This window comes from Hypanus sabinus, chromosome 1 (assembly GCF_030144855.1).
Source record: "Hypanus sabinus isolate sHypSab1 chromosome 1, sHypSab1.hap1, whole genome shotgun sequence".
Lineage (NCBI taxonomy): Eukaryota > Metazoa > Chordata > Chondrichthyes > Myliobatiformes > Dasyatidae > Hypanus > Hypanus sabinus.
The window spans coordinates 6,266,791-6,410,969 of record NC_082706.1 but is presented as its reverse complement, the minus strand read 5'-3'; the positions used below and the strand labels follow the sequence as shown (position 1 = coordinate 6,410,969).

Below are 144,179 nucleotides of genomic sequence, written 5' to 3'. Positions count from 1 at the left end.
CAGTAGCACATCATTGCAATACATATTAATTTGATTCACTATAAATTATAATAAGAATTATATATATATAGTACATATATATGTAGTGTAAAAAGAGAGTAAAGAAAAAGAGGTAGTGTTCATGGGTTCATTGTCCATTCATAAACCTGATGGTAGAGGGGAAGAGGTACTCCTGAGACAGTGAGTGTGTGTATCTCCTCGGTGGTAGCAATGAGAAGAGGGCATGTCCTGGGTGATGGGGGTCCTTAGTGATGGAATGCATGCAAGTCCTAGACACATTCAGGCTTGGTACAGTAAGTGGCATATAAGTACCACATTATGACCAGCTTTAACAAGTGAGAATTAGTGGATCAGGAGTGTTGATAAGGGGGTATTCCTCTGTTTCACGTCCCTGCAAGCAGCCAAAAATGCTACCCCTGCCCATTCACCTACTCCGTCACTTCCAAAACAGCCCGTCGAGGTGAGACAACACTTCACCCACGAATCTGCTGAGGGTCGTCCAGTGTGGCTGGTGCTCCTGATGTAGCCTCCTCTACACTGGTGGGGCCTGTCATAAATTGTCGAGCACCTCCACTTCATCCACCAAAAGTGGAACTTCCCGGTGGCCCAACGTTTTAGTTCTAGTTCCCATTCCCGTTCCAACATGTCGGTCCATGGCTTCCTCTTATGCCAAGATGAGGCCACGCTCAGGGTGGAGGAGCAACACATATTCCATCTAGGTAGTCTCCAACCTTGAGGCATGAATATTGATTTTTCCTTCTGGTTAAAAAATTACCTCCCCCTCCCTCTTCTTCTATTCCCCTCTCTAGCCTCTTATGTCTTCTCAACTGCCTATCACCTCCCCCTGGGTCTCCTCCTCCTTCCTTTCTCCCTTGCTCCACTCTTTTCTTCTATCAGATCCCCTCCTTTCCAACCCTTTGCCTTTCCCGCTTACCGGGCTTCACCTATCACCTTCGAGCTGTCCTCCTTCCCCTCCTCCTTCCTTTCTAGTCTTAAAGAAAGGTCTCAGCCCAAAAAGTCGACTGCTTATTCATTTCCATAGGTGTTGCCGGACTTACTGAGTTCCTCCAGCATTTTGTGAGTGTTTCACATTTTCACTAATGTCCTTGAGATAAGAAGAAAAGACAACAAAACATAAGCAACCTCTGATGGAGATATGAAGTCACTCATACAAAGAAATAAATAATATTTCTTTTATTTATGAATCTAAAGCAACCAAGTTCTTATGTCACCCATTGAAATTTCTTTATGTATATTTTATATTCATATCTTTAACTTCTTCCTCTCTCTCTCTCTCTCTCTATATATATATATATAGATCAATGGATTTAATGGATTTAAGCTTTTGCCTTTCTGTAGATGTTGCCCAATCTGGTGATAGCCTCCAGGATTCTCTGCTTTTATTTGGATACTATGAGATCTAAACTAAAAGCCAGGGAATCTGCCTGTCTAAGTGTCTCCAAACCCTCTGCAATTAAGTGGGTTTTTTAATTACCTCTGAATTCTATTAGAAAACCACTCAGATTCATCAAACTGCCACAAAACCCGATAATAAGCAGAGCAAATGGCAAGTGGTACATCTGAACACCTCCAATTTCTCTCCAAACTGTACACCATTCCGACTTTGAATTGTATCATCAGTATTTCATCAATGGTAAGACCTTTATCCCTTCCCAAGGCCTCTCCTTACCATCAACACAATGATTGCAGCAATAACGAGAGGTGTATTACTACCAGGTTAATTAAGATCATAAGGCCATAAGACATAGGAGCATTTCTCCACTGAGTCAGCTTTACTATTTCATCATGTCTGATCCATTTACCTCTCAACCCCAGTCTCTTGTTTTCTCCCTGTATCCATTCATGCCCTGACAAATCAATCTATCAACCTCTGCCTTAAATATATCCAAGGACTTGTCCTCCACAGCTGCCTGTGGCACCAAATTCCGTAGATTCACATTCTCTGGGTAAACACAAGTTTCCTCATCTCAGTTCTAAGTGGATGTCTCTCTATTTTTAGAGTCTGTGTCCTCTGGTCTTGGACTCTTCCAGCATAGGAAACATCCACTCCACATCCAGTCATTCAGTAGGTTTCAATGAGATTCTTCGTCATTCTTCTGAATTCCAGTGAATACAGGCCCAGAGCCATCATATGCTCCTCATATGATAAGCCTTTCAATCCCAGAATTATTTTTATGAACCTCCTTTGAACCCTCTCCAATGTCAGCATATCGTTAGATAATGAGCCCAGAACTGCTCACAATATTCCAAGTGAGGCCTCACTAGTGCCTTAAAAAGCCTCAACATTACATCCTCACTTTTATATTCTGGTCCTCATTATGGATAGATAATTTAAAAAAAACAACATATATATAATCATTAGAAAATAAATTAAAACAATTAAATAACACATTAGGTGCATGCAAAAATATTTTGAATAATATATACAATAATAGAAATATATAGAAATACATCACTGTATATGCCAGAAATCTAAATTAGAATGCCAGTAATTTTTATATCCCTAAATGTTCAACAACCTCCAGATTACTTAATAACTTTTATTTTCATCTATTTATGAATCTAAAGCAACCAAGTTCTTACGTCGCCCATTGAAATTTATTTATGTATATTTTATATTAATTTCTTTAACTTCTTCTCTCTCTCTCTCTCTCTCTCTCTATATATATATATAGATCAAAGGATTTAATTCCGACTGAGTTACATGGAATTATAATTTATATATTTCGCTGAAAGTTTCCCGAAAGTTTTGCATCCACTTGTGGCTGGCGGGCGTCGGGTCGCGCGCCGCGCTGCCAAAAGAGGCCGCGCAGGCGCACTGGGCCTGGCCAGGTCGCCATTTTCTCTGCTTGTGTTTGTGGAGTTATTTTCTTTCTGGCTTTGTTCGGCTGCTGCTCTGCTGCTCCCCTGAAATAAAACCCAGGCGGGGCCGTGTAGTTTAAACACTAGAAGAGTGAGGAAAATAATCATTGTGTGTTAACACATTGAACCCTCAGCGCTTTACACGACGCTCCCGCCATGATGATGGAGGACGACGGGCAGCCGAGAACCCTGTAAGTACACGGTTGAGGGAGGGACGGAGACGTTGGGGCTCGGGCCTTTGCCAATTCTCTCCCAAGCAAACAATCAAGTAGTCACCCCGCTCTCCCGGCACCTCAGGTCGGAGAAATGCTTTAAAACTGGGTCCGAGGCCCGGCTCCTTTGCCGCTTCGGGCCTTGTTTTTCGCCGGAAGGCCTCGGTCCTCGAGTTAGCCGGTTTTTTTGGTGACGTGACGGTGCTCGGGGAGAGAGCGGCGCGCTGGTCAGTCAAAAGCCGCACTCTCTCCATCGCAGTTGTGTAATAAATAAAATATATAAAAGAATAGTGTTATTCTCCCTCTCCTGAAGTGAAAGGAGTATTTGCTTTCCACAAAGTTGCCTCAGCCTTGAGTTGCCCAATGTCACTCCCAACATCGGATTTCATTTTTTTCAGTGAGTGAACGATTTCTTCACTTCACTTAAACGTCTATGTTGAGATTGATATAACGGATTTACTTGGTTTTTTCCCCCTCTCACCACCCTAGATTATGTACGTGTGAACGAAAACGTTCATTTCGTTTTGTTCGCTGACAAAACTTACTGGCAATTTAACTTCAGGCACGTAGGTGCCTATTGTCTCCCACAATTTTGGAGTTAGGCCATTGAAACAAACTCCTTTTAAGATAAAACTCCCCCTTTTCATCTCACCTGTTTCCCGGATTAACGCTACAAATTCAAATGCAACACCTCTGTTTCAAGTGTTTCCGTTTGTGTCGAGATTGACTTCGCAAAATGACGATTAATGCCATGTTACGGTTGTAGTATCAATATTTCCTGCTTTATCATCATCTGACTTTTTAAAATTAAGACTCGAGTGATTTTGCAATTATGAGTATATCATAGTGGAATTAGATTGTGTATAAGTAAAGGCAGAACAATATTATAGTTAACATCGAGATACTTTCAAGTTCACATCCCATTCTAACCATGAGGCATATTGTTAAATTTTTACCTTGGATAACATCTTATAAAAATGGAAGATACAGTTTTGAGTAGATATGAAGAATAAATCTATTCAATATTGTTCAAAAATGAACAGTGAAATGTCTGTGTTTGTTGTTTTTGTTCTAGTCAGTTGGACACATACATAGCAATATATTGATACAGTGTTAATAATACAGGAAAAAGTCCAAGAAGCATCAGAAGAATGTTATTGAGAAAACTTGACATTGAAATGCCCAAGGGAGTATTTAGTAAAAGGTAAATTTAAAGAAGAAGCTTACTTAAGCCCCATCACCCCTACTTGGGGCATAGGCCACCCACAGAAGCTCACCATAGATCCTTGTCCTGGGCTAGTCTTTCAAGTTGTCTCCAGGTGTAGCCCATCTTTTTGGTGGATTGTTCCTTTCCCAGAGAAGAGGTCTCTGGAGCTTCTGTAGCATTGGGTTTTTATGGGAATGGGTTTCCACCCCATGCCCAACCCTCTTCCTTTCATAGGCAGAATTCAGGCCATCCATGGCAGAATTTTTGTAAAAAAGAAAGTTAGGGGTAAATTCTAGAACTTCCAGTCTAGAATGCAGAGAGCGCAATGGCAATTTAAATGTATGGATAATCCAGTACTAGAGATGGAGGAACACATTTTGGAAGTTTGTAAAGGTAGAAGAATTATAGATGGAGATGGAAACAAGGATGAGCTTTCTTTTAAATTTAAGATAATTAATTGGGAAAGTATGTAAATTAGCAAGTTTATGTTTACAAGTCTTCGTGTCAAAAGAGAAAAAGGCATTTTGCCAGGTGTGGATTAGACTAGACTAAAGAAAATATAATCACAGAGTGATGGCTTAATTATAGGTATTCATATTGGTCATTAGTGTGTTCACTAGGTATTTGCGTTGGTCATTAGTGTGTTCGCTGTGGGTATTTGCATTGGGCAATTGTGCGTTCGCTGTGGGTATTCACGTTGGTCATTAGTGTGTTCACTGTGGGTATTCATGTTGGACAATTGTGCGTTCGCTGTGGGTATTTGCGTTGGGCAATTGTGCGCTCGCTGTGGGTATTCGCGTTGGGCAATTGTGCGCTCGCTGTGGGTATTTGAGTTGGGCAATTGTGCGCTCGCTGTGGGTATTCGCGTTGGGCAATTGTGCGCTCGCTGTGGGTATTCGCGTTGGGCAATTGTGCGCTCGCTGTGGGTATTCGAGTTGGGCAATCGTGCGCTCGCTGTGGGTATTCGCGTAGGGCAATTGTGCGTTAGCTGTAGGTATTCGCATTGGGCAGTTGGTGTCATTGGTGTGTTTATTGTTGCATGATAATATGATTCAATCCCTGTATCTGAAATTATGGCAGAAAATATAATAATTTATACTAAAAAATAATCCGGTATATAGATACAGCAGTGCTATATGTGGGTAAAATTAGTTTTTGCGACGTACACATATTTACTGATCTCCCTAGAAAAGAAAAAATGAAAACGGCACTGTGTATTTGTCTAGTGGTGTGGTGTTCTATGCAAAGTAACTTGGAATAGTATCTGGTATCATAGAGATTACCTGATATAATGTGAGAGAGCCTTTTCATCTTGTGGTCTTGAAGTTTGTAAGCAATAATTTCAGTTCACGAGAGTGGGACTATTTGTCTTTTGACAAGCTTGTGTCTCCTTTGTGGAGAGTGTTATTTTTTAAAATCTTTGGAATATTCACCCTGAAAGTTTTCATGTTTCATTGTTTTACATCATTGAATCACAGTGGATTTAATTTTGCTTCTGTTGACACTGATCAACAGAAAAAGACTCAAAATAAAAACAGATCTCTACAAAGTGATCTCAGTTAACTACAAATATAAAAACAAAATAATTGACATTAGAACACACACAAAATTCTGGAGGAACTCAGCAGGCCGGGCAGCATCTGAAACCCTTCGGCTGGACTGGTTAAAAAAAAAGCTGAGGAGTAGATTTGAAAGGTGGGTGGAGGGGAGAGATAAACGCCATGCGATAAGTGAAACTTGGAGGGGAGGGATGAAGCAAAATGCTATGAAATTACTTGGTGAAAGAGACAGAAGACCATGGAAGAAAGAGGGGATGGGGAGGAGCACCAGAGAGAGGTGATGGTGGGCTAGGAGATAACATGAGAGAGGGACAAGGGGATGGGAAATGGTGAAGGGAGGCATTACTGGAAGGTTGAGAAATTGATATCGATACCATCAGGTTGGAGGCTACCCAAATGGAATAAAAGGTGTTGTTCCTCCAACCTAAGTGTGGCCTTGTCCCAACAGTGGAAGAGGCCATGGTTGGACATATCGGAATGGGAAGTGTAATTAAAATGGGTGGCCACTGGGAGATCCAATATGTTCTGGTGGACAAAGCGTAGATGCTCGATGAAGCAGTCTCCCAGTGTACGTTCTGTCTCACCGATATACAGGAGGCCATACCCGGAGCACCGAACACAGTATATGACCCCAACAGACTCACAGGTGAAGTGTCGCCTCACCTGGTCGGACTGTTTGGGGCTCTGAATGGTAGTGAGGGAAGAGTTGTAGGGGCAGGTGAAGCTCTTGTTCCGCTTACAGGGATAAGTGCCGAGAGGGACGAATGGACAAGGGAGTCACTAGGGAGTGATCATTGCAGAAAGCAGAAAGTGAGTGTAATTGATTACAGAAGTATTCACCCCCTTCAGGTCAGTATTTAATATATACACTCTTGGCAGCAATCACAGCCCTGTGTTTGTGCGAATAGGTCTTTATCAGCTTTGCACATCTGGATACTTTTTCCCCACTTTTCTTTACAAAACTGCTCAAGCTCTGTCAGATTGCTTGGGGATTGTGAGTGAACAGTTCTTTTCAAGTCCAGCCATAAATCCTCAAAATGGATTGAGGTCTGGACTCTGACTTGGCCACTCCAGGACATTATCTTTGTTTTTAAGCCTTTCCTATGTGGCTTTGACTTTATCCTTGGGGTCATTGACTTGCTGGAAAACAGATCTCCCAAACTTGCAGTTCTCTTGCAGACTGCATCAGGTTTTCCTCCAGATTTCCTGTATTCTTCTGCATTAATTTTATTCTCTAGCTTCACCTTTCTTCCAGGGACTGCTGCAGTGAAGCATCCCCATAAGCACAGTGCAGCCACCACCATGCTTCACGGTAGGGATGGTGTATTTTTGATGATGTGCAGTGTTCAGCTTACTGCAAACAGTGTTTAATCTGATGGCCAAAAAAACACACAATTTTGATTTCATCACAATCATTGAACCTTCTTCCAGCTGTTTTCAGAATCTCCCACATGCCTTTTGGCAAACCCTAGTTGAGATTTCATGCGTTTTCAACAGTGGCTTTCTCTTTGCCACTCTCCCATAAAGCTATGACTGGTGAAGCACCCTGGCTATCGTATGCACAGTCTCTTCCATCTCAGCTACTGAAGCTTGAAACTCCTGCAGAGTTGTCGTAGGTTTCTTGGTGGCCTCCATCACTAGTCCACTTCTTTGCACAGACACTCAGTTTTTGAGGATAGCCTGCTCCAGGCAGATTTACAGCTGTGCCATATTCTTTCCATTTCTTGATGATTGACTTAACTGTACTCCAAGGGATAGTCAGTGACATGGGAATTTTCTTGTATCCATCTCCTGACTTGTGCTTTACAACAACCTTTTTGCAGAGTTGCTTGGAGTGTTCTTTTGTCTTCATGGTGTAGTTTTCGCCCAGATACTGACTCACCAGCAGTTCGACTTTCCAGATATAAGTGTATTTTTAATACAATGAATTGAAACACCTTGACTGCATACAGGTGATCTCCATTTAACTAATTATGTGACTTCTGAAACCAATTGGCTTTACCAGTGGTAATTTGATGTGTCATATTAAAGGGGGTGAATACAGTTCAATCAATTATCTTGTGTATTATATTTGCAATTAATTTAGATCACTTTGTAGAGACCTGTTTTCGCTTTGACACGGAGGAGTCTTTTTCTGTTGATCAGTCCACTATAATTCAATGTTATAAAGGGAGGTGAATACATTTTATAGGCACTATGATGTGTATACATATGTTTGTGTGTAAGTGTGTGTATATATTGGGCTGATTAGAGACAAGTAAGATTCATTCCACAGAATCGCCAATCACCAATGTAACACTGAGTGTCATAGGAAGTCATTCCTGCCTGTGGCCATCAAACTTTACAACTCCTCCCTCGGAGTGTCAGACACCCTGAGCCAATTGGCTGATCCTGGACTTATTTCCACTTGACATGATTAACGTTATTTAATTATTTGTGGGTTTATATTGCTATATTTCTACACTATTCTTGGTTGGTGCGGCTATAACGAAATCCAATTTCCCTTGGGATCAATAAAGTCTGTCTGTCTGTATCTTTAACCATTGATGAGAAAAGAGGAATTGATTGCCAAGTCTCAACATTGGCATTCAGTGGCATTGTCATTGTGATTGCTAAATCTTCCACCATCAACGTACTGGGGGAGGGATGGTTATTGTTCACCAGAAACTCAACTGGATCAGCCATGAAAATACGGTAACTACAAGAGCAGGTCAGAAGGCCTGGATGTCTTAAAGCTTTTCTGTCATCTGCAAGCACAGGTCAAGAACATGATTGGATGCTTACTACTTGACTGGATGAGTGCAGTTCTAACAATTCAAGATCAAGGACAGTGCAGCCCCTTTAATTAACCCCAATGGTAAAATAAATAAATAAATAATGGCTGTGGCGTTTGCCTTCTACAAAATGCATTGGAAATCATACTAATGACATGAGGGAAGAGGCTATGCAGCCTTCTCCCCAGGACTATCCGACTAAAAAAAGTTACTTTCCCAAGCAGTAAGCCTGATCAATACCTTCACTCACTAACTCCACCACTGCTTTATTATTTCCCGTCATTCACCTTGTATATAACATTGCATCACTTTATAGATATAGTCAATTTATGTATACAAGATATCTTGTGTGTTTATAATTATTTTCTTTTTAAATTATTATATTCTTTATTTTTTTTTAGGAGTTTTTCGTGCTGTATCAGATGCAGAGTAACAATTATTTTGCTCACCTTGCGCTTATGTACGGGAAATGACATTAAACAATCTTGACATCGAACTTTTAAAAACTTTTAATGGAATATGTGTATAGTTCAGGATATCTTAAAATATTTTGCAGTGAGTGACAGTTACTCAGTTGTCATAAATAATATATTTTGCAGATGCTGGAATTCTTGAGCAACACACACAATTCTGCAGCAACTCAGCAAGACAGGCAGGTCTTATGGGGGGACTTGGCCCAAGCTGTCATTTGTTTATTCCCCTCCATAGATCATGTCTGTCTTGCTGAGTGCCTCTCGTATTTTGGACATACTTCAGTTATAGATCTTTCATGAAATGTAAATGTAAGCTCTTAGATTATTAGATTTTGTTATTTCTGATTGCAGACTTGTTTTTCAACAGTGGGGATTAAGGAGAAAGGTGGGTGACTTCAACCTGTTTGTCAGTGTTAGTGTTTTCCATTTTAATTTTCATCTTTAACCTTTGCAGATTATTTAAATTATCTAGATTTAGCTAAGTTATCTAGACTTGGAGAAGTTTCTTAGCTCCTATTTAATGAAGTTGCATTGTGATTCTTCAAGTAAATAATAGTGTGAAGGTAATTTCCCCTCCAGTTAACCCACAAAATGTACTTTCATAATGGGGTATAATGGCAAACAAATTAAAGTGATTAATGAGATATATTGCTTATTTATACACAATATGTATTTGTGTATGATTTTGTTTACTCTGTGAACGTTCTTAATTGAGCATTCAAAACTTCAGTACTGTGGAGGATTTATTGATGACTAAAATTAAACCTCCAAGATTTACCTATGGCCAGTTGAACAATTGTTGATGCACATTTTAAAAATGCAAGCGGTTTCATGGTGGAAGCATGATACTCCCATTTTGTCTAATGTCAAGGAGCTATCTTGTAAAGGGGCAGCTGTTTAACTAAATAGAGTACATTTTTAAAAGGATGTTTTCAATTAACGTTCTTTTTTCTGTTTCTCCATTAAATTATTGCTATTCAGACTTTTATAGAACTGGGTTAGAATTGGTGCCATCATTTTAAGTGAACTGCAAAAATAGTGTCTGTAGATCCTAGTTTTCACTTCAGTCTCAAACCATTTGTACGAAGGCACAAGTTGTTTGTAATCTTAAATGAAAAGTGGTTGACCAAACAAGATGTTGTTTTTATTGTAGCAGCTAGGAGGAACATAATGTTGCTTTATCACTGGTAGTTATTAAACCCTTTAATTCTAAAGCCCTTTTTTTTAAGATGGTGTCCCAATTGGGTATGGTTTACTGGTGCAAAAGTACAGCTTAATGAAGGTTAAATATTCAATATATATCAATGGAAACAATTATTCAGAATGTTCATCTTGGTATATTGGGGGAGAAAAAATATATGCAACCAATTTTGTAATTGTAAATGATTCTTTAATATGCTTCATGCATGCACTTGATAGAAGTTAAAATTCCTGCCATTGCCTGTAAGGTGTTTGTGTGTTTGTCCCATGACTGTGTGGGTTGCCTCCGGGTGCTCTGGTTTTTCCCCACAGTCCAGAAGGTGTAGGGGTTAGCAGGTTAATTGGTTATTGTAAATTGTCCTGTGATTAGGGTTAAATCAGGAGATCACTAGGCAGCATGGCTTGAAGGATTGAAAGGGCACATTTGTGCTAAATGTCAATAAAAATAAATAAATAAATGCTTTGGCACCATTTGAAGAGGAGTCGAGGAGCTTCCCTTGTTTTTTACTCACTACTGCTGAAGATTACTTTGTCATTATTACTGCTTTTAGATTCTTGATCTGTGCAAATTTCCTGCGTGTTCCTGTATTGTAGTCATGAGCGCCCTTCCAAAGTACAATTCTGGAGTTTCCAGGATGTCCTAAGCTTATGAAGGTGCTATAAAAAGCAAGTGTTTTGTAAACAATCTGTCAATGTATCAGTATTATACTTACATTGTTAAATATGCAAGTTCTGGAGGTTTATATGGGAAATTAAATGAATTTGGGCAAAGAACACCTTGAGCTAGCAAGAAATGTGAGGCAACATAATATTAGCACTTGGTGATCTTTGAAAAAAGTTATAATGGCATAATTTATACTATTGGTTATGTTTCAACTGTTTATGTTGCTAATTATACAGCAGCTTGAGTACTGTGCTCAGTTCTGGTTGCCACATGATGTGAAAGGTATGATTGCACAGGAAATTTGCGTGATGTTTCAGCTATGAGGAAAGACTGGATAGTTGGGATTGTTTTGGAATAGAAGCAACTGAAGGGAAACTTTAAAAGTGTGAGGTATTGCACACTTTTGGATGATTAAAGTGCAAGAGAAAAGTACACAGTATGTATTATGACTCGAGCATTGATGTACATAGGGATCTTAGGGCGGTAAAAAGCATAAAGTAAATAAGGTGGTAAAGAAGACATCTACAGACCTATTTTTCTTTGGGGTCTTGTGTAAAAGTTGTAAAGTTTTATGGTAGTTGTATGCAACTTTGGTTAGGCAGCATTTGGACTACTGAGTGCAGTTCTGGTTACTGTAATACAATGTAGATGTGAAGCCATTGGAGAGGGTGCAGAAGAGGCTCTTCAATAGATTAGAAAGGATTAGCTGTAAGGAGAAGTTGGGCACACTTGGATTGTTTTCTCTGGAGCATTGGAGGCTGACGGTGACCTGAAGAAGAACATAAAATCATGAGGTGAATACATGGGTTCTTTTTCTCAGGGTGGAAATGTCAAATACTGGAGGGCATAGGTAAGGTCAGAGGGAGTGACTTCTGCCAAGATGATCTCGGTGACCAGCGGCAACATTGTGCAGACAGTTTACAAAACTATAGGATACTCTTCTAAATATGCTATTACTACTACTGAATTACGAATGATTGCAGCCTTCAATTTCTCTTTTAAGAACGTGTTTTTGGGCTAAACTGAGTGATCTGGCACTTCTGTGGTCCCTTGAGGGATTTGGTGTGCCAGTTCCTAATGGAACCTATGGTCTTCTCCATTGCTCCGAGCTGAGTATTGAACAAGATTAGAGTAGTCAAGAATGAGAGCAGAAAACAAGCAGGTCTGCCAGCTCCATCAGTCTGATTTTTCACTCTCTCAACGCTGCTGGTGGGCAGAGGGTGCTGGAGTCTTGGGTCTCATGCCAACAGGTTGTCTGCGACCATTTGTCTTCTGAATTCGCTTACTTCAGCGCTGAATGTGCTCCACAGTTGTGAACTCTGCAGTTCATGTTCCTTGTGATTTTTTTTTTCTTACCTTTTTTTAAAACTATTTGTGCAATTTTATCAGGGTGCTTCACTGCTGAACCAACTCTAGCTGTGGCCGGAGGCCATTGACATGACACTGAAGGCTCACTTTTGGTGACTCTGCGGTCAATGTTATTTGTTCACTTTTCATTGTTCACACGATTTTTTTCCACATATTGGGTGTTAGTTGGTCATGTGTCAGATTTTCTTTGAACGGGTTCTATTGTGTTTCTTTGTTTTGTTGCTGTCTGCAGAAAGATAAATCTTAAGATTGTATACTGTATACATTGCACATTGCATATAAATGTACTTTGAGCTTTTGGGAAGGTTTAAGAGATTTGCAAGGCAGTTTTAAAGCAGAAGTCCAAAGCATGCTGCTGAAGCAATATGTGTTTTAAAAAGAATGTCAGCCATCAGAATCAGACAGGCATTCATTGACCATTGGGGTAATTATCTTAATATGCTTATAACATCATTGATAAGTACAAAACGACAATCTGTGGCGACCCACTTCCCAGCACACTCGAACCGGCTCACAAAGCAGCGTGCGCCGGCATTGAGACCGGTCCCAAAGAGGGCACCAAGCCTGCTTTACCAGCAAGGGGAAAAGCCCACATGCGGGAAGGGACTGTGAATACGCGCCCCCTACAGCATTCCTGCCTGGGGAGGGCGGGAACAGGAAGGCTTTAAAGCAAAGCCGCTAAGTTTGAATAAACCTCGTTTGTAACTGCAGTTCACCGACTCCGTGTCGTTATTGCAGCGCTGCGTGTAGCACACCACTGCAATTGGTGACCCCGACGGCCCAAACGATATTTGGACCAGAGATGAACGACGCCGCAACTGTTCATGCAGTTTCGTTAAAACTGCCAAGCTTCTGGACGCTGCGACCTCAACTATGGTTCCAGCAAGCAGAAGCCCAATTCCACATTCGGCAGATAACCTCGGATGCCACACGTTACTACTATGCGGTGAGCTCCCTCAACCAGGAGACAGCTGCCCAGGTTGAGGAGTTCATACAATCGCTCCCAGCGGACGGCAAATACACAGAATTCAAAGCCTTGCTCATAAGAACTTTCGGACACTCACGGCGCGAGTGAGCTGCCCGCTTACTGCACCTGGATGGTTTGGGGGACAGGCCACCGTCGGCTTTGATGAACGAGATGCTGTCCCTGGCCAGAGGTCACAAGCCCTGCCTCATGTTTGAGCAGGCATTCCTGGAGCAGCTGCCCGAGGACATATGCCTGCTGCTGTCCGACGAGGATTTCAGTGACCCCCGGAAGGTGGCGGCCCGGGCGGATGTGCTGTGGAAACCCAAGAAGGAGAGTGGGGCATCCGTCACACAGATCACTGGCCACGCTCCCAGCAGCAAACCAGACCAGGCCCGGCCGCAGAGCCCGTTAACCCCAGAGGCAGGGGTGAGGAGACCAATGAACAATGGTGCTTCTACCACCAGCAGTGGGGCGCAGAAGCCCGCCCTGCAAGTTCCAGGGAAACGCCAGGGCCAGCCGCCGCTAATGGCTACGGCGGCTGGCCATTGGGATAGCCTCCTGTATGTCTGGGACAAGCAGTCGGGACGCCGCTTTTTGTTCAACACCAGAGCCGAGATCAGTGTCTTACCTCCGAGTTACGACATCCGCAACAGAGAACTGGGTCCCACCCTGAGGGCCGCGAACAGCAGCACAATAAGGACGTACGGCACTGGTATGGTGCGGCTACAGTTCGGCTCCAGCCGGTTCACGTGGGACTTCACACTAGCTGCCGTAGCCCAACCACTCCTGGGAGCAGATTTTTTGCGAGCTCACAGCCTGCTGGTCAACCTGCCCAGCAAGAGACTGGTCCACGCCGAGACCTTTCAAACGTTCTCCCTGGGTGAAGCCCAGTTGCCAGCCCCACACCTAGACTCCATCACGCTGTCTGACAACGACTTCACCAGAGTCCTGGCGGATTTCCCATCGGTTCTGGCACTGCAGTTCACGACAGCCATGCCCAGACACGGCATACAGCACCACATCCCGACACGAGGACCACCCCTCCACGTCCGTGCTCGAAGGCTTCCCCCGGACAAGCTCCGGCAGGCGAAGGAGGAGTTCAAGAGGATGGAGGAATTGGGGATTATACAGCGGTCCAACAGCCCATGGGCCTCCCGCTGCACATGGTGACCAAAGCAACAGGGGGCTGGAGACCATGCGGCGACTAACGCAGGCTGAACGAGGCTACAACACCGGACCGCTACCCTGTGCCGCACATTCAAGACTTTGCAGCAAATCTGCACGGAGCACAGATCTTCTCCAAGGTAGACCTCGTCCTGGGATACCTTCAAATCCTGATGCATCCGGAAGACGTCCCCAAAAAGGCACTCATCACCCCTTTCGGCCTTTTTGAGTTCCTCCACATGCCGTTCGGCCTAAAGAATGCCACACAGACGTTTCAGCGGTTAGTGGACGCAGTGGGACGTGACCTGGACTTTGCTTTAATCTATTTGGACGACATTCTCATAGCCAGCAGCAGTCGTCAGGAGCATCTGTCCCACCTCCGTCAACTCTACGCCCGACTGCGTGAATACGGTCTGATAATCAACCAGGCCAAACGCCAGTTCGGGCTCGACATCATCAACTTCCTGGGCCACGGGATTACTAAAGACGGGGCAACCCCTCTGCCCGCCAAGGTAGACGCAGTCAGCCATTTCCCCTGACCCAACACAATAAAAGGCCTTCAGGAATTTGTGGGTATGGTGAATTTCTACCACTGCTTCCTCCCTTCAGCTGCCCGAATCATATGCCCCCTGTTCGCCCTGATGTCAGATAAGGGCAAGGACATTACCTGGGACGAGGAGTCCGCCACTGCTTTCATTAAAACCAAAGAAGCCTTGGCAAACGCTACGATGCTAGTGCACCCCAGAACAGACGTCCCTACTGCCCTCACAGTGGACGCATCCAACACGGCAGTCGGTGGAGTGCTGGAACAACTCATTGAGGGTCGCTGGCAACCCCTGGCGTTTTTCAGCAAACACCTACAACCACTCAAGCTCAAATACAGTGCTTTCAACCGGGAACTGTTGGAGCTACACCTGGCAACACGGCATTTCAGGTACTTCTTAGAAGATAGGCCCTTCACCGTGTTCATGGACCACAAACCGCTTACCTTTGCGTTCACGAAAGCATCCGACCCCTGGTCATCCCGCCAGCAACGACATCTGTCCTACATCTCCGAATACACAACGGATGTCCGGCATGTCTTGGGAAAGGACAATGTTGTGGCGGATGCCCTCTCCCGCCCTAACATCCAAGCCCTGTCTCAGGGGTAGACTATGAAGCACTGGCGGAGGCGCAGCAGGCAGACGAGGAGATCCCGAGTTACAGGACAGCAGTCTCCGGTTTGCAGCTCCAGGACCTCCCCGTAGGCCCAGGTGAGGGAACCCTACTCTGTGATGTCACCACTGGCCAACCCCGCCCCGTCGTCCCGGCAGCCTGGCGGTGGCACATTTTCAACTCCATTCACAACTTAGTGCACCCCTCCAACAGGAAAACCGTCCGGATGATAGCCAACAGGTTTGTTTGGCACGGACTCCGCAAGCAGGTCAGTGAATGGGCCAGAACGTGCATGTACTGCCAAACAGCCAAGGTGCAGTGGCACACCAAAGCTTTGCCAAAGCAGTTCCACCCCAACCACCGGCGTTTCGACCACATTCATGTGGATATCGTGGGCCCCCTGCCAGGGTCACGAGGAGCGCTGCACCTCCTGACTATCGTGGACCGGTTCACAAGATGGCCAGAGGCAGTCCCACTCAACGACACCACCTCCGAATCTTGCGCCCGGGCACTTATTGCCACCTGGGTATCTCACTTTGGTGTACCGGCCCACATTACCTCTGACAGAGGCGCCCAGTTCACCTCCAGTCTAGTCAGCTATGGCCAGCCTTTTGGGGACACAGCTGCACCACACAACTGCCTACCACCCACAGTCGAACGGACTAGTGGAGCGTTTCCACTGTCACCTGAAGTCAGCTCTCATGGCCCGCCTCAAACGGCCTAACCGGGTGGACGAGCTCCCCGGTTCCTGCTCGGAATCCACATGGCGCCCAAAGAGGATCTTCACACCTCGTCGGCTGAGTTGGTGTACGGCACACCCCTGGTCGTTCCAGGAGAGTTCATACTAGCCCCAAAGGGGCAAGAGGAAGAACCCGCAGCAGTCCTAGGCAGACTACGTGAGAGGCTCGGTAACCTGGCCCCCATACCCACTTCGCAACATGGGCAGAACCCGACCTGTGTACCCAAAGACCTGCAAAACTGTTAAGTTCGTTTTTGTATGGCGGGGCGGACATCAGGCACCACTACAGCGGCCCTACGAGGGGCAGTTTACGGTGATCAGAAACAGCGGGTCCACATTCGTGCTGGACATTGGGGGGAAAGAGGAGGTTTTCACGGTGCACCGACTCAAACCGGCCCATGTGGACGGCGCAGCCGGTCGAGATTCAGGCACCGTGGCGCAGAGGCAGGCCTCCCAAACAGAGTCTGACCCAGACTGTGGACATTGGTGGGTGTATTGCCAGTTCTGGGGGGGGGGGGTGTTATGTGGCGACCCACTTTCCAGTGCACTCAAACCGGCTCACAAAGCGGCGCGCGCTGGCATTCAGGCAGGTCCCAAAGAGGGCACCAAGCCTGCTTCACCAGCAAGGTGAATACGTACCTCCTACAGCATTCCCGCCCTGGGAGGGCGGGATCAGGAAGGCTTTAAAGCGAGGCCGTGAAGTTTGAATAAACCTCTTTTGTAACTGCAGCTCACCAACTCCGTGTCATTATTGCAGCGCTGTGTGTAGCACACAACTACAAATCTTCGAAAACAGAGTTCCAGTTAGATTATTGGAAATCACTTGAAGTTGGTTACTTGTTTTGAGAGCTGAATGTCAGTTGGATTGCTGCTTTTGCAGTTGATCATTATCTGCTCTTGTATGCAGTGATAATTAGAAATGCTTTCTCACAAGTTGAATTCCCAATCACTATAAAACAGTTAGTTATATTTGAAAAAGGCAAGTTAAATTGTTAGAATGAAATTGAGACTTTCTAAAATATACTGTAAATTAATTTTGTCTTTAGTAAAACAAAAACAGACTGCCTGCACCCAGATCAGAAATGGTCTACTTATGAATGGCATGCTCATTCCTGTACTCACTGGAATTAATAAGAATCTTGGGGATGGGGGGGGGGAGATCTTATTGAAACCTACCGAATGTTGAAAGGTCTAGATAGGGTGGGTGTGGAGAAGATGTTTCTTCTGGTGGGGTATCCAGAACTAGAGGGCGCACTCTCAAAATTTGACCTTTTAGAACAGGTAAGAAAGAATTATTTTAGCCAGAGAGTAGTGAATCTGTGGAATGGCCACAGACAGTGGTGGAGACCAAGTCCTTGTGTATGTTTAAGGTGGAAGTTGATAGTTTCCTGATCAGTCAGGGCATCAAATCTTGCGGTCTTAAAGATGAGTGCCCATGATATTCTTGTTCAAAAATCCAACATACTTCATTTCTGAAAACTGCACAACTAATTTACTTTCAGTAATTGAGCTTGCTTAAAAGTTGTGCATTTTTCCCATTAATTATGATACTATGGAGAAGTGGTTACCATGTTAAGTGATTTTAATGTGTTTTCTGACTGAAACAAAATTTTTTTTGACATCTGTAAAATGGAACTGTTTATATTTTATGTAGGAAAAAAAAACACTGTTGCAGACCCTTCCAACGCAATGAGCCCGCACAACCTAATTAACCTACTAACCTGTGCATCTTTGGAATGTGGGTGGAAACCAGAGCACCCAGAGGAAACCCAAGTGATCACGAGGGGAATGTACCCTGCACTTTGAATAATAATTCATTGTTGTAAAGATGATTATTGGATAAGATCTGTCTTTGAAAATTATGCAAGGAACTTCCATGCTACTTGAAAATCGTAACTACTTTCACCAAAACTCATTGAGTAAATGTAACAGTTATTCAGTTTGCTTGACAAATCTTCAGTCTATGCAGTTAGATGATGTCGCATAATTGCAGCATTCAGAGCACAAAGATTGTCTTGTGGATGTAGGGGTGGAGTAACATTCAGAGATTTTTGCTCCAAATTGCTGTCCTGGGATTTGGATGGAAAGTAAAGGAATGTATGCCAGGTGAGAACATAATCAGATCCCTGGAGACAAATAATGTGCCAGAACAAATTATTCAAGCTCACATGAAAAGTACTGGAAGATTGCCACCAGTCATAGAACCATATTTTAGCATGACTGCTTCATGAGGGCAGAAAAGAAATCATTCTATAATTTGATGTTTCTCAGTTTTTTTTTTTGCTAATGACTGTTTTCCTTATTTGAAAAATATATTTTATTCATAACATGGAGATGAAATATAATCAGTGCATTTATTTTCACTGTATTCTAACATCAAATCAATATATTCTCTCTTGCTAAGTTCATGCCGCTGGTGTTTCCTCCCAGAAATATTTGTGAAGCTGTTGCACTGCACTCAGTCTCTTGGTGGCCAGTGGCAACAGGTACTTGGACTGTGGTCATTCTGCACAAAGCCTCTATAGTGGGTGAATGGAGTTTCATTGTGCCCTTCAGCACATACTCCTGCACCATGGAATGTACTGGTTAGCAGCTTTCACTAATGGATGTCTCTTTAGATTGGAAGACCAACAAGTTTCGGTCAGAGCAAAATGCATCCTCTGAGTTGTCTTCCAACAGAAGTTGATAATTGTTTCAGAATATATAATAGCTAGTGTTTCAGAGTCATGTGTTACGCGGTGCCTGGGATGAACCTAAAGATGAACCATTGATTGTATTATTTTCCAGACCATGGCAAATGCACATACCAAGAAGATGTGAATGATTTTCTCATCTACTTTGCAACCATTCTTGTGGACATTGTCCGGTGAGAGTGAGACTTCGGCTGTGCATGAAGGACCTAGTTGGGTGGGGGGGTGTGCACACATTCTCAGCCAGGCAAGCAAAGTCTGAGAGACAAGAGAGTGCAGATGCTGGAATCTGGAACAAATGGTGGAACTCATTCAGTTAGGCAGCATCTATGGAGGCAAAGGATTGTTGATGTTTTGGGTCAAGACACTGAATCAGTTTGAGAGTGAAGGTGGTCTCTCTAAGGGGGTGAGGAATGGTGAGGCAAGAGCTAGCAAATGAGATTTTGCAAGATGAGAACTACTGTAGGCTGGTCTTACAGAATCATGGCTCCAGGACAACATCCATGCACCATCAATCATTCATTTCTTTTGTAACTGTATGTTTTTCTGCTATCATAATTATATGCGCTGTGTATGACTGTTCTGTGATTTGCACCTTGGCCTCAAATACAGCCTTTCGTTTGGCTGTATTTGTGTGTAACAATCTGTAGAAGTTTTTGAGTTGGGTGAAAAACCAGATCTCAAACTCCTGATGAAATATGACCGCTGTCTAGTTGCCCTTATAGCTGCATCAATATTTGAGATTTCTGGAGACCTCATTGGTGCATAGAGAAGCACTTGTTGTTGCAGCACTGTCATGTTATTGAGAAGCAGTGCTATAGTTACTAAACCACATTGGTACAAAACAATGAAAGAGCACAATAGTTTTCAGTCTTGAGTCTGTCCAGAATTTAGGTCCTCTTTAGTATCTTCAATTGTTACTTGATGGAAGCATTATAAGCCAGATATTTTGGATTCCCTTGCCCCCTTCACCCTAGAGATATTAATCCACAGTGGCTCATGAATATTAAAGTGAAATCTGCCTTTTTTTTACCTTGGATGTGTGAGCGGAACCCCACCTTCCATCTGTTGTATTAGAGACATGCCTTAATCCAGAAACTGGTTTATTATCACTGATATATACCATGAAATTTGTTGTTTGGCAGCAGTACAGTGCAAGACATAAAATTATGTTACAAAAATAAAGAAATAGTGCAAAAGAGGAATAGCAAGATAGCGTTAATGAACCATGATGATGAAGGGACATCCTAATACAGTTCTAGTACATAAGAACTTAAGGTCTTGACTGTCTTAAAGAGTAATTTGCAGTAGTTAACAGTACCCTAGCAGAGCTTAGCCAGTCTTTTATTATACTTTATGTATCAGTCTTTTCAATTTGTTTATCTACCTTCAAAAATGTGCGTGCATGCATCTCTTGATCTCCTTCGTCACTGTACTTTTCACTTTAACATTAAAAGTGGAGACGGATGATATTCATGTTGCCTTTTTGCTTGTTTTCTACCAAAATCTATAATTTCACAAAGAGTAGTATAATATTGGTGATCACAAGTCAGTTAGTAGTCTAGATTAAATGACGTAAGGACATTGGTTGAGATGGTTTCCTAAGTGATTTAGCAGAATGCCTCATCCAGATCTTTCATACAAGTGCCATGATTGGTGAGGAAGAACTCTCCCTTCAGATTAGCCTACTGGATGCACAGAATGCACCTTTTACAACAGCTACGTTGAATTGAGACAGAGCCCATCTCCCTAGGGAATGCATCTTGGTGAAGAAGGCCAAGGGAATGATGCAGAGACAGTTGCGTAATTCTGACAGTTGTGTAACACAGGAACCTCATCAGTAGTTCATATCAGGTTAGCTGAGTTCAGTTTTTAAGAAATCTGAAGTACAAAGCTCATATCATTAAGGGTGAGTGTAAAATGGCTGGATTATCTTTCTGATTAATTTATTGTACAGAAAGTTGGTTGTGTGGAGAAAAAGCCTATTGCTAGTGGTGGCATAAGGGCTTGTGTTATTACTGTAATCTGACAATGAAGGAAAGATCTGAGTTTTTTTCTCTGTACCTAGTTTGTATTTATTCAAAACATTGGATATAATATCCTTAAAATTCCTTTGCAAAATAACAGATTAGCACTTAACAATGTTTATAAAAAGCAATAAAAAGAAAATATCATATGGATGTTTTATTGGCCTTTTTGAAAGAACACGAACTTTGGATATTTAATTGCTTTCTGAGGCTGTATTTTCATATGGACTCTTGAAATTTTAATATACCCTTAGTTACCTAGAGAGCCTTAAGTATGATTTATGCATTGTTTACAGTGGGTTTTTTAAAATTAGTTAAAACGAATTTATGTTATAACCATTTTCCAGATTTCCATGTTTAAATAATATGTTTATTGGGTGTCAGGGTGGAGATGCATCACTACCAAAGGGAGGTGTAAGGCATTCCTTCCCTCTGCTTAGCCCCCCCCCCCCCAAAACCCCCTGGATCAGGGTCATGTGAAGCCAAGGGAGCAGGTCATATGAGAGCTGGGACATATCACGTCTTGGTTATGAGACCACTGATGCCATGCACACACCTCTGAAGAGTGTTTATGACTGTCGTCACCCGTCTTGTAAAGACACTGCCCAGAAGAAGGCAATGGCAAACCACTTATGTAGAAAATGTTGCCAAAAACAATCGTAGTGATGGATAGACCATGATAGCCCACATCATTCAGCACAGCACATAATGATGAATATGTTTATGCTGAAAATATTAATACTGTAAGGTCAGTTGCTCCTAATGTTCAGTGATTTCAGGTACCATAGTGATATATTTGATGTTAGTGCACCAAGATCCAGTTTAGATCATGTTAATTTTGAATAAATTATACTAAAAAACAAAACTGTCTGAAAGAAGGATAAGAATAAATCTTTTTGTCAAGCCCATATCTATCTGGCCATAATGCTTCCATCATTTTTTAAATATGGGAATTTGTTGGACTTCATATTCTTCATTTTAGTTATTTTTAGGATATAAAAGATGCTATGATTTATAAAACTTCAACCATTGAGAAGTCCACATAAACTAAAGCTAGGAAGCACGCTTGTCTAGTTTTTACAAGAGTTCAGCCCAAAGCATTAACTTTTCTAACATTAACTAATCTAACTATTCAAGTTAGATCGATAATTTTCCATTTCCCTACTTTCTGTTTGTTGTATATAGACATCTATAGCACATTACAGATGTATAGCAATTTGTTCCCTGATGGATTTTCTACTAATTGATTTTGTGTTCCTGTTTTTATGTATTCTAACAGCATTTAAAATGTGTGTTTTTTCTTTGTTTTTCTCCCTCCAGTGTTTAGTTTTTGAAGAGATTGTTGTTATCCTTTACATTTAAACATTTCCACATGATGTTTCAAAAGATTTTACTAATATTTATAACAAGAGAAACTCTGTAGATACTGGAAATTCAAGCAACACACATAAAATGCTGGAGGAACTCAGCAAGCCAGGCAGCATCTATGGAAAAGAGAAAATAGTTGACATTTTGGGCTCTGAGACACTCTTGATGAAAGGTCAGCTGTTCACTCTTTTCCATAAATGTTCCAGCATTTTGTGTGTGTTTCCTAATATTTATGTTCTGTGTATTGCACTGTAGTTTTCAGCTGTTTTTCTGATGTTACATACCCCGTAACTGGGGGTCTAACCAGCAGAGAAAGAAGAATTCATTGGAGTCTGGTGGTACTATACTAAAGGTGTTTATTAATTAAAAAGTAAGCAAAACCATATCAATAATGCAAATATGCATATAAAACAAGTTAGCAGTAATAAACCTAAAAGTGTAGGAATAATAATAATCAATAATAAACAAGCTCTATCGATGTCTAGGGGTAAATAAATTGTCATAGAAAAGTATAAAGTTCAGTTCAGTTCATGAGTGCTGATATAGTTATGGTTGTTGTAATCGTTGGAGAGAGAGATGTAACCGCTACTGTAAGGCAAACCTTCCTTTGCTTTCTTAATCCGTCGTATTGGTATGGTCATTCAGTTATGACCTCTCTGTCCTTCTGCTAGACCGTTCTTCTGTGGTGGTCTCGTCACTCTGGCATGAGTGGACACACAAACACAAGCCCCCATCGGCCCTGCTTTTACACTGATAGCCTTACTGACTGACCTCCTGGTTCGGTCTTTGAAGTCCCCCACCTTTCTTGTAGGTTCCAACACTCAATCAGTGTCCACAGGCGTGTCTGGAGGGTGTCTCTCCAGACCTGTCTTTTTATCCCTACTAACGGGGACTCAGCTATCCATCACTCCTGAATGACTTTGTCCATCAAATAAGGCCATTCCTTCAGTCCACTGAGGAATGTTTATGAGCAAACTATTGTCCTTGTAACGAAACAGTAAATAATTCAAAAAGGAGTCACAATACGGTTAATCAGCAATTTCCCCCTCTTTCTTATCTGTCGCCGATGTTCTTGCCTGTTTTTCCGTCTCTCTTTCTCATGGTCAGCATAGCAACTGTAATAGTTTGTGGTTCTCAGGAGGGGAATGGTTAACTCTGTACCCCATTGTCCATCAGGTCTATTCATCACTCAACACTGAATTCTTTAAATTGTTTTGTTTTAAAATTCTTTTGGATAATCTATTCAGGGTGTAGTAAACTTGAACTACATAATCAAATGAATTTCACATAATCTTCACCAAAACCTGACTTTTAATGAAACTATGAAAGTCAGTTTCTGGGAATGCTGGCAAAGCTATCAGCCGGAACTGACGTTTTAGTATTTTTTTACATAAACACTTCCTCTGTGTAGGACTATTGATTATTTAATAATCACACTTAAACATCTCTCTCCAAATGTTATTTCTAATGCTTTTCATGTCCAAATTCAACTCAAGTTTATTGTCATTTATTGTTGGAGGTATTGTGGATAGTGTGGAGGGCTGTCAGAGGTTATAGCGGGACGTTGATAGGATGCAAAACCAGGCTGAGAAGTGGCAGATGGAGTTCAATCCAGATAAGTGTGAGGTGGTTCATTTTGGTAGGTCAAATATGATGGCAGAATATAGTATTAATGGTAAGACTCTTGGCAGTGTGGAGGATCAGAGGGATCTTGGGGTCTGAGTCCATATGATGCTCAAAGCAGCTGTGCAGGTTGACTCTGTGGTTAAGAAGGCATACAGTGTATTGGCCTTCATCAATCGTGGGATTGAGTTTAGGAGCCGAGAGGTAATGTTGCAGCTTTATAGGACCCTGGTCAGACCCCACTTTAGAGTACTGTGCTCAGTTCTGGTCGCCTCACTACAGGAAGGATGTGGAAGCCATAGAAAGGATGCAGAGGAGATTTACAAGGATGTTGCCTGGATTGGGGAGCATGCCTTATGAAAATAGGTGGAGTGAACTTGACCTTTTCTCCTTAGAGCGATGGAGGATGAGAGGTGACCTTATAGAGTTGTATAACATGATGAGACTATCCACATTAATCGTGTGGAAAGTCAGAGGCGTTTTCCCAGGGCTTAAATGGTTGCCACAAGAGGACACAGGTTTAAGGTGCTGGGGAGTAGGTATAGAGGAGATGTAAGGGGTAATAAGTTCTTTACTTAGAGAGTGCTGAGTGTGTGGAATGGGCTACCGGTGACAGTGGTGGAGGGGGATACGATAGACTTTTTAAGAGACTTTTAGATAGGTACATGGAGCTTCGTAAAATAGAGGGCTGTGGGTAAGCCTAGTAAATTAAATTCTAAGGTAGGGACATGTTTGGCACAACTTTGTGGGCTGAAGGGCCTGTATTGTGCTGTAGGTTTTCTATGTCTGTGTTTCTATATACATGTATACAGTCAAATGAGACGATGTTTCTCCAGACCACGGTTTAAAACGCACATATAACACAATAACTTATGAAGGTAAGAATTAAATCTGCAAACGAATCACACATAAAGTAAAATGCATAAATCAAATATTGTAGGATACAGTAAAATGTTCTGAATGCAATCTGAATCTATTACTACCTTAAGCCAATAATTTTTATTTTAAAGGAAAAGTTGGTTTTAAAGTAGTAACTTTCATTTTCAAATGATATTTGTTCTTTGTTTTAAAATAAATTCTTTGCCATTATTATCAGGATCAGTATTGGAGTAGACACACTTTAAGGACAGTAGGGTTTGTAAACAGTTGTAATATGAATTAGTTGCAGGTTTCTTTGGTAATTTTCAGATTTCTTACCCGCCTATATGGTTATGTTTTATTTTTGTTTTGATAGATATGTGGGAAATCTCTCCAGGGATGTGACGGAAGCCCTAATTCTTCAACTTTTCAGTCAGATTGGACCATGCAAAAGCTGCAAAATGATTGTTGAGGTATGTTGGCCATGCTGCTTAAAAAATCTTTGATTAATAATTGTTAGACAAATCCAAATTTGAGACTACACGAAAAGTGTTGTTTAAAAAAAAATCATTATATGCTTCCATAATGTGGAGTTGCTGTGACTCCTGCCCAGGAGAGGTTCCAACTCGGGCTGCAGGACATCCAGCCTGCTGCAGGAACCCTGAGGTCTGGGAGTTGGAGGAGGTTCTCAGTGTGGGAAGGCGAGTGGGGGTACTGGGATTATGGGGGTTTGTCTCAGGTAGGGAGGATGATGAAGAAGGCTCATGGCACACTTTGTTGGTCAGGGCACTGAGTACAGGTGTTATGACCACACGTTATTGGTGTAAGTTTTGATAAGATTGCACTTGGACTTTTGTGTGCAGTAATGGTTTTCATGTCACAGAAAGTATGTGATTAAGCTGGGGGGGGGGGGGGGGCGGTACTGAAAGATTCATAAGACATTTGCAATCAAATTCATAGGAATTTGAAATGCTGTAGCTGTCTTCCCTTGATAAAGGAGGCAGAGGGACAATATTTTTCCCAATGTAGGTGAGTTTAATACTGGAAGGCAAAAGTTTAAGGTGACGGGAGAGATTTAAAGGACACATAATGGCATGTTCAGTACTCAGTAGGCGGTGAGTATATGGAACTAGCTTCCTGTGGTGAACACAGGTACAGTAATAGTATTCTGGACAGGAATGGTTAAAAGGGACATGGGTCTAAGACAAGGATTAGCTTGGGTAGGTATCTGGGTCAGCATCAATGAGTTGGGCTGCAGAGTTTGTTTTTGTGTTGAAGACTATGAATCTATGAATTTCTCAGGAATTTCTTTCCTAGTTTTCAGCACTGCGGGTGTTGCAAGAGAATGGTACAACAGAATCGCTTGACAGTAGAGTTTAATATTTTTGTAATTTCCAAACTTACACAATTTGCTTCAGAAAAGTTTAGTGTCTTGAGGGAAGAATTATAACTCAAAGTTTGCTGTGGAATTACTTAGAGCAGTGTAAAAATTGAAATTTTGCACAAAACCCTTTTCCTTTATCTGTAGCTGATAAAGAGGAGTGAATCATTAATGGTTTCTATGTCTATTACATTGGCATCATTTATTTATCTTTCAATTTTGTGATTGCTGAGGGTCCATGTGCAGTTGGCTTACAATTGATCCTTGGCCTGTCCTGGAGACTAATCTTCATTAGGTCAACCATTGGTTTCCGAAAAATAAATCTGCTTCTCTGAGTTAGTAGAAAGAAGTTGGGCACAGATCCTTTCCAATAACTTCTACTGAATGTGTCTAGTTTTGGCACAAAACACAGGACTGTGTTGATCCTTGCAGTCAGACAAGATGACACTTAAATTTCCACACTTATAGCAGAAATACAGATATTTGAAAGTGCATTTAGGTCCTGCAAAACATTTTTGAATTTGAGAGGAAGAAAGATGAATTTAGTTAACTGCTAGAGAATCCAAGATCAATTTACATGATACTAGTTTTGTTGTACCACTTTAAATGAAAGCACTTTAACAGGTTGTTCAGGTTTTTCTACCCGTTTACTTCAAAAGTCTTACAGAGAATCAGAATCATTCGGGTTTAATATCACTGGCATATGTTGTGAATTATTTTTGCAGGACCGGTATATTGCAATCATAATAATAAAAGCTATAATTTTCAATAAGTATGTATAAAATTAAATATGTATAAAAAGATAGGGAGAAATACCGAGGTTGTATTCGTGGGTTTATTGTCCATTCAGAACTCTGATTTTGGAAGGAAAGAAGTTGTTCCTGAAACACTTGAGTGTGTGTCTTCTGCACCTCTTCCTTGATAGTAGCTATGAGAAGACATGTCTGGGTGATAGGGTCTTTAACAGATGCTGCCTTTTTGAGACATCACCTTTTCAAGGTGTCCTGGATGCTGGGGGAGGTAGTGCCCATGATGGAGCTAGCTGAGCTTACAACTTTCAGCACCTTTTTCCAATCCTGTGCAGTGGCCTCTTAATAGTAGATTATGATGCAGCCAGTTAGAATGCTCTTCGTGGTACATCTGTAGAAATTTGCAAGTGTCTTTGACATACCAATTTTCCTCAAACCCCTAATGAAATATAGCTGTTATCCTGCCTTTGTAATTGCATCGATATGTTGGGCCCAGGATTTGCATATTGTCACATTAGGATTACAGCAGATCCAATCTCATTGGCTCAGATATGTTGATACCAGGAACTTGAAACTGCTTGACCCTTCCTCTTCTGAGCCCTTGATGAGTACTAGTGTTGACTTCCCTCTCCTGAAATTCATTGGTCTTACTGGTGTTGAAATCAAGGTTGTTGCTACGACACCACTCAACCATCTGATCTGTTTTGCTGCTATATGCCTCCTCATCACCATATGAAATTCTGCCAACAATAGTTGTGTCACCAGCAAATTTATAGATGTATAGATTTATAAGCTGTATCTAGCCACGCGATTGTGGGTATAGAAGGAGTAGAGCAGTGACTTAAGCACGCATCCTTGAGGTGCACCCTTGTTAATTGTCAGCAAGGAGGAGATGTTATCTCCAATCTGCACTAAGGATCCAGTTACAGAGGGAGGTACAGAGGCTCAGGTTTTGGAGCTTATTGATAAAAACAGAGCATGTGATTGTGTTGAACACTGAGCTATAGTCAGTAAACACCAGCATGATGTAGGCATTTCTGTTGTCTAGGTCAGGGGTCAGCAACCTTTACCACTGAAAGAGCCACTTGGACCCGTTTCCCACAGAAAAGAAAACACTGGGAGCCGCAAAACCCGTTTGACATTTAAAATGAAATAACACTGCATACAACGTTTTTTTTGCCTTTATGCTATGTATAAACAAACTATAATGTGTTGCATTTATGAAATTGATGAACTCCTGCAGAGAAAACGAAATTACATTTCTGCATGCAACAAAAACATTTTGAACTCCGAAAAAAAGACGTTGGGTTGAAGGTTACTTTTAAGTAAAATACTCAACGTCTATTTGAGTCCTTCTTGTATTTATGAAAAACGCCAAACTTAAATTTGCCGCCAGCAGCAAACCAAAAATAACATCAGCCAGCTGTCAGCCTGAAAAATAAAAGGACTATTTCACTGAACAATGAAAAAATATGAATATACATAAAATAATAGGCAATTAAAATATTTATCATACTTGGTTAATGGGATTTCTGCTCCTGGACCTCAGCGCACAGCGTCTGCACATCAGGGCTGTATGACGTCACCTTCATCTTTACACAGGATCGCAAGCTGTCATCTGTGAGGCGTGCGCGATGTTTGTTTTTAATAAAGTTCATGTTGGAGAACACCTGCTCACATACATATGTGGATCCAAAGATCGACAGGACTCCAAGCGCATACTTTTTCATGTTTACATAAATGTCGGGCATAGCATTCCATGTTTCGAACACAAGTTTGTCCGGTTTTGGAAGGTTTTCAATATCACTCCATTTGTGATTCTGAGCAAGAACGGCCTTCTGACGGGCAACATCTTCAAGGTCTGCTGTCAAGCGTCTAAACTTGGACACCCATATGTCTTTGTCGGCTATGTCGGCCAGTTCCATCTCAAGATCAGGTTGACTCACACCTGCCAATGCAGTCGTATTCAGTAGGGAAAGATCGATGCTTAAGGGAGTGACCGGGAAGGATAATGTGTTTTTTTCCTCTCTGAACTCACAGAAGCGTTTCCCAAACGATGTTTGCATTGCGATGATTGCAGAATGTAAATACTCCGAAATTATCATGTCGTGACCTTGTTTGAACTCTCTCAAATTGGGGAAGTGAGACAAAGTGCCTTTCTGTAAATCTCTGGCAAGCACTGTCAACTTGCGCTCAAATGCCAAAACATCCTCCAACATGTGCAGGGCTGTGCGTCCTTTCCCCTGAAGAGCTGTGTTCAGCGTGTTCAGGTGCGCTGTCATGTCTACCATGAAGTGTAGCTTTTCCAGCCACTCTGGCTGTTCCAGCTCAGGAAAGGTGAGCCCTTTGCTGCCCAGGAAAGTTTTCACTTCTTCCAGACACGCGACAAAGCGTTTCAGCACCTCCCCTTTGGACAGCCATCGGACTTTGTTGTGCAGCAGGAGATCAGAATATGCACTTTCCATCTCGTCCAGTAACAAACGGAATTGACGGTGATTTAAACTTTTTGCCATTATTTTATTGACAATCTGAATGACAACATCCATTACTTCTGTGCATTCCGGAGGAAATGTTTGAGCGCACAGTGCCTCTTGGTGCAAGATGCAGTGAAAAGTCAGCAGCTTTCTGTCCAGCGACTTCTGCAGTAAAGCCACAAATCCCTTGTGCGTTCCCGTCATATTCGGAGCCCCATCAGTAGCTACTGACACCAGATGGGTGGTCTTTATTCCTTTGGCTCTTAAACAATTCAAGACAGCCTCACAGATGTCCTCCCCCCGTGTTTGGTCTTTTAGAGGTATCAACTCAATCAGTTCTTCCTGTGGCCCGGCAGAGTTTACATACCGGCAGAACAACGCTATTTGTTCAATATCACCTTTGTCTTTAGACTCGTCACAGGCAATCGAGTAGGCCACAGCTGAATTGATGTCTTTAATTTGCTGTCTTGTGATGTCTTCTGCCATTTTTATGGTTCTGTCTTTGACAGTCTTTGCAGAGAGGGGCATATCCCTGATTTTCTGCACAATTTCACTCTTGTTTTTAAAGTCCGTGAATAGATGTTCTGAAATCTTAATGAAAGATTCTTTTATATATTCACCATCTGTAAACTGCTTCCCCTGCCTGACTATTTCCTGAGCGGCAATATAACTGGCGTATGTCGTTGATTTTCCAGACTTCATCCATTTCTGGAAATGATTTTTGCTCAGATCAACCTTCCGCATCAGTTCCGAAACGGCTTTTTTTCTCTCATCTCCATCCGGATATTTTTGAGCAAAGGCTGCGTGTTTACTCTGGAAATGCCTTGCGACATTTGACTTTTTGTTGTTTGCTAGTTTCTCATTGCATATTAAGCATACCGGTAAACCAGTCTCGTCAACAGTGAAAGCAAATGAGTCTGTCCACGTATCATTAAACGTTCTGTTTTCTTCAGTCACTTTTCTTTTTTTAGAATTCTCCATAGTTGGCTTACCTTGGATCGAAAAATTAAAGAAATCGCGCACTGGCGGGTGTCAGGTATTGGCAGTGGTGACGTATATTAATAGCGATAAAAACACGTTGTAGCGGTGTGCTCACGCAGTCAGTAAACTGCAGTCAAATAACTTTATTCGAACTAAACAGCCTTGCTTTTAAGCCTCCCTCAACCCAGCCCCCATGGACGCAGATGCTGCAAAAGACGCGTACTCACAAACCCCCGTAGGCTATCTCCCTTAGCCGGAATGCTGGCTAATTGTGAGCCGTTTCGGATGTGCCAGGAAATGTGTCGCCACACTTAGATTGTACAAGATCACCATAATCTTCAAATTTAGAATTACATTTCAAAAGCTAACAAACTAACATAAAATACATTTTAATTAAATACTGACCAATTATTTCCCAAAGCCACAGGGAGCCGCAGCACAGAGGTGAAAGAGCCACAAATGGCTCGGGAGCCGCAGGTTGCCGACCCCCGGTCTAGGTGATCCAAAGTCAAATGGAGAGCCTGTAGCAGTGTGCTACATGCAGCGCTAAAATTACGACACGGAGTCGGTAACTGCAGTCGAAGGAAAAACTTTATTCGAAATCTTCAGCCTCACTTTTAAGCCTCCCTCAACCTGCCCTCGTGGCGCAGAGGCTCCAAAGCTCTGTGCTCACAAACCCCCGTAGGCTATCTAATCCTGAGCCGGTTCGGAAGTGCCAGGAAATGGGTCACCACATAACCCTCCCCCCCCCCCCAGAACCAGCGATACACCCCCAATGTCCACAGTCTGGGCCGGAACCTGCTTGGGAGGTCGGCCTCTGCGCCGAGGTGCCGGAAACTCGGCTGGTTGCGCCAGGTCCACATGGGCCGCTTTGAGGCGGTCCACCGTGAAAACCTCCTTTTTCCCCCCAACGTCCAGCACGAACGTGGACCCGTTGTTCTGGAGCACCATAAACGGCACCTCGTATGGCCGCTGCAGCGGTGGCCGATGCCCGCCCCTTCGTACAAACACAAACTTACAGTTCTGCAGGTCGGGTTCCGCCCGTGCTGTGAAGTGGGTGTGGGGGCCAGGTTACCGAGCTTCTCGCGTAGTCTGCCCAGGACTGCTGCGGGATCTTCCTCTTGCCCCCGTGGGGCTGGTAGGAACTCCCCAGGGACGACCAGGGGCGCGCTGTATACCAACTCAGCCGACGAGGTGTGCAGGTCGTCCTTGGGCGCTGTGCGGATGCCGAGTAGGACCCAGGGAAGCTCGTCCGCCCAGTTGGCTCCTCGCAGGCGGGCCATGAGAGCCGACTTCAGGTGACGGTGGAAACGCTCCACTAGCCCGTTCGACTGTGGGTGGTAGGCGGTTGTGTGGTGCAGCTGAGTCCCCAAAAGGCTGGCCATAGCTGACCACAGGCTGGAGGTGAACTGGGCGCCTCTGTCGGAGGTAATGTGGGCTGGTACACCAAAGTGAGATATCCAGGTGGTGATCAGGGCTCGGGCGCAAGATTCGGAGGTGGTGTCGGTGAGAGGAGGTGCCGCGCTCTGCGCGACACTAGCAGGAGGCCCGTGATATCCACATGAATGTGGTCGAAATGCCGGTGGGGGGGATGGAACTGCTGCGGTGGGGCTTTGGTGTGCCGCTGCACCTTGGCCGTCTGGCAGTGCATGCACGTTTTGGCCCATTCACTGACCTGTTTGCGGAGTCCGTGCCAAACGAACCTGCTGGAAACCATCCAGACAGTCGTCCGGATGGAGGGATGCGCCAAGTTATGAATGGAGTCGAAAACACGGCACCGCCAGGCTGTTGGGACGGCGGGACGGGGCTGGCTGGTGGCGACGGCACAGAGTAGGGTCCTCTCACCCGGGCCCAGGGGGAGGTCCTGGAGCTGCAAACCGGAGACTGCGGTTCTGTAACTCGGAATCTCCTCATCTGCCTGCTGTGCCTCTGCCAGTGCCTCAAAGTCTACCCCTTGGGAAAGGGCATGAACGGTAGGGCGAGAGAGCGCATCAGCCACGACATTGTCCTTACCCGAGACGTGCCGGACATCCGTTGTGTATTCAGAGATGTAGGACAGGTGGCGTTGCTGGCGGGACGACCAGGGGTCGGATGCTTTTGTAAACGCAAAGGTAAGCGGTTTGTGGTCCGTGAACGCGGTGAAGTGCCGACCTTCTAGGAAGTACCTGAAATGCCAGATTGCCAGGTAGAGCGCCAACAGTTCCCGGTCAAAAGCACTGTATTTGAGCTTGGGTGGCCGCAGTTGTTTGCTGAAAAACGCCAGGGGTTGCCAGCGACCTGCAATGAGTTGCTCCAGCACCCCACCAACTGCCGTGTTAGATGCGTCCACTGTGAGGGCGGTAGGGGCGTCCATTCTGGGATGTACTAGCATTGCGGCGTTCGCCAAAGCTTCCTTCGTTTGAACGAAAGCGGCGGCGGACTCCTCGTCCCAGGTAATGTCCTTGCTCGGACCTGACATCAGGGCGAACAGGGGGCGCATGATCCGGGCAGCTGAAGGGAGGAAGCGGTGGTAGAAATTGACCATACCTACGAATTCCTGAAGGCCTTTGATCGTGGTGGGTCGGGGGAAGTGGCGGACCGCATCTACCTTAGCGGGCAGAGGGGTTGCTCCATCTTTAGTAATCCTGTGGCCCAGGAAGTCAATGGCATCGAGTCCGAACTGGCATTTGGCGGGGTTGATTGTAAGACCATAATCACTCAGTCGGGCGCAGAGTTGACGGAGGTGGGACAGATGCTCCTGACGACTGCTGCTGGCTATGAGGATGTCATCCAAATAGATGAATGCGAAGTCCAGGTCCCATCCCACCGCGTCCATTAGCCGCTGGAACGTCTGTGCGGCATTCTTCAGGCCGAACGGCATGCAGAGGAACTCGAAAAGGCCAAACGGGGTGATGAGAGCCGTTTTGGGGACGTCATCAGGATGCATCGGGATTTGATGGTACCCTCGGACGAGGTCTACCTTGGAGAAGATCCGTGCGCCGTGCAGGTTTGCTGCAAAGTCCTGAATGTGCGGCACAGGGTAGCGGTCCGGTGTGGTAGCCTCGTTCAGCCTGCGGTAGTCGCCGCACGGTCTCCAGCCTCCCGTCACTTTGGGCACCATGTGCAGGGGGGAGGCCCATGGGCTGTCAGACCGCCGGATGATCCCCAATTCCTCCATCCTCTGGAACTCCTCTTTCGCCAGTCGGAGCTTGTCCGGGGGAAGCCGCCGAGCGCGGGTGTGGAGGGGTGGTCCCTGGGTCGGGATGTGGTGCTGTACGTCTTGTCGGGGCATGACCACTGTGAACTGCAGTGCCAGAACCGATGGGAAATCCGCCAGGACCCTGGTGAAGTCGTTGTCGGACAGCGTGATGGAGCCGAGGTGAGGGGCTGGCAACTGGGCTGCACCCAGGGAGAATGTCTGAAAGGTCTCGGCGTATACCAGTCTCTTCCTGGGCAGGTCGACCAGTAGGCTGTGAGCCCGCAAAAAATCCGCACCCAGAAGCGGTTGGGCTACAGCGGCCAGTTTAAAGTCCCACGTGAACTGGCTGGAGCCGAACTGTAGCTGCACCTGACGGGTGCCATAGGTCCTTACTGTGCTGCCATTCACGGCCCTCAAGGGGGGACCTGGTGCCCTGCTGCGGGTGTCGTAACTCGTCGGAGGTAAAACGCTGATCTGGGCACCAGTATCGACCAAAAACCGGCGTCCTGACCTTCTATCCCACGCATACAGGAGGCTATCCCGATGGCCAGCCACCGTAGCCATCAGCGGCGGCTGGCCCTGTCGTTTCCCGGGAACTTGCAGGGCGGGCGACAACGGCGGGCTTCTGCGCCCCACCGCTGGTGGTAGAAGCACCAGTGTTCATTGGGCCGGGGGTTGGCGGGCTCTGCGGCCGGGCCTGGACTGGTTTGCTGCTGGGAGATCCGTGCGATGGATGCCCTGCTCACCTTTTTGGCGTTCCACAGCAAGTCCGCCTGGGCTGCCACCTTCCGGGTGTCACTGAAATCCGTGTCGGACAGCAGCAGGCGTATGTCCTCGGGCAGCTGCTCCAGGAATGCCTGCTCAAACATGAGGGAGGGCTTGTGTCCTCCGGCCGGAGACAACATCTCATTCATTAAAGCCGATGGAGGTCTGTCTCCCAAGCCATCCAGGTGCAGTAAACGGGCAGCCCGCTCACGCCGTGAGAGTCCGAAAGTCCTGAGGAGCAGGGCTTTGAATTTCGTGTACTTGCCGTCTACCAGGGGCGACTGTACAAACTCAGCGACCTGGGCCATTGTGTCCTGGTCGAGGGAGCTCACCACGTAGTAGTAGCGGGTGTCTTCTGAGGTGATCTGGCGAACGTGGAATTGGGCTTCGGCTTGCTGGAACCATAGGTTCGGTCGCTGTGTCCAGAAACCCGGCGGTTTCAACGAAACCGCATGAACAGAGGCGGCGTCGGTCATTTCTGGTCCAAAAATCGTTTGGACCGTCGGGGTCACCAATTGCAGCGGTGTGCTACATGCAGCGCTAAAATTACGACACGGAGTCGGTAACTGCAGTCGAAGGAAAAACTTTATTCGAAATCTTCAGCCTCACTTTTAAGCCTCCATCAACCTGCCCCCCGTGGCGCAGAGGCTCCAAAGCTCTGTGCTCGCAAACCCCCGTAGGCTATCTAATTGTGAGCCGGTTCGGATGTGCCAGGAAATGGGTTGCCACAAGCCAATGAGATTGCATCTACTGTAGACCTAATGTGGCGATAGGCAAATTGCAGCAAGTCCAGCTTAGGCTTGAGTTGATTCTAGCCATGACCAACCTCTCAAAGCACTTCATTGTAGTAGATGTGAGTGTTGTTCTGTAGCCATTGAGACAGCTCACCTGCTCTTCGACACTAGTATGAGAGTTACCCTTTTTAAGCAGGTGGGAATCTTTTGACTACAGCAGTGAGAGATTGAAGACGTCTTTGAACCCCCCTGCCAGTTGGTTGACACATGTTTTCAGAGCCCTACCAGGGCCTTACACCTTGGTTCAACCTCCTGAAAGAGGTTCTGATATCTGCCTCCAAGACACAGATCACAGGGTCACCAGATACTACAGCGATTTACAGAGATATAGTTTTATTCTCCCTTTCAAATCATCTGAAACTGATGTATCACAATTATTCATGATGTTTGGTTTTGCTTTGGAGGAAGTACTGGCTTGTAAACCCTGCCAGAGCTGACGTGCATCCAATTCCATCCCTAACATTAATCGGAATTACTTTTTAATATGTTTGAACTATATTTTAATACAGTTTTTAAGGAGTCTTCCATAGGTATATGAGTCTGTTTTTTTTCCCCTTATTCCAACAGACTGGCAATGATCCATATTGCTTTGTGGAGTTCTATGAGCATCGGCATGCAGCAGCAGCATTAGCCGCTATGAATGGACGTAAAATTATGGGTAAGGTAAGCTATCATCTAGTCTAACTGGTGAGTGGTAAATGGAAAGGAATATGTACATGTGGCTTGTTTTATGACCATTTGTCATTAGCAAAAAAAAATTGGTAATATTTCAGTCACTAGTGATTTAGTTGTAAGATGTCATACTTTCAGCTTTAACTTCAGCTTTCTTCATTAAGTAACTACTTTCATACTACAGCTTTCTCTGATGATCTCAATGATTTATAAAACAAATATATTCATTGCAAAGAAGCTGTATACCCTTTCTTGGTCAAAAGATTAAATTTGCTGACATTCTGCAGGTGCTGGAAATCCAGATGAACTCAGATGTATTCAGTATTTCATGAAAAGAAAACCTTACTAGTTTGTTCAAGTTGTTGAAAATGTCACCTTTTTTTTTGCCAAGCTGAAAACGATAAATGATAAGTTGTAAGGAAAGCAAAAGTGCATAACAGTTTTTGTATCTGAAGGAAAAGGGTATATAGAACCATAGAACACTATGGCACAGTACAGGCCCTTCAGCCCTCCATGTTGTGCTGACCCATATAATCCTTATTTTTTAAATAAAGTACTAAACCCACACTACCCCATAACCCTTCATTTTTCTTTCATCCACATGCCTGACCAAGACACACCCCTAATGTTTTAGCCTCCACCACCATCCCTGGTAAGTCATTCCAAGCACTCACAACCCTCTGTGTATATATAAAAAAAAACTTACCCCTGATGTCTCCCCTAAACTCCCCTCCCTTAATTTTGTACCTATGCCCTCTGGTGTTTGCTGTTGGTGCCCTGGGAAACAAGTACTGACTATCCACCCTATCTATGCCTCTCATAATCTTGTAGACCTCTGTCAAGTCCCCTCTCATTCTTCTACGCTCCGAAGAGAAAAGTCCCAGCTCTGCTAACCTTGCTTCATGTGACTTGCTCTCCAATCCAGACAATATCCTGGTAAATCTCCTCTGCACCCTCTCCATAGCTTCCACATCCTTCCTATAATGAGGTGACCAGGATTGAACACAATACTCTAAGTGTGGTCTCACCAGAGATTTGTACAGCTCAAAATGCAGATCTTTTTTTGGTTGCTTTGCAGAGTTTGGTTTCCATTTTCTACATACTAGTGACTAAATCCAGTGCCATAGACTCTGGTGACGTGTTTTCTATACTTTCCATGTGTAATCAATGTTCAGCAAAAAGAAAAATTGCTTCCTCGCATAACACCAGCAATTTAGCTGGCTGCAGCTAATTTATTCTAAACACTCCCAAGGCCATTCCATCACACACAAATCAGCATTGTGATGAAAAATTTTACCATTTGCCTAAATAAGAATAGTGTTATGATTCATTCTACCAAGGAGACCCAAGTGCACAACCACAATAAGAAGATTCACATTGAAGCTGTACAGCATTATTATTTGGAAATGTATTCTTGAGTTCCTTGCCAAGAGCATTATGGGTAGTACCTTTACCAGGACTATAGTAGTTCAGGAATGTGGATCAATATTACCTATTTCCAAAGATATTGAAGGGTGTGCAATATATGCTGGCTTTGCTAGCAGCACACAGATCATTTTTTTAAAAAAAAGATAATGTAGCGATGTGCTACACACAGCGCTGAGATAACAATACGCAGTTTATTAATGAGACTAGTTTATTCAAACTTCATGGCGCTGGCATTTAATCCCTAGCGCCCGCCCTCTCTGGGTGGAAATGACATCAGAGGTGCATTACCAAAGTCTCCCCCTGCGCGCTGGCTATTTGTGAGCCAGTTCGCCTGCACGGAAAGTGGGTTGCCGCAATATACTGTAACTTACATGGACTTTTAAAGGGCAGCATGGTAGTGTAATGGTTAGTGTAACGCTTTACAGCACCAGTGATCATGATTTAATTCCTGCTGCTACCTGTAATGAGTTTGTACATTCTCACCATGACCACATGGGCATGCTCTGTGTGCTGTGATTTCCTTCCACATTCCCATGGCATATGGGTTAGGGTTTGTGAGTTGTGGGCATGCTGTGTTGTCACTGGAAACTAGCGACTCTTGTGGGCTGCCTCCAGTGCATATTCAGACTGTTAATTGTTGACGCAAAACTATGCATTTCACTGTAGGTTTTGATGTACACGTGACAAATAAAGCTAATGTTTAACAATGAGGTGCACAAATTAAAAGAGTATATATTGTTCCTTTTTATGCTAGAAAAGCAAATGTATATTTGCTGGCTAATCACAAGTATAAAGTTAGTAGATTTGAGGCCATAACATAATCTGCCTTTACTGTCGTAACTACTTTGTTTTCAGAAGGCAGAACATTAGCAACTACAGTAACTCACTTTGAACAATGGCAACACGAGTGTATCTGCAGCTGCTGGAAATAAATAAAAACACAAAATGCTGGCAGAACTCAGCAGGCCAGATAGCATCTATGGGAGGAGGTAGTGATGACGTTTCGGCCCGTCGTCACTACCTCCTCCCATAGATGCTGTCTGGCCTGCTGAGTTCTGCCAGCATTTTGTTTTTATCACTTTGAATAATATGTCTTTTGTATGCGATTGAACAGATTCATTTTAGAATGCTGAAAATACCTTAATGCCTGATCAATATCTTTAAAATGATGTTAACTCTAGTGACCTTTGTCCCATAACCTTCTGTAATTTCTAAACCAGTGCAAAAATGCTTTGTGTAATTCCTAATTGGAATTTCAGTTAGGAGTACCTGCCACCCCCAGTTGTTCATACTATTCAAGTACAATTAGCTCTAGCAGTTGCCAGCACAAGTCTCGGTTGACAGATGTTATAATCTGACTCCTGATGACAAAAGAAAATATCATCACATTACTTGTTTGTTTCCCTTGTTTGTAACTTACTGTTTTAACCATTCTATTACTTTAGCAGCAGTTTGTCTTGAAGTATACTACAGTATCTCCAAAAGAGCTATTAGAGGTCAAATCCTGTAGTTACAGATGGTTGGACTTCATTTAAATCAGTAATTTGGAGAGGAATATAAAAGGCTGGGAGCTCAATATTAGAATTAGTCTGTAAATATTTAATTATGTAGACATGTAGAGGGAGTCGTAGAAAGTTGTGAAGGCTAAGTCTTTGGGTATATTTAAAGCGGAGTTCGATAGATAAGGGTGTTAAAGGTTATGGGAAGAATGGTGTTGCAAGGGATAATAAATTGATCATGATGGTATGGTGGAGCAGACTCAATGTACAGAATGGCCTGATTCTGCTCCTATGTCTTATCAAGTGCAGATTTGTATTTTGTTGGTGTATGTAAGATGCGGAATTAAATGAAAGTGGTTAACCTAATTTCTTATCACTGATATAACTTTCAGGAAGTTAAAGTGAACTGGGCAACAACTCCAAGTAGCCAGAAGAAAGACACAAGTAGTAAGTATTGGATTGATCTCCTTCTCCTTTCTGCAACTCTACTTTAAATTGTCACTGGCTAAAATTCTAAAAAGCCTAGGGAGGTTTGCAGCTTTTCAATTTGTTTTATTTCGGATCACACTCTGCTGTTTCTGGGAAAAAAAGCTTTTTGGGCTTTGGTAATTCATTGTACATTTAAATAGTCTGGTGTCATTCTGGCAATGGTTTAGGCATCTGTAAATTAAAATACCAGATATATTTTTACAATTTTAATGTGATTGACATGAAATTGTTACAAACTAAGTTTATGTATACAACATTTTAGATCAATGTAATAGTTCCTCCTGAATTAGACTTGCATAGTTTCAAAATCAGCATTTACCACTATGTTTTCCAGTGTTACTGTGCTATTTTCCAATGTCACTGTGCTGTGTCAAAAAGTTTCACAGTACATGATTCTTTTTGCATTTGACATACAAATCTGAAATTGATTGAGCTTTTATTCTTAATGTGATATATTGCTGCTGTCTTCCAGTTTTCTAGGTATCATGATTTTGATTCCACCCCATTGCCAAAGTCACCAAGGATGAATAGTTGAAATTAAATGTTTAGAACCGAAGACTTGGAAAATGCCCTTAAGTTTAGTTGATTAGGATTTTTAGGACCTATTAGATTACTGTATGTACATAATCTCATCCTTTTGCATATTTTTTTGAATCTAACCCATACAACTTACAGATACTGAACTTTCATCAGCATTGAAGTGTGATCCATTTTTAGAGGAAGCCGTACATTTTTGAAAAGTATTTTTGGGGAGTGTTAATAGTCTACAAAGTATTTGTCAAGTGTGTAAACCATCTGTTGTTGTTTAATGGGATGTTAAAAATCTTTTGGACAAGATGTTCCTTCTGTTTTCAGAAAATTATAACTGAACCTTCAACTGTTGAAGGTTTGTATTTAATCTGAACCAGGGTTTAGACAATTGAGCATGAGATAATTTAGGATTTTAATATTTATTTATTTATTTAATTAATTCGTTTTTTTATACATTTTACAAATTAAAAAACCCCAAATCAAAATGAGGAACATTAATACAGTGCAAAATTAAGCATACAATGACAATATGATACAAAGAAAGAGAATTTTTTTAAAAAGCACCTAAATTGAAGACAAGTAAACTTAGTATCCTCCCCAAACCCCACAACACAAAAAAAAACTCCAGACCAACCACAACACAATATAGAGAATATTAATCAGGACAATCAAACTCCCAGACTGTGAATACACTTAGCAACAGAGGATAATAATGCCTTCTACCAGAAAGAAAAAGGGAGCTGAAAGCAAGGGACCGAAAAAAAAACAAAAAAAAATCCTAGTCAAGAGGAACGTTATGAAAGTACTCGATAAAAGGTCCCCAGACCTTATGGAACTTTAAATCCGAATTAAGAACTGAATAATGAATTTTTTCGAGGTCCAAGCAGGCCATAATGTCGTTAAGGCATTGAGCATGAGTGGGCGGGGCAACATCTCTCCATCTAAGGAGGATCAAGCGTCTAGCCAGGAGAGAGGCAAAGGATAATATTTGGCATTTGGTCGGACTCAGACGTAAATCTGTCTCGCCCCAGAAACCGAACAAAACAATTAAGGGGTTTGGTTCTAGGTGCTGATTCAGAATATACGATAACATAGTGAAGACATCTTTCCAAAATTTCTCCAAGCTAGGACAGAACCAGTACATATGAATGAGAGAGGCCTCGCCCCTCTTGCATTTATCACAAAGCGGACTAATGTTAGGGTAGAATCAAGATAGTTTAGATTTAGACATATGGGCTCTATGAACAATCTTAAACTGTAAAAGGCAATGGCGAGCACAAAGAGAGGTTGAGTTAACCAATTTGAGAATCGAGTCCCAACTCTCATCAGATAAGGAGGTATTTAAATCCTGCTCCCATGCCATTTTAATTTTATCCACAGGGGCCCGTCGTATGGCTGCTAATTTATCTCGAATAATTGATATTAAACCTTTACCTAGTGGATTAATGGAAAGAAATAAGTCCATAGCATTTTTCGCAGGCATTTCAGGGAAGTTAGGAATTAAAGGAGCAATAAAGTGTCTAATTTGGAGATATCTAAAAAAATGAGCATTGGGCAGATTGAACTTAACAGAGAGCTGCTGAAAAGAAGCGAAGTGATTATCAATGAAAAGATCTTCAAAGTGTCTAATGCCCTTCCTATACCAAACATGGAATGCTGAATCGTACATAGTAGGTAAAAAAAAAGGTGATTATGTACGACAGGGCTGGAAACGGAAAAACCATGGAAACCGTAGCATTTCCTAAACTGAGCCCATATATGCAAAGTGTGTCTAACAAGAGGATTAGCTATTAATCTGGACAGACTACTAGGGAGTGCAGAGCCAAGAAGTGCAGTGATAGATAATTCTTTAGTGGAGCTCAACTCCATTGCCACCCAATTAGGGCACTCAGGTTGGCCATGGAAGAAAGACCAAAAGGTAGCACAACGTATATTAGCTGCCCAATAATATAAACGAAAGTTAGGTAAAGCCATGCCACCCTCTTTTTTTAGGTTTTTGGAGATGGATTTTATTAATTCTAGAGCGCTTATTCTTCCACAGATATGACAAAATAATAGAGTCTAAGGAATCAAAAAAAGATTTAGGAATAAAAATTGGGATAGGATTTTAATTTTTAGATCTTCTTCTGAATGCATAGTTTTGCAAGAATAATCTCCAAATTGAAGGGACCACGTCTGCTGTTTCTGATTAACAGAGTAAATTTTTTTCAGCTCAAACCTTCTGGGTTTTTTAGGTTTGAGTACTTTGCAAAGCAAACAAATGGCATGTATAAACACACTGTCAGCATACATTTCTCATAATATTGAAATACTCTTGGATCTGTTGTGGAACAAGTTTACCTTTTTTCACTGAATTGCAAATAAACTTTCTTCTACTCAACAGATCATTTCCATGTATTTGTTGGTGACTTGAGTCCAGAAATTACCACGGAAGATATAAAAGCAGCTTTTGCACCATTTGGAAGAATATCGTAAGTATACCTTGGTGTGAATTTTTACACTGTGGCTTTAAACAGCTAAATCACATTCAGTGAATTCATTTTGTATGATTCAACTTTTCTGTCTGGGTTCTTGTATTGTGGCATCTCTACCAGTCAACTCAGGAACCTCTTAAAACCAATCTAGATGTTGTTGCATCATTGCTTCTTGTGGGTTGATGCTTTTAAAGTTCAGAATAAGGGCTTAATCAGAAAAACCTGTATTCTCAAACTTCATTTTGAGGTCAGCATCATGAAACAGTTTGCATTACTACAGATTCAAAATTTGTCTAACTCAGTAGTAAAATCTGCTACTTTTGTGTGAATGGTTGGTTTATGCATTTTAAAATACATCTTTTATATACTGTTTCAAATTGAGCTATGTGCAGACAACATTGATAAGCTATTCAGAAGTAAAAATTATTTTAAAATATCTTGGGCATGAAACTCTGATTTTGTTGTTTTTTAAAGTATTGTGGAAAGCAATGTTGTCCATTTCCTTTAACTTTAGCAATTCTGTTAGTGTACATGTTAAAGTGAAAATATAATATGGAGTAGGCTGTCTTCTGTTTTTGAATTAAAGGTAGAATTTAAACATCCATTTCTAAGTGTAATCTGTTGGACGTTGATAAGCGTATTGGACTTTTTGCCACCTATATGAGGAGGTGATCTTTCTTTGAATAGTTCTGTGAAACAGTCTTTGTAATCCTCTTCTTGGTGAAGTGCATCATGGTTAATTTTCTCTCATTTCCAGTTTAGTGGGGTGATCTGTTAAATTCCTCTGACAGTTAATGACTTGCTTCCAAAATTTCCAGTAACTGAGGCCGGTTAGGTACTTCCAACCCTTCAGTTTCTTTTTGGATAAATCAGTTGGTCGGGATAGTAGGGTATTGTTCTCTCCATCATGTACATTCATTATTGAATCTAGTTTGCATAGTTTGTTCCAAATAAACATCGATAACTTTTAGCCTTTCAAAGTCTTGTGATAACTGTCACTGTAATATTAATTCAATGCATACTGGAAAGGTTTAAAATCTTTAACTTTTGATGCTTTCTGATGAGTTGTGCTGACACTTGCCTATTGAAAAGAAGCTGGATTCTTAAAATACTCTGTCATCTGGAATAATTAGTTTCACTTTTCTTGAATCTTAACGATCCTTTTTATTGGAAAGTTACATGTTGCTTAATAATATTTCAGTATTGTTTACCTTGAGTGAATTGCAAAGGCAGGATTACTAGGAAAAAGCATGCCTATATCATTTATTTTGGTTAATAAGTGATTCTTTGAGGGAACAAGAGGTTGCAGGCCAGATTTTTGAGGAAGCGCAAGGGATCTCTAGGTAACATGCAAAGCACTTTACAAAATGATTGTATGCTGTTTTACCTGGCTACATCTGTACAAGGAAAGGAGAGGGATTTAAAAAAAACAATACATTGAATGGGTGGGGAAGAGGAAAGTAAAATTTTGGAAACAACTTTTTTTTTAACTAGGAATTAAAATATTTTGTTTCAGTATGAAAGGGAAGTGCAGCCTTTTTGTCTCAAAGACATGTAAAAAATCATTTTCAGTGCATCTAGATTATTTGATCAGTGCATATTGTACATAAATTTGGGACTCAGCAATGCAATTCATTGGATCTTACACTAAGTAAATGTTCACTTTGAAACAAGTGTCCATAGCTTCTGATGCATGGATTTATTTATTTCAAAATGATTTAAAAAAAAATATCCAGGTGTTCCAATCCTGGGTTGATGTAGCTCCCAGTGCCCGGATTTGCATTATAAAATGCCTGTGGGTTGGGCACATGAAAAAAAATTCAATATGGCATTATCACTCACATTTTAAAATGGCAACACCAGAAACTGCAGATGCTGGAATCTAGAGCAATACCTGAAGTACTGGAGGAGCTCAGAGGGTCAGGCAGGATCTGGACAATTGTCATTTCAGGTTGAGACTGTGATCAGATGAAACGTCTTGAATGAAATGTCAACATTTTAATTAGAGATGTGTTCTGATCCATTAAAACAAGTTAAGTTACCTGGATCTTTAATATGGTTAGAAAAGATTCCATGTTTTTTTTCTTAAAGGAGCTTGGAGATTCTGTTGATTGCTGGATAATGTTCATCATTGAGACAACATCACTAAATTATCTAGTTGTTAGTTTATATGCTGTTTTGAACAACACTGTAAAATACAAATGTATTCTTGTGTTTTATTGAATCTTAGTAAAAATCAAAAGTATTATAGGCAGTAAGATGCTTGGAACACGTTGGAATTTTTGAGTTCTTTCTTAAATCTTTTTTGTGGCACATATATGTATGACCAGTTGTTACTAAATTTTCATTTTAAAACTTAATTATGTGTGAGTATTCTGCAAAATCTTGGGTAGAGCTTTCTGCAAAAGCTTTAAAATAAATACTGGTTTAATAAAAGTTCTGTACCATCAGGGAACACACTAATATATTTTGCTTGTGTGGAAAGTTTTAGATTTTGAACAGAAATGTTGGTGTTTAATTCTTTCACGGGTTTGTTCTATTTGTTTCCCTTTAAGTAACATTTTTCTGGTTTAATGTAATCCTGTACCTGTTGCTTTGCTGTACTTTTCTGAGCCTTTTGTTTTCAAGTTTTCTGTTTGGGTAAGTACTGATAGTTCATTTCCATTTATAATCAAAACTGCATCACAGTTCAATTTCAGTTTTTTGGCTCTTTTTTTTTGGTTTCTTATGCCTTGGTAATAATTGTGACAGGCTGGAATTTCACCTTTTGTGGGAAAGACTTGTACTCCTGAAAATTTAGTATGCTTCTTGGCCTTTTCATGAATACTTTAGTTACACAAATATAATAAATAGATACAGTTTTTGTGTACAGTAATGAGAACAGTGTAACTCAAAGCTGTGTTACTGAAATGGGAAAGGCTTTGCTATTGTAGCTGTTGTTTTCCATCTCTGAATTGAGGTTTGACAATCTAATGTTACCACACAGAAGTTCAGTTATGATGGAGGTAAGATTGGCATCTAGTACATCACTCCTGCTCAGAAAATTGTTGTCCAAGTGTGATGGGGAATCTGCAGGCAGTAAAGGTTTTGGCAAAAACTGGAGGAAGAAGCTAGGATTGGCACAAAAATGTGTCAGGTAATGTTTGAAGGTGGGTGGGAAAATGTCATTGGGTTGTACAGCATGGATAGATAGGCATGACAGCCAACATAGATGCCTGTACCATATACCAACCATCATGCAACCCATCCTAATCCCACCTGTGTTAGTTCCATGTTCCTCTATGCCTTGCTCATCCATGTACCTGTCCAAGTGCCTCTTAAATGTTGCTACAGTTCCTGTCTTCACCTTTTATGCTGGAGGTAATTTCTTATATCCACTATGTGTAGGAAAAATTTGCTCCTCAGATACCCTTTAAATCTTTCCCCCTTTCACTTTAAGCCTAAACCCTTTAGTTTTAAACTCCCTGCACTGGGAAACAAGTCCTGGCTATCTACCCTATCTGTGCCTCACTTAAGTTTATATACCTATGTCATGTCACCTCTCTGCTTCCTTTATCTTTAGGAAAAGCAAACTCAGCCTTTCCAATCTTACCTTATAACTTAAACCCTCCAGTCCAGGCATCCCTAACTCTTTTTTGCCCACTCTCTAGCTCAGTCATATCTTTCCTTTATATTACAATCAAAACTAAACATAATTGAAGTGCAGCTTAGCTAACGGTTTGTATAACTGCAATACAACATACCAACTCTTGTACTCAGTGCCTCGGAGAATGAAAGCAAGCACGCTATACTCTTTCATCATCTTGCCTTTGTGTGTTGTCACTTTCAGAGAACTATGCTCTAGTACCACAAAGACTTGGTTGAATAACACTCCCAGGGCTCTGCCATATGCTCCTGCTTGGTTTAACTTACCAAAATGTTTCCTTATGCTGACTGAGTTAATTCCAGATGCCATTCCCTTATCCACTTTCCCAGTTGATTTATCTTGTTACCTTGGGCAGCCTTCGTCACCATCTACTGTAGGACCTATTTTGTTGTCATCTGCAAATTTAGTAATCATGCAGCTCAGGAGCTTCGGAGTTTGGAGTTCAATCAGGGGTCCTTTGTAAGGAGTCTATAGGTCCTCCCTGTGGAATGTGTGGGGTTTCTCCGGATCTCCTGTGTCCTCCCATGGTTCAAAGATGTATGGAGTAAACTAATTATTTATTGTAAATTGTCCCATGATTTGTTTAGGTTTAAATTAGGGTTGTTTAAGGCGCTGCAGTTCTCCCCTTAGCTATTGAACTATGAGAAGGAATGATAAAGGGAGCATCACTAGTTTCTAGCTGAATGTTGAGGCTTGGATGGTGGGTGTTTTCTCTCTTTTGCTTGTTGTCTTACCTGACAGACTGCACCAGCCTGGGCAGTAGCTTGCTGATAGTTATACTGTGATCCACCAATATGACTAAAGCATAGTAGTGGTATGAATGGGTTCTTTGGAACATTCATCATTACTACATGTTGTACTTTTGAAGAACAAAGCAGACTTGTTCACAGAGATATTCCCAATGTTGCTCAGGCTCTCTGCCTAGAGGAATAACAGGATAGGGAAATGAGTATATTCTCCATATGGGTATGAAAATGAAGATTCGTTTTCCTTGAGAGATGTAAGTATAGATGTTCAACAACTCAACCTGTGGTCTCAAGATTTCCTTCAGGAAACAGAAAGCATAGGTGGGCATCCTTGAAGAGGCTTTCCTTTCTGCGCGTTGAATCTTATGTGTCTGAGTGAAGGTAGCTACTTCCTAGTGTCCTTATGGTAGATACCGTGTGTGTGTGTGTGTGTGTGTGTGTGAACAAAGGATTGGACATAGATTTATGCCCTTCACTATATTAAATTCCATGCAACTGACTTTCTTTGGATATAGGAAGTGGTGATTGACAAATGTGCTGTTGATGTGTAACTTTTGAAAGCTGGAACTTTCTTGCATCAGCTGTACAGTTGTTGGCATTTTATATCTGAGTGTTGTGGTTTAGACCAGCCACGTGCTTGTTTATCTGCATTTAGCGTAAAAACAGTATAGTATTTACATTTTTGTACTTTTGTTTGCTTCCATATTGGTTAAGAACTCATTGTACAGGGAATTCATGCTTAACAAGAAAGATCTGTATATAAGTGGTTTAAAACATGGGTTCAAAAATAGAAACATAAAAAACCTACAACACAATACAGGCCCTTTAGCCCACAAAGCTGTGCCAAGCATGTCCTTACCTTAGAACTAGAACTACCTAGGCTTTACCCATAGCCCTCTATTCTACTAAGCTCCATGTATCTATCCAGGAGTCTCATTAAAAAACCCTGCCATTTCCGCCTCCACTGCCGCCGCCAGTAGCTCATTCCACACACTCACCACTCTGAATCTTTTTTTTTAAAAAAACAACAACTTACCCCGACATCTTCTCTGTACCTACTTCCAAGCACCTTATAACTATGCCCTCTTGTGGCTATCCATTTCAACCCTGGGAAAAAAACCTCTGACTATCCACATGATCAATGCCTCTCATCATCTTGTACACCTCTATCAGCTCACCTCTGATCCTCCGTTGGTCCAAGGAGAAAAGGCCGAGTTCACTCACCCTATTCTCATAAGATATGCTCCCTAATCCAGGCAACATCCTTGTAAATCTCCTCTGCACCCTTTCTATGGTTTCCACGTCCTTCCTGTAGTAAGGCGACCAGAATTGAGCTCAGAACTCAAGTGGGGTCTGACCAGGGTCCTATATATCTGCAACATTACCTCTCTTAAGCTCAATCCCACGGTTGATGAAGGCCCACGCATCATATGCCTTAACCACAGAGTCAACCTGCAGAGCAGCTTTGAGTGTCCTGTGGACTTGGACCCCAAAATCCCTCTGATCCTCCACATTGCCAAGAGTAAGACTCTTACATTAATGCTATATTCTGCCATCATATTTGACCTACCAAAATGAACTACCTCACCCTCATCTGCCACTTCTCAGCCCAGTTTTGCAACCTATCAATGTCCCGCTGTAACCTCTGACAGACCTCCGCACTATCCACAACACCCCCCAACCTTTGTGTCATCAGCAAAATTACTAACCCATCCCTCCACTTCCTCATCCAGGTCATTTATAAAACTCACGAAGAGTAGGAGTTCCAGAACAGATTCCTGAGGCACACCACTGGTCACCGACCTCCATGGAGAGTATGACCCATCCATAACCACTCTTTGCCTTCTGTGGGCAAGCCAGCCCTGGATCCACAAAGCAATGTCCCCTTGGATCCCTCGCCTCTTTACTTTCTCAATTATCCTTTCATGGGGTACCTTGTCAAGTGCTTTGCTGAAATCCATATAAACTACATCTACAGCTCTACCTTCAACAACGTGTTTCGTCATCCTCAAAAAAATTCAGTTAGGCTCGTAAGGCACAACCTGCCTTTGACAAAGCCATGCTGACTATTCCTAATCAGATTATGCCTCTCCAAATGTTCACAAATCCTGCCTCTCAGGATCTTCTCCATCAACTTACCAACCACTGAAGTAAGGCTATCCGGTCTGTAACTTCCTGGGCTATCTCTGCTCCCTTTCTTGAATATGGGAACATCATCCACAACCCTCCAATCCTCCGGAAACTCTCCCATCCTCATTGATGATGCAATGATTATCGCCAAAGGCTCAGCAATCTCCGCTCTTGCTTCCCACAGTAGCCTGGAGTACATCCCGTCCAGTCCCAGTAATTTATCCAACTTGATACTTTCCAAAAGCTCCAGCACATCCTCTTCCTTAATATCTACATGCTCAGGCTTTTCAGTCCACTGCAAGTCATCCCTACAATTGCCAAGATCCTTTTCAATAGTGAATACTGAAGCAAAGTATTCCTTAAGTACCTCTGCTATCTCCTCTGGTTCTATACGCACTTTTCCACTGTCACACTTGATTGGTCCTATTCACCTAAGTCTTATACTCTTGCTCTTCACATACTTGTAGAATGCCGTAGGGTTTTCTTTAATCCTGTCCACCAAGGCCTTCTCATGGCCCCTTCTGGCTCTCATAATTTCATTTTGTAGCTCCTTCTTGCTAGCCTTATAATCTTCTAGATCTCTGTCATTACCTAGTTTTTTTTTTAAACCTTTCGTAAGCTCCTCTTCTTGACTAGATTTACAACAGCCTTTATACACCACGGTGCCTGTACACTACCATCTTTTTCCTGTCTCATTGGAACGTACCTATGCAGAACCCCATGTAATCCCTGAGCACTTGCCACATTTCTTCTGTACGTTTCCCTGAGAGCATTTGTTTCCAATTTATGCTTCCAAGTTCCTGTCTGATAGCCTCATATTTCCCCTTAGTCCAATTAAATGTTTCCCTAACTTGTCTGTTCCCATCCCTCTCCTCCAGTGCTATGGTAAAGGAGATAGAATTGTGATCACTATCTTCCAAAATGCTCTCCCACTGAGAGACCTGATACCTGACCAGGTTCATTTCCCAATACTAGATCAAGTACAACCTCTCCTCTTGTAGGTTTATTTACATATTGTGTCAAGAAACCTTCCTGAACACACCTAAAAAAAAAACTCCACCTCATCTGAACCACTCACTCTTGGGAGATGCCAAACAATATTTGGGAAATTATAACTCCTACCACAAAAACCCTGTTATTATTACACCTTTGCAGAATCTGTCTCCCTATCTGCTCGATGTCCCTGTTGTTATTGGGTGGTCTATATATTTTTTAAAAAACACCCAGTAGACCCCTTCCACCCAAAGAGACTCTGTAGACAACCCCTCCATGACTTCCTCCTTTTCTGCATCCATGACACTACTGATCAGCAGTGCCACACCCCTATCTCTTCTGCTCCCCTCTAGGTCCTTTCTAAAAAATCTAAAGCCTGGTACTTAAAGTAGCCATTCCTGTCCCTGCACCATCCAAGTCTCTGTAATGGCCACAGCATCATAGCTCCAAGTGCTGATCCATGCTCTAAGCTCATCCACTTTGTTCATAATGCTCCTTGCATTAAAATAAACATGTTTCAGACCATCGGTCTGGATGCTTCTCTTCTCTGTCACCTGCCTTTCCTCCGTCACTTCAGTTCAGTTCCTACCCCTCCAGCAATTCTAGTTTAAACTCCCCAATAGCCTTAGCATACCTCCCGCCAGGATATTGGTCCCCTGGGATTCAAGTACAACCTGTTCTTTTTGTACAGGTCACACCTGCCCCAAAAGAGGTCCCAGTGATCCAGAAATCTGAATCCTTGCTCCCTGGTCCAATCCCTCAGCCACGCATTTATCCTCCACCTCATTCTATTCCTATACTCCTATAAATCATGAAACTTAGCCATTAATTCAGATCAGTCAAAATGCATTTATCTCAGGGAAACATTTGGGTCCATTGAAACCAGAAACTAGGATTTTAGTCAGTTTGGTTTGGGTTTTGTTATTGTAAGGTATCAGTTGTAGCTGGGCCATTAGCATTGTGTTGAGTTGCAGTGAACTAGACATTGATATGATCTTTTGGTATTTAAATCTTGATGGGCTATGTCACCCTTTGATTATGTACAATTGTCAGTGCATGATGCAGAGACTAACATCCTAACAGAACTTTGCAATCTTCTCTGTTCAGTGTATGCAAACAGTAGAAGATCTTCAATATCTGAAGTGGAGAAGCAAAAATTATTGCATAAGGTCTTTTTAAAAAAAAATACTCTGGGGAGGGGTATCGCCTAGCTTTCTCACAAAGCTTACCTTAACCTCAAATATTAAACTAACTCTTCTTTCCTTTGGAAAACTGCAGAAGCATTTCTGCATTGAAACAAAAAAGTAATCTATGTATGTTTGTGTTGAATGTTTTGAAGGTGTTCTCGCAAAGGGTGTGTAATTTGATGATTGAAATAATCTTCCAATACTCAAAAGGGCCCTAGGAATTTTAATGCATTCCTCTCGGTTGTCCTTCACTTCAGTGTGTTTGCAGAATGCTGCCCGTCTGTTCCATGTAGAAGGTACAGGTTATTGATTCTTTTTAATACTATATTAACATCTAGAGCAGCATTACAGTCTTGGATTCAGTCTGACTTTTATAATGTTAAACATTCATCCATTTGAGCTTGAGATGTTACATTTGTTGGCCTACATGGATGTGGTCCAGCAGCAGCAAACAGTACTTTTGCAGCAATAAAACCTGTTGGCAAAGTTGCTGTTGGTTAGTTTTAGCCTCTCATAGGCTTTCCAACATCAGCTTTTGATGCTGATAATTAAAACTATCAAGCAAGCTTCCTGGTTAAGTTTTGTTATTGACCAAAAAAAACTTATCTATCACCAGCAATTACAAACCAAGAGGTTATGGTGTGAAATGATGGTGTTCAGATGATTTATAAAACCAGTTCACAGCTTTGAGTGCTTTTCTTCAGTTACTAATTCAAATTAGTTTTTGAGGTTACAGGAGTGTATTTGACACCCTGTGTAGCTTAATATATGGGTTTCTGCCATCAATAGCCAATGAGGTGGTAAGTTTCCAACCCTAGCAAGATGGTTGAATATCAAGCAGAAGTGGGAAATACTCTGGTTTGAATGGAAATCTCCCTCGTCACCAGTAAATACCTTCTGTAAGATGGGTTGAGAGATTTGGGAGGAGACCAAGCGTGCTTCTCTTTTGTTTGGGGATTATGATGGCATTGGAAATGTAACTGTGAAATGATTTGAGTATATTGAATATACAATTCTTAGTTTTCTCAGATTACATTTAATGCAACTTGGTCATTACTTCACAACTTCCTTTAACTTAAAGTATTGGTGCTGATGATGCGGGTTTCTTTTAGATGAAGGGCAAAATCCAGTCTATGTGGGCCAACAAAGACAAGTCAGGTGTTAGGTTTAAAGTGATGGCGCAGTGAAGACAAAATTCTGGTACGAGATTAAACAACACATCCTCACAGACAGTTTGTGTCCTCTACTCTTGATCCACACAGAGTTGGTATTTTCACGTGCGGTTGCATGGTAATCTCACGTTAAACATGGACTCCAAATGCATTTTATACAGAAGCATGTCATAGATGTTACCAAAGCTTTCCAACCTGAAGGTAAAAAAGCAATTTATTCATACTAGCAATAGACCTTATTTTTTTTTTTAAAAAGCATTTTGCAAAATTATTCTCGAGTTAACAAATTGCCTGAGAAGCATTTTATCTGGACGTCCACATAATTACCAATAATTGGGAAAGAGAAAAGAAGATACACCATAGATGGATTCTGAATCAATTTCAAATAATAGGGCTCTGGTTATTTTACAGAATGTCTCTGAAGAATGGACAGGATTTCCATGGCTAACAGCAAGGGACTGTCACAGTGGATAATCGTTCACTCAGTTGTAGTTTTCTTATTTCCTTTTCTCTTTGTAAACAGATAATTGACTTTGGGTTTTTTTCTCAATTTTGGTTTAAATAGTTCATGATCAATTCTTTAGTGATCTGATCCTGTCTGTATATAATGCACTTTTCATATATTTATGCTAGTCTGCATAGTTCTGTTAACACTTTTGGAAGTACAGTGTCTTATTAGTTTTCTCTGAATATTGCAACCGTTTCTGAAAATCTCAATTTCTCAAAATTTACAGCTGCCCACAGTCCAAAAAGGGGGTAACGAATTCACCCTACCGAGAAACTAAAAGAATTGTTAACAGGCGATGTATGCCTTTTAATTCCTATTTTTTATTTTTCTAGTCTTTTCTATTTCATATACTGTATTTTTAAGAATAGGTAGAAAACTTGTTGGCAACAAGTACTGTGTAATGTGCATGGTTAAGGAAAGCCATTCAATTAATTTTGCAATCTCAAATGTTTTTTTTCTTTTTTGATTTGGCCTGGTTATTTATACAACTAGGAATAGCTGCTTTGACCATGCCTATCAGACATTTTAACTTTTTTTTTATATGAATGAACTTAAAAACTATTTGAATAGATTTTTTAAATAAAAACTAAAATAAACTTCTGTAAGTACATTAGCCAGCTGAGCCACAGTTTGCATGTTTACCACGTTAAAGTTAACTGCTGTAATAACTGAATTAGAAAATCAAGATGTAGTAAAACTAGCAGTTGGAGATGTAGTACATTTTATAGTGGAAAGGAGGAAAGGTGCTTTGTAGAATATGGCGCTCTTGCATTAAGTGGTCCCTTTATCAAGGTGAGGTGTGATGTCTTTGACAATAAGCATTTTGTGTGTGTGGTTCCTGTCTTTTATTCTCTACGGTAAAGTTATTCCAACAAGAAATGTATTTATTCATTATGCCTTGTCTATTTATATTTTCAGTGATGCTAGAGTGGTTAAAGATTTGGCAACTGGAAAATCCAAAGGGTATGGCTTTGTGTCCTTCTACAATAAGTGGGTACGTATGGAAGCATCATATTTGGCATGTTTTTAATTAAACTGATTAACTTGTCATCTGAATAATGCTTTCACAATTCCAATACTTCACGTATGTAAGAAAATAACAAAAACTTGTATGACTGATTGTGACTAAAGAAATACTTAAGAACAGTGGTAAAGACTCGTACAAACTGTGATTGTTATTCCTTGCAGATTCTGATTGTTTATAGTGGGCTGTTGTTATTCGCCCCTCTCCAATTGTGCATTTTTATAACATCACATATTTGGCTCCTTTGGCAGGATCTTTAACGCTGATAATCACCCCCTTTCTTCTTAATATTATCACCCTTACTGGGGAATAGGCCACTGACAGCAGCTCACCAGAGTCCGCTATCCTGGGCCAGTCTTTCAAGTTGTTCCCTGGTGTAGACCCTTCCTCTCCCAGGGATGAGGTCTTTGGAGCTTCTGTTGGTATTTCTGTAGCCCTAGGCTTTTGTGGGATTTGGTTGCTAGATCCCTACCCAACCCTCCTCCTTTCATAGCCCGGGTTTGGGACCATCCATGGCAGAGTTATTTTCACTCTTATAAAGTCCCCTTAACTCTTTGATCTTACTTCCATTAGTTCCCTTTCAACATGTCTAATCAAGTAGTGAAAGGAAATGTTCCCAAAGTAGAAAAGTCTGATAATATTTGGTTTGGGTTAACGGTTATTGCTACTCGTCACAGCAGTGTTGCTCAGTCGGGGTTCTGCAGAGCCCTAGGGTTTCATGAGAGGTTACTTGGAGTTCCGCAAGAGATTATGATTAAAGAAAAATAAACATAGTTTTTTAAACTTCATGCAACTCTCAGTGCTGGTGCTAGCAGTGGTGGGCAGTGACTGGGCAGCCCCATTAGCGATCTCATTAGAAGTCTCAGCCTAAGTCATTCTCAGTTTTTGATGTGAGATAGGGGAAGCTGTTGATAATGGGTGAGTGCTGCATTCCAGAGGGAAAAATGCTAGGCCGATGGTGAGCACTGCATTGCATGGAGGAGAGGATGGTAGGCTGATTAGAAGCGTGAAGTGTGTCTTCTGAGTATTGAATGGACTCGCCCAACTTGGGCTGTGACGTCGGGCTTCTCCCTCCTGAATTACCTCCTTCAACTTCCCCTTGTGTGCTGCTGACTGGCTTGTGGGAGTGAAAAAACTAGCAGTGTAGTAGAAAATTGGAAAGAAATTTTTATTTTAAAGACAGTCCAGTGTGGCAAATTTTGAAGAGGAGATGTGAGATGGAAGAGGATGGTTCTTGGCATAGGCCTATGGACAATTCTGATAAGGTTAACGATGAAGAATTACAATCTTCGGAGATATTTCACTGCATTAGTGCAACAATGGACATAAAAAAGCCTGTCTTTACGATGAAAGCTACTTATCAATGGGTTTTACATGGACTGGTGAGCCAAGCTGTCCTATTCCATTGTGCCTGGTTTGTGGCAAACAATTTACAAATGTAGCAATGGCTCCAGCAAAATTGAAAGGACAATTAACTAGAAATCACAGCTATATGACACATAAGAGTGCTTATTATTTTAGATGACCATTGGGGTCTCAAAACAAACAGGTTAAAGTTTTTGAAAATAAAGTCACAGTCATTAAGAAGACGAAGGAAGCAAGTTAGTTAGTAGCTTTAAGAGCAGTTCACTCGAGAATGTTTAAATAAAAACAACTGTGAAGACCTGGACAATGAGGACACCAATCTCCTGCTGCATACAGAAGTCCGGTGGCTTAGCAGAGGAAGAGTTCTCAACTGGGTGTTTGAGCTGCAAGGTGAATTGCAGTACTTTCAAGAAAATAGATGGCCGGATTTTGCTGAGTGCTTTGAAGATGAAGAATGGCTGCAGAAACTAGCCTATTTAAAACATTTTTATCATATGAACCAATTGAACAAGTTTCTGCAAAGCCCTGGAGAAAATGTTTTGACTTAAAGTGACAAGATTTTTGGATTTAAAAGGAAACCGAAAAATTATATTGCAAAAGGAAATCTTGAAATGTTTCTACTGCTGCTTGGGCTTGAGAATGAGGAAAGATATCAAAGTCTGGAGTCTTAATGAAAACCACCTGGAAAAACTGCAGAACAAAATTGGACAATATTTTTCCTCCCTTTCATCACAAGTATATGACTGGGTGAGGGGCACTTTCTCTGAATCTTCTGCTCAGCCTGAGAACTTGACTTTAAGAGAAGAGGAAGAACTTTGGGAGCTGTATTCTGATCATGTCCTAGACAAGTTCTGGATTTCTGTGAAAGAAGAGTATCCTGTCATTCATAGGAAAGCAATGAACATTTTGCTGCAGTTTTCAATTTCTTACATGTGTGAGCAAGCTTTTTCTTGTTTAATAAGCATCAAGCACAAGAATAGAAATCGTCTCATTTCAGTTGAAGATGAAATCTGTGTGTGCTTCAACCCAGTTCAACCCAGAATTGACAAATTTATCTCTACAAGGAAGTAAAGGAACTTGAGTTGCAGTCACTTGTCAGATTTACTGGAAGTGTTTACTGAAAGCCCATTATCTTTTCTATTTTTGTCGGTATGTATTTTAGTGGTTTTGTTTATTTATTGAGGGCTTACTTCCATTTTTTATCTTCACTTGTCAGGATGCTGAGAATGCCATTCAGCAGATGGGTGGGCAGTGGCTTGGAGGAAGGCAGATCCGAACAAACTGGGCAACCCGGAAGCCACCTGCACCAAAGAGTACATCAGAACGTAAGTACAAAAAATAACCTAATGAAGAAATGGTATTTGCTATGTTTAAACAGTACAAATGTATACCTTGTAATGAAAGATCCTCATAAACATGATGTAGTATGACTGGCAGTTTTGCTCAGTTGGTTTGTTTCCTTAAAGGCTGTGAATCAGAATCAGTTTTAATATCACTGGCATATGTTATGAAATTTGTTAACTTTGCGGTAGCAATCCAATGCAATACATAATGAATAGAGGAAATAACTGAATTAAATACTGTAATTCACAGTGTGTGTGTGTGTGTGTGTGTATATATATATATATATATACATATATATATATATATACACACACACACAGACATAAGTAGTGCAAAAATGTTCTTAAAGTACTAAGGCGTTATGGGTTCAATATACATTCAGAAATCAGATGCCAGAGAGGAAGAAGCTGTTCCTGAATCACTGAGTGTGTGCCTTCAGGCTTCTGTACCTCCTCCCTGATGGTAACAATGAGAAGAGGCATGTCCTGGGTGATTGGGGGTCCTTAATGATGGATTGTTTTGTTGATTTGTTTAAGAGCATTTCTTGGATTGTCATTTTGTGGAAATTTGAATTGTCATTTGGAGAGCTTATTTTGTGATTACAAGAAACAAATTTTTATAAAAAGTAGTTCAGGTAGTATGAATATGATGTTTAATGTTTAGTTTTCCCTTTTACAGCAAATACCAAACAGTTGTCCTATGAAGAAGTTGTCAATCAATCTAGTCCTAGCAACTGTACCGTTTATTGTGGTGGTATAGCTGTTGGACTTACAGGTAAGACTTAATACATAGAATTAGAATCAGATTATCTCTTGAAATTTGTTGTTGTGATGAAGCAATACACTGGGTGTTAGGGTGGAGATATCTCTACCAAAGGAGGTGTAAGGCACTCCTTCCCTTCACTAGCCTGCAGGTCACTCTTGGGCAAGGTGCAGCACCTGCTTATCCACCCAATTAGGGTCACATGAAACATGGGAGCAGATGGCGGATGGTCGTATGAGCAGTTGATGTATATCACCAGTCCTGGTCACCAGGCAGACAATCTCTGAAGAATAATTATAATATCTGGGGTCACCCATTTTGTAAAGACACTGCCCAGAAGAAGGCAATGGCAAACGGACTTCTGTAGAAAAATTTGCCTAGAAAAACCATGATTGCTTATGTCATACAGCATGGCACATACGAACAAAAGAGCACAGTGTAATACATGAGATGTGCTGTACGTTACAATAAGAACAAGAAAAAAGAGCAAAAATAGTGAGATAGTGTATGGTTCATGGACCGTTTAGAAATCTGAATGGTGAGCAGAGAAGCTATTCTTAAAATGTTGAGTTTGTGCCTATGGGCTTCTGATAGTAGTAATGAGAGGAGCGCACATCCTGGGTGGTGGAGTTCCTTAATGATGGATGGCACCTTTTTGAGGCATTATTTAAGACAATGCTAAAACTATTTATGTACATTTACATAACATTTACATTTACATATACATAAATGATCTGGATGATGGGGTGGTAAATTGGATTAGTAAGTATGCCGATGATACTAAGGTAGGAGGTGTTGTGGATAATGAGGTGGGTTTTCAAAGCTTGCAGGGAGATTTATGCCGGTTAGAAGAATGGGCTGAACGTTGGCAGATGGAGTTTAATGCTGAGAAGTGTAAGGTTCTACATTTTGGCAGGAATCATCCAAATAGAACATACAGGGTAAATGGTAGGACATTGAGGAATGCAGTGGAACAGAGAGATCTAGGAATAACAGAGCATGGTTCCCTGAAGGTGGAGTCTCACGTAGATAGGGTGGTGAAGAAGGCTTTTGGAACGCTGGCTTTTATAAATCAGAGCATTGAGTACAGAAGTTGGGATGTAATGTTAAAATTGTACAAGGCATTGGTAAGGCCAAATTTGGAATATTGTATACTGTTCTGGTCACCGAATTATAGGAAAGATATCAATAAATTAGAGAGAGTGCAGAGACGATTTACTAGGATGTTACCTGGGTTTCAGCACATAAGTTACAGAGAAAGGTTGAACAAGTTAGGTCTCTATTCATTGGAGCGTAGAAGGTTGAGGGGGGATTTGATTGAGGTATTTAAAATTTTGAGAGGGATAGATAGAGTTGATGTGAACAGGCTGTTTCCATTGAGAGTAGGGGAGATTCAAACGAGAGGACATGATTTGAGAGTTAGGGGGCAGAAGTTTAAGGGAAACACGAGGGGGTATTTCTTTACTCAGAGAGTGATAGCTGTGTGGAATGAGCTTCCTGTAGAAGTAGTAGAGGCCAGTTCAGTTGTGTCATTTAAGGTAAAATTGGATAGGTATATGGACAGGAAAGGAGTGGAGAGTTATAGGCTGAGTGCGGATAGGTGGGACAAGGTGAGATTAAGAGTTTGGCACGGACTAGGAGGGCCGAGATGGCCTGTGTCCATGCTGTGATTGTTATATGGTTATCAGAATGATAAAGGGGAAAGCCTGAAGGCATTGTGTCTTAATGTGCCAAGTAGTCACAGTAAGGAATGTAATTTAACTACAGATCTAGATGTAAATGGATGTGAAATAGTTGTGATTACAGGGATGCGCTGCAGGGTGACTGTGGATGGGAACTGAACAGATGGAAACTTGATATTCAAGCAAGATTGGGTGAGAAAAGGAAGGGAGCTAGAATGGCATGCTAGGTAAAAGAACAGACCGATACAGTAATGAGGAAAAATATTTTCTCTGCAAGTCCTATTGCGGAATCTGTTCTGGTAGAACTAAGGAATTGCAGTTAGGTGATGGTATTTATTAGGAAATTAGAGATGGATGCAATTCTAATTACGGGTAATTTCGTTCAGCATATTAGGAAAACCAAATTAGCAATAATACTGCGGAGGAGGAATTTCTAGAATGCATTCAGTGCAGCTTTTGAATGAACATATTGAGGAAACGGCTAAGAGTGTGGATCATTGTTGACAGACAGGCATACTTTATTGATCCCGAGGGAAATTGGGTTTCGTTACAGCCGCACCAACCAAGAATAGTGAAGAAATATAGCAATATAAAACCATAAATAATTAAATAATAATAAGTTAACCATGCCAAGTGGAAATAAGTCCAGCACCAGCCTATTGGCTCAGGGTATCTGACACTCCAAGGGAGGAGTTGTGAAGTTTGATGGCCACAGGCACAAATGACTTCCTATGACGCTCTGTGTTACATCTCGGTGGAATGAGTCTCTGGCTGAATATACTCCTGTGCCTAACCGGTACATTATGGAATGGATGGGAGTCATTGTCCAAGATGGCATGCAACTTGGACAGCATCCTCTTTTCAGACACCACCGTCAGAGAGTCCAGTTCCACCCCCACATCACTGGCCTTATGAATGGGTTTGTTGATTCTGTTGGTGTCTGCTACCCTCAGCCTGCTGCCCCAGCACACAAAAACAAACATGATAGCACTGGCCACCACAGTCTCGTAGAACATCCTCTGCATCATCCGGCAGATGTTAAAGGACCTCAGTCTCCTCAGGGAATAGAGACAGCTCTGACCCTTCTTGTAGACAGCCTCAGTGTTCTTTGACCAGTCCAGTTTATGGTCCATTCGTATCTCCAGGTATTTGTAAACCTCCACCATGTCCACACTGATCCCTTGGGTGGAAACAGGGGTCACCGGTGCCTTAGCCCTCCTCAGGTCCACCACCAGCTCCTTAGTCATTTTCACATTAAGCTGCAGATGATTCTGCTCGCACCATGTGACAAAGTTTCCCACCATAGCCCTGTACTTAGCCTCATCTCCCTTGCTGATGCATCCAACTATGGCAGAGTCATCAGAAAACTTCTGAAGATGGCAGTACTCTTTGTTGTAGTTGAAGTCTGAGGTGTAGATGGTGAAGAGAAAGGGAGACAGGACAGTCCCCTGTGGAGCACCAGTGCTGCTGACCACTCTGTCTGACACACAGTGTTGCAAGCGCACGTACTGTGGTCTGCCAGTCAGGTAATCAATAATCCATGACACCAGGGAAGCATCCACCTGCATCACTGTCACCTTCTCACCCAGCAGAGCAGGGTGGATGGCGTTGAATGCACTGGAGAAGTCAAAAAACATGACCCTCACAGTGCTCAGGTGGGCAGAGACACGGTTCAGCTGGTAGACGATGGCATCTTCAACTCCTAGTCGGGGCTGATAGGCGAACTGGAGGGGGTCTAAGTGTGACCTAACCTTAGGCCACAGCTGCTCTAGAACAAGTCTTTCCAGGGTCTTCATGATGTGGGAGTGTTACACACCATTTACACTGGTGTATAATGAAAAATATTAATAAATAATCTTGTTTTGTGGGATCCCTTGAGGGAAGAGCCACTGTTAACGTGAAATCCTTTATGAAGTTAGAGAGTGAGAGCTGATTTTCAGACTAGGGTCCTGAATTTAAATGAAGTAAGCTATAGAGGGGTATGAGCTGGCTGTGGTAGATTGGGGAATGTTACTTGACAGGTTGTCAGTGGATAAGCAGTGGCAATCATTTAAATGGTACCTAGATTATGTAATGGTTATTCATTCCTGTGTGGTGCAGCAGTAAAGGTGGTTCAACCATGGATTTCAAAAGCAATTGGAGATGGTGTTAGATCAAGGCCAGAAAAACCTGAGGCTGGAAACAGTTTAGAGCTCTGCACAGAAGGACAAAGGGATTAACTGGAAGGAGAAAATAATGAGAACATAAAAGCTTTAATATTATGTGAAGAATTAAAGATTAGTGAAGGCAAATCCAGATAGGCCTCTTGCCCACACTGCTCCAGAACATGTGGATCCCAGGTTGGCCTCTGCAGCCACCTGATGACCCACTAATACACTATGTCTTAGAACTTCATACTCAACTTGAGTGATTACTCTAGGCGTCTTTAGTCAGAAGTTGGAATTAATCATTGGGAACAAAGAAATGGGAGACCAATTAAAGCAAAATAAAATCTGTATTACAGAAGGTATTAAAGATAGCCTGTAGCTCAATGTTTCAGGTGGTGAGCCAGGAAATAGATATGTTGGTCATTTGCCAATATGCTTTGGATTCTGGAACAGTTGCAATAGGTTGGAGAGTAGTTAATGTAACCTAATATATAAAAAGGAAGTAGAAGGAAAACTTAAGTTGTAGACTAATGAGTCTGACATCTGTGATCCACAAACACATTGCTCCTTTGGTTTTGACAAAGATAAACTCTTTCACTAACCACTCTCTTGCTTTTTAATATACTTACAGAGTGACATAGCATTCTCTTATTTGTCGAGAAATTATTTTTATTGATGTGTATCTGTGGAAATTTATTGTATGTGTTTTTCCTAACATTTATTATCATTAAAAATCCTCCATTTATCCCCCCCACTTCATTCCAGGTATGTATTAATTACACTATCGGTTGTAAAATTTGAAGCAGGTGGTACATAGTTTCTATTTAACAGTTGAAGCTATCAAGCTGTTGTTGTCAATCACTATTTATCAGTGATTATCTTAAGTATCTATGTCAGTTTGTATCCTGATGACTGATCGGTACTTTTTGGAGATGAGTAGGTAAGGCTGGAAAATAAAATGGCCAGTGTGATAATCACACATTTTGATATTTGATGTGTTTTCTACACTAGATTAAAACAGTCTCACTTCAGCAGCATACTATTGAATAAAATTAAGAGCAACCACCTAGTGAAATTCTGCTTCTCTTCACACAAGACCATAAGAGAAAGGGGCTGAATTAGGCAATTTGGTTCATTGAGTTTGCTCTACCACTTTATCATGGCTAGTCCATTTCTCTCTCAACCCCATTCTCCTGACTCCTCCCCATAACCTTTTACATGCTGATTAATCAAGAACCTCTCAACTTCCGCCTTAAATACAGTCAATGACGTGGTCTCCACAGTTGCCTGTGGCAACAAATTACAGACTCACCACCCTCTGGCTAAATAAGTTGCTCCACATCTCTGTTCTAAATGGACAGCCCTTTCAGCATTCAGTAGGTTTCAACGAGATCCCACCCCCACGCCTTCATTCCTCTAAATCCTGGTGAGTACAGGCCCAGAGCCATAAAACATTCCTCATATGATAACCCTTCATTCCTGGAATCATTCTAGTGAACTTTCTCTGATCTCTCTCCATTGTCAGTACATCCATTCTTGGATAAGGGGCCCAAAACAGCTCTCAATTCTCTTAGTGAGGCCTCACCATTGCTACATTTACCACGAGTTGTTATAGGGTACCATCAGTACACTACTGAAATGGGCTTTCTGGCTTACCAAGTCCATGCTGGCTTTTCCCCTGTCTATATTAATTCTATTTGCCTGCATTACTATATCCTTTTCTGATTTGCTTATATAGCATCTGTCTAAATGCCTCTGAACGTAGTGATTGTACACCCTATCCTCGTTATATGCGGGGATACGTTCCTCACAGTCAGCGTATAGTATGAAAACACACAATGTGAATAATTATTTAAATAGGGATGCATTCCAGAGGGCTTCCTAAATATGCTTTATCTGTAATTCACGTTTTCATACCAATATGACACAAAAGCAGTACCACAAGGCGACATTCGTATTATATTTCTTCAATTTAAGGTAATATTCAACGTAATAAATCATAGAAAGTTAACATACTAGGGTGTACAGTACTCACCAACAGTGGCAGGTGTGTTCGCTCCAGGAGATGAGTGGTTGTTGTGGTGTCGAGAAGCTTTACATAGATGAGGTGGATGGTTGTGGGTCATCGGGATCATCAAGCACAGCAAGGGGTGAAGGAAGACTCTCAGAACTCCCAGCAGCAGGAGATGACACCAGTTTGAAGAAAGTGGTGAGGGTTGTTTGCTTGGCAGCATTTTGTTTATCAGCATAAATTTGTGTAGGGAAGAAGGGTTGACTTCAGGGAACAACTGAAATGCTGACTCCATTTTAAACTTGGGTCCATGTCCACCACCATTTGCACCAAGTGTACTGAATTCCACCATTCCCATTGTTGGTAAACTCCTGGGATCTTCAAAATCGTGCTTTGCTTGCAGCATCTGAGAGAGAGTTTGCTGTAAAAAAAAATACGCCTTGAATGTAGATCTCATCTTGGTTGAGTGGTTGAATCAGCGATGTTGTGTTAGGCAGCAAGAAATGCACTGTTTTAAGATGAATGCTGCCCAAATGTTTGGCATGGGCTGGCGCATTGTCAAGCAACAAAAGAACATTAAAGGCAAGATTCTGTTCCCGGCAGTAGCGTCCCAGAACTGTGTTACCTTCACCTAATGCTGCCCTGTTTATAATTTCCAACTCTTTTTCATGTGTTAAAGCGGTTCTCTGTCACTTGGCTGGTGGCCCAGGAATTGACATCGGACGCTTAAGATGCATAGTTAAATATTTCAAGCAGAAAATTACTGCACCATAGATAAAAACTCGAGAAAGTTTAAGAGCGCAAGATCGCACATCCACACCTTGCCAAAACCAAAGCAAGACTGGTGCGAGTGAGACTGTGAGGCGCGCGCACCTAACTTGTATTGGCGGAAAAGTGGTGCTTCTCATCCCAACAGTGAGACGGTGAGGCATGCACACGTGACTTGTGACGTAACTGAGTTTTGGACGCATATAAGGAGACGTTGGTAGAAATAGGTTCCTCGCATAACTGTGAATCTGCATTTTCTGAAGATGCATATAACAAGGATAGGGTGTATCTGATTCCACCACCATCTTCTATCAAGCACTCTTTGCATATATAAACCCTCTCATCTCAATTTAGTACCCTTTTGTTTTTAGTAATCTGCCATTTGAAAAGTATTTTGTCTTTCTAACTTATCTGTGCCTCTCATAATCAATTATTTGAGATAGTTATTAGTTCATAATCCATCTTTAGGGAGTTTATTAATTCCAAAAAAAATAATGGCACCACTTTAATACTGATCTGTCCCAGATTATTAGCATGTCCCTCCATGAGCTTCTCCTTGGTGAATACAGATAAGTATTCATTTAGGACATTGCCCACAATCCATGGCTCTACACACACACGTTGCTTATTTAATACCTCTTACCGTGACTACTCTCTTGCTTCTCATAGAATGGCTTGGGGTTCTCTTTAATCTTACCTGCAAAAGATATTTCATAGTCTCCTTTGCCCTTCTAATTTCCTAAGCCCTCTTCCTCAAGGCGCACACATCTGGTTTTGTTTACTGATTAAACTTTAAATAGCCTTTATTTATAGATATAGATAAATAGAGATACATCTATTTCCAGTGTATAATATCCAATAAGTCCTTAAGCTGTTGAAGAAATCTGTTAACCTTACTTTCAAAATATCTTTTTCTTATTTAGAGCAACTCATGCGCCAGACATTTTCACCCTTTGGACAAATCATGGAAATTAGGGTGTTTCCTGAGAAAGGATATTCATTTGTACGGTATGTTCAGTCCTTGAATAATCAGCATTAAAAAACAAAGTACTGAAAATATTCATTACATCAGATAGCATCTTTGAGAGAACAAATTTTGAATATCTGTAAAGTGAGAAATTTAGAATGTTTAATTTACAATCTTCAGTCTAGTTCATCAATATGGCAAAGAGAACTGATGCTGCAGCATTGGCTGTTCAAGGCGTACATCTGTATGCAATGTCATATTTTGCTTAGAATCAGTTTTGAATTAAAAAAAAATTATTTTCTGTCCAGATCTTTTTCTTGAAAATATTGATGCAACTACAGTATTGATCCTAAACTGTTAAACATTGTAAATCCCATATATATATATAAGCTATTTCTAAGTCTCATTACAAATTGAAGCAGTTTAGACTTAGTTGATGATAAATGTAACAGCCTCCTGGTAATTCACTGTGCTAGTTTGAAATCAATATTTTGATGCTGCCAATGGCTTTCAAGGTTTTAGCAAATTAATGCCCACATTTTGTAGAAAGCAGGCTGTACAGCCCATGATGTTGTGCCAACCTTTTAATCTACACTAAGATCGATCTAACCATTCCCTCTTACGTTGCTCTCCATTTTTCTTTCATCCATGTGCCTATTTAAGAATCCCTTAAATGTCTCATGCATCTGCCTTTACCACCACCCCTGGCAACATGTTTGATGTACCTTACACTCTATGTGAAGCCATTTCCTTCCTGGGAAAATGTCTCTGGCTGTTCACTGGCTAAGCAACTTATCTATCAAGTCACATTTCATCCTCCTTTGCTCCAAAGAGAAAAGTCCTAGCTCACTCAACCGATCCTCATAAGATGTGCTCTCAAATCCAGGCAGAATCCTGGTAGATCTCTAAAGCTTCCACATTCTTCCTGAAACAAACTGACCAGAACTGAACACAGTATTCCAAATGTGATCTAACCGGCATTTTATAGAGCTACAACATTACCTTGTGACTTTTGAACTCAGTCCCCTGACTAATGAAGGTCAATGTACCATATGTCTTAATCACCCTGTTGATTTATGCGGGAACCAACCTATGGATCTGTTCCTCCATCCTGCTGAGAATCCTGCCATTAACCTTGTATCCTGCAAGTTTGACCGTCCAAAGTGAAACTCCATCTCCCACTTCTCAGCCCAGCTTTACATCCTATCAATGTCGTGTTGTAACCTATGAAAACCATTCACAACATTGCCAATCTTTGCAAACTTAATAATCCACCCTTCCACTTCCTCATTAAAGTAATTTTATGGTGTTAGCAGGCTCCAAAGTAAATTTAGATGCATTTAATAATTTGAAAATGTTGACTGTGTGAATTTACGAAATGGGGGTGGAGGGGTGATGTTTTTACTGCTGCTGTGAAGGGGTGTGTTTTGGGGCTTCATTGTTCTATTATTCATTCTATGGGGTATCTTGTTTCGCAGATGCCTGTGAAGAATACGAATTTCATAATGTATACTGAATACATTCTGATATTAAAGGAACCTATATCTAAAAAGAAGTCTACTGCCCTTTTAGGATTAAATTGTTACACAGATGAAATGAGTGGGAGTTTTATAATCTGTTCCAAAGACCGATTCTTTTCGGTATCGAACAGAGTAAACCATGCATTATAATATCTGCAGCATGGACAATTTAAAGTCAGTGTATTGACTTTGTATTGTTTTGTTTAAGTTTTTCATCACATGAAAGTGCTGCGCATGCTATTGTCTCAGTCAATGGAACTACCATAGAAGGACACATTGTCAAATGTTACTGGGGAAAGGAAACACCTGATGGAATGGGACAATTCCAACAAGTGAGTTAAAATTTTGTCTTGATTATTCTTTAAAGCAGATTTAATATCTGACAAATTGATAGTTTCAAAAAAGTAACTTCTGATTTCTGTTTAAATATATTTCTAATTTGGGTGACAATAATTGACCAAGTTCAATACTCTGTTTTCATTAAATGTGATATCTCCATTAAATTGTCATTGTTTTAACCAGCAGGACTGGTTTATGTTTTTAAGTTAAAAAGAGATTCTGACTGAGGCAACAGTTCACTGCTCAATTGCTTGAGCTTTGAGCTATTAACAACTGGCCTGGTTTTCAGCTAGGCAGGTTAAAAATATCCAGAAAGTGTTGAAAACAGAACAAAAGCAGAAGTAAGGGAAGGAAGGCAATGGGATTGCTCTGTCTTTATAGAGTATGATAGTAAAACTGTACATTATCACTGTAATAAGTGTATTCTTTTCATAGTCATGAAGTACAGCATCTTGTGAGATTCTAAAGTTTGGGTTTGTTGTGACAAGTTGTGATGGGATTCGGTCAGAACTGACTTGAACAGGAGTATTGTTCAGTAAACTGTTTAATATCGGGTGGGGGAATTAAAAATTGTTCATGTGTACTATTAAGCAAAAGCTGCCAATATTGTGAAACCAAATGTATATTCCAAGAATTTTATTATAAAAATTCTGTAAAGTTTTTGAAAAGTATTCTTGCTCTATTTCTCAACCCCTCCTTTTGTTTGTTTTTTAAGCAAAACCAAATGGGCTACCCTCAACCTTGGAGCCAGTTTGGCCAGTGGTATGGAAATACTCAACAATTTGGGCAGTATATGCCTAATGGCTGGCAAATGCCACCATATGGAGTTTATGGACAAGCTTGGAATCAACAAGGATTCAGAATGGAGTAAGAGAATTTTTTTCCTTCTGTATTGATAGTAATTATGTGCTAGACAACAATATTTTACTGATTCGGAGTTGTACAGCAGGCCCTTTGGGTCCAACTTATCAATGCTGACCAAGATACTACCATTTGTCGCTTTTTGGTTCATATAACTCTGAGCCTTCCTTTGCCATGCCATTTTTATGTCTAAATGTCTCTTAAATGCTATAATTGTGCTTGTCTCCGCTCTTTAATCTAGCAATTCGTTCCATATAAACTAAAGGATTCATAGGAATTGGCTCAATGTTGAATTTTCTGGAGCACCTGTTTTGCACATGACAGAATGATATCTGTATGAGTACCTATCTTCGGAGAGTGCTTTGCATTTATCAATGGTAGCCTTTAGAAAACAGGCTACTGAGTAAATAAATTAAAATCTCTATTTGTCTTCAGAACTATGGACAGAACATAGTATTTTCATTGCATTCTTCATGAATGGGTTAATTGGAGGCTGCATGGGACTTTCACCTGTTCACAATTTAGATGAGTGACCTGGGTGTAAAAAGAATGTAGTCGGCCCTCCTTATCCGCGGGGGATTGGTTCCAGGAGCCCCCCCGCAGATACCAAAAATCGCAGATGCTCAAGTCCCTTATTTAACCTGGCTCAGTGCGGTGGTCTTTGGGACCCAGCGGAACCCCGGACTTTATTTAACCTGTCTCAGTGCAGTGGTCTTTAGGTCTGAATCCGCAATGAAAATAATCACGTTCGCAATTGACAATAAGGTGGAAGTAATAAAGCGATCGGAAAGAGGTGAAACACCATCGGTCTTTAGAAAAGCGTTAGGCTACAGTCAGTCAACGATTGGAACAATTTTAATGGAGCATGTATCTGTTCGGACTTCAAATTTGTCTTAAAGACGGACTCAGGAACAGAACTCATTCATAACCAGCGGACTGCCTGTACTTTTAAATAATCTCTAGATTACTTATAATCTAGCAATACAGTGTAAATGCTATGTAAATAGTTGTTATACTGTATTGTTTAGGGAATAATGACAAGAAAAAATAGGCTGTACATGCTCAAACAACAAGTGCTGGAGAGAGAACTTCCAGGTTTTCCTGAACCGCGATTGGTTGAATCTGTGCATGCGAAATCCGCAGATAAGGAGGGCCGACTGTAATATCCACGTTTTCTACTGACAAGAAGTCCTACAGGAGAAACACTTGAGAGAAGTGATAGTATGGAAAGAGATAGGCTAACTGACTGGACAGGAAGATGATGGGAAGAATTTTTAAAAAAGCAGAAATTTGAACCAGGTACTAGGTAGACTAGGTAGAATAACAGTTCAGTGTAGACCAGATGGGCCAAAGGGCCTGTCTTTTGCTGTAATGTTTCATGACTTCATGTAGGAAACTGTTCTTATAGCAGGAACCGGATATACTTAAAAGTAGGTGTGAGGGTACAGCAATCAATTGGAAAGGTGAATGGTTTGACATTTATTGCAAGGAGGTTAGACTACAGCAGTAATTGCTGAGATTATACTGGATTATAGTGAGACCTCATTTCAGCCACTAATTGTGTATTAGATAAATAAGGAAAGAAAGATATATTTTTCAAAGAGACCCACTGTACCCCAGAGTTGTACAGTGACGGATCTTTCCCCTCCAGTACTGTACCCCAGTGTTATACAGTGACAGGCCCATACCCACCGTTACTACACCCCAGTGTTTTATAATGATGGTTCCTTCCCTAATAGTACTATACCCTGGTGTTATAAAGTGATGAGTCCTTCTCCACCTGTACTGTACCCTAGTGTTGTGCTGTGACAGATGTGTCCAAACAGTGAGGGCAGTTTTACAAGATTTTTAGGTATGAGACCCACTGAGGAGGCTGGGTCTGTACTTGCCAGAGAAGTGAGACATTATTTCATCGAGGGCAAAAGAATTGGAAATGGATTGACCAGTAATTGATGGGAAGCCGTTTCCTCAGCTCCAAGGTCAGAGAACGTGGCATTTGAATAAGGGTCATGCATTTGGGATTTAAGGAGAAAAAACTTCTGTGCAGAGTTTTATAAAAAGATCGGAGAGGGGAAAATTGTAGGAAATAATTGCATCTGAGGCACAGGATCATTATGATCATATTAAATGGAGCAATTACAGATACTATGATTTCACCTTTATGGCCAGATCAGCCATAATGTTATTGAATAATGGAGCAGGTGCAATGGGGCCAGGTGGTCTACTCCTGCTATTTCTTATGCTCTTATGTTCACCTGAATTTTTTTTTAAATTCCTTTCTCCCAAATACACTCGTAAATTTTGCAATACGTAGATACAAATCTCTCCTAGTGCTGTTTCAGTGGTTCGAGTGTGATCATTATTTGAAACAGACTTTGGACTTTACATTTGTCCTGAAACAACATTGTAATGATGCTGTACCAAATAATTTGGTACATCATCTGTTAGAATTATAAACACGAGATTTGGCAGATGCTGGGAATCGTGGACATCACACCCAAAATACTGGAGGAAATCAGCAGGTCAGGCAGCATTTATGGAAAGGAATGAACAGTCGATCTTTCAGTCCAAGACCTTCACTGGACTGGAAAGGAAGAGGGGGGGGGGGGAGCCAGAATAAGTGGAGGAAGAGTGCTGGCTCGGTGAGACTAAGTGAAGGAGGGGGATAAAGTAATAAGCTGGGAGCCAATGGGTGGTTGAGGTAAAGGGCTGAAGAAGTCTAATAGGATAGTGGACCACAGGGTAAAGGAAGGGAAGGGGGCACCAGAGGGAGGTGATGGGCAGGTGAGAGTAAGAAAAGGGGTAAGAGGGGAATCGGAATAAGGAATGGAAAAGAAGAAAAGGGGGAGAGGCTAGAAATTATTGGAAGTTATAGAAATCGATGTTCATACCATCGGGTTGTAGAATACCCAGATGGAATTTGACATGTTGCTCTTCTGTCCTGAGTATCATTCATTCTGTAATTATTTTGAGAGCATTGAAGTTTGGAAAATGTGTGTTCCTGTTTTGATTCTATTGAATGTGTAAAACAAGTCATTTACTGTTGGCTCACTCCAGTGTTTTGTTTCCTCCTTTCTCTTGCAGTCAGACACCATCCACTGCCGCCTGGATGGGTGCCAACTACGGAGTTCAGCCTCCACAAGGTCAAAGTCCCAGTGTGATAACCAACCAAGCAGGATTTGGCATGGCAGGCTACCAAACCCAGTGAGCAGAAAGGACTCTCTCTTCCTACCTAAAGCCAGTGGTTTCCTGCCACAGCGGACACGTCGAGCCTTTGTTTACTTAAAAGATTTTTTTTCAAAGCCAGATCAATGAAAGATGTCAACTGCATTGTATTTATTTTAAAAGGAAAGCAATTCATTTTTAGAAATCATGGAAATCTGTCTCATCCAAGCTTCTGACTAAGGGTGCTGGATGTCTGCCAATTTTTGTGTCCAGTTTTCTTTGAGATGTTTCAAACAAAAGTTACAATCTATTTCCTATGGCCATTGGAGAGTATAAATAAAAGCAGGGATTTCTAAGTGATTCTGCCACTTTTATAAAATGAGGCGGACATATTGCACAATATTAGATGCTGTGTTTCTATACAGACACTGGGCAGTTTAGTTTTGCATTCCACAAATTTGATTTGAAACTGTAAAATTAAAAACCTGTGTTTTCCACATTTCTATTGTACAAGGCCATACTTTGTAAAATTAGGTTGTTCAAAGATACTATGATCCTTCAGAACGTGAAAAATTGTAGAGTCCCTTGAGCTCTCAGCATGTACACAGCATAGTTTAAAGCAATGACATTCTCTAGTAAAATGTTTATTTCTGTGTTCCTTTGTTATTTTGAAATAGTATTTTAATCATTTGATTAAAGAAACCAAGTTAAAAACTTAGTGATGTCATAGTGAAAGCACTTCTGTGTGTTGGCTAGGATTTGGGCTGTTCTCCCAGTAGTACCCAAGGCATCTGTCTCCTGGGAGCATAGTTTCTTGACCTTAGCAGTGCACAGAACAGTGGTGATACACTTGGCACTGCAAAGACTGTCCTCAGGAGCTGGTTAAAGCTGACATGGCCAGAGGTGAAGATGAAGCATAACTATTACTAGAAGGCATTTTAGGGAATCAGCCTGCTTCCAAAATTTGAATTTGAGTTTCCATTTTAAAATTAATACACATTTTCATTGTTTTTATTAATGATGGCCACTGGCACAATAACACTTGCATCGTTTCTGCCAAATTGTGTTTGACTGAAGGTGGTGGGTGCACGGGGAACCAGGACAAGGAAAGTCCCGACGCACTCAGATCTGTGGCTGTTATTTGTTTTTTCTTTCCAGAATATGCAATTTGCATGTAAAGATGATTAAAATATTCACAAACTCCACCGTTAACACATGGCAGTTTTACTTCTGTTTTTTTTGTGTGTGTTTTTGATGATTGATGATTTCAAGAGGCTGATGGTAGGAATCATTTCACTGTTGTGGTTGACAGTTGATATGTTGGCTTGTTGACGCAGCAGTGTCATAAGGCTACATTTTATTATAGGAGGTTGTGCATCTCCACCCAACAGATAAAGCCTGTGCACATGAATGGAAATTGGGAGAGGGGTGGGATGGGTGGGAAGGAGTGGTAGGTAAAAATTTAAATACACTTAGTGACATGCCAGTATGGCAGCTGCACCACTGGCTTCTTAACCAGGTAGTTGTGGGCTCTGTTACATGGGCAATTCTACGCAAACCATGCAACAAATTCATCTGCCACAGTTGATATGTTTTGTCTGTTCTTGGCTAAGTCACTATTTGGAGCACCTCAAACAAAAAAAGATAGTTTTTAATTAAAAAATTTGACGTGTCTCTTCAGAGGGTGTTCAGAATGTAGTATATACTAGTGTAAATGATCAGCTATGCTCGCAATATTGGCTGCATATGCATAAGAGGTACTGTAAATGTATTTTATTGCATATCAGTTGTACATTGGTTTTAAAATGCTCTTTCCTAGGTTTGCGGGGGGAAATTTGTGTTTTTCACCTATTGTCTCCCAGACAGCACCATGTCTCGGAGAGCCTTCCAGTTGTACTTTCTGCAGTCACAAAACTGAGAAGACTGCCAACGTCACAAGCTTTTCTTCAATATCGTCTTAATGTGATTGTAATGTTTGCCTGGACTTCTGGATTGAGTTGGGCTGTGTCAATTCTACTGACTTCAACATTTTAATTGATTAAACTTGAGACAACTGACTTGTTGTCAAATCAGTTCATACACATCTGACTGGTGTACCTGCAGGATCTGGTTTCTGATCCTCTTGTGTAGAATACTTGCAGTTGCAGCATTGAATCAAATGTGAAACTGTTCTCTCTTTAAAATATGTTCACAAGACAACTTGTCTGTATGTTGGACAAGAGAGTATCCGGGCTGTCAGTGATGTGCCCCAAAATGAAATGTTTGCAAATCTTTTTGCTAGAATAACTATATGCACATTTAAATTGGTTACTTATTTTTAACCTGTTGGATTGTTTCTTGTAATATTGTATTTTACCTACCAAAATGCAAAGTTGGTTGGCACAGCCCTGGGAGTTCATGCAAATTGTTCTTGGAGTGGTGTATTGCACTGCAGATTAACCATACAGAACTGCTGGATCATTTTATTTTTTAAAAGTCCCAAACTAGAAAGGGCTGGAAACTGTATCCCTTTTTTGTTAACATTACAAGGACTGGCACTTGAAAAATATGATGTCAAATTCTGTTAATATTATGCTTTCATTTGGTTAAAATTTTTGATGTGTAACTTTGACTTTTATGCCTTCTCCTGTATTAAAGTTCAATGGATGTTGAAGCTGTTGAAACAAATGGAACAGAGGTCTTTCCAGGTTATAGTATTTGTTTCAGTTTCATGTATTTGTTTGGGTCCCTTCCTCTCCCCATTCTACCCTCCAAGTTTCTCCCCACTTGCATATGCCCCACCTGCCAAGTTCAAGTACTGGACAGTGGTACATGCCACCATCTACCTTAAAGCTTAATATTCTTCATAAGCTTGGAACTAAGTTTGTAATATGCAGGTTGGGACATCTTTTGTCTGCACCTTGCAGATTCAGCACTGTAGTCTCGGAAGGGAGTGGTGGAATGGGGATTTCAGTATATGTGTATCCAGCAGCTTCCCTCGTCGTCATTGGAATGGGTGGTAGACTAACCTGTAGTTACAGGAACTGCAGAATGAGCAATGAGCAACAGTTGGGTAAGCGGGTTTTCAGGTCGAGAAGTTGTGAGAATAAATGCAGGCTAAACAGGCCATAAGGGGATAAAGTCTCTACTTTCTGTTTAAACTGCATCTTCATTAAAATAAAACTTCACCTCAGGGGATATCTATTCCAGGCAAAAATCACATGAACTTGGTTTGTGAAGGACCAATTGACTTGCATTCGGGTTTGTTAACTGCACGACCTTGTTGGTATTAAAACTGTAGCAGTTATTAACGGTCAATAAATAAAACGGTCATTGGGCCATCGTACTGAACTCCTTTATTTAATCGCAATAGGTATTTGTTTAGTCATTTCTATGTTTAGTAATCCAAATGTACTTGATTGTGACTAAAGTAGTCACGGCTGAGAATTGCATTAATATCAAGTTGCCAATTTATGATCGGTCATTTGTGTCGATATTCTATTTCATGACTTCACACTTGTTTCAGATATTGTTACAGCAACAATTCTATTGTGGTTACCCCATGAGTTTGCTTTCAGTTACATTAATGTATCTTTAACAGAAAGAATATCCTTATTTCATGAACGACACACAAAATGCTGGAGAAATCATGATCTATGGAAAGAAATAGCTGTCATTTTGGGTTGCAACTTTTTTACTAGACTCATGATGAGATCTTAATCCTTTCCGTAGATGTTGCCTGACCTGTTGAGTTCTTCCAATACTATGGGTCTCCAACGTATGTGGAATCTCTTGTGTTTATCATTTCGTTAACATGCTACTTAAACCACTGGAATTTCAATTCACAGTATTTTCGTGCCACAGTGTTCAATCAGTATCAATATTTCAAGGATAGGTATCTGGATGACATTAAATTATAATACAAACTCATTCCCATTTGCACAGATTTTTGCCTTCATGGACACAGATGGCTGAGGAGGCCACGTTATTAGGTATATTTGAAGTGGAGTTTGATAGGTTCTTAATTAGCATTAGTATCAAAGTTTAAGGGGGGGAAGGCAGAATGAAGTTGATGATCAAATTGTGGAGTGGATTTGATGGGCTGAATGACCTAATTCTTCTCCTTTGTCATTTGAGCCTTGCAAAGGTTAAAATCTCTGAAGTGGAGGAATATACTTTCCTGACTGTTGGTGAGAGCCTAGGTTGGTTCCAGTTGGTACCAAGCAAGGGGATTGTTGTATGATAGTTTACTGTAGTGTTAATGAAGGTAAATTCAATTTAGTAAAAATTCAGCTGTTTTAAAGCTGTCTCTTTTTTTGGTTAAGGTTGTGATAGAAGGATGTGTTACTTTCATATTTAATGGTTTGATAAAACCCCAGTTTTCACAACATTCAACATCATTACACCATTAATGATTCCATATTTTACCTATTTACTGACCTAATAATCATTAGACTTCACAGCTACTTCCTTTGAGCTTATTAGTTTTTAATCCACCTCTAAGTCAATTCCTTTCGAGTTTATCTTTTCTTTTCAACCTCCACTGATTAACCTAAAAGGTTTTAGAATTTCTTCCCTTCCTTTAATATTCTTAAATGTTTACTCTTGACAAAGGTGCGGTTGAACAGTCCTGTTTTCTCTTTATGGTTAGGTATTAAATTTTGTCTGATTGTACTTCTGCCTTCGGATGTAACTGAATTGGCATATACCCCCGAAGCAAGATTACCACATTTATTATCAGCTGGCAACTCTCGATGATTCAGTATGCGACTAACTACTCTGGGAATAATACTGCAGATTATTTCTGGTCCTCGCGTCCATTTGTTTCTACGGCTACCTTAGCACCTTTGCATTATCTAAGTAGTTGGTAACATGGAAGGAAGTTGTAAACGGTCTATGATGATATGGGTTGTGCCGTTTCAGCTGAATTGTCAACTTTCCCTTAATCTTCATATCGCCACATACTGTCCTTTATTCTTTTCAATATAAATCTAATTTTGTTTTGAACGAGTATTTTACTATTTAGTTCATCAGACTTCCTTCAAAATTTACTATCATCTCACAAGTAGCTGAATTGGCGTAACACCCCCCACCAGCAAAATTAACACATAGCTCAAAATTTTGAGAAAATAAATTAGATAAGCAATGTACAATCTTAGTATGAAACCCTATCGTGAGAAAATATATTTCTGATCTTTAAAAGCGGAAGTCTGCAATAAAAATAAAGAGCAAGAAGCATCCAGCAACACCTGACGAAGGAGAAATAATCAATACGAAAGATGCTGGAAATCCAAAGCACCGCACAAAATGCCGGAGGAACTCAGCAGGTCAGGCAGTATCTACGGACGTTTCGGGCCGAAACCCTTCAGGAGAAATGATTGCCGTTTTAGCTTGAATATCTTGATCAATCTGATGCTTAAAAACTTTTAAAGATCTCTTCATTGCTGTGGGTAGTTCTTCCTGTACAGAAGTGTCTTCTCTCTCTTCTTCCCCCTCCCCATATAGAACTAATTCCGTTTTTTTGTTTTGCCTACTTAGAAGTCATTGATTTCCTGCAATAGGCTGTAGACACCAAGGCAATTGAAGTTACCAGAATTATAATCTTTTGTAGTAAAGTACGGAGGAGAAATTGAAGTATAAATCACTCATTCTCCAATTGAATGGTGGTCAAGATTGACATATGACTGGTTAATTCTTGCTCCAGAGTTTTCAGCAGAATAACGAGCTACGCTAAAAAAAAATAAAACTCATACAATTAAGTACACAACACTTGACACAGTCCCTGGCCGGCCCAGTCTTGGACTTATGCTTTACATACAGTTATGTCTCCTAGCAGTTGCAACTCCTTAACCGTGATCAAACGAGAAGTGGGGGGGGGGGGGATTGATTGATTCGGTATGATAATATTCAAAAGTTCAATATATTTATTTTATCAAAGTACATGCATATCACCGTATACAACCCTAAGATTAATTTTCTTACGAACATACTAAAAAATCCATTATGCAATAATTAGCAATGAATAGGATCAATGAAAGACCGCACAAAATTGGATGCTCAACCAGTGTGCAAAAGACAACAAACTGCGCAAATACAAAAATAAAGAAATGCTAATAAAAATAAATAAGCAATAAGTAGTGAGAACATGAGATGAAGAGTAATTGAAAATGAATCCATAGGTGATGGGAATATTTCAGTGATGGGTAAGTGGAGTTATTGCCTTTGGTTCAAGAACCTAATGGTTGAGGGGTAGTAACTGTTCTTAAACCTAGTGGTGTGTATCCTGTACATTTTTTCCGAATGACAGCAGCGAGAAGAGAGCATGCCCTGGGTGTAGGGGGTAACTGATGATGGATGCTGCTTTCCTGGGACAACGTTTCATGTAGATTTGCCGTGATGGACTGGGCAGGATATTCTGTTAAAGGGTCATATTGGTGTTTCCATACCAGTCTGTGATACAGCCAGTCAAAATGCTCTGTGCTACACATTTATGGAAGTTTGTCAGAAGTTTTTAGATGCATATCAAATCTTCTCAAACTCCTAAGGAAGTAGAAGTGCTGTTCTGCTTTCTTCGTAATTGCACTTATGTGCTGGGCCCAGGACAGATCCTCCGAAATAGTAACTTCGAGGAATTTAAAGATGCTGACCCTGTCTACCTCTGATCCTCCAAAGAGAACTGGCTCATGGACCTCTGGTTTCCTCCATCTGACAGTAATAATCAGCTTCTTGGTCTTGCTGACAGTTGAGTAAAGGTTGTTATGACACCACTCAGCCAGTTTTCAGTCTCCCTCCTATATGCTGATTCATCACCACCTTTGAATTGGCCAGCGACAGTGGTGCCATCAGCAAACTTGAATATTGCATTGGAGCTGTGCTTAGCCACTCAGTCATAAATGTAAAGCGAATAGAGCAGAGGGTGGTGCTAAGCACACAGCCTTGTGGTGCACCTTTATTGTTGTTGATTGTGGAAGAGATGTCAACCTGAACTGGCTAGCGTCTGCAAATGAGGAAATCGAGGAATCAATTGCTCAAGGATGTATTGAGGCCATGGTCTTCAAGATTATTGATTAGTTTTGAGGGGATGATGGTATTGAAAGCTGAGCTGCAGTTGATAAAAACGTCCTGATAGGTAGATACTTTATTTACCCCAATGGAAATTATAGTGTTACAGTAGCATTACATGTGCACAGATATAAATATTAGAAGAGAAGTAGAAAGAGAAAATAAGTTACCAACTTTTCTGTTCAGATGTTCCCGGCTTGAGTGAAGAGCTAATGAGATGGTATCTGCTGTGGATCTGTTGCTTCAGTAGGCAAATCAGTGCGGAGCCAAGTCGCTTTTCAGACAGGAGTTGTGTATTTCATCACCAACCTCTCAAAACACTTCATCACTGTGGATGTAAGTGCTACTGGACGAAAGTCGTTGAGGCAGGTTGCTACCTTTTTAGGCAGCGGTACAAGTGAAGTCTGCTTGAAACAGGAGGGTACCTCATACTACCGAAGCGAGTTAAAGAGTATCAGTGAACGCTCCCGCCAGTTGATCAGACAAGTCTTTATTATTTCGCCAGATACCCCGACTGGACCGTATGATTTTCGTGAGTTCACCCTCTTGAAGGCTGCTCGCACGTCGGCCTCAAACGATGGATCATCGGGGGCTGTGGGAACTAGTGACAGTTCCTCTATGTTTTGACGGTCAAAGCGAGCATAAAAAGCATTGAGGCGTAAATCCCATTCTCCGTATGGGTAAATTAGATTAACCTATTGTGTGTGAGGAATACAGGATGTGGTAGACTTCACAATTATTCCCCACCCTTCCAGCGAAGAAGAGCAGTAGGATTATCTCTGTGACAGACAGGTGTGCTGAATGGTTGCAAGCTCTCTCGGCTGCCTTGACTTTGGAGGGATAGCCATAGTTTAAATCATGGAGCGACACTGGCTTTGGAGTTCTTAAGATGTTCCAGTAGCTATGATACTGAAAGGACGCCGTTCACACTGCAGAAACTAGTCTTTCTAATGTTTTTGTAGTCTTCCCCGTTACAATAAAATGATCAAATGGAAATCTCTCTCTGATTTAAAGTATACTTTAGAATAATTGGGCTTAAGTGTGTGAACGTGAAGTAAATGTTTTACTATTAATATTGCAATCTCTTTACTGATTGCTTTTATAATTAAGCTCTGACCTGGTCTGAATTCTATTGAAAGGGAGAGTGGCTCCTTTGCGTTCTGGGAAATGTAGTACCAGTATCAGGCCGCGGCGGAATGGAACTACAGAAGGACTACGTCTCCTAAAATGCATTGAGGCCGGGGTTATCCCCGGTGACCATGGACAGCCAATTGGCACTGGCGTTACAGCGCAGCGCTGAGCGGTTTTTGTAAGGCGAAATGGCGGAGCGTCTGATGCGAGCCTGGCTTTGACCGGGCGTTTACATCAAAGAAAAAGGGAAGGAAACTATCTCCTGAGTAAGGTAAGCTTTTAATGTCATTATCAGCGGAAATTAATTTTGTGTTAGCGGCTAGCCTTCTCTCAAGTGACATATCCCCGCCATGAAGGCTGATCTTGCAGCTTTTAATGCTGGTCGTCTTCTGGTGCACATTAATGTCCCAGTGGGCGCGGTCTCGCGACCTGATTAACAACTGGAATAACCAATCATATTTGGATATTCCGGGTTTGTCCTTAGTTTAAACCAATAGAAATTGCAATTAAGGAAGGGTCTATGTCAATCAACTGGCAGTCGTAAATAGCTTTTGGCTCTTGGCACAAGTTCTACTTCTCAGACCTTAATCGCTATTTTGTTTTAGTTAGAAGTTACTCCGAACTCCACGAATTATATATAATGAGAACTAATGCAGTAGATTCGAGCATCGTTCAATCTGCTGCAAAGGTTCTGAGGTCTCGTCGTGTCTTTGTATCTTTCTGTGATGGGTTGTGTCACTCTGCCTAGCATCCTTTTCCTCTCTTATCTGGTTTCATCATCCGGTCATTTAACTCCGTACATTACGAGGGACCTTCTGTAATTTGGCCAGCATGTTGCTCCCTGTTATGGATTGCATTTCTTTACAAAAAGTCCTGGATGGCTACAAAGATCTTACATAATTTCAACTCTGTTGAGGGTCATATGTGAAAATAAACTCTGGCATTCCAGGCATTTCTAGGCAAATTGTTTAAACATAAGTTACTGCTGAAGACCAGTATCTCAGGTTGGTGATGTCAAAATTATTACTGCTTTTTTTTTGGCTCTTGTAGCATCAGTATTGTGGAAAAGACCATAAAAACATAAAATATAGGAGCAGTATTAAGCTATATGGTCCATCAAATCAGTTCCATTTCGTCATGGCTGTTCCATTTTCCCTCTCAACCCCATTCACTTGCCTTCTCCCCATAACCTTTCACACCCTGTATAATCAAGAACCTATCAACTTCTATCTTAAATGCTTGGCCTCCACAGTGGTCTGTGGCAAAGAATTCCACAGATTCACCACCCTCTGATTAAAGAAATTCCTCCTCATCTCAGTTCTGAAAGGATATCCCTCTATTCTGAAGCTCTGCCATCTAAGCCTAGACTTCCCCCATTATAGGAAACACCACATCCACTCTGTCTATGCCTATCAACACTTGACAGATTTCAAAGAGATTCCTCACCCCATTCTTCTGAATTCCAGAAAGTACAGGCCCAGAACCATCGAATGTACCTCATATGATAATCCTTTCTTTCCCAGAATTATTCTGAACCCTCTCCAATGTCAGCACATCCTTTCTTGGATAAGGATCCCAAAACTGCTCTCAATGCTCCAATTGTGGCCTCACTAGTGCCTTGTAAAGCCTCAGCATTACATCCTTGCATTTATATTCTAGTCCTCTCAAAATGCATTTGCCTTCCTCACTATCAACTCAACCTGGAAGTTAACCTTTAGAGAATTCTGCAAGAGGACTTCCTTTGCACCTCGGATTTTCTAATTTTCTGCCCGTTTAGAAAATATTCTATGCTTTTGTTCCTTCTACCAAAGTACATGACCATGCACTTACTGGCACTGCATTTCGTCTCCCACTTCTTAACCCATTCTCCTAATCCGTCTAAGTTCTTTTGCAGCCTCACTGCTTCCTCAGCACTACCTGACCCTCCGCCTTTCTTGATTTATCTGCAAACTTGGTCACAAAGCCATCAATTCCGTCATCCAAGTGATTGGCATAGAACATAAAAAGAAGCAATCCTAATATAGGCCTCTGTGGAATGTAACTAGTCATTGACAGCCAACCAGAAAAAGATCCCTTTATTCCCATTCTTTGCTTCCTGCTAATCAGCCAACCTTAAAATAAAGAAAAACATTAACATTTAGAATTAAGAATTTATTTAAATCTTACATCCATCCCATAATGTGAGGGAGTAAAAATCTTTGCGTTATGACTCAGTGGCAAAGTACAGACATGTGTATTTATGGCTTGTAGAAAGAAGCTGTCCCGTAGCCTTTTGGTCTTGGCTTTAATACGGCGGTACCATTTGTCAGACAGAACCAGCTGAGACAGTTTGTGGTTGGGGTGACTGGTGTCCCCGATGATCTTCCAGGCCTTCTTACTGCACCTGCTGCTATAAATGTCTTCAATGGAGGGAAGTTCACATCCACCGATGCACTGGGCTGTCCGCACCACTCCCTGCAGTGCCCAGCAATCAAGGTTGGTACAGTTCCCATACCAGGTAGTCATACAGCCAGTCAGGATGCTCTCATTGGTGCCCCTGTAGAAGGTCTTGAGGATCTGGGGGCTCATGCTGAACTTCTTCAGTCGCCTGAGGTGGAAGAGAAACTGTTGTGCTTTTTTTGCCACACAGCCGGATTGGACAGACCAGGTGAGATCATTGATGATGTGTATACTGAGGAACGGGAAACTACTCACCCTCTCAACTGAAGACCTATTGATGTTGATCGGAGCGAGCCTGTCTGCGTTCCTCCTGTAATCCACAATCAGCTCTTTTGTTTGTTGGACATTGAGAGAGAGGTTGTTATCATGGCAACACTGTGTCAGGATGTCTCATCACTGCTAGAATTAAGGCTGATCAAAGTCATGACATTGTAATGATGAAGTTTAGGTATTTTAATGAAAATTTAAAATATTTAATTTTACTAGATAAGCATACAGTTCTAAAATAGGAGCACATTTTGTAGTTTTTTTAACTTTTTAAAGATTGCAATTGTGAAAGATATAAAATTTTGATTTCCTGTGATGAAATGGGCAACAACATTGTTTCAGGTGGAAGATGGGAGGAAGGAAAAGAAAATGACAAAACTGTTATTTACATAGCATCTTTTAGAACTGATCAGTATAGCATCATTCATGCTCTGGTCAACAATCAGCTCAGCAATCGGCCTACCAAGGAAAATCCAATTTTAAAGCTGACACAGGGGAAGAGAGGGAAAATAAGGACAATGAGATCAAAAAGTTTAATCCAGCAGATTAAAAATTTTAAAAAAAACAAGGAGGCTTAGTGTGGTTGGCTACCATAGGATTTCAGTCCTATATCAGAATCACATTTTTTTATCATGGACATATGCATAAAATTTGTTGTTTTGTGCAGCAGTATAGTGTAAAACATAAAAATACTATGTTGTAATAATAAATACAAAAAAAGTGCAAAATAGTGAAGCAGTATTCATGGACCATTCAGAAACCTGATGGCAGAGGGGAAGAAGCTGTCCCTAAAATGCATGAGTGTGTTCTTCAGATTCTCTCTGATGGTAGCAACGAGAAGTAGGCATGGCCTGGGTGATGAGGATTCTTAATGATGGATGCTGCCTTTTTGAGGCATCCCCTTTGAAAATATCTTTGATGGTCGGGAGGCTAGTGCCAATGATGGGGCTAGCTGAGTTTATATCCCTCTGCATCCTATGCATTGGGCCGTGTATACTAGACAGTACAAGGAGAGCGGTTTTTGGCCACTGGTAAAACACAGGTCTGAGGCTTAGTGTGGGTGGGTACTCTAGAATTTAGGACCTATCACATTTCTCATCACTGACATATTTGTGAAATTTGTTGTTTTGCAGCAGCAGTACAGTGCAAGACATAAAAATTACTATACATTACAATAAGAAATAGAAAAAATAAGTAATGCAAAAAGAAAGCAGAAGGTGAGGTAGTGTTCATGTGACAATGCCTGTTATGCCGCTGGCGTTTAGGACATCAATGACGGTCCTCCATCTCTGGCGAGGTTCAGGGCTTCCTTCATCACGTCAGTAGCTTCCTCTCAGTCAGTCACGCAAGTCCCAGATGGAGACTCAGGAATACCATCACACTCAGATGAATAAGGATTCTTCATTGCTGTTTCTGTTAAAATTTTGTTCTTTCAGTCAGAGTTGTCAGTTCAAAATTCTGATGGCGGAGGGGAAAAAGGTGTACTTAAAACATTGAGTGTGCACCTTCAGTCTCCTGTACTACTTCCCTGATGGCAGCAATGGAAAGAGTTCATGTCCTGGATGGTGAGGGTCCTTACTGATGGATGTTGGGGCAGCTACTTTTTACGCTTTGTATCAATGATGGAATAGATGACTTTGTTGCCAAATTTGCTGATGAGATGAAGATTGGTGGAGGGGCAGGTAATGTTGAGGAAGGACTACAGAAGACAGATTAGGAGAATGGGCAAGAAAGTAGCAAATGAAATATAATGTTGGAAAATACATGGTCATACACTTTGGTAGTAGAATTAAATATGTCGATTTAAATGGGGAGAAAATCCAAAAAATGTGAGATGCGAAGGAAATTGGAATTCCTTGTGTGGCACACTCTAAAAGTTAATTTGCAGGTTGAATCAGTGGTGAGGAAGGCAAATGCAATGTTAGCATTCATTTCAAGAGGTCTAGAATACAAGATGTGATGCTGAGGCTTTATAAGGCACTGGTGAGGCCTCACCTTGAGTATTGTGAACAGTTTTGGGCTCCTGATCTAAGGAAAGACATGCTGTCTTTGGAGAGAGTCCAGAGGTGGTTCACAAGGATGATTCCAGGAATGAAAGGGTAATCATTTGATGGTTCTGGGTTTGAGGAAAGGATGTTTCCCAAGGTGGAGGAGTTTAGGACAAGAGGGCCCAGCCTCAGGATTGAGGAGCGTACAGTTAAAACAGAGGTGCGTAGAAATTTCTTCAGCCCGAGGGTGGTGAATTTGTGGAATTTGTCACCACAGGCAGCTCTGGAGGCCAGGTCGTTGGGTGTATTTAAGGCAGAGCTTGATAGGTTCTTGATTGGACATGGCATCAAAGGTTACGGGGAGAAGGCCGGGGAGTGGGGTTGAAAAGGGGATAAAAAGATCGGCCATGATTGAATGGTGGAGCTGACTCGATGGGCCAAAAGACCTAATTCCGTTTTGTGGTCTTATCCCACCTTCTTGAGGCATCTCTTTTGAAGATGGTGCAGAAGCTAGTGCTCATCTTGGAGGTGCTGAGTTACAATTTTCTGCAGCTTTTTCTGATTCTGTACAGTGGCACCTCCATACCAGATGATGATACGACCAGTTGAAATGCTCTCCAGTGAGATTTGTAAGACTTGAAGTAATTAAGATAATGGAAGATGTCAGTGGCAGTGCATTGTGCAGTTTGCAAAAGACCAGAGCTACAGACAGAAAGATAAAATTTAAAAATAAATAAATATTGCAAAAAAAAGAAAAAGAATAATGACATGATCATGAACCATTCAGACATCTGGTATGATATTTCCTTAATAGCATCATATATGAAAAACAGTTGAGCAAGGTAGGGCTTTTCTCTTTGGAGTGAAGGAGGATGAGAAGCATACAGGTCTATAAGATGACAAAATGCATCGATGGTGTGCACAGCCAATGCCTTTTTCCCAGGGTGAAAATGGCTAATATGAGAGGGCATAAACAAGAGAAAACAAGATGCTGGAAATCCAAGTGGTACACATAAAATGCTGGAGTCAACTTTGGCAGGACTGAAGGTTTTGGCCCGAAATGTCGACTGTACCTACTTCCGTAGATGCTGCCTAGCCTGGTGAGTTTCTCCAGCATTTTGTGTGATGAGAGGGCTTAATTTTAAGGTGATTGGAGTATGAGGGGGATGTCAGAGGTAGTTGATTTTTTTTTACACAGAGTGTGGTAAGTACGTAGAACACATTGTCTGGGGTGGAGGGAGATGCAGATATATTTGGGACATTTCAGAGACTCTTAAAGGAATGTGGATGTAAGAAAAAATAGGAGAGCTATGTGGGAGGGAAAGGTTAGAATGATCTTGCAGTTGGTTAAATGGTTGGCACAACATTGTATGGTGCTGTACTGTTCCATCTTCTATGTTTCTTATAAACTACATTACTGACTTGTCCTGGAACCTGGTTGCTACCTCTTCCTGGTGATTGTTATTGATGGAGGCACGTTTTCCAATTTATCTCTGTGTTTCAGTATAATCATACCCTAAGGCACTACTTTGTTTTCATTACTGAGTTTAATCCATCTACTCTCTTGTAGGCTTATACACATATAAGAAATGGAGCCACAGCCAGACAGGATGAAAACTCCAGCTTTTCTAGCTGACTTGGGCAAACCCACATTACGGGGCATTAAGAAGTGTCCAAAGTGTGGCACGTTCAATGGTACTCGAGGGCTGAGCTGTAAGAATAAAAGCTGTGGCGCTGTCTTCAGGGATGGAGCTCGAAAGCAACAACCCAGTGTCGACGCAGTTCGAATTGTGACCGGATCTTCTTCACAGGTGTACTCTGTGAGGCTTCGGGATCGAGGACCTGACTATAGAGGCTTTGTGGAACTGGGCACGACTGAGGCAATACAGACGGTGGATGGGACCATTATCACCCACATTACGGGCCGGTGTTTGGTCCCCACTTGTTTCAAAGTGTCTTCTCAAGGAGGTGCTGAGAATCAGTGTCAGCACATTAAGCTTGCTGTTGAGTGTCAAATGGAGGCCACTCCACATACTCTGAAGAGCTCTGTGCTGAACTCTCTTCAAGTGACCACTGAAACGAAGCAGGCCATCTGGACCTTGGCAACAGAATCGAGTGGGCCCCTGGTGCAACGGATCACCAAAACCATCATGGTGGTGAAGTGCAAAGCTAGCCCGAAGCACAGCTTAGGGTTTCTGCATGTCTCCTTCCATGAGAAAACTAGGACTAGAGGCGTTATGGAGCACAAGTTCCACTGCTCATGCCAGGCATTCAAAGCCAGCAAATCAAGTACCAGCAAAGAGGAGACACCCAAACATTGCATCCACTTCTATGCTTGTGTCTGTGCATTTGCTAGTGATGAGAAGTTAGGGCAAGAATTCTCATATTTCATCAACTTTGATTCTGTAGGTAGGTACAGAAATTCTGTAAGTGTAAATTAAACTTCATTAATAATGTATTTCCAAATAGTGCTTCAATATAAAGATTAAAGAGATTAGCTTTATTTGTCATATGGTTCAATGGTTCCATTTAATATCAGAGAATATACACAATATATAGCCTGAAATTCTTACTCTTCACAGACATCCATGAAACAGAACACCCCAAAGAATGAAAGACAAAAAAATGTTAGAACCCCAAAACCCCCTCCCCCTCCCATGCACAGGCAGCAGCATGCACCACCAACGGGCAAGCAATAGCAAAGCCCCCAAAGATCTAGGTCCATCAAAAACTACAGTCCATAACCCAGCACTTTGACACGGGCTGTCGCTCTCATTTGCGATGGGGGCAGCCTGCAACTGTCGCCATGTTTCCGGTGCCAACACAGCATGCCCACAACTCACTAACCTAACCCATACAGTATGTCTTTGGAAGGTGGGAGGAAGCCAGAGCACCCGTAGGAAATTCATGTGGTCACAGGGAGAATGTACAACCTCCTTACAGGCAGCAGCAGGAATTGAACCCAAGTCGGTGACTGCTGGTGCTGTAATGCATTACACCAACCACGCCACCCTAGTGTATTAAAGTTCCACTCCGTCTTCCTCCCTTCATCTAACACCATTTTCATAAATGTATATTCCTTTCTTATCTTGCACTTATCTAACACATCATCATCTCATTATGTGCCATGCCGTATGATGTGGTGATCATGGTTTTTCCATGACCTTGATTGTTATTGGCAAATTTTTCTACAGAATTAATTTGCCATTGCTGGCTTCTGGGCAGCGTCTTTACAAGACGGGTGGCCCCAGCTACACAGCATTTGTTCACGTGACCATACACCACCTGCTCCCATGGCTTCAAGTAACCCTGATCGGGGGTGGGGGGGCTGCTAAGCAGGTGTAACACCTTGCCTTAGGGTGTTGGCTGGCAGAGCGAAGCAATGCCTCACACCTCCTTTAGTAGAGGTGTATCTCCACACCACCACCCATACCTAACGCAACACACACAAAATACTGGAGAGACTCAGCACCTCAGGCATCTATGGAGAGAAATAACAGTAAGTATTTTGGGCTGAAACCCTTTATCAAGACTAGAAGAGGAGGAGGGAGGATCTAGAGTAAGAAGGTGGGGGAAGGGGAAGGAGAACAAGCTGGCAATCTAGTCGCTTCTTCAACTATGCTGGTTGCTTTAAACACTCTTTGTGATTGAGGTTTCACTTTCATTCATATTTCTGTGGATAAAGAAGTTCCCTCTTAATTCACTTGGATTCATGAATGTGAATTTTGAGATGCTGACTTAACATTAGTTCTGACTTTTTTAAAAATTAGGGCTTCAGCCAAATTCTGAGCGGCGACTGCTGGCAGTTTATCCCCAGGACTACACAGCTCAGGCTGGAGCCAATGCCATTTCAAAAGCAAAGAAGAGGAAAAAGGACGATGTAATGGGTAAACTCACTGAACGTTATATCTCTTTACATTATTGCCTAGACATTGTCACTGTCAACAAGGTGAAATTGCTTATGCTGGGGCAAGTAGAACATTTAAGAATCCTTTGTCAGTTTAGATTCCTCCACTGTGTTCCAAAGGTATGTCCTTCTTTTCTGAGGCTCTACCCTCCATTCCAAGCTTGCCTCACTAGTGGAAATATCCTCTCAACCTCCACTCCATCCAGGCCTTGCCATAGGTTTCAATGAGATTCCCCCTCATTCTTCTAAACTCCATTGAATACTGACCCACAGCTATCAAACACTCCTGATATGTTAACTCCTTTATCGTTGGGATCATTCCCAAGCCACATACTTAAAATTGGAAGGTTTCTTGTGCTTAAAGTTATCATTGGGAATTTATTCCTACTACCGAAAAGGTGGATATAAATTAATGGTGTTTGATAAAGGGCAATAAAGCATTTGTGGAATTCTACATTGAGAAAAACCTTCACAATAGTAATCATTGTCTGTGGTTTTCAGTGTTTGCAGTGATATTGGATAAAGTTTTTTTTAAGTATTCTAAAGAATGGTGTGGTGGAATGCCAAGACATTGTGCTAGTACAGGGCAGGTTCCTAGGCCAGCTTTGTTGAGAATTTCTCACTACCCAACATTTATCACCTCAAATCTGAACTGATTCCACAACCTATAGACTAACTTTCAAGGACTTTACAACATGTTCTCGGTTATTTATTGCTATTATTATTTTTATTTGTATTTGCATGTTTTGTTTTCTATTGCACATTGGTGTTTGTCAGTCATGTGTAGTTTTTCATCGATTCTATTGTATTTCTTTGAATGCTTGCAAGAAAATGAATCTCAGGGAAGTATATGGGGACATATACGTACTTTGATAATAAATTTACTTTGAACTTTGATTAGTGTTGATTATAGTTTGCCTTACAGGACTATAAAAGAATTCCACAGTGATGATGGCTCATACCTAGAAAAAAGGTATCAGCTGTCCACCACGTAAGTTTTTTTTGTTTGGAGAAGCACCTCGTGGACTACAAGACTGATGTTTTCTTTGCACGTTTCAGTGGCGACCCAGCCCATTGATGAATCACAAGTGAACCTATCATTTCAAGAATGGCTCGCTAGTGTCACTGAACGGATCAACCAGACTATGCATTACCAGTTCGATGGTGAGCAACATTCTTTTACAAAGTTTATAGGTGTTTTAAAGGATCTTTGATTGTAACATTTTGTTATAATAATCAATCAAGTTGTTAATGGTTTTATGTCTTAATTTGTCTTTGCAACAACATAATTTAAACCATAAGACCATACCCCATAGGAGTAGAATTAGGCCATTCGGTCCATTGAGTCTGCTGCACCTTTTGATCATGGATGATTTATTATCCCTTTCAGTTCTGCTCTCCTGCCTTCTGTCTGTACCTTTTGATGTCCTTATTGATCAAGAACTTAGCAACTTCTGCTCCAAGTATACACAGTAAATTCCACAGATTCACCACCCTCTGGCTAAAGAAATACCTCCTCATCTCTGTACTAAAGGGACATCTTTGTATTCTGAGGCTCTAATCTCTGGTCTTAGATTCCCCCCCCCCCCCCATTAGAACAATCCTTTCCACACACACTCTATCTAGGCCTTTCAATATTTGATAGGTTTCAATGACATTTCTCCCCCATTCTTCTAAACTCCAGCAAGTACAGGTACAGAGCCATTAAGCAGACCTCATACATTAACCCTTTCATTCCCAGGATCGTTCTCGTGAACCTCCTCTGGACCCTCTCCAATGCCAGCAAATCCTTTCTTAGATACGGGGCCCACAACTGCTCACAATTCTACAAGTATAGTCTGACCAGTGCATTAAAGCCTCAGCATTACGTCCTTGTTTTTAAATTCTAGTCCTCTTGAAATGAATGCTAACACTGCATTTGCGACTCAACCTTTACATATAGAATGTTGATCATGGGATTTATTGAGGAGACAGAATGTTTGGTTACTGTGATCTGGAGCTCAGGAAGAAAAACTTTGTTCATGTTCCCATAATAAATATTAATAGCACATTGAATGTACTGAAACAGAGGACATAAAGTTTATTATATTTGCAATAAAGGTATCAAGACACTTGGTGAATGTTATCTTCAGCAAACATCCTGCCAACAGCAGCCACTTGTATTTTGATAGCGACCTCTCTAGTGTTAATAAATAACAATCTGATATGGTTTACTGAACCTCTATGGTAACACCATCATTCCAAGCTGTACATAAATCTCTGCGTGTTGGGTTTCACATATACCCATCGACAGCTCCAGCTGCAGTTGTCAATGGATGTGTTTTAAAAGACTACTCCAGAGAGCCCTTACAAATAATATAATATATTTAATCTCTGATTTTTTTTCTTCTTGTTTGTTTACAGCAATAATTACCACTTACTCTACAAAATCTCCCTAAAGTCTCTTCCTCTTTGACCAAACTACTGTTCAGTTGTTCTAAGGATGACGCAGTAGTGTAATGCTATTTCAGTGTCAGTTGTAAGATCAGGCTTCAATTCCTGCCTCAGTCTGCAAGGAATTTGTATGTTGTCCCTGTGACTGCATGGATTTCCTCTGGGTGTTCTGGTTTCCTTCCACATTCCAAAGGCAACAGAGGGTTAGGGTTATTGAGTGTGGGCATGCTATGTTGCTGCTGGAAGCATGGTGACACTTGTGGGCTGCCCCCAGCATAATCTGTGCTGATTTGAGTTCACACAAATGGCGCATTTCATTGTATAATTTGATGTACATGTGACAAATAAAGCTAATCTTTCACTTTCTAATGTGCCCTCTTGTGGTTTGGTGTCTAAAGATATTTTCTTGTCTCATTACATTCCTGTGTAACCTTGCAAAAATATTGTCCATTAAAGGTAACTATAAATACACGTTGTTGTTTGATACGCTGCAAGAGTTGAAAGCTGTAGATCTTGTTGTTAAGGGTTAATTTAAATGCAGACTGTTGTTAATACAGGCAAACCCGAGCCACTGGTGTTCCATGTGCCTCAGGCTTTCTTTGATGCTCTGCAGCAGAGGATTTCCATGGGCAGTAAAAAGAAACGCCTTCCCAACTCTACCACAGGTAACATGAACTGCTCAACCATGCAGGCAATGGGTTGCACCATACCCCTGGACAAACGTGTCTTGTGTGGGGAAGAAGTACTCAGGAGTAGGTCAAGTGGGATTTGAAAATGCCGTAGGTTACACAAGGTCAGAAAACTCTGATAATCCCATCCCCCCTAGTGAGTTAGAAGAGGGGGAGAAAAGAAAACCTGGAGAGTTTCAGATTATTTGTTCCTGACTCTCAATATTTATTTTTCATGTATCACATGTATATGTGAGAAAAACTGGAAGACCATTCTAAAAGATTTCAAAGAAGTAATGTTTGAGTGAGCTCAGGTGAAACAGAAAATAGATGTTTTGCACTGAATAACCTGTTTCTTTGCAATAAATACAATAAATTCAATGTAATTCCTTGCAGAATGTGGTTCCTGTTATTTTTATTTCAAAGAATCCCATCCATGGAAATGGGAAATATTTGATGCGGGATATAGAGCATTTCCATTAAATTCTAGTAGGTTGTAGAGGAAAGCCACATTGGGAGTAAAGTGAAGTGGCAGTTGTTCTGTATCTTGAAATATTGATGGATAGGCAGTATTGAAAAACCATTCCTTTCTGCACGGAGCTTAAAAATTACAGTATAATTTATACTGATAAAGTAAACTAAAACACTGGAAACTACATGCATGTAGGGAACCTGCCCTTGATTTTCTTCAAAGCTGCATCAGCACCACTCTCTACAACTATACAATAAGATTTGGAAATACCTATCTAATAATTATTTTCAATCCTAGAAGAAACCCCGGGTTTTGCATATTGACTGTGGAAGTATGCTTAAGTTACAACTAGATTTAGATGTGATTTTATTTTATGTAGAAAATTAGAATAGAAAGATGCTTCATCTATCAAAAAGAAAATTTGGCATTTATCAATACTATCAACTTACGAATGTATTCCAACACCAGTCTGTATACATATATGGTGCCTTTAACTTTGTAAAATTTCCCAAAGCACTGTACAAAAACGTTATCGAGTAAGACACTGAACTATATAATTTTATTATATTATAATAAAATAATTTATTCTAATATTATTTTATTATATTATTTCTTCTCTTTGTATTTGCGCAGTTTGATGTTTTCTGCACTCTGAATGCCCAAGTTGGGCGGTCTTTCATTGATTCTGCCATGGTTATTATTCTATAGATTTATTGAATATGCCCACAAGAAAATTAATCTCAGGGTTGTATATGATGACATTAAGTTATTTTGATAATAAAATTTACTTTGAACCGTGAATTACTAGAAACCCCCAAAAAAACTGAAAATGCTGAAACCTTGAAATAAAACCAGAGAATGCTGGAGGAGGTGTTAATATGGAAATGGATAAGTAGTCTGGCACAGCAAAGGATAGAGGGTTAGGTTTCTGAGAGCAAATAACACTAGAAAGTAAAGGACAAAACTAAATGCTTTTGATTTGATCGCTATCTTTGAAAGAAAACTGATGAACTGGAGATGAAAATAAAAATAATTAACTTTGATCTAATAACCATTAGAGACGTGCCGGTAGGAATAATAGAGTGGAAACTGAACACTGAGAGATTGGTTTATGAAGAAAAGCTAGGGAGAACAGAGCAGTGGCACGGTTAATTAATGGTGGTCTCGGTGCAATAAGGAGAGATAGTATAAGTTCAGAAAATGTGGCTGTTCAGCAGTCACAGTGGATTTAGAAAATGATAAAGGCATGAGGCATGGAAAATAAAAGAAAAGAATTGTGGGAACTTGTCTGAAAGGTATGATGAGACTTGTATAGGAATTTTGATTCACATCTGGAACAGGAATGTCATATCAGAGACAGGTTTAATATCACCAGCATATGTTATGAAATTTGTTGTTATGCAGTAGCAGCAGCACAATGCAATACATAAAAAAACTAAATTCCAGTAAGAAGTATGTGTATGTATACAGTATATAAAAAAAGTTAAATTAGATAGGTAGTGCAAAAAGAGAAAAAAAGTAATGACGTAGTGTTCATGGGTTCAATGTCTATTCAGAAATCAGATGGCATAGAGGAAGAAGCTATTTCTGAATCACTGAGTGTGTGTCTTCAGACTTCTGTACCTCCTCCCTGATGGTAGCAATGAGAAAAGGGCATGTCCTGGGTGATGGGGATTCTTAATGATGGATGTTGCCTTTTTGAAACATTGCTCTTTGAAGATGTCCTGGATGCTAGTTCACTATGATGGCACTGACTAAGTTTACAACTTTCTGCAGCTTATTTCAATACTGTGCAGTGCTCCCTCTCATTACAGACGGTCAGTTAGAATGTTCTCCATGGTACATCTGTAGATGGGCAGAATAGAGAAGCTTGATGAGGAGCTCATTCAGAGAATTTTCAATCGAATGTAATTCAATGCAGCTAGCCTGAGAGAAAAACGGCAACGTCATGTAAGTTATCTTGATATGATAAAATGTTACATTAAGATGAAGAACAGGGTCTGAGACAACAATTTTGAGATGGTGGTGAGGTTACATGAGAGTATACATGAGGAAACTGGTGTGTTTTTATATGAGGGACAGAACGTAGGTGAGGAATTGTAGGTAGACTAGTAGGGAGGTGAGTGGCTGCAGACGTGGAAAGGAAACCATTCTCTGGCTTCAATTTCATGGATAAACATGGAAGCAAGCGAGAACAGTGTTTCCCAGATGATAGCCAAAAGGTGTTGGAATATGTTTGCGGTGATGTATCAGATTTAGTCGACTCTGTCAAAGGGTGCACATTTGTCAATGCGTAAAGAACAGATTACTTTTGTCATGGTTAAAAGTGATTGTTAGTCAATACTGACACTCGGAGCTCTGACAGGAGCAGGGCTGGAAACCTGATGTTCAATAGAATTAAGTATAGAAATTAAATATCAAATATGGATGGTAGAAAAATGGTGGGTATGTAAAAGGGCAGGGATAGATTGATCTTAGAGTAGGTGCAGGTTCTCAAACTTTTTTATGCCATGAAGCCTTACCATTAACCAAGGAGTCTGTGGACACCAGATTGGGAACCCCTGGGTTAAAGGGTTGGCACAACATCGAGGGCCAAAGGGCCTGTACTGTGTTCTATGGATGTACCTGGAACATAAAACCATTGTGAAATAAGTTTATAGTGTGGATAATAAACCAGATGGGTCAAAGTTTGATAAAATTCTGACAAAATTAGTTTAAGGATACAGTGAAACTAAGTATAGAAAGTACTGGAAACACAGCAGGTCAGGCAGTATCTGTGGTTGGGAACAATAACGTTAATGGCCAGCTACCTGCAGAATTAAGAGGCCATTTGTTTCATGTGTTCTTCACAAGTTGCTATTATATCTCTAGTGGCATGGCCCATGTAATCATCACCATAACTTGTACCAATGAGGTAATACCCAGTACATCCCAATAATAACCTCTGCTTGTTATGGAGAGGGTAGGCTTATGAGGTACCCCCAAAAGGCTTTGCTTATTGAATTTGCTGGTTTTAAATCTGACTTGTCATGAGGTGAGGTTGGATTGTTGGGTCAGGCAAAAACAGCAGAAATTAACTGGCTCTCCTTTTTATCTCATTAATTTCACTGCAGGATTTGTTCGGAAGGATGCATTACCCCTGGGAACGTTCTCCAAGTACACCTGGCAGATCACAAATATTCTTCAGATCAAACAGATATTTGATACCCCCGAGGTAGATATTAGTGTTTTCAAGGGGGGTGGGGTTCTAAAAGGTTGATGGTGAGAATTGAAAGCAAGATAGTTTAAATCTGCATTTTATAACAGTAGTCCCTTTGATCAAAGACAAGCCTTGATTTTGGGAGAAAACGTTGGTCCTTTACTTTTTCACTTTCTGAGGAAATATGAAGGTACATACTATGTAGCTTAATTGTTTCACATTCAGGTTTATTGTTATCTGACAGTATACAGCCAAACAAAACACCATTCCTCCTGAGCAGGGTGCACACACGATATATAACAAAATATTACCACAACAAGTTTGTTTTTATTGCATTTTGGAAAATATCCCAACTTTTCTGGAAATGGGGCTTGTACAATGCTTAAGGTAAATGTTACAAATAAGAGGGAGGGTTCCTGGTGATTCTCTCGACGGTTTTTACTAACCTCTTCAGGGTCTTGCAGTCCGATGCCTTGCGGCTTCTCTAGCCAGACAAGAAACTCTTGATGGTGCTCCTGTAGAAAGTTGTTAGAACGTAGGTAGGGAGCCTTGCACACTTCAAACTCCTTAGAAGGTGTAGATGCTGCTATGCCTTCTTGACTAATGAGGAGGTGCTTGTGGGTCCAGGTTAAATCGTGCGTGATGAGTTAAGCTTGTTTTCCTTAGTAGTCAGTGCTCCTTTCAGAGAATGATATCTCAGTAGATCTGAATCATTGCCTTGCCAATTCACAAAATGGGTCTGGGAGCTTTCATTTCATTTTGACAGGACTGGAGTATAAAAAGCAAAGATGTTATGCTGAGGCTTTATAGAGCATTGGTCAAGACTGCACTTGGAGTACTGTGAACAGCTTTGGGTCACTTATCTAAGAAAGGATGTGCTGGTATTGGAGAGGATGGTCCTGGGAATGAAAGGGTTAATGTATGAGGAGTGATTAGATGGCTCTAGGCCTGTACTTGCTGGAGTTTAGAAGAATGGGTGGGGGGGGGGCATCTCATTGAAACCTTTTAAACATTGAAAGGCCCATGTGGAAAGGATGTTTCTATAGTGGGGAGTCTAAGATCAGAGGGGACAGTCTCAGAATAGAGGGATGTCCATTTAGAACAGAGATAAGGAGAAATTTCTTTAGCCAAAGGGTGGTGAATCTGTGGAATTCATTGTGACACATGGCTGTGGGGGCCAAGTCATTAAGTATATTTAAAGTAGAGGTTGATAGGTTTTTGATTAGTAAGGGTGTCAAAGATTATGGGGAGAAGGCAGGAGAATGAGGTTGAGAGAGATAATAAATCAGCCATGATGGAGCAGACTCAAAGGGCCAAATGATTTAAATTGTTTCTATGTCTTATGGCCTTATGACACAGTATTGCAAGTACAGTTGGCCCTCCTTATCCGTGGGGGATTGGTTCCGAGACACCCCCTCCCCCCGGCGAATACCAAACAACGCGGATGCTCAAGTCCCTTATTTAACCTGGCTCAGTGCAGTGGTCTTTAGGACCCAGCAGAACCCCGGATTTTCTTTAACCTGTCTCAGTGTGGTGGACATTAGGACCTGGCGGTGCAGCTCTGAATCCACAGTGTTTCTGTTCACAAAAATAATCATGATCATGATTGAAAATAAAGTGAAAGTAATAAAGTGACCAGAAAGAGGTGAAACGCCGCCAGTCACTGGAAAAGCATTAGGCCACAATTGGTCAACAATGGGAACAATTTTAATGGAGCATGTGAAAGGCCCTGCCCCAATGAAAGCCACAATTATTACTAAGCAATGCAGTGGTTTCATTAAGTGTTTTATATGCATAGAAAGGTAAAATATGTACTATATACTAAGAAAAACGTTTGACTAACTGACGCTAAATAATATCAGATGTACCTGTTCAGACTTCAAATCCAACTTAAAGACGGACTCAGGAACAGAACTTATTCATAACCTGGAACTGCCTGTACTTCAAAGTAATTTCTAGATTACTTATAATACCTAATACAATGTAACTGCTATGTAAATAGTTGTTATACTGTATTGTTTAGGGAATAATGACAAGAAAAAATAGTTTGCACATGCTCAAACACCAAGTGCTGGAGAGAGAACTTATGGGTTTTCCCGATCCGCGGTTGGTTGAATCCGCAGATAAGGAGGGCCGACTGTAACAATAAATAGAAAACACAGGATTTACTCAGGAGGGGTAGTGGAGAGACAGACAATGTTAACGTTTCAGGTTGAGGACTTCATCAGAACATGTCTGTTGAGGAAGAAAGAGAAGACATGTATTTAGATAAATTGATGGTGGGAAGCTGATCATTGTGAATGAAGTGCAAAAAACATTACCATACAGAATAAGGAAAATAATAAATAAGGGAAGTCATTTACTCACGGAGGTAGGGAGATGGAATGTCTGAGATGGATGCAATGTTAGTAGTCAAAAATGTTTCTGTATGACAGAAAATGGCTCTTGGGATAGGAATAAACACTTCCAATCTAAACCACATCACCTGTTCCATCTCACAGATGCCACTGGAAGTTACCCGGAGTTTTATTGAAAACCGTGATGGCACCTATGAGTTGTTCAAGTGCCCAAAGGTTCAGGTGGAAAACATTGCTGAAGCTTACAGTCGAGTGGAAAAGCAGCCAACAATTCGGCCGCTGGAACTCAAGACCTTCCTGAGAGTAGGTGAGTTTAGCCAGTTAAGTGACTGATGTTTGGGTGCCTTTAATTTTAATATCCAAGGGTAAGTGTTAATACTGTAACTGTTCCTTAGTCTAAATTAAAGCCAGTTCAGGAACTATGAGTCAATATTTGGTATTTTGTCAGATATCTTTGGAGAATTCATTGGCATATATCAACTACTTTTTCCTATCAATCCTACATTGAACTTTATTAAAAAGCAAAATAGAATTTAGAAGAGTACAACAGAGGAACCAGCCCTTCGGTCTGCAGTGTTGTGCTGAACTAATTAAACTAGGAATTAAATCCAATTAAACTAGTCCATCCTACCAGCACAAATCCATTTCCTGCATATTTGTGTACCTGTCTCAAATTTCAAAGTTCAAACGTTAAGAGCCTTTTAAATACCTCTGTTGTATTTGCCTTCACTACCACCCCTAGCAGTGCATTACACACACCTTCCAATCTGTGTATTTAAAAAAAAAGAATTTGCCCCACACATTTCAATTAAACTTAGGCCTCTCACCTTAAATACATGTCCTCTGGTATTAGACATTGTGACTCTGGGCTACCTATCTACATGTGCCTCTCATAATCCTATAAACTTGCATCAGGTTCCACCCTCAGCCTCCACCACTCCAGAGGAAACAACACAAGTTTGTCCAATCTCTTCTTGTAGCACCAGGCAGCATCCTGGTAAATCTCTTCTGCACCCTCTCTGAAGCCTCCACATCCTTGCAATGCAGTGACCAGAACTGAATGTGATAGGCCTGATGTGGCTAACCAGAGTTTAATAAAGCTGCAACATAACTTCTTGGTTCTTGAACTCAATGCTGTGATAAATAAAGGCAATCATTCCATAAGCAGTCATTACTACCGTATCAACTTGTGCAGCCACTTTCAAGAAGCTATGGACTTAGATATGAAGATCCCTCTGCACATCAACACTATTAAAGGTCCTACTTTTAACAATGTACTGCATGATTTACAGAGTTCTCAGCCCAGGTTTTATATGAAATATTGCATACACCCCAGTGAACAATGCAGAACTGCAACATAACTGACACAAAGGAGAATCCCTCCAGTAGAAACTCAACCGATCTGCAGACGCTGGAAATCCAGAGTAACACATACAAAATGCTAGAGGAGTTCAGGTCTCAGCCTCAAAATGTTGATCATTCATCCCTCTCCATTGATGCTTCCTGACCTGCTGAGTTCCTCCAGAATTTTAGATGATAAGACATAGGAGTGGACTTCATCCATTTGGCCCATTGAGGTTGCTCTGCCATTCCATTACAGCTGATTTATTATCCCTCTCAACCTCATTAACCTGCTTTCTCCTTGTAACCTTTGGCACTCTTATTAATCAAGAACTTAGCAACCTCTGCTTTAAGTATACTTGATGGCTTGGCCTCCACAGTCACCCGTGGCAAAGAAATCCACAGATTCACCTTCTGGCTAAAGAAGTTTTTCCTCACTTGTGTTCTAAAGGGACATCCTTGTATTCTGAGGCTGTGCCTTTCAATATTCAATAGGTTTCAGTGAGATCCCTCAATCTTCTAAACTCCCAACGAGTTCAGGCCCAGAGCCTGAACATTAACATCCTTAATGAAATGTTAAGCCTTTCATTTTGTCCCTCTAATAGAAATAAGTGATGACCAAAGAATTTATTAGTAATATTGATTAATGGATAAATATTTGCCAGGATTCTTGGGTATTACTGTGATAGTTGTGCGATCTTTTTATGTTCCTGTGAGGGAGGAGATGGTGTATCCCTATCTTCTCCCTCAGGTGAATTTAAAAGATCCCACAAGCCTATTTTGGCTGATAAGTAAGGTCTAGTTTTATATAAAGGTTAAGTCTACTGGAGGAACTCTTTCAGAATTGCACTGTAGCTTCAAGCTAAAGCTAGTGGTCAAGTTTCTGGACAAGTGGTCAAGGGTCTGAAATCACTACTTTCTGACTCGATAGTGAGGGTCATTTTTGAATTTAGCTGAGAAAGTGATGATCTAGGAGTGAATTTGTGAGGAAACTTCAGAGATGTGATGGGGGAAATTCAGCTATCCAAATATAGACTGGGATTTCAATAAGGGGGTGGAAGACTTCAAGTCAATGTTGTTCATTAATATATTTCTCACGAGGAAGTTGAAATGAATCTTGGAAATAACCCAAGCCAAGTGAAGCAGGTTTGTGGGGAATTTTAATCATAATATGACAGGCTTCAGAATACAAACCCTCCCCAGCATGTGGACACCTGTACAGTCCATACATATGATGCACAAGCTGGAATCTTGCCACATTAAACCCAAAAGAAAAAACGTTCTAGTTAATGTATTAATGTCCATTTTGTGAACCCTATCTAGAGACATGCTGTCTGGCCCAACAGCAATGTGCTTTGTAGAAAAAAGTCAATAGCATTTAAACCTTATCTAAAAGAACAGCATTATTACCCTGAGATAGGCTCAGGTTAACTTTGTTAATACTACTTACTTATTCCCATTACGCCGCTGACATTTAGGGCAGCAGTGAAGGTTCTCTATCTCTGTCTGTCCATACCAGCACACACAGAATAGAAGGATTCTTCATTGCTCTTTACATAACAATTTTCTTTTGACCAGACAGCGTTGTTAGCCCTGAGCTGAACCCCCAAACCTGGAGGACTGGTGGACCACTCTTAGTCTGGTCTCTACCCTTTGACCTGTTTGACATGGAAGACCCTGCCAAGAGCCAAAGCACAAGGTGCTGACACCAGCCAACACAGCTCTCTGGGAAATTGAGGCAGGCAAGCCTCCAGACCCTACAATAAAGTTGTAGTCCTCATGGAGGAACTTTGTTAATAGCAGTGTTATTATTAAGAATGGCCATACAGAATTTAAAATGTGTCTCCAGGCTGTTTATTCCTATGGGACAACCCACCTCTGCAGGCATCTTCTGCTACAGTTCACAGCCTCACCTCTAACATTCAATATGAACAGATCTCAGGAACAGGAATCCTGTCATTACCTTGGGAGGACCTACAGCTATTCAAAAACATTTAGCAGTCCAAGAAAGAAATATTCCACTAAAGGAAGGCCAATTTCATTGGGATAAGATGTGGCCTGGTTAAAATGGAGAGAATAATAAAAGCTGAAGATCCAGAGATAGTCTGGATTGAGTTGTTCTCTGATCTTGGTAATTTACTTGCAAACGTTTCATCACCTTACAAGGAGACATTGTTGTATGGTGACAAAACATTTGCAAGTAAATTGTCAAGATCAGAGAACAACTCAACCCAAACGTCAACCACCCAAGATACACCTTTTCTGAATTACTTCCATGCTGGAGTTCCTTAACTTGTGGGGTAAGTGAAACAAAGCTGATATTTCAAGTATGGACCTTTCATAGAATCAAAGCATAGGAGGCAAAATCTGCAAATGGATGATCTTTAAGGTGGAAATATTTCAGCTGCAGTTTAGGTACATTTCTACCAAGGAGAAGGCTGGGGAGGTTAAAGCCAGTGCTCCCTAGATTACCAAAAATGTAGAGAGAGAACTGAGAAGAAAATCTGCATATTGTAGCTCTAAACGCTCACAAAAAGATGCTTGAAATCAGAAACAAAGGCACAAACTACTGCCAATATTCAGCAGGTAGATCAGCAAAAGTACAGAGAGTAAGTTACTTTCAGTTAACTTGCTATCTGCACCAAAAGGTTTCCAACTTTTTTTATGCCACAGTCGCCCGCCATTAACCAAAGGGTCCCCCTGCTCTGCGCAGGTGCCAGCATTTGTGCCTTTATTTCAAAATTCAAGCATCTTTTTTGGTCCTGATGAAGGACCTTGGCCTGAAACATCAACTCTATTCCTTTCCATAGATGGTGCCTGACTGGCTGAGTTCCACCAGCATTTGAACTTTCAGGTTGATGACTTTCTGATGATAAGTCATCAACTTAAAACATTAGAATTTTTTCTCACTTTTAGATCCTGCTTGATAAGCTTAGTCCTTTCAGCATTTTGAGTTTTTATTGGAGGAGAGTCATTGAAAAGTACAGAACAGAAACAGGCCCTTTAGCCCACCGAGTCTATGTCAAAACCAGTTAAACTGCTTACTTCCATTGACCTGCACCAGGACCATAGCCTTCCATACCCCTACCGTCCATGTACCTACCCAAATTTCTTTTAAATGTTGAAATTGAGCTCACATACACCATTTGTGCTGGCAGTACGTTTCACACACTCCTGACCCTCTAAGTGAAGAAGTTTCCCTTCATGTTACCCTTAAACATTTCATCTTTCACCCTTAATCCATGATCTTTGGTTGTAGTCCACCCAACCTGAGTGGGAAAAAGTCTGCATTCACCCTATCTATACCCCTCACAGTTTAGTATACCATCAAGTCTTCTCTCAATCTTCTATGTTTCAATGAATAAAGTCCTAACCTATTTATAACTCAGGTCCTCCAGACCTGGTAACATTCTTGTAAATTTTCTCTGTATATGACAGATGCTGGTTATTTACACAAATAAGATTACAGAAAATCAAATGGTGAAATAAAAGAGTGAATAGAGAGGCAAAGGATGGGTAAAAGTGGCAGTTAATGTTAAAAGGGAGCTAAAGATAAACATCCTGCAGATCCTGGAACTCCAGAGCAACACACACAGAATGCTGGAGGAACACAGCAGGTCAGGCAGTATCTATAGAGAGGAATGAACAGTCAACGTTTTGGGCCAAGACCCTTCAGGGCTAAGCTGCTTGACCTACTGAGTTCCTCCAGCATTTTGGATGTAAGGGATCTACTGTATAGGAATTCTCATTGTAAGAAGGAGAGTGCGGGTGAAATTTTTTCAGGGAGGCAGAGGGCATGCCTGAGGTACCAAATCAATAGTTCCATCAATCTTGACAAAGGAAAATAACTGTGCTGGAGTCTCTCAGCAAGTTCTGCACAGACAGATAATTGATACCCAGAAATGCATTGAGATTACCTCTACCTTCTTGGTTAACTGAAACCGAGGTTAACTAGAGCAGGGTGACACATTATAAGCCCTGGGTATGATGGGCACACCATGAATTATTTAAAGCCTTTTTCGTTGATGTATGTCCTGGGATAAAACCAAGTTTTGGCTAAACTCAGTCATACATCAGCGAGCAGATCATTGAAATTTAAAGCAACAGTTACGTATACATTGTTTTAAAGAATTGATTTTTGTATTTATTTTTATTGTGGTTTCTTTTTTTGTTTTTTATTGAATTTTTTTTGCTTATTATGTTTTTTTAATGCATCGTATCCGGAGTAAGAATCAATTACTGGGGGTTAGGAACCAAAATGAAGAGACGGAGGAAGGGGCGGTTAGCTCACAAATCGAGAAAGCTTGTAGACAGTGTGAGAGGGAGGATAGGCAGGTGATAGAGAAGGGATGTTCTCAGATGGTTTGAGATGTGTTTATTTTAATGCAAAGAGTATTATGAACAAAGCAGATGAGCTTAGCCTTAGAGCGTGGATCAGTACTTGGAGCTATGATATTGTGGCTGTTACAGAGCTTGGATGGCTCAGGGACAGGCTTTTGATGTTTCAGAAAGGACAGGGAGGGAGGCAAAAGAGGTGGGGACGTGGCACTGCTAATCAGAGATAGTGTCATGGCTGCAGAGAAGGAAGAAGTCATGGAGGGGTTGTCTATGGAGTCTGTGTGGATGGAGGTTAGGAACAGGAAGATGATGAGAGGCATTGATCATGTGGATAGTCAGAGGCTTTTTCCCAGGGTTGAAATGGCTAACACAGGATGGCACTGCTTTAAGTTGCTTGGAAGTAGGTACAGAGGAGATGTTGGGAGTAAGTTTTTTTTTACACAGAGAGTGTTGAGTGCGTGAAATGGGCTGCGGGTGACAGTGGTGGAGGTGGGTACATTAGAATTGTTTAGAGACTCCTGGATAGGTACATGGAGCTTAGAAAAATAGAAGGCTATGGGTAACCCAAAGTAATTTCTAAAGTAAGTACATGTTCAGTACAGCATTGTGGGCCGAAAGGCCTGTATTGTGCTGTAGGTTTTCTGTGTTTCTGTTTCATTCTTCTTTACATTCATGTGCTGAAGAATGACTGAAATGATCTTGAGTCTTGAATCATGATGCCTTTTGTGAAATTCATTGTTGAATTTTCGTTCTCATCCAGGGAACATGTCCCCTGACCAGAAAGAACCCACTCCTTTTATCATTGAATGGATTCCAGATATTTTGCCTCGATCAAAGATTGGAGAAATGAGGATTAAGTTTGAGTACGGTCACCACCGGAATGGACATATTGAATATCGAGAGCAGCAAACCTCCCCAGAACAAACTGTTGAACTCAGTCCTTCCCTAGCCACTGTCAATATTCACTGAAATCTGGGCTTCGTGCGGTCTTCACTAATACCACCTGTGCAGGTAGAGGAATTAAAGAGAGTCCACCACAGCATTCAAATGGGACACAAAAGAAAGTCTGCAAGATCCTGGAGTGTGGCTCAAAACTGCATTCATTTGGAACCTCTGGGTAGCAAACTCATGGACTGAGTTGTAAGCCGCTTGACATATTTAATCCTATGCAATTTCAGCCCAAAGTATCAACAATATAGAGTATGAAAATACATCATAGTATTTAAAAGATTCATTGCATGAGCATATGAATTTGTATTTTGCTCATTGCCTGGGAGACTCAATATACACAGACTGTGTAGTCATTTTAACATGTTCTTCGTATTTGGCTTAATTTTTCTAAGATGTGCTTGTGGCATATATACTTGTGACAAGGATCCAAAGAAAGGTATATCTCATCTCACAAAAGTAGGGAATTTGTTATTTAAATTTGTCGTATTTGTCACAAAGACATTTTTACTAGGACGGTGACAAGACTGCAAGAGCGTACAGCTGAGGAGAAACATTTGTTTCCTCACAGCCATTTGACACCTGTGATTCATTTCTGTCAGGGAAAGAGGAGTACACTTTCTAAAATGTAAAATAAAAGCTGAAAATACTCAACAGGTTAGGCAGCATTGCTGGTAAGAGAACTCAATTACCTTTCCACAGGTCTGGCGAATCAAGAGAGAGGCTTCAACTTGCTGATTATTTTCAGCATCTTAAGTCATTCTGTTTGCAGATTTTTGCTTTGCTTTGAAGCTTTCTAAATGTTACTTTCAGAACTGAATAGACAAGAATTTTCAACTTTTTGGTAACTTTTTAAAAAGATAAATCATTTATAGTATCTCCTGTCAGTGGTCTGTTTGTTGTGTGAACAGGAGACAGTGGGAACTGAGTATTTCTGTGTTTATATCGTTGGGTCTTTGGAATGTCTCAGAATATCTCACGTTTTTTTTGAGTGAAGCTGCTATTCAACAGGAAAACAAAGTCCCACTAACTGCAAATGAAACTATTTGCAGTTTTTTTGTGTGGTTAGGGTTGGATTGTTGACCGTGACAATCTACTGCCTTTTGAATCTTTATACAGAATCTAGTATATTCATTTGTAAAGCACCTGTGGTCTCATTTCAAAGGTGTACACTACCCTTCCATACTGCAGTATATTGTCAACTAGGATCATTTGATTATATACCAGAGTGCAGCTCAAACCTGCAACCTTCTATCTCAGGGGAGAGAATTAATAGGAAAAGGTAGATGGCCATTTCTACTAATTCTATAGTGGGACCCTTTAAAATGCAGCATTTTTTAAGCTTGCAATTTATATAGAACCGTTCACAAACTCAGGACATCTGAAAGTGCTTTCAAGCCAATTAAGTATTTTGAAAGTTTAAACACCTTAGATTTGTGTGGCATTGTAGCAGCCATTTTGTGAACTGCAAGGACACACAAATACCAATGAGATTATAACCAGATAATCTTAGTTTTATCATGTTGGTAAGGGGATTAAAAACTGATTTAAACAAGTAAATTAGTGTGCTGTTTAAAATAATGCCATGGAATTATCTACAATCACTTTTTAATAGCTTACCCTGAAGACTATCTGTGACAGTGCAGCACTTCCTCAACATTGCACTGAAAAGGGACCCTAAATTATAAATTCAAGTACTCCCTATCTCCACTCCTGGTTTAGGGAGAGTGTTATCATTTCCCAAGATTTAGCACTTTACATTAAATTGATACAACTACAACATTTCTTGATTCTTCTGGACTGGACAACAAGTTCCTCCATACATTCTAATCCTAAAACCACTGATTTATTCTGATGTTCCAGGCTTCACTGATTTGAGCATTGGGATCCTAAAATACAATTCTGATTTGGTGAAGCACTGATCTCTGCTGCTTGTAAACTAAGAGTACACAATCTAGGAGGCAGTATAGTAGACATGGTACAACAATCTGACCCATTTACTGCCACCAACTCAAGTTCCAGACTGGCTTGGCGTAGTGGTACCCAGAAGGGAGTGCCTTTTGCCAGCAGCTAAAATGCCTGTATTTGCTTTCTGTTACCCAAATGTCTGAGTAGGCTTCCAAAGCTATTGCTTTGTCAAAGTCACCCTGCAAATTTGAGCTTGGCAGTCAATATATTTTGGAGTGTAGTAGATACTGTACTGCAGTCGGTTCTGTCAGAGAAGTTCCCATGCTGATAAGAGCAATTACAACTCTTTGGAGTTTAAGCATTTAAATTCCTCCGTTCTATTGTTCAGATCACAGGAAGACCGAGCAAAGTTAACTGTGTTGACACTACTTTATCAGGATCACTTCAGATTTCCAGATTTCTAATGGATCATGTTATACAGTACCTCAAAAAACCATGTGGATGTACAGAGAGCATTAATTGGTTTATTCCTGCCTGGCGATTTTGAAACTGACAGTTTTGTGGGAAGTGCTCGGAATAAATTCTACCTACATAAGGAATTGTATTTTGGTCTTCCATCATTGTGTCCTCAAAATGCAAAGGGCTTTGCATTCTCCCAATTTTGTAGTTTGCTAAGTAATTTTATTTATTTTTTGCTGACTGAAAAGAAATACTACTAAGTGCAGAATTGACAATGTAGAGTGAGCTCACTCCTGTCCGCTTATTTATTTATGTATGTATGTATTTATTTATTTATAGAGAGACCGTGCAGAATCGGCGCTTTGAGCCACACACCTAGCAATCCTGCAGTGTAATCATGGGACAATTTACAACAACTAATTAACCTACCAACAGGTAGGTCGTTGGACTGTGGATGGAAACCAGAGCACCCTGGTGAAATCCACGCAGTAACGAAAGAACATACAAACTCCTTGCAGACAATTGAACCCAGGTCACTGGTACTGTAAAGCGTTGTGCTAATTACTATGCTACCCTATGGTGAGATGTTAGCTGACACCTCTGTGGTCACCATGGCAAGATCATTATAAGGAATTCACATCTCTGCATTCTTCAAAGTTCAAAGTAAATTTGTTGTGTAAGTACATGTTAGATGTGACTTAACAGTATAAAATATGGATCAGTTGATCAAAGGGAAAATTTGAAAGGAAAGGGTTTGTTTTTGCCAGTGACCTGTTACTGCAGCTCCAAGCCATTAGTTGGAATTCCTCAGGAAGACATCCGTGGTTCAATCAATACCAGCCCCCGCCATAATTAAGTCAGGCACTTGCTATTTACAAATGCTTGTATAGTATTCGGTTCCATTCCTGGGAGTGTTGATAAAGGATCCCAAACTACAGTGAGTACAGTGAATCATTCCATACTTTAGAGGTGGCACAGTAGTGTAGTGGTTAGCGCAATCACTTTACAGAGCCAGGGATTAATTCCTGCCACCGTAATGAGGTTATATGTTCTCCCTGTGACTGCACGGGTTTCCTCCAGGTGCTCTGGTTTCCTCCCACGTTCCAAGGGTTAGTGGTGGGTGTATTGTGTTGGAACCAGAAGAATGGGAACACTTGTGAGCAGAATGTGCTGGTCATTGAAGCACAACAGATTTCACTGTATATATGACAAATAACATTCATCTTTAGGCAACATTCACGCATGGTCTGATGATTACACTGCACAACAAAGATTTTGCTTTCTGAATACTTCTGGATGTGTCATGGATCTTGGGCTGCTAATCATGAAAATCACCATGAAATTTCCCCAGCACACGCCAGTTTTTTGAAATCTCCTTTATTTGTTATTTCAATTCATAATTCAAGTCAGAGTAATTGATGCCAAGGTTAAGGAATGGATTTTAGTTGGTCCACAAATCAAACAGGGCATCAATTTGATTAAGTTCTGGTAGGACTGGAGAAAATCACATGGAAGGCATTCAAGGATGTTGTTGAAAATTTTCTTGGCAACTACAGAACACCAAACTACGTGCTGCCGATCAACAACATGCTTCAAGCATACAAAACCATGATGTGCAACTAGAGTGTCATTTTCTGCATTCCCAGTTAGACTTCTTCCCTGCAAATCCTGGCCTTGTTAGTGATGAGCATGGTTACAGGTTTCACCAGAACATTGCCGTCATGGAGAAACGGTGTCAGGACAACTGGAATCCATCAAATCTGGCTGATTATTGTTGGACACGTAAGCAAGAAGCTTCAGGCACTGAGTCCAAGTGAAAATCATTAACAAAACATTCTTAGCCTAGTTCAAAGCATCGGCACCGCCATGCAATTAAAAGGATTATATTCAATAATAGTTAACTTCCTGTTTCTCCAATTCCTATGTGATACAAGTAGTCTGAAATTATATTTGTATTCAGCTTCAAGTGGTCTATCATTGTGACAGAACAGGTTGGCAATGCTAATTCTCCTGCTAACCTTGCCCCTTAGTCATTCCTCCTCGTTCTATCCTTGGTCTAGTTTTCCCAGTAGTTCACACACTTTGCCCTCCCGTTCTGCAGTTCTTGGGAGTTTACCATTTACACACACCAACCGTAAAACAATCACTGGCTTGGCTTGGCTAATCAAAACAATCCCTTCAGTTAATATGCTTTGCTGGTTTATAACTCATAAAAATAAGGATTCTGGACACCGGCATACCGAACAGTTTAATTTATTTTCACTCATACCGTTACATTGGTTTGTAAACAACCAGACGGCCCCAAAAGACCTGAGGGACAGTTTGGGGCATCCGAAAATAATGCCTGGGTTAGTGGGAACAGGCCTTAGTTGGCTTTGTTGAGGGGTGCAGAGGTTGGAGGACAGTTATATTGGAAAATTAATGACAAAGTGGGGCGTACAGAAAGCCTTTGTATATTTGTAAATTTTTGTATGTTTGTTTTCATTTGTCTATTTGTAATTTTTTTTCTTCACAGCTTTTGCCTTTTTTTAACCTGGCACTAAATAAAACCTCTTGCACTAATGTGCTGTTGTTTTTTTTCAACTGGTGACCCTAGTCATATACGCTTACCCACACCTGAGAATGAGGTGTGACAATTGTAAACAAAAAAAATCCAGAAAAAATTCTTCAAAAAATTTTTTTTCAAAAAAAAAATTGTTGTCCAGTATAATTATGTACCATAAATGTAAATGAATAACCTCAAACAATAAAAGCCCAACCATTTCCTCTTGACTTTCTGAGGCACCACTTTCACTCAATCTTCCAGTTGTAATGTTAGGAGGAAAGATAATTATTGAATAGAACACAAAACAGTACAATACAGGAACAAGTCACTTGATCCACAATAAAATGCCAAACTAAGATTACATGCCTAACTAATCTTTTTTACTTACACAATGTTCATATCCTTTCATTATAAACACTTCCATGTGTCTGTCGAAGAGCCTCTTAAATTGTGTTGCCTCTGCTATCACCCCTTGGAATGCATTCCAGACACTCACAACTCTGCGTTTTTAAAAAAAACCTTCTCACCTTAAAAAGCTGAAATGAATCAGGTTTGTCATCACAGGACTGCAAGAAGAGAACATGAGCAATAAATTCTCAAGATGGGCTGTACCTGACACTTCTTGTCTATCTTTATCTGCATCTGCAACACGATGGGAAAAGGCCTTGATTGTAACAGCTGAATAAAACTGTTGTTTCAATTCAGAGCAACGTCAGTGTTCTATCTGTAAAAATGTCAGGTTTCCTTTGTTTAAGGACATTTGTAATTTCGTTTCTTTTTGTAACAGTTGGATGACAATGAGTTCCCTCCGGCTGCTCTGGTTTCCTCCCACACCTCAAAGACGTACCAGCAAGGTTAATTGGTCATTGTAAATTGTCCTGTGATTAGACTAGGGTTAAATCAGAGGTTGCAGGACAATGTGTCATGAAGGGCAGAAGGGCCTACTCCACGCTGTATCTCAAAAACAAAGTAAATTGAGAGAATTTGGTGGCGATTTCCTTAAGTGATCAAGTATTTTAATTTCAACACGAGTGAATCTGCAGATGCTGGAAATAAAAACAAAAACACAAAATGCTGGCAGAACTCAGCAGGCCAGACAGCATCTATGGGAGGAGGTAGTGACGACGTTTCGGGCTGAAACCCTTCATCAGGAGGGAAGTAACATGGGATGGTCGAGGGGGGATAAGAAGTGGGGAGCTGGGAAGTGATGGGCTGGGGGGGGGGAAGGTGGAGAATTATGGGAAATAAAAGAGAAAGGAAGGTAGGGCTGGGGGGAGATTGTAGTGAGGGGGGAAAAGAGAGAGGGAAAGAGAACCAGACTAAAATTATAGATAGGGATGGGGTAAGGGGGGGCAGGGGTACCCACTTCTTACCCCCCCTCGACCATCCCATGTTCTCCATTGATACCCCTGCCCCCCCTTACCCCATCCCTATCTATAATTTTAGTCTGGTTCTCTTCCTTCCTCTTTTTCCCCCCTCACTATAATCTCTTATATTTCTCTTATATTTCCCATAATTCTCCACCTTCCCCCAGCCCATTTACCTCTGGCCTATCACTTCCCAGCTCTCTACTTCATCCCTCCCCCCACTTCTTATCCTCCCTCGACCATCCCATGTTACTTCACTCCTGATGAGGGGTTTTGGCCCGAAACGTCGTCACTACCTCCCCTCATAGATGCTGTCTGGCCTGCTGAGTTCTGCCAGCGTTTTGTGTTTTGTAAGAATTTTAATTTCCTTTTTCTTAAAACAAAACAACTCATAGTCTGCTGCCTTCATAATATATTTGGATTGTGACCTGCTGTGGTGAACTACATATACCTGTCTGGACGCGCCCCTCTGCTGACTGCTCCTGTGGCTCCTCCCACAGACCCCTGGATAAAGGCGATTGGAGGCACTGCTCCCCCCTCCGTCTCCAGGATGTTGTGTGGTGGTCTGTTCCAGCTAATAAAAGCCTATATCTCTCGCCTCACGTCTCGGAGAGTTATTGATGGTGCACCACCTGTAAAAAGGACTAGACAGCAACATTTCGTCTTCAGTGCCATGTAGAACAGAGCGCAGCGTCACCACCTGGCACCTCTTATGATATGTAAGTCCATCACAGCGAAAGCACATGTACACGGAGCACTGCCACAGGAATGCAGCACCCATCCATCAAGCGCCCCGACCATCCAAGACATGCTCTCTTCTCACTGCTGCCATCGGGAAAGAAGCACAGGGGTGTCAGGTCCACCGCGTTCAGGAACAGTTTTTACCCTTTAATCATAAGGCTCTGAACCAGTGTGGATAACTTCACTCACCTCAACTCTGAACTGGTTCCACAACCTATAGACTCACTTTCAAGGACTCTACAATTCAAGCTCACAATATTTACTTATAATTTTGGGTATTTGCTCAGTTTGTCCTCTTTTGCAAATTGTCAGGCTTTGTAGTTTTTCATCGACTCTATTGTATTCCTTTGTTTTACTGTGAATGCCCACAAGAAAATGAATATCGGGGTAATGTAAGGAGAAAATAAATTTACTTTGAACCTTGAATGGGCTGTGGAAACACATTCCACCTCTTCCCAGGACTTCAACCAGTCAAGACGACCAGAAATGAGAAAAGTCATAAAACATAACAGCACGGTACAGACCTTTTAACCTACTCATCGCACGGCTTTGATCTCAGAAGAAATTATATTGGCCTAACAATATAACTGAGTCTGGGAAGCATTACATAGTGCACAGAGGTACTGGCACTGTGCCCGATTTTAAAACCCTCAGCGTTTCGAGAGGAGAATAATGTGGCGTTGAACATTGTTTGAGATTCGTGAAGGGACACCGCAATACAACCCGTAGTCTGAAGATCGATTTAATCAAAGTAATTATTCGTGAATGTGGTTAGAAACAGGCAATCGGGCACCGGTAGCCGATGAGGAATTCCAATTCGCCCCAGCTCGCCCGGTTTTTAAACTCTTCAATTTAGGCCCCGCCCCACCGCTCTGATTGGCTGCGGATTTGGTTGTATCTTTTCAGCGAGTCATGTCGGATTCCTTTGATTTGTAAGAGGTGAGTAAAACGGAGATGTTTGCACGTTGAAATGGTCGGAGTTCAGACTGCTGTTATTCCGACGATGGTGCTATAGGAAGTGTTGCTTCGCCGGGGTTTGTCTGTAAGTGCACACTGCTTTGGCGGCCATATTCAGTAGGCCGGATCTCGATTTTATAACGCTTACAGGACTTGGACAACGGGCCACTTCGTGGTTAAGGTTATCATTTTATGAAACTTGGTGTTGTAGCGCCAAGTAACTTTGATCCCAAGTTCGTGAACTCCACAAGACCTAGAGTCTCAAACTGGAGGTCCTTGCATTGACGCAGCCTTTTTAAAAATGGTGTCCAAATAGTTTCTTAAATTTGAAAATGCTTTGAAAATTTGAGAACTCTATGAATCAGGAAGTACCTGTGGAAAGGAACATTTAAAGTCCGGATTTGGCAGACTATCGAAGACCAAGGGAATCGTGGAATTACAACCACCATCGGTAGCTTGTTTGGTATTCCCCGCAATGATATGACAACCTCTGGATGAGTTTACCCGACAGAATGCAGGACACCAGACACATTAAAGTCTGGCGAAAAATGTTGGCGCGAGGTTTGAACGAGCCATCACAAACAGGAGAAACTGTGCACGTACTGGAAATGCAAGCAACACAGACAAAGTGCTGGAGGAACTCAGCAGGCCAGGCAGCGTCTACGGGAAGGAGTACAGTCGAGATTCGGACGAGAGCCTTCATCAGGACCTCATCTTTTCCTGTACGTCGACTGTTTATTCTTTAACATAGGTGCTGCTTGGGTTTCTCCAGCATGACTCCTAATGAGGGGTTTCGGCCCGAAACGTCGTCACTGCCTCCTCCCATAGATGCTGTCTGGCCTGCTGAGTTCTGCCAGCATTTTGTGTTTTTATTTATTTCCAGCATCTGCAGATTCACTCGTGTGCCTTCTCCAGCATTTTGTGTGTGTTGTATGAACGAGCCATGCTGACCAATTGTGGACGAGATCTAGCTGCGAGGCCTGCATTTACGGCGTGAAGTGCCCAGTAAACAGCTGTCCTCCAGTTTAGGGGGATAGCACAACTGTCATCGAAAAATCAAACTGGGGAATTCATTATAAATATCTTTACCCAGAGAGATTTAGAACTCAATTCTACGGGGCATAATTACGGATAGATTTAAAGGGTAGCTTAAGATGTAGGAGTTAAAGGATTGGAGAGCGGAGTTCAGCAGAATTGGTTAGTTGGGCCGATTGGTCTATTATAGAAATAAATTGCTTTATATAATTCTAGAAACCGATCCGTGATTATTTTAATTCCACATAGACTTGCCTTTTGTCCTCAGCATACATTAAATTCCTTTCCCACTCATGAACTTGCTCAACGTTCCTGTAAGTGTATTCCTGCTATTTCCTTCTGGTTCTTTGGCACTGAGTTCCATTATCGTCACCATTATCTCAGAGAGGTGATAGCGGGACCTGCAGCCGATTGTAATCCATAGTTACTAACAGCAGGTACTCCAGTTGTCAAGTTGAGTTACAACTCCAAATCAATTCTCAAAGCTGGAAGGTTTTTTGAGGCCAACAAGTTTGTTCGCAAATATATTACGACTGCTGCTTCAACATTTTGAAGGACACTAATTCCTCCACTGTGTGTGAGAGACAGATCACTGTAAACATCTTGCCTCACAAAGAGCTAGAAGCCTAACTGCAGAATGCTATCTAGGTGCTATGGTTAGAGTGAATAACAAAGTGTAAAATTAGATAATGCAAAGAACAAAAAATGTTGTTTAATCTTTGCTGTGATAGCGGGAAAACAATGCATTAAATAGGTACAGCCTCAAAATACAAGCATGTCCCTTTAGAACAGAGATGAGGAATTTCTTTAGCCAGAGGGTGGTGAATCTGTGGAATTCACTGTCAGACAGCTGTGAAGACCAAGGCACTGGGTATATTTAAAGCAGATATTGTACTTGATTAATAAGGACGTTAAAAATTACAGGGAGAAGCAGGAGAAAGTGGCAGAGAGAGAAAATAAATCAGCCATGATGGAATAGCAAAGCAGATTTGATGGGTCAACTAGCCCAATTCTGTTTCTGTGTCTTATGGTCTAAGGCAAACCAGCTGAGATGAAGGAGGAAGAGATCAAACTTGTGAATTTTAATTAATTCCGTTAACAACTTGTTAAATGTATTCACTTTTTCCTCTTGTAGCTGGGATTTACTGGTCTATGGGCCACAGCTCCTACTTTCAGCAAGAACTATGGCATCAGCTCACCATAGTTTGGATTGCACCTGCTGTTCCATTGACTCCTCGATCCCCAGAAGTGTACATCAGACATTAGAGGAAATGGATTTTGACAGAGGTAGAACAGCATTTCGGTTTTTCTTCTAGGATGGTCTAAAGTCAAAGTTGAGTTTATTGTCTTATGCATGAGTACATCTATGTATGGGTGCAATGGAAAAACTTACTCGCAGCAGTGTCACAGGCTTGTATAAACAGCATTCATGAGAAAAACTAATTATATACACAATTTTTACAAGAAAGAACACAAATAGAACAAAAAATGTTTTAATGCAAAGTGGTCATAGTTTAGCTCAATACATACAAAATGCTGGAGGAACGCAGCAAGTCAAGCAGCCTCAGGGGCCCTGGCCTAAAATGTTGACTATTTATCCCCCTCTTTAGATATTGCCTACTTTGCTGAGTTTCTCCAGCATTTTGTGTGGGTTGCTCAAGATGTTCAGCATCTGCAGAATCTCTAGTATTTTTAGTTGCCAAACTGTAGTGATTAAGGTTGTGCAGCTGGTTCAAGACCAAATGGTAAAAGGAAAGCTGTTATTGAACCTTATGACTTCCGGCTTCTGTACCTCATGTCCCATGATTCTACCCCATTGGGAATTGATGAGCTTGTAGTGTATTAGGCAGCGTCCACGACTCTCTGTAGTTTCTGATGTTCCTGTGCATTCGAATTGCCGTACCAAACCATGATGCAACCAGCCAGGAAACTTTCAACAGAGTGGCACATTAGTGTACCGCTAATACCAGTGACCCAGACTCAATTCTGCCCATCTGTAATGTGTTTGTACTTTCTCCCCATGTCAGCTTGGGTTTCCTCACCCATTCCAAAGCATCTGGGTCAGTAGATTGATTGGTCACATGGACGTAATTGGGTAGCACAGGCTCATTGGGCCTGAAAAGCCTGTTCCTATACTGTATCTTTAAATCAAATAAATAAATAGTACATCTGTAGAAAGTTCTTTTTTTCTCTAATTTAGTGATGCAGTGTGGTTGTCAAAGTGTTTGGTGACAAGCTGAACCATGCAAAAAAAAGTAAAGGCACCTTCCTTTGTGCCGGGCCTAGGTTGAGCCAGCCAATGTTTCTTGCTGCATATAGAGGGATCAGAAGTGGAGAGAGTGAGCAGTTTCAAGTTCCTGGGTGTCAAGATCTCTGAGGATCTAACCTGGTCCCAACATATCGATACAGCTATAAAGAAGGGAAGACAGCGGCTATACTTTTATTAGAAGTTTGAAGAGATTTGGTATGTCAACAAATACACTCAAAAACTTTTATAGATGTACCATGGAGAGCATTCTGACAGGCTGCTTCACTGTCTGGTATGGGGGGGGGGGGGGCTACAGCACAGGACTAAAAGAAGCTGCAGAGGTTTGTAAATTTAGTCGGCTCTATCTTGGGTACTAGTCTACAAAGTACCCAGGACATCTTCAAGGAGTGGTGTTTCATAAAGGGATTATTAAGGACCTCTTGCAGCCAGGGCATGCCCTTTTCTCACTGTTACCATCAGATAGGACAGGGGTCGGCAACGTTTACCACTGAAAGAGCCAATATGGACCCATTTCCCACAGAAAAGAAAACACTGGGAGCCACAAAACCCGTTTGACATTTAAAATGAAATAACACTGCATACAATGTTTTTTTTTGCCTTTATGCTATGTATAAACAAACTATAATGTGTTGCATTTATGAAATTGATGAACTCCTGCAGAGAAAACGAAATTACATTTCTGCATGCAACAAAAACATTTTGAACTCCGAAAAAAAGACGTTGGGTTGAAGGTTACTCCATAGGTAGCCTAGCTTGGATCGAAGAATTGAAAGCGCGCACTGGCGGGTGTCAGGCATTGGCAGTGGTGATGTATATTAATAGCGATAAAAAACACGTTGTAGTGGTGTAGCACTACACGCAGCGCTAAAATAAAGACACTGCAGTCAAAGTTAACTTTATTCGAACTAAACAGCCTTGATTTAAAGCCTCCCTCAACCCGTCCCCGTGGGCGCGGATGCTCCAAAAGACACGTACTCACAAACCCCCGTAGGCTATCTCCCTTAGCCAGAACGGTGGCTAATTGTGAGCCGGTTCGGATGTGCCAGGAAATGGGGTCTCCACAACGTTTTTAGATTGTATAAGATCACCATAATCTTCAAATTTTGAATTACATTTCAAAAACTAACAAACTACGGGGAGCCGCAGCACAGAGATCAAAGAGCTGCGTGCGGCTCTGGAGCCGCGGGTTGCCGACCCTTGAGATAGGTACATAAGCTTGAAGGCACACATTCAGCGATTCAGGAACAGCTTCTTCTCCTCTGTCATCCAATTCCTAAATGGACATTGAACCCTTGAATACTACCTCACTTTTTTAATATATATTATTTGTTTCTTTTTGCATGATTTTTGATCTATTCAATATACATATACTGTAATTGATATATTTATTATTTTTTTCTTGTATATTATGTATTGTATTGAACTGCTGCTAAGTTAACAAATTTCACGACATATTACAGTAATAATAAACCTGATTCATTAATGGGTGGGCGATATGTTAATTTTTGAGTGAGGAAGGGGTTGGGCATTTGGGGTCTGATGTTCTTGTTTTTTTTTACATGAGCGATCTGTTAGATTTTTGTGTATAAGAGAGGAGTTAGGGGTTTGATATTATTGTCATTGCTTTTTTACATGGGAGGGGCTTGGAGATTAGGGGTTTGATGTTTTAGCTGCCATGTCCAGGTGGGTGATCTGTTAGTTTTGGTGTAAGGGAGGGGTTGGGGATTGTGAGTTTTGTTTCTTTTTCTTATTCATGCGTGGGGATTGATGTCTTCTTTTAACGACTCCATGGTTTTCTGTATTTCATGGTTATCTGGAGAAGATGAATGTCAGAGTTGTGTTCTGCATACTTTGATAATGAAATACACCTTTGACCCTTTAATGCCCAGGAATTTAAAGCTATTAACTCTGTACTGCTGATTTCCCCCAATGTAGACCAGCATATTTTTGTCCTCCTTCCCCTTCCTGAAGTCAACAAACAAGAGTTTTGTTTTACTGACATTGAGTGAGAGTTTCTTGTGGCAACACTCAGCTAGGTGTCTTATCTTGTTCTTGTACCTTGATGTATCCAGTGTACTGGCATGATGGTTTCTTCTCAAAATTTCTTCAGTGGAAAACTTATCTACATTCCTACAAATTCACATTGAATCAAAGGTAAAATTTCACTTTTATTTTGTCATTCACAGAATGTCCCAGTGTTGTCATCATTATTATTAATTTCTTTATTGAGATACAGTACAGAATAGGCCCTTTTGGTCCTTTGAGCCACATCCCCAATTTAATCCTGGCCTAATCACTGTAGAATTTACAATGACCAACCTGTACATCTTTGGAATGAGGGAAGAAACCAAAGCACCTGGAGGAAACCAACATGGTCATGGGAAGAACGTACAAACTTTTGCAGGTAGCAGCATGAATTGAAACCAGGTTGCTTGTACTGTAAACCGTTGTGCTAACTACTATGCTTCTGTTTTTCATGGGCAGTGTTGTACTCAAAGTACTTTCACAGTAAATCTATTATCAATGTACACCATTCATTTTCTTGTGGGCATTCACATATAATGCAAAGAAACACAATAGAATCAATGAAAAGCTACATAAAGATGGAAAAACAACCAATGCGTATAAGAAGACAAAAACCCTAATAATAAATTAATAAGAATATAGAGAAAATGAGTTGTAGAGTCATTAAATGTGAGTCCATATGTTATGAAATAATTTCAGAGATGAAGTTGGTGAAGTTATCCATGCTGGTTCAGGAGCCTGATGGTTGAAGGATAATAATGTTCTGAGCCTGGTGGTGTGGGATCTAGGGCTCCTGTACTATCTTTCTGATGGTAGCAGCAAGAAGAGAGCATGCCTGGATGGTGGGGGTCCTTGTTGGTGGATGCTGCTTTCTTGTGGCAATGTTACTTTGAGGGGTATTGGTCAGGGTAGCAGAGATGTCCCTCCATCTCATTTAACAGAGCTTTGCAATCTTTTATATCCACCCTTAAAAAGCAGCAAGAGCTGAAAATAAAGAAGTCCAAGAATCACATCCCCCACAACTACTAAATAAAGAATATATCAGCCTAGATTTTGTTGTATTGGTAGAGTGGACACAGCTTGGTTGATTGAATAGGTATCTATTCAGTGGAAGGGTGGTTGATGTTCTTGTTGCTGTTTGCATGATTTTTTTGTGCGTGGCTGGGGGTGTTGATGTTTCTCTGAATAGCTTTCATGGTTTTCTTTGTTTCATTGATGTCTAGAAGAGATTAATCTCAGAGTTGTATACTGCATACATACCTTGCTAATAAATGTACCGTGAATCTTCTATACCATTTTAATGTGTGGTACCTCAGAATGTGCCTCTCAGCAAAGGTGAGTCTGGGGGTAGAGGTCTGACATCTGAGAGTCTGGGGCCAAGGGCTGGAGACCCAGAGATGTCCTGTCCTGGGGATGGAGGCCTGTGTGTGTGAGGGTGGGAGAGGGGCTTCTTTTGCCGTTGTCATTCTTTAAGTTGTTTTTGCTGCTTCTGTTGTTCTGCCGAACATTATGGGCATGCTACGTTGGCACTGGAGTGTGGTGGGGATACTTGCAGGCTGTGCCCCAGCACATCACCTGAAATGTTGGTTTTAAACACAAATTTCACTGCAACACACACAAAATGTTGGAAGAACTCAGCAGGTTAGGCAGCATCCATGGAAACGAATAAACAGTCGACGTTTTGGGCCAAGACCCTTCTTCGGGACGGGGAAGTAAGGGGGAAGATTCAGGAATAAAAAGGTGGGAGGAGGGGAAGGATGATTGCTGGAAGGTGATAGGTAATGCCAGGTGTGTGAGGAAAGGTTAAGGGCTGCAGAAGAAGGAATTTGTATTTTTTTATGTATATGTAATTAATTTCACATCACCTACAGGGAGGGAAAACCTTAAACCCAGGAGCCATAGCTCATGGTTTACTGGTGATGATCTTACCCTCCTATATGCTTCTAACATCTGAACTACCAACAACAGGCACCTTGAAGCTCTAGAGAATCCATCGATGCTGTCCAAATTCATGGGAAGATTAAGTAAAGCAATAGTTGCATACTCTTGAAATCAATGTTTTTGCTATTGAGTCTCTGATTTATATGTTGGGTGGGCCAAGCTGCTTGTATGCCTGGCATTAAACTTCAAAATGAATGTTTTAAATTCTTTCCTGGTAAGGGATTACCAGGCAGACAGAGGAATGGATTCATGCATATGTTCAAGGCCTCCTTGAGAAAATGAAGCATCTTACAGATTCTTGGGAATTCCTGGTCCACAGTTGCTCAAGGTGGAGAAGGTGCATTCAGAATGACACCAAGAACCTTGAATCCAAATCTGAAACATACAATATGTCATGGTTTGTTATTTTGTGGCAGCAGTACAGTGTAATATATAAAAATACTATGTTCCAGTAAGAAATATTAAATAAATTATGCCAAACAAAAGCAAAGTAGTGAGGTGGTGTTCGTGGACTCTTCAGAAATCTGATGGTAGAGGGAAATAAACTGTTCCTAAAGCATTGAGTAGGTGTCTTTGGGCTCTCATACCTTCTCCCTGGTGGTAGTAGTGAGAAGATGGCATGGCCTGGGCAATTAGGATTCTTAATGATGGATGCTCCCTTTTTGAGGCATCCCCTTTGAAGATAGCCTCGATGATGGGGAGGCTAGTGGCCATGATGGAGCTGGCTGAGTTTACAATGCTTTGTCATGTTTTCTGATCCTTTCATACTAGACAGTGTACGTAGGACAATAATTGGCATTGGTAAAACAGAGGTCTGACAAACACCTAAATGATCACATCTTTCTACTTTATATTTACCAACAAGTCTTATGAGAGAGTTGCACGTCCTGGATGGTAAGGGTCCTTCATGATGAATGCTGCCTTTTTTGATGCATCGCATGATGAAGATATCCTCAGTGGTGAGGAGACTAGTGGCCATGACAGAGCTACAATAGAAGCAAACAAAAGCTGTCTGTAAATGGTGAAAGAGGTGCAACACATCGCAGACCACCCGCCAACCCTTTTGAGCGTCTATAGCTCTGTTTCTTGTAGAGTCCATTGGTCATATCAGCCATTTCAGAAACAGCAATCCAACGTGGAAGCAGTAGAACTGTGGGACTGTGAGGGACTGCAGTTGTACAAGGCCTTGGTGAGACCACACCTAGAATATTGTGTGCAGTTTTGGTCCCCTAATCTGAGGAAAGACATTCTTGCCATAGAGGGAGTACAGAGAAGGTTCACCAGATTGATTCCTGGGATGGCAGGACTTTCATATGAAGAAAGACTGGATCGACTAGGCTTATACTCACTGGAATTTAGAAGATTGAGGGGGGATCTTATTGAAATGTATAAAATTCTAAAGGGATTGGACAGGCTAGATGCAGGAAGATTGTTTCCGATGTTGGGGAAGTCCAGAACAAGGGGTCATGGTTTAAGGATAAAGGGGAAGCCTTTTAGGACTGAGATGAGGAAAAACTTCTTCACACAGAGAATGGTGAATCTGGAATTCTCTGCCACAGGAAACAGTTGAGGCCGGTTCATTGGCTATATTTAAGGGGAAGTTAGATATGGCCCTTGTGGCTAAAGGGATCAGGGGGTATGGAGAGAAAGCAGGTACAGGGTTCTGAGTTGGATGATCAGCCATGATCATACTGAATGGCGGTGCAGGCTCGAAGGGCCGAATGACGTACTCCTGCACCTATTTTCTATGTTTCTAAATGAACCTAATTGTTTGAGATGCATCACTTGAGTACTGGTCATAAACATGAGATTCTGTAGATGCTGCAAATCCAGAGTAACACACACAAAATGCCGGAGGAACTCAATAGGTCATGTATTTGTAAATTATCTGTATTTGGGTAGGAAGTAACTGAAAAAAATGGTAGTTATATGGAGTTACTGTAGTTCTATTGGATAAATAACTGGTGAATTGTTTTGACTTAACTTCCCCTCTTCCTCTATGCAGGCATCTGGTCAGCTGCCTGTAATGGTGAATTCAGCAAGGTGCAGAGTTTTCTGGAGAAGGGAACTGATCCCAATTCACCTGATCTGTCAGGCTACACAGCGTTGGTGAGTTAATGCTTTGCAAAGTGATCTCATTTGTAAACAAGAGACAGAGGCTCACCTCAGACAATTTCAATTAAATTTGCTGTCCAGACATTCCATGATAGAGGACTGTAAAGCACTATGTTTGGATAGACATTTAATAGGAAGGTAACTGAGGATCATTCTCTGCAACTTTTGCCATCTCCAGAGGGATCCTAGAACTAAAAATATCTTTAACTTCCCCCCAACTCTCCCCTTTCTGCAGGAATCACTCCCTCCCTGTGATTCTCTTGTCCATTCATCCGTCTGCACTAATTTCCCTTCCCACACTTAACCCTGAAAGCGGCCAAAGTGCTACACTTGTCCATTCACCTCCATTTAGAGCCACAAGTAGTCCTTCCAGGTGAGGCAACACTTCACCTGCAAATCTGCAGGGCTGCTCTATTGTGGCCTCCTCTACATCGGTGAGACACATTGCAAATTGGGGGACCATTTCATTGAACACTTCTGCTCCATCTGCCGAAGGCAGAACCTCCCGGTGGCCAAACATTTTAATTCTGATTCCTGTTCTGACAAGTTGGTCCATGGCCTGCTCTTATTGCCATGACAAGGCCACCCTCAGAGTGGAGGAGAAGCACCATATATTCCATCTGGGTAGCCTCCAACCTGCTAGCTTGAATATCTATTTCACCTTTCAATTAAAAAAAAATCCCTCCCCCTCCCCTATTCTTCTATTCCCCACTCTGGCCCCTTATTACTTCTTACCTACCTATCACTTCCCACTTGGTGCCCCTCCTCCTTCCCTTACTCCCATGGTCCACTCTCCTCCCCTATAAGATTTCTTCTCCAACCCTTTACCTTTCCTACCCACTACCCACAAGCTAGCTATCCTCTTTCCCAACCCCACCATTTTATTCAGTTTTCTCCTTTCCTTTTATTTCCATAGATAATCTCCAGACCTGTTGTGCTCCTCCAGCAAGTTGTGTGTAGTTGCTTTGAATTTCCAGTATCTGCAGGATTTCTAGTGACAGAGCAATTTTTATCTTGGGGATGGACCATTAACCCACCCCTCCACCGCTATATCTGCTTCCGCCACTCCTCGCCACAGCCCCTCAGCCTCCTTCATCAGTCCCATGCACTGCCACTTTACACTTGCACTCCAGACCTGATTTCTACACTGACAGAGTCACTGTCTTGTGTTTTCATGTATCCTGCTGCTACCTAGAAGATTTCCTCTTGCCTAGAGTCCCCTTATGTTCACATACTCCTCCACTCAGAGCAGGGATTCCCAACCTGGGGTCCATGGACCCCTTGCTTAATGGTGTTGGTGTATGGCATAAAAAAGCTGGGAACCCCTGACCTAGCGTCACTTACACAAGTGGTCCCCAACCACCGAGCCGCAAGGAAATGATATGTTTTGGCAATATGAAATGATATTGAGTCAGCTGCACCTTTCCTTATTCCCTGTCATGCCCACTGTTGAACTTGAACACTTGCAAGGTCATTACGCACTCAAAGTCATTACCCGCGCGAGGTCATCAGTCGCCTAAACGCAGTGATACCCTTGTGCCAGTGATCACTGGTTGGCTTCGGGTAACCAGCCGCCTCACATGGCCAGCGAGAAGTGCCGTTGATACTGGCACTAACGCGCAAACAGATGGGCACTGCCTCTAAACCTGTTTAGCACACTAAATGTTCGTGGAGAACCCGGTGCTAAAATATTCACAGACGACCTAATTCGGGCTCAGGGTTTCCTCAAGTCGAACTTTTGTTCGAACCTTGTCCTCTCACTGGTGTGTTGCAATGATTTTATGTGTTCATACGAGGAAAATATGTGATGTGTGTTTAATATCCAAACATTACTTAAAATGTTATGATACTGTTGACTTATAAGTGAGTTATAATTGACTTATCACTATATTCATGTGAGGAAAATGTGCGCTGTGTGTTTAATATTAAATTCATTAAGCCCTTTTAGAGATGAAATTGAGTATATTAGCCACTTATAAGTGACTTATAGTTGACTTATCACCTATATTCCAGTTGTGATTAACACCACCCCCCCCACCCCTTCAGCTGGTCTGCAAGAATATTGTCAATATTAAACTGGTCCGCAGTGCAAAAAAGGTTGGTGACCCCTGACTTATACAGTCTATGTATAGCAGCGAATCTTGTGTATATATGACTGCACTCGACAAGTACTTCTACATTTAGTTTTATAGGATTGCTTTCACATTTATGGTGTTTTATGCTTAGTGTTTTTTAAGCTAGGTCAGATCCAGAGTAACAATCATTTCATTCTTTTAGCATAAAGGATGACAATCAACTATCTTGAATCTTGGGATGGTCTGAAAAGGTCAATATATTTGTTCCAATATAGATGAAGATTTGTGACTTAATACATTTAAACTGGAATTGAAATCCCATCAATTCCCTGAAGGCTAGTCACTTTGAAAGGCATTCTGAATATTTCTGTGGCTTGTTTTCTAATTAATATTTTGGAGGCGTGGAATTTGTTCCTTACGTTTTGTCCTTGAAGGTGTTAACTTAAGTTACTGTTCCTTGCTGCTCTTGAATTCTTCACTAGAAGGCACTAGACCAGTTCAAAGTAAATTTATTATCAAAGTATTTAAGTCACCACATACAACCCTGAGATTAGTTTTCTTAAGGGAATACACAATAAATCAATATAATAAACTAATATAATCCGACATCAGTACCTGGGCTGTTACTTGAACCTCTGTAGGTGTCAAGAAGATTGTTTAGAAAAGCATTCATCGTTTTGTTTCTCTTTTAAATTGAAGGACAGAATATGAAAGCAAGAAGTTTATCAATGAACTTTTACATAAATAAAAGAAGCAAGATAAAAATATTGCTTCTAATACTACACACACCACACTTTTTGGAGCTTACACAGGAAGAGAAACTAGGGTTGTTAAGCATTGCAGACCAGATAGCGTCGTAGAGCACTGTAGCACAAAAACAGACTCTTCAGCCCATCTAAACTATGCCAGACAGAAATCTTTAACAGAATTAAGAATGTGCCTTTTTCCATTTAGTTCAGTATATGGATAATGCTTTCGGTAGTGAGTGCCAGTATCTAGGCCTGGCAATGGAGAAGGAATAGCAACCGAAGTACAACTAAATTTATTTCCAAACTACGTATATGTCACCATATACTATCATAAGATTCATTTTCTTGTGGTCATTCACAGTAGATATAAAGAAACGAGAATCAGTGAACACATTTATGTTCAATTCTAGATGTTTCCGTTGTTAGGTATTGACATAGTGGGCTGAATGGTCTGTTTTTTTTTACCCCCTGTACAACTCTTATGTGAGGGAAGCTGCAAGGTGAGCCTGCTGCTCATTTAGTGCTGGGGCATGAGGTGCTGTCATGGTAGCCGAGGTGAGAAGCTGCTGTGCATTATGCACGTGGTACACATTGCAGCTGAAGTTTCGATAGGGGAGGATTTTTCACTGATCAGTAGTGGACACATTGATGCTGATTGGCAACAGATATAAGGGGAGGTGATTTTTTTTTCTCTCTGGAAGCAATTAAGGGGTGTGATCCATTTCATGCAGCCCTCAACCAACATCGCTTCTATTTCACGTACGTCTGCTCTCACCCAATCCTCCCACCACCCTACCAGAGGTAGGGTCCCTCTTGTCCTCACCTACCAGCCCAACAGCTTCCTCATCCAGCACATAATTCTCTTCAACTTCCACCATCTCCAATGGGATTCCATTACCAAGCACATCTTTCCCCCTCCCTACTTTCTGCTACTTGCAAGATTGCTCCCTATGCAACTCCCTTGTCCATTTGTCCCTCCCTATTGATCTCCCTTCTGGCACATGCTTGCAAGCAGAACAAGTGCTACACTTGCCCCTACACCACCTCCCTCACTACCATTCAGGGCCCCAAACAGTCCTTCCAAGTGAGACGATATTTTACCTGTGAGTCTGTTGTGTTCATAAACCATGTCTGGTGCTTACAGTGTGGCCTCCTATATATTGGTAAGACCCGATGTAGATCAGTAGACTGCTTCGCTGAACACCTACGCTCTGTCCACCAGAAAAAGCAGCATCTCCCCATGGCCACCCATTTTAATTCCACTTTTCATTCCGATATGTCTACCCGTGGCCTCCTCTACTGTCGTGATGAGGCCATACTCTGGTTGGAGGACAACACTTTATATTGTGTCTCAGTAGCCTCAACCTGATGGCATGAACGTCAACTTCTTGAACTTCCGGTAATGGCCCCATACCCTCTCATTCACCGTTCCCCACCCACTTTTCCTTCTCTCACTTTGTCTCCTTGCCTGCCCATCATTTCCCTCTGGTGCTCTTCTCCCACTTTTCTTTCTTCCATGGCCTTCTGTCCTCTCCTGTTAGATTCCCCCTTCTCCAGCTCTGTGTCTCTTTCACCAATCAACTTCCTAGCTCTTTACTTCACCCCTCCGCCACTTGGTTTCACCCATCACCTTGTGCTTCTCGCTGCCTCCCCCCCCCCCCCACCTTTTAACTCTATTCATTTTTTTCTCCAGTCCCGATGAAGGGCCTTGGCGGTTTGGTTTGCTGAGTTCCTCCAGCACTTTGTGTGTGTCTGTGTGTTGCTAAGATTTAATTCTTGTTTGTAAGGCTGTTCACTGAGCCTGGAGTTTGGGTTGCAAATGTTTCATCACCAGTCGAGGTGATAAACATCAGTGCACAACTGAGTGTTGCTTCTGCCGAGTCCTCATGTTTATGTTGGCCTGACTTGTTTTGATTGGTTGGCTGTCACGCTAGCCACTGGTCTCTGGTGGGTCATGGCCAATCAGATAGCTGAATAATCGCCACTGGCCCATATCCCTGGTTATTGGTTGTTGTGAGCATTGGTTCCTCGGGTGTCTGTGGCTCACTCCCTCAGCCCCAATCCCACAGATGCATAGGTTGGTAAATTGCATCCAGTTCAATAAGCTTGAGTAGAGTCTTCCACTGAGAACCAAGCTTCTAAGAATTTTTTTGATTTCATGTTTTGTGCTTCTGCCAGGATTTTTGTAGATTCCCAGACGAACTTGTCCTCCTTGGTCTTTGTGTAATGAGACAAGTTCTAGAGGGTCATGTCTTCTTACAGTTAGCTGATGTTCATGTAGTCTTGTGGGTAGTTTTCTCCCCGTTTGTCCGACATAGTGTTTGGGGCAGTCTCAATATTAGATTTGGTATATTATGTTTGTTTTCTTGGATCTTTGGGTCTAGAGACCATGTTTCTACCAGGTTACTGTTATCCTTTTGCTCATAGCACTATGCCAGCCGGCGTGGCGATTATCAGATCTGTGAATACTTGCTGAAGAAAGGAGCAAACAGCAATGCTCAGACCAAAGGAGGAGCAACCCCACTCCACCGGGCTGCCTACTGTGGCCATCTTCCGGTGCTCAAGCTTCTACTGTCCTATGGAGCCACTCCTGCTATTACTGATGATGATGGTGCGACCCCTTTACACAAGGTATAGTAATGTAGCTGCATTTTCATACCATAGTTATAAAAAAATACTGCACTGAAACAGGCCCTTCAGCCCATATAGCTCATGTTGAACCATTTAAACTGCCCTGTCCCATCAACCTGCAGTTGGACCAGAGCCCTCCATCCTACCATCCACATACCTATCCAAACTTCTCTTAAACATTGACATTGAGCTCACATGCACCACTTGCGCTGGCAGCTCGTTCTGCTCTCTTATGACCCTCTGAGTGAAGAAGTTTCCCCTCATGTTCCCCTTAAACTTTTCACCTTTCTATACCCCTCATGATTTTGTATACCTCCATCAAATCTCCCCTCAATCTTCTACATTCCAAGGAATAAAGTCCTAACCTATTCAATCTTTCTTTATAACTCAGGTCCTCCAGTCCTGGCAACATCCTTGTAAATGTCTGTACTCTTTCAACATTATTTACGTCTTTCCTGTAGGTGACGAAAACTGCACACAATACTCCAAATTGGGCCCCACCAATGTCTTATACAACTTCATCATAATATCCCAACTCCTGCACTCAGTACTTTGATTTATGAAAGCCAGCGTGCCAAAAGCTTTCTTTATGACTCTCCCTACCTGTGCTGATATCATGCTTTGCTCCAATCCATTATTCCTTCATTTACAAATTCCACATTTGGAGATCGAGCTGTAGATGTGGTCAGGTTTACAGTACTCTGCTTCCCCCTTTTGATACATTTCTCTTTGCTAAAGGGTGGCTATCAATTTCAAGAATTACACCTCTTACAATGCCCCAAAAGTAAATCGCCCATCCTTGTTATGCCTATAGCTTCTAAGAAGCTGGCCACCATTGACAGTTCTTTTCCAGCTGGGAGGAGACCCACCTAATTGTAAACCACCCGTCCTTGTTCAGCCTGTAGCTTTTAAGAAGCTAGCCACTATTCTCAATAGTTTTCCAGTTAGGGAAAAAAAACACCTAATTGGTTTTAATCTTATCTGTTAAATAACCCAGATGAATCATTTTCTCATTGCACTTTTGTACCTGGTGTCCCGTGATCTGTTCCTGATTTCTATTTTTGCTTAGACCGAAGAACATAGAACAGTGCAGGAACAGGCCTTGTGGACCACAATGTTGTGCTGAGCCAAATAAATTAGTAATCAAATGCTCAACCACACTAATCCCTTAAGTCTACACAATGTCCGTATCTCTCCTTTCTCCTTGCATTCCCGTGCCTATCCAGACATCTCTTAGAGTCCTTAATGTATCTGCCTCCACTGCCAGCCCATTTTTTTGTGTGTAGTTCCTCAATACACCTGAGTTACAAGGGAAGGTTGAATAGGTTAGGACTTCATTCCCTGGAGCGTAGGAGAATGAGGGGAGAACTGATAGAGATGTACAAAATTATAAGGGTAAATGCAAGCAGGCTTTTTCCACTGAGATTGGGTGAGTCTAGAACTAGAGGTTATGGATTAAGTGTGAAAGCTGAAATATTTGAAAGGAAACTTGGGGGGGATTTCTTTATTCAGAGGGTGGTGAGAGTGTGGAACAAGCAGCCAGCAGAAGTGGTGGATATGGGTTCGATTTCAGCATTTAAGATGTTTCGATAAGTACATGGATGGGGAGGGGTAGAAGGGCTATGGTCCAGGTGCAAGTCAATGGGACTAAGCATTATAATAATCTGTGCTGTAGTGCTCTATGATTCTACACAATGCAAAAACGCCAATGATTTCTGCATTTATACTAGCAACACCCACTTCCATCTTATCAAAGTACATTTATTATCAAAGTATTGAATGTATACGTTATACAACCTTGAGATTTGTCACCTTAGAGGCAGCTACAAAAGAAACCTCAAAAGAACTCAGAAAAAAATCAAATGCCAAATGCACAGAGAGAGGATAAAAAACAAATGGTGCAAACAATAAAAGTGAGCAAATAGCTTCTGAATTGAAGTTTTACAAAAGACACAAAGCCTGGAGCAGGTCACAGCCTCCGTTCAGCACAGTGGAGTAATTATCGCAGAGCAGTGAGCAGAACCAATCCAGACTGGCTTGGTGATTAAACATCAGGTTGTTCCTTGCTCTCTGAGTGCTCTGGGGCCTGAACCCAGCTGCCACCATTCAGCCTGTAACTTACCTTTCCAATTTGCCGAGTGCTTAAATCAATCAGACATTGAGACTTTGCTCTCAGGGACAGCATGACTCCGCTTTGTCCCACTTCTGCCCCTGCTTGCTTTGACCATTCCTCACCTCTCTATTGTTAGTGTTGGTCATTATTAATAAGATATTTAGTAGTTTTCTTTGTTTAGTATTTTGTCGCCGATAAGCAATTGCCGGGCATCACCAGTGTCATCTTAAAGCATCTCTGCCATTGTCCCTAGAAATGTCAGAAAACTTGTCTGACATCCAATACTGAATAAGCAGAAATCACTTTATCTAAAGGGGGAATGTTTCACATCTTGTAGTTCCTTATAGATGCAGGAGGCCATTCAGTCCATCAAATCTGTACTACCTCTTGGGGCAACCCCATTTAATCCCATTTTGCCACTTATTTCCCTACAACATGCTCTCTCTCTTGTATCCTCAGATTCTCTTCCCACCCACCTACATTAGAAACAACTTACAATGACTATTTATTTTGTAGTTTGTCTCCTTTGCACTTTGGTTGTTTGTCAGTCTTTATTTGTGTGTAGGCGGAATTGCTAGCTCAGTGCTCAACCCAGCACAAGTAGGAATTGTGCAAGGAGCTGGCTGGATTTGAACCTGGGACTTCTTGCTCCAAGGTCTGGTGCAGATGCCACTGCAACTGGCACAGTCTTTCGGGTGAATGCCTGCAAGAAAATGCATCTCAGGGTAGTATATGGTGATGATATGTACTTTGATAATACATTAACTTTTGAACTTTAAACAAAGACATCTGTGGAATGTAGGAGGAAACCAGTGGAAAATACACACAGTCACAGGAGGAATGTATAAACTGCATTGAACTTGGTTTGCTGAGATAGGCAGCAGTACAGCCCAACAGTGCTAGCCACCCCCTGAGAAGCAAAGAGAAGTAAACAAACATAATCGCTATTGACAGTAGTTCTTGCACCAAACAACACTGCAGAAGCACAAACTCTGCTGCTGTTCCTGGCAATTCTCTGTGGCTGAACCAGATTTCACACTTTTGGTATTTGAGCCAGGTTTCGTGGAGTTGGAGGACTGTGTATTTGCATGTCTGGGAGGGAGGAAGAAAAGGGCTTGTTTTGTTGTGTCGAGCAATGTGGGCATGATATATGTGGGCACTCGGGTGTGTTTGTTGTTAATGTAAACAACATGCTTCACTGCATATTTTGATATCATCATCATGTGTCATGCCATATGACATGGGTGGTCATGGTCTATCCAAGACCATGATCTTGGCAAATTTTTCTACAGAAGTTGTTTGCCATTGACGACTTCTGGGCTGTGTCTTTACAAGACGGGTGAGCCCAGCCATTATCAATACTCTTCAGAGATTGTCTGTCTGCTGTCAGTGGTCACATAACCAGGACTTATGATATGCACCAGCTGCTCATACCACCTGTTCTTATGGCTTGACATGACTGATTGCAGATGCTAAGCAGGTGCCACACCTTGCCCAGGGGTGACCTGCAGGCTAACTGAAGGAAGGAACACCTTACACCTCCTTTGGTAGGGGCATATCTCCACCCATATATTTTGAAATACATGTGATAAATAAATCTGAATGTTGAGCATAGGTCACTTAAGCCATCTATTTCCACCTCTGTAACATAATCCAACTCTGCACTTGCTTACTGCTGAAATCTTTAATCCATGTCTTGCTCTTTGCTGGCCTTACTTGTTTTGTCAACTTATGGTCTTCCAGATTGTGCAATGCCCTCACCTGCCTGTTCTCACTTTACCTCTATTAGCTCCTAGTTATTCAGTACCTCTCATCCATTTTTTCACATCACCTCACCTGATATCTGTCAGTGTTATACCCCCATACAGTTGAGACAAAATTGGCCTCGTTGCATCTGTGTTTTTAATTGTTCCACCATCATCTTTAGCTGCCTTAAGCCCAAGTTCAGGAATTCTCTATCTGGATCTCTTGACCTTTCTTTTCTTTATAAAGATGTTCTTCCAAATTCCTTTCTTTGACCAATATGGAGGTAATATGTGAACACATAGTTCAGTGTCAAATTTGTTTAATATGTCTCCATTTGTGCCTTAGGACTTTTGCTATGCTAAGTGTTCTGTAACTACAATATCATGGATGTGCCCACTTGGTGGAGCTGTATGCTGCCGATGTCTTGTTCCTCATTTTAATAGCATCTGAGTAATAAAGGTTAAGTACACTTTGTTTATTGCTATGTAAGAGATTCAGCAGACAAAACTATGCACTGGTTAAAAATATCAGGATGCACATGACCACAATGAGATAAGCATATCGGTCTTGGAGAGTTGCAAGGCTGAATCATGGGTATGATTGAGACTTTAATAATTCAAGTTCGAGGCGAGATTCAGTAAACTGAAGACTTAGTGTGAACTTTTGACTTTTAAATAATCTATAATACTATATAACCAATATGTGATTTACACCAACATTTAAATACTACTGAGATACAAAATATTGATCTTTAAAAAAGGATCTAGTGCTTTCCCAGCATATATGATGAATAAACTCTCTTGGGCTTCCAGCTGGGTACAGGTATCAATTTTAACCAATATTTCGATGACAGCACATATCAGCCAGACAGGGTGTAAGGGGCGTAGTTGGTGAATCCGTTTGGGTTACCTGGAGAAATAAGTGGTAGCAAAACATTGCATTCGCAATGGCCATAGGATTGACTTTGATAGTACAAAACTACTGTGCCGTGCTAATGGTTTTTGGGACGACCTGGTGAAGGAACCCAATGGAATAAAACTAGAGAAAAAGAATTTTATCAAGGATGAAGGCCTTGCTCTAAGTAAGAATTAGAATTCAATTATAAACAAGGTGGGGCAGCGGAAACCTGATTGGTTGTGGACTGAACAATTAGGATGGATGGATGACAGGAGTATATACAGTACACTACCGGACTAGACGTGCCTAGGCATCATTCCTAAGGAAGATGGCAGAGTTTGTCATTGAAACATCAGTTAAAGTTGATATCTGAATCCGGCTGGAAGTCCAAGAAGAGTTTATTTGTTTTGATCTTTAGTTGAAACTGCATACAAAATATTGTTTATTATATTGCATCAGTTGTTTTTCTATAACCCACCCATTTTTGGAGATCAGACTGGATGCAAAAATAGTTTGAAAGATTCACACCAGAGATGAGACAGCTCTCCAAAGAAGATAAATTTTAGACTGGTCCTCTACTCTCTGGTTTAGAAGCAACCTTAGTGAAAGATATAAAATTCCACGGGCATGAGTTTAAAACTTACTGTGGACTTGGCTCTGCCTGTCTCTTAGCACTAATGTCCTGTTTTGCAATTTTTTTCATCTTCACCTGCCTTGGGTAATTTATGTTCTGTGTATTGTCTGTTAAAATTGGGTATAATCAAAGATGGAATTTATAATATGAGTTCTGACAACAGATGGCAGAGCTGAAACATGGATTGTTTTCCTTTTCACTGATGCTGCCTGACCTGCTGAGTTTTTTTCAGCATTGTTTTTTTAAAAATTTCAAACTTCCAGCATCTCAGTTTGGAAAAAAAAAATCCCCACCTATCCTTGAGCTAATCTTGTTTCAGATGTATTCAAGATGCATAGTGGCACAGTAGTATAGAGGTTAGCATAAAGCTTTACAGTGCCAGCAACAGGGGTTCAACTCTCACCACTGTCTGTAAGGCATTTCTGTGTTCTCTCTGTGGCCATGTGAGTTTCCCCCTATATTCCAAAGATACACAGGTTACAGTTAGTAAGTGGTGGGTATGCTATTTTGGCGCTAGAAGCATGGTGACATTTACGGGCTGCCCCCAACACATAATTGGTCTGTTGTTTTGTTGGCACAAATGACACATTTCACTGTATGTTTCAAATACATGTGACAAAGTTTATTTTTAAATCTTTTAGAATTACCTTTAGCACATGCTAGTCTTTCTCGCTATCTGTAGCTCTCAGTTTTTGGTATCCTTTACTCAGATCAAACTGGATACACCATTCTAAAGTAGTGAAAGAGATCCAAAGTACTTTTCTACTTTTCCAGATGGTAAGAATATGTTGGGATTCTCTATAGTAGTGGTTCACAACTTGGGAGCTATGGCATAAAAAAGGTTGGGAACTCCTGCTCTACAGAGTGTTTTCCTCCAAGTAATAATGGTGAGCTTGCCTGCCAGTTACCAGACAACTGCCAAATCAGAGCTGCTGTTTAATGAAATGGCATTAATGACTTCAGTTTTGTGCTAATTTTAACAAGCATACTGAGATGTGAAAATCAAAGAACCATTGGTGTTGAAAATCTGAAACACAAATAGAAAATGCTAGAAGTGAGAAGCCAGAAAACATATGGCAAAAGAGGAACAGAATTAAAGTTTCAGTTGAAAGATCTTTCATTAGATGTGAGAAACATCATGGGTATGATTGTTCATGTGCTTAAGCAAATATTCCATTTCTGTTTAAACATGTCATTCTCCCACTTTGCTTCCCCTGATCATCTGATTTAACACAATGGCTGTTTGAGTAGAGTTAGAGCAAAAAGTTCTTCATAAGCTGTATGTCTTTTGTCCATAGGCTGCAGAAAGGGGTCATCAGGAGGTGTGTGATGTTTTGCTTAAGGAGAACCCTGCCCTAAGGATGGTAAAGGACAGAAGATCAAGAGCACCTCATGATCTGGTGACTGACCATCCAACTTTAAAGGAGCATCTACAGCCCAGGATGTTAACGTGATAACCACTGCCTGGATTTAATGTGCCTTGCCAACAGCGTACTTGCATCTATATCTGTGGATTTTGGAAAACGAGCAGTACTCTAATTCACTAAGCCGTATTGGAGTTTTGTCCCATGGACTGAGAGGCTAATGTACCTCGAAATGGATGGTTTTAAAGAAAATCTTCACAACTCTTATTGCTGAAGGAACAACTGACAACCATGGTTTTCTGGGTGCTCAATGGTGTAGTAATGTAACCACTTAACTGCTACCACTTTATACTGCTCAATCAGACCGATATTTTAAGGTATTAAAGTGTTCAAATTAGCTGGATGTTCTCATCAATCATTGTAGTTCACCTTTTCTATTATTGTTACCTTCCTCTGCAGTTACATTTGACCCAAAATTAACACTTCCATCTTATTTTAAACACAAAGTACACAGCAGATGCTGTGGTCAAATCAAGATGTACAAAAAAGCTAGATGAGCCCAGCTGGTCGGGCAGTATCTTTCAACGGATGCTGCCCGACCTGCTGAGTTCATCCAGCTTTTGTATGTCCATCTTATTTTAGTTGGGTTCTTAACAAAATAAATTCTCCAAACCTGATTGCAAAAGTTGCAGGAAGGCTCAACCCAAAGCCATTTTCAAACATTGTGGTACAGATAGCTATTTAGATCTTGCATAATATTATAGTTGCTATGTAGTTTGACAGGATTTTGCAGCAATTGGAAAATAGGTTTCTCTTTGGGTTCACATTTTATAAGTTTGCTAAATTCAAGAGAATGAAGGAATCTATAGATAACTTGAGACCCTTTAAACCAGGGATTCCCAGCCTTTTTTATGCCATGTACCAATACTATTAACCAAGGGGTCTATGGACCCCAAGTTGGGAAACATTGCTTTAGTCACTTGACAGTCAGTCTGACTGATTCCACATCAAGCCCATTTTATTCTTCCCTCAATTTCATCAACTCCCCCCAAATTCTACCACCCACACACACCTACCAACATTTCTTTTTGATATGAGAGGAAACCTACTCCCATCTTGGGGGAAATCTGCAAGCTCCATGCAGAAAACACACAAAGTTTGGATGAAAGCTAAGTCTTTGGTGCTTAAAGATTTACCCACTGGACCGTTAATATCTCTAGAATGCTTTCAAAACACTTTATTATCTTCTGGTGATATGAAGTGCAGCAAACTATTAGTTGTTCCCCTAAGCTATCATTGATCTGAAACAGTAATTTTTCTCTCCCCAAGTGCTGCCCAGCCCACCGAGTATTTCCAACAGTCGCTGGTTTGATTTCACTAAAATAATTATCTGATCTGTTACCATATTACTGTGCACAAATTTGTTCCTATTCTTCAAAAAACAAAATCATTCATATCCTCAGAAGATAATAAGGTATTTTGAAGATATTGTATAGATATAAATCTGTTAATGGGTAAATCTTTTAAGAGTTTAGAATTTGTTTTAAAATTGCAAAATTGGCTTGCTAAATAAGGAACATTAAATGAAGTATGAACTCGCAGAAGGGAGATTGCCTTCAGCCTTCATGTGTGCAATCAATGTGAGTGACATAGATTTTCAGAAAACCTTAGAGAAATCTGAAATTAAAACACAAGGACCTGTTAGAAGCTAACTTGGCTAGATTATCTTATAGACAATAGGTGCAGAAGTAGACCATTCGGCCCCTCGAGTCTGCACCGCCATTCTGAGATCATGGCTGATCATTCACTATCAATACCCAGTCCCTGCCTTGTCCCCATATCCCTTGATTCCCCTAACCATCAGATATCTATCTAGCTCCTTCTTGAAAGCAACCAGAGAATTGGCCTCCACCGTCTTCCGAGGCAGTGCATTCCAAACCTCCACAACTCTCTGGGAGAAGAAGCTCTTCTTCAACTCTGTTTTAAATAACTGACCTCTTATTCTCAATCCATGCCCTCTGGTACTGGACTCTCCCAACATCTGGAACATATTTCCTGCCTCAATCCTATCAAATTCTTTAATTATCTTAAACGTTTCAATCAGATCCCCTCTCAATCTCCTCAATTCCAGCGTGTACAAGCCCAATCTCTCCAATCTCTCTGCGTAAGACAGCCCTGCCATCCCAGGAATCAACCTAGTGAATCTACGCTGCACTTCCTCAATTGCCAGAATGTCCTTCCTTAAACCTGGAGACCAAAACTATACACAATATTTCAGGTGTGGTCTCACCAGGGCCCTGTACAAATGCAAAAGGACATCCTTGCTCTTGTACTCAATTCCCCTTGTAACAAAGGCCAACATTCCATTTGCCCTTTCACTGCCTGTTGCACTTGCTCATTCACCTTCATTGACTGGTGAACTAGGACTCCTAGGTCTCTTTGCATTTCTCCCTTACCTAACTCTACACCGTTCAGACAATACTCTGCCCTCTTGTTCCTGCTTCCAAAGTGGATAACTTCACATTTATTCATATTGAATGACATCTGCCAAGTATCTGCCCACTCACCCAGCCTATCCAAGTCTCCCTGTATTCTCCTAATGTCCTCTTCGCATGTCACACTGCCACCGTTTAGTATCGTCAGCAAACTTGCTGATATAGTTTTCAATGCCCTCATCTAAATCGTTGACATAAATCGTAAAGAGCTGTGGTCCCAATACAGAGCCCTGTGGTACCCCACTAGTCACCTCCAGCCAGTCCAAGAAACACCCATTCACTGCTACCCTTTGCTTTCTATCTGCCAACCAGTTTTCTATCCATGTTGAAACCCTGCCCCCAATGCCATGAGCTCTGATTTTACTCACCAATCTCCTATGTGGCACCTTATCGAATGCCTTCTGAAAATGAACAGGAAACGCAGGGTACAAATAAATAGTTAATGTTGTGAAATGAGCCTGTGCTTTTATGGATGTGAATTAATGTCTGTGGGAGAGAACAGTTTATGAAACAAAGATAACAGTGCAGTAACAAAGAAATATTTGTAAGTATTCACATTACTAAGGCATCTCTCATAGTGAGTCACTGGGAAAGGAGTTTGTATATTTGACATGGAAAGTAGGATTAGAAAATGAGGAATAAGGCACATCTTTGAAATTTGGATAGGATTAAGCAGCAAAACTGTGTACAGATGTCTCACTGAATGGCCTTAAACATCAGGGTAACTTTAATGTAGGAGTTCCCAACTTTTTTTATGCCATGGACCCTTACGGTTAACCAAGATGTCTGTGGATTCCAGGCTGGGAGCAGCTATCCTAATGTCAAGCATGCAGTTTACTTCATGAATGCAACTTATAAAATGTGGATACCGTGCATAGACTTTGTTATCAATTAAATTCATTCAAAATCAACCGTCAAAATATGCAAGTTTTTCTCCAGCGAAAAGCAATTAGCAATTTGCTAATTCTCTTTGGTCTTGTTCGTTACTTCCATTCTTTTTCTCAAAAGCAGTGGTTAAAGCAATGAGCTGCCCAACAGATGGGGGCGGCACAGTAGCACAGCAGTTAACGCTGTTACAGTGCCAGTGATGCAGGTTCAATTCTGTTGCTGCCTGTAAGCAGTTTGTATGATTTTCCCATGACTGCATGGGTTTCCTCCCATGTTCCAAAGAAGTATGGGTTAGTAGGTTAATGGGTGGAAGTGGGAGGTGCAGACCTTTTGGGCTGGGAGGACTTGTTACAGTGCTGTATCTCTGAATAAAAAGAACACAAGTACAGCCAGAAACAGGATCATTTGTTATGCAACTCGGAACAAATATAATCACTGACGCAAGTCTGTCACTACTAGCTGCTCTGCACTCTGGCTTGTGCCGAGAAAATACTGCTCGGTGCTGATGCAGATATTAAGTGGCATGTTGTAAGAGTAGGAATGGGAATGAAGGGTATATAAGTGTGAGAGGGGGAGAGGGAAGGAGCAGATGCACCCCTTCCAAATATTTGTGCACCCATCCCCAGTCCCAAGCAATTCTTGCCTCACTATGGCAGCACCTGCAGGTTCTGCATTGACTGCTATGCAAGGCATCCTGGATCACAAGAACTGACTAAAAAGAACATTTTGGAGATGAGGGTAGAAAGCTCAGAGAGCATTTTTAGCTCATAATGTCAAAAAGGCAAACAGCCTTGGAAGTACCAGTGGATCAATAATGGGACATAGAGGCAATGATGTGGACATACTTGTGCCTCATCTGCACGACAACTGAAAACTAAATGTGGTCCTCCCATATAACTCAAGTTACAATTAACTGGATATAAATCTGCTATTCAACAAAACAAACTGCTGTTCTGTAGTTTATAATAAATAAATACAGAACAAGGCTAATTTTGTTATTTGATTTGTCTATTTCTATTCTCATTTCCTTTAGGGCTGTGTCTTTCTTTTCTTTTGATTTCACAATGAAGCATGAAATGCCAGTTTATTATTAAGGTTGATAGTTGTATTGGGTCAGGATTCAGTAGAATCATAGAGAAGTACAGCACAGAAACAGGTCCTTCACCCCATCTAGTCCATGCTGCTGATCTTCATATCAATTTTCTCAGCACCATTCCAGCATCCCTTGATTCCCTTACTAATCAGTAATCAGCCTCTGTAGAGACTTCCAAAAAATGCTATCTTCTAATTGAGGGGAAAAAGTCCTCATCTCCGTACTAAATACAATACCCTTATTCGGAGACTATGACCTCCTGGATCTATACTCAGTCAAAAGAAACCCCCTCCTTGTAAACATGGACTTAACGTAGCAAATTTCAATAAGATTACATCTTTCTTTCTGAACTCGAGAGTGGGCCTGGTCTATTTAATCTCTTGTCACACAGCATTTTATGAACCAGTCTAGTGAATTCTCAGTGTATTCCCTCTATGGCTGGTGTATTCATAGTCGTAGGATTGTGAAGTGCAGAAACATGCTCTTTGGTCAGGGTAGTACAGTGCAGTATGCTGACCTTTTTGCCCACCTATACAAGAGACCAAATCTCTGTACAGTGCTAAAAACAAGGTATCTATAAAATACTATGCGTACTTTACTTATGCATTTGGATTCTCTTATAACAAAGACCAATATACATTTAGTTTGTTCTATATATAATTAATTTTTAGACATGGAAACCTAGGTTTCTTTAAATGTCATTTAAAACCTACTCTTGTTACAGCAACACATACAAAGTGCTGGAGGACTGAGCAAGTCGGGCAGGATTTACAGAGGAGACGGTTGTGCATCAGTGGTTACCTGATTTTTCCACACCCATTTTCCATATTCACACCTCCTCACGGTGTGCCCACGTAGGTGAATCAGTGTTAGTAACATACTTTTCCCGCTGAAGAGTCTCGGCCAGAAACGTCGACTGTACTCTTTTCCGTAGATGCTGCTTGCCCTGATGAGCTCCTCCATCACTTTGTGTGTGTCTGTGTGTGTGTTTGGATATCTAGCACCTGCAGATTTTCTCTTGTTTGCAGCAGGCTGGGTGCAATTGTTGGCTGCATTCACATAGACTTATTACAAAGCAAACGAGGAATTAATAGTAGCTGAAATACAGTATATCTCACCTTTGAGATTGAAGGAAGAACTTAGGAGGAGACAATGGCGCCTAATGGTGACTCCTTTGCTTGTATCTTCGGAAACAAGAAATTTCCATCTTTAATATCTCTATTTTTCCTTTTCAGGGTTCTCTTGAAGACCCTGACTTGACCGGTTCTTTGCGGGAATGGGACCCGCTCTCGGGTTTTCATGACTGGCCATTATTCGATATGCCAAGGATGCGGCCTAAGAGTTTTGCACGGATTCGGAGCTCCAGGATCTCGTGGCCCTGGGGACGGGTGGATCGAGGGTCGGTGTCCCAGCATAACAGTGTGTTGTGGAAGTGCTCAGAGACCCGAGATCTCTGGGCACAGAGCTTGGAAAAAGTGATTCAACGAACTTTTAACGTTGTAAATCAGCAAGTTGTTTGTTATATCTCCCCTCTCGCTGTGAAACGGAGACAACTCTTCTTCCCTTATTAGGAAGAGAGGGAGCCTGTGGTATGTCGAATACCGGGTGTATGCGTAGTCTTTGGGGTGCTGCAAGTCTGTCTTTGCTGCATGCTTCAGAGCTCGGTGGAGGACGCCGATCCCTTTTTTTGCTGGTGGAGGGGGGGGAGATCGAGGCCTTGCTGCTGCTTACGCCTGGGAGGGGGTAGCTGGGGGCCGTGTGGTTCTAAATGTAACTGTCATTCATTCTTTGGGGGCACTCCTCTGTAATCGTGGATAGTTGCGAAACAAAAGCACTTCAGGATGTATATGGTATACGTTTCTCTGACATTAAATGTACCTTTGAAACCTCGCAAATTGTGTTAACGACTCCTGCTCTCACCTGACTGATCATTGTCCCTCCAAACCCGCCAAATGACATCACACATGACGAAATCGCGTCGCCCACGTCTACGTGTGCTCCAATTGGCGGCCTTGGCCCTGGCGGTCTAGGTCACGTGGTTTTTGCCGCCCGATTCGGCCGTTAGCGGGCGTCGGCGCGTGGCCGGCGGGTTTTGTCACGTGGCTTTCATCGTGACGCAGGCTGTTCGGTTCGGATACCGGCCGCCGACCCAGGGAGATGGAATCGGCTGGAGGGAGGAGCGCGGCCGGTATGATCCAGGTCGGAGGGCTGTCCGCCTTTCGTGTTCAGAGATCCCGCCTCTACGTCTCTGTGCTGTTCCGAGGTAAGGGACATGGGGGGAGGTGAGAAAGTATGCCGGGTTCACACATCGCCAACATCCCTCCCCACTCGCCATGCCACTAGCCCCTCTCTCTACATCGGTCCCGGCAGTTCTCACATCGCCCTCATCACTCCTGATATCGCCAACATCCCTCCCCACTCGCCATGCCACTAGCCCCTCTCTCTACATCGGTCCCGGCAGTTCTCACATCGCCCTCATCACTCCTGATATCGCCAACATCCCTCCCCACTCGCCATGCCACTAGCCCCTCTCTCTACATCGGTCCCGGCAGTTCTCACATCGCCCTCATCACTCCTGATATCGCCAACATCCCTCCCCACTCGCCATGCCACTAGCCCCTCTCTCTACATCGGTCCCGGCAGTTCTCACATCGCCCTCATCACTCCTGATATCGCCAACATCCCTCCCCACTCGCCATGCCACTAGCCCCTCTCTCTACATCGGTCCCGGCAGTTCTCACATCGCCCTCATCACTCCTGATATCGCCAACATCCCTCCCCACTCGCCATGCCACTAGCCCCTCTCTCTACATCGGTCCCGGCAGTTCTCACATCGCCCTCATCATCACTCCCGATATTACCCCGTTCACATCGACATCAACACTCCCGATATTACCCCGTTCACATCGACATCAACACTCCCGATATTACCCCGTTCATATCGCCCTCATCACTCCTGATATCGCCAACATCACTCCCCACTTGCCATGCCACTCTCAGTAGCCCCTCTCTCTACATCGGTTCCTGTAGTTCTCACATCGACCTCATCATTCCCGATATTACTGCTCACATCACCCCCATCACTCCTGATATCACTCCCATAATTCCCCACATCCCCCTCATCACTCCCCACTCCTCCTTCATCACTACCCTGATGACATATTTGCTCTCTCTCTTATGCTCAGTAACCCATCTGCCTGCATCACTCCTGTTAACCTCTCTTCACACATCATCCTGCGTCAATCCATCCTTCACTTTGCCACTTTTGCTTTTGAGTGGTGCCAGACAGCCATTAGGTCAGGTTGTGGTCAGTATTTTCAGTTTTCCCTCTGGCCCTGTGCTTTGCCCTGCTTAACACGTTTATTCACATTGGTCTCTCTTGGTTGATCCCTGTTAGGGCATACTCTGGAGTTTTGGAATATAGTAAATATTAATTTCACCAGCAACCAGTCTTCTGATTTGAATGTGGATTGTAGATTGAATTTGAAATACAGCTAGGAACAGTGATCTTGGAGCTGCAGATTGAGGTTGATTGCAAACCAGGAAACACCCCATTGACTTGAGGTGTCTGCCAATGCATGAATGGATCTCAGAGACAGCAGTAATCAGTATTTAGTTTGAGTGTGTTGCTGTGAAGATCTCAGTTTTTGAAAAATTATTTTCTAAAAAAGAAGCATTATAAGTACATCATAACTTTAGAAAATATCTTGTGTTACCTTTGTTCTTTAATGTATAAAACTGTGCTGTGATGTTGGATCAGGGAGCCTCTCTGAGTGACTCCAAAGGCTGTCAGCTTGTGTGTGCCGATTAAACACTTTTATATCAGCCAGCTGTGTCTCTCCGGTGGCTTCATTCACCGTCACATCCCCAAACCAACACATTCCATTCTCTTAATAGGCTCCTTCATAAAAGTGATGATATTTTACTTCAGGCACCTTCTATATTGTAAATACATATTATTGTAAGTAAAGTATTGGAATGGTAATCATAAGGCAGACATCGCATTTGGCAAATTGCATAGAAATACTTAGTATGAATTTATGAGGAAAAAATTCTCTGTCTTCAACTACTATCTCAAATATTTCCATGCAATGCAAACCTGCTTCATCATTTTAAATTAGTTCCTCTGATGTGGCTTATTTTCTGCATTGTAGCATCTTGAAGGGTGTCATATTGGTGTTATAGAGAATAGTTAAAGATCATTTGAGCAGGGAGAAGGGGTAATTAGGGTGGACAATGCAGATAATACATTGATGTGATCCTTGGATGTGTTGCAAACAAAAACCTTGGCAGAAAGAGACCTCTTTTCTGTAGTTAACTTATTCCTAGTCTTCCCAATCATTTGCAACAGTGAAGCGTTTCTGAGAATATAGAAGTTTAAACACGACACATTTCTTTTGCGAAGTTTTTTAACTATATATAATTCCTTCCGCCCTGTCTCACCTTAGAATCTTAATATACAGAGGCCATCATGTTGTTACAAGCTTTGAAAAGATTAACTTTAATTGCTTAGGATTTAGCATTATAGAACTATACATCACAAAACAGGCTCTTGTTCCCAACTGATTTGCCTACCTTTGACCAATATCCTTGCAAAGCTCTCCTATCCATGGGTTTACTAAACATTGTAATTGTTCCCACCACCAGTACTTCCTCTGGACAGCTTCTTCCATGTACCCAGCTGTCTGTTGGTTGGCCATATGGAATAAGCTGCCTGAAGCAAGTGGTGAAGTGGAAACAATTACAACTTTAAAACAAAACATTTAAGGGGGACATAGAGTCAAAGAAAAGAACAGCACAGAAACGAGTTCTTTGGCTTATCTAGTGCATGCCTAGTTCCATTGACCTGCACCCAGCCCATAGCCCTCCATACCCCTGCTTTCTATGTATGTACGTATCCAACCTTCTCTTAAACATTGAAATAGAGTTTGCATGAACTTTTTGTGCTGGCAGCTTGTTCCACACTTCAATGACCCTGAGAATGAAGAAGTTTCCCCTCATGTTCACTTTAAGCATTTCTCTTTTTGTCCTTTACCAATGACCTCTAGTTGTAGTCCCACCCAATCTCTGGAAAAAGCCTGTCTATACCCCTCATAATTTTGTATACCTCTATCAAATCTCCCCTGACGTCTATTTTCTAGAGAATAAAGCTCTAACCTATTCAATCTTTCCTTATAATTCGGATCCATCAGTCCCAGCACCACCTTTGTAAATTTTCTCTGTACTCTTTGAACCTTACTTTTATCTTTTCTGTAGGTAGCTAAGCAAAACTGCACACAATGCTCAATTAGCCTTATCAACATCTTACACAACTTCAATATAACACCCATCTCCTGTACTCAATACTTTATTTATGAAAGTCATTGTGCCAAAAGTATTCTTTATGACACTATGTACCTATAACATGACTCTCAATGAATTATTTACCTATATTCCCAGATCCCTTTGTTCTACCACCCTCCACAGTGCCCTACCATTCACTGTGGAAGACCTACCCTGTTTATCAAATACTTGACAAATTTTCCCTCCGCTGTCTGTGAGGGAATAACTTTACTCTTTCACTTCTTACTTTAAATCTGTGCCCTCTAGTTTTAGACCCTCTTATGTTAAATATTGAGGGACATAGAAAAGCTGTATCATCTCTCCGTTTTCTAAGCTCTAGAGCAGGGGTTTCCAACCTGGGGTCCATGGTCCCCTTAGTTAATGGCAGTTGTCCATGGCATAAAACAGTGTCCAGTGATAACACATTCTTTCTGAGATATGATGTCCAACAGTGTTGACAACACTCCAAGTGCGGCCTGACTAGTGTCTTATAAAGGTTCAGCATTATTTCCTTGCTTTGGTAAGTCTATTCCCCTTGAAATAAATGCCAACATTGCCTTCTTTACCACAGACTCAATCTGTAAACTAACCTTCTGGGAGTCTTGCATGAGGACTCCTAAGTCCCTCTGCATCTGTGCAGTTTTGTATCCATTGTATTAATTTCCACTTAGTTTTGCAGTGGAAAAGCTAATTTCTAGTTCTGGAGTGAAGGGATGTGAATTTTAAGTGAGGGACCATTTTTTACGTAGTGGTCTTAAAACTTCAAGCAATTGAGAGGGTCTTTTTTTCAGTCTCCCCTCCCCTTCCCACTCCCCTATCCAAACTTTGCCTGCTTGAAATCTTGGTGAGCACAAGCAAACACAAACTCCCTTTAAAGCCAACCTCTGTAAAAGAATCCAGTGTAAGAAATAGGTTTGGTGGAAGATTTAGGCTCAGTCTGTATGCTGAGGGATGATATATGACATTAATGAGTAAGGAGTAATTCTGACTTGAAGCTCCCCATTGAATAAGATCTATCCCTGTTACCTTTCACTCCTTTGCTTATCAAGAATGTATTTCATTTTTATTATGACATTGGAGGCCCATTGAGTGCATGTCTGCTCTTGGAACACTGCTATCAGGTCTTCTTCCTCTACATATTTCCCATCAACACCCCTGATTCTTATATCATCCACACACAAGAAACCAGAGTTTGGATGTGGCAAAATGATGTATTTCTGTTGTTTCTGTGGTGCTCACTAACTGCAGCTTACAGACTTGTGGCTCTGTTTGTCTTGGCCAGACACTGAAGACACCAAAATCAGATTACAGCTCACAGCCATTTCCTTTTTATTTACAGCACTGAAACCAGCCTGTTGGCAATTGGTCCACGTACTTCTCACCCTACTCAGTAATAAGCAGCAAGTGTTCAGTAGTCATGGGCAGAGAATTGATAGATAGGTTAGACAGGTTTTCAGGGAGTTTGGATGTCATTGCCAGGAAGAGTGAAGGAGGGAGAAGTGTTTCAAAAGCACATACAAGAGCACGTTATGGCCCACAAGGCTTTGGGGAAAGAGCTGGGAAGACAGATCAATTTAAATGATTGACTTTTGTGGGCA

The 144,179-nt window shown here is 41.4% G+C and overlaps 3 protein-coding genes across 12 annotated transcripts; all 3 read left to right on the top strand.

The window, feature by feature from the left end:
- Positions 1-2,831: 2,831 nt before the first annotated feature.
- tia1 (TIA1 cytotoxic granule-associated RNA binding protein) lies at positions 2,832-74,001 on the top strand. Of its 2 annotated transcripts, XM_059963342.1 has the most exons (13): positions 2,832-3,074; positions 25,308-25,404; positions 35,821-35,916; positions 39,245-39,299; positions 42,256-42,343; positions 53,647-53,722; positions 56,334-56,442; positions 57,140-57,235; positions 64,755-64,839; positions 66,527-66,650; positions 67,373-67,524; positions 70,603-70,722; positions 72,503-74,001. In XM_059963342.1, exons 1-13 carry the CDS (start codon positions 3,040-3,042, stop codon positions 72,642-72,644), a joined length of 1,275 nt encoding a protein of 424 aa, XP_059819325.1. In that variant the 5' UTR covers positions 2,832-3,039; the 3' UTR covers positions 72,645-74,001. The 2 variants fall into 2 exon arrangements, with proteins under 2 accessions (XP_059819325.1, XP_059819319.1); XM_059963336.1 differs by having other exon boundaries at positions 2,836-3,074; positions 70,603-74,001.
- A 5,014-nt stretch (positions 74,002-79,015) lies between these two features.
- Positions 79,016-108,185, top strand: c1h2orf42 (chromosome 1 C2orf42 homolog). 4 transcript variants are annotated; one of them, XM_059963326.1, is made up of 9 exons: positions 79,111-79,126; positions 81,165-81,330; positions 85,120-85,958; positions 87,320-87,436; positions 88,516-88,620; positions 90,447-90,554; positions 94,143-94,243; positions 96,730-96,892; positions 103,025-108,185. In XM_059963326.1, the coding sequence occupies exons 3-9, from the start codon at positions 85,139-85,141 to the stop codon at positions 103,231-103,233; spliced, it is 1,623 nt and encodes a 540-aa protein (XP_059819309.1). In that variant the 5' UTR covers positions 79,111-79,126; positions 81,165-81,330; positions 85,120-85,138; the 3' UTR covers positions 103,234-108,185. The 4 variants fall into 4 exon arrangements, with proteins under 4 accessions (XP_059819305.1, XP_059819313.1, XP_059819309.1 ...); XM_059963322.1 differs by lacking the exon at positions 81,165-81,330 and having other exon boundaries at positions 79,016-79,126; XM_059963330.1 differs by lacking the exon at positions 81,165-81,330 and having other exon boundaries at positions 79,046-79,121.
- A 1,863-nt stretch (positions 108,186-110,048) lies between these two features.
- Positions 110,049-139,129, top strand: ankrd39 (ankyrin repeat domain 39). 6 transcript variants are annotated; one of them, XM_059963310.1, is made up of 6 exons: positions 110,925-111,171; positions 113,360-113,511; positions 120,465-120,568; positions 125,826-126,029; positions 130,234-130,347; positions 132,718-132,854. In XM_059963310.1, exons 2-5 carry the CDS (start codon positions 113,409-113,411, stop codon positions 130,336-130,338), a joined length of 516 nt encoding a protein of 171 aa, XP_059819293.1. In that variant the 5' UTR covers positions 110,925-111,171; positions 113,360-113,408; the 3' UTR covers positions 130,339-130,347; positions 132,718-132,854. The 6 variants fall into 6 exon arrangements, 5 of the variants coding, with proteins under 5 accessions (XP_059819266.1, XP_059819293.1, XP_059819284.1 ...); XR_009511000.1 differs by lacking the exon at positions 130,234-130,347 and adding an exon at positions 138,495-138,617 and having other exon boundaries at positions 111,039-111,171; positions 132,718-133,160; XM_059963283.1 differs by lacking the exons at positions 130,234-130,347; positions 132,718-132,854 and adding an exon at positions 138,495-139,127 and having other exon boundaries at positions 110,049-111,171.
- The last annotated feature ends 5,050 nt before the right edge of the window (positions 139,130-144,179 follow it).

Coding starts and splice junctions, on each gene's coding strand:
- ankrd39 (XM_059963288.1), top strand. CDS start 113,409: ATGGCATCAGCTCACCATAGTTTGGATTGCACCTGCTGTTCCATTGAC. Junction 113,512..120,464: donor GGAAATGGATTTTGACAGAG/GTAGAACAGCAT, acceptor TCCTCTATGCAG/GCATCTGGTCAGCTGCCTGT. Junction 120,569..125,825: donor TGTCAGGCTACACAGCGTTG/GTGAGTTAATGC, acceptor TTTTGCTCATAG/CACTATGCCAGCCGGCGTGG.
- c1h2orf42 (XM_059963322.1), top strand. CDS start 85,139: ATGGAGCCACAGCCAGACAGGATGAAAACTCCAGCTTTTCTAGCTGAC. Junction 85,959..87,319: donor CATCAACTTTGATTCTGTAG/GTAGGTACAGAA, acceptor TTTAAAAATTAG/GGCTTCAGCCAAATTCTGAG. Junction 96,893..103,024: donor CAAGACCTTCCTGAGAGTAG/GTGAGTTTAGCC, acceptor GTTCTCATCCAG/GGAACATGTCCCCTGACCAG.
- tia1 (XM_059963342.1), top strand. CDS start 3,040: ATGATGATGGAGGACGACGGGCAGCCGAGAACCCT. Junction 25,405..35,820: donor GCTGCAAAATGATTGTTGAG/GTATGTTGGCCA, acceptor TTATTCCAACAG/ACTGGCAATGATCCATATTG. Junction 70,723..72,502: donor ATGGCAGGCTACCAAACCCA/GTGAGCAGAAAG, acceptor GCTCTTTCCTAG/GTTTGCGGGGGGAAATTTGT.